This window comes from Ovis canadensis, chromosome X, assembly GCF_042477335.2.
Source record: "Ovis canadensis isolate MfBH-ARS-UI-01 breed Bighorn chromosome X, ARS-UI_OviCan_v2, whole genome shotgun sequence".
In the NCBI taxonomy this organism is placed as follows: Eukaryota; Metazoa; Chordata; class Mammalia; order Artiodactyla; family Bovidae; genus Ovis; species Ovis canadensis.
Genome location: NC_091727.1, coordinates 19,934,822 through 20,079,000, shown reverse-complemented (window position 1 = coordinate 20,079,000; position 144,179 = coordinate 19,934,822). Strand labels below are relative to the sequence as shown.

Here is a 144,179-nt window from a genome sequence, read left to right as displayed (position 1 = left end):
AGTCCTTATAACCAAAACAGTTCTTTCAACCTGTCTTTATATAACACAATCCTGACTAATCACCATCTTGGCCCCTTTCCTCTGAATGTATCTCAATTTGTGTTGTTTCAGAATTCTACCCAATAATCTACATGTGCTCTGACAAAAACAGGGTAGAGAAGAAATACTACTTTTTTCATTCAGATTTTACATTTATGAATGTAGTCCCAGATCAGCTTGGTTTATTTGGTGGTAAGACTATCAGCTGACATTGAAGCTATTAGCCACTGAAAACTTGAAGCTTTTTATACATATTCTCCTAAGTCATATTTCCTTCATCCTAAACTTGGACAGTTGTTTCTTGGTACTCATACTTGATACCTCTCATTTTTCCCTGTCAAATTTGATTTTAGTTGTTTAAAATCATTGCTTGATCATTAGAAGATTTTTTCTGGACCCAGAATCTGCTATTGATTAGCTAATTTTTCTAGCTTCACAAATATATAAATATAATGGTCTTGATCCCACAAGTCATGATAAAAATACCAGACACAAGAACACTAAGGGCAGAGTCAGTCCTGTAACATGGCATAAACCTCTTGTCATGTTGGCCTTGATCTATTAATTAACACCTACTAAGTAGAGTCATTGACAGTTACTTTACTAAGTGATGCATATCATACACACACACACACATTTCTTATACTTGGCTCACACATCTTCATCTTGTTCACAGTTGCATTTAACATCTGTCAAATGTCTCTGGCATTGAGATCATTGCTTACTAGAAGAAATTAAAGCATACATCCATACAAAGTTTGTACATGACTGTGCAGAACAACCCCAAATGTCTATCAATTTGTGAATAAGCAAAATGTAGTATGGCTACATAACGAAATATGCCTTTTAATAAAAGTAACATCCAACAGCATAGATAAATTTCAAAAACAACACAGTGAATGCTAGAAGCCTGACACAAAAATTTATATACTATATGTTTATATGCATATGAAATTCTAGAAAACTGGAACATCTACAGAAACAAAGAACAAGCAGATTAAGCCTGGCACCAGAAATTAGAAGGGGTTTGACTGCAAAGGCACACAAAAGAAACTTTGGGGGTAATGGAATGTTCTATGTCTTGATTATTGTGATGGCTGCATGGGTGCACACATTTGTAATGGGTGCAGTTTATTTTATGTAAATCACACCTCAATATACATGATCCCAGAAATTCCCTAGCAGTCCAGTGGTTAGGATTTCATGCTCTCACTGCCAAAGGCCTGCGTTCAGTCCCTGGTTGGGGAACTAAGATCCCACAGGCCATGTAGCATGGCCAAAAGGAAAAAAAAAAAGATGATCCTTTAAAAAATAATATTGTTTACTGCATTCCCTGGATTACTATAATCTAATAATTTGATTAAAGAAAAACTTAAATTAGTCTCATTCTTTGTGAATCCCTGCTGAGTGCTAGAGACTGATACATCATTTTCTAAGTACATGTAACAACAATATGTTCTAGAACATTTCTGAAAATCGATATCAAATTCACGCAGCCATGCTATGTGAGAACTCTCTTCTCCCACCCTTTGGGAATGGGAATTCTGCTTCCCTGTCTGAGCTTTCTGTGACTTTTTATATTGCCAGTTCCCATAAAGAAGTAATGATTCTGTCACCTGATTCGCATGCTCTCTTAGTTCCCTGGGATGTAATTCACCCAAATCAGGCGATTTAAAATTTGTTTGGAAATATTTAGTGCTCTTTCATCTCAGGCTTCCTTTACAAGGGGCCTTTTGAGTTGGAGATATTGTGGGAGAATTTAGGCTGCAATTTAAGGAGCCGCTCGCCGCTTACAAGCCATTATGTTAGCCTCTGTCAGGATGTCTGGCTCCAAGTCTGGTGCGGCTGATGTCTGAGGAGCTTTCTGTGTGAGAGCACCACAATTTCCTTCCTGAGAGTTCAGTATTGATCTGACTCAAACCACTAAAGGATTTTTACTCTCCTTCACTTCTTTGGTGGCAGGAGACAAGGTTACTTATGCCTTTTATACGGTGCTGATTTCATATATTCATATGCCATAAATGCATGTGTAATACATGTTGTGCTTGGCATTCTATATTACTGTTACTGGGAATATGTTTCCTCTTTGTTTCTGCAAAAACATTTAGAGCCTGGAGGAGAAGAAAGAGTGAGGCAACAGTCTGTATTCTGAGCTGACAGCTCCTAGCCTCTATTTCATCCAGCCCATTGTAGGTCAAGTTATAAATCTGAAGACAATGCCAGTATATCTGTGACAGGGAGCTATAGGCCAAGGGGTAGGATATGGAAACTCTAATGGGTGAGGTGCTCCCTGCCCTCCCCTCTTCAGAGCACAGGATAGCCAATAGAAAAATGGACACAGAAAAATGAACAGTGGAGGGAAGAAATCCTCTGTCCTTTGATCAGCATGCCTTTGGAACTGTGGCTTTGACCTTGATGCCGATGGATAAAGAGAAGTACTTACCAAAAACTCACCAGAACAGGATAGCCCTTCTTGAAAGGATCTGAGTACTTCTGTAAGAGAGCTTATTTATATTGCTAGAATCCAATAACCCCAACAATAATCCCGCTAAAATGCTCAAAGCCTAAAGGACACTAAAAACAAAGGATGATCACTGTGGACCCTATGTCAGATTTGGAGATATTTTCTTTCTGAATTTGGCAAGTTGGAATCACCAAGCACTGTGAGTGTTAGAATTAACTCAGGGTTGAGAGATGTTTAGGTTACTCTAGTCTATCCTCCCACCTAATACAATATCTCTGACAGATGATCACCATGCCCCTGGATAGATATTTGATGCACAGGAACTCAGTTCTTACCAAGTCGCTCATTTCCTTGCTGAAACAGTTGTTTCTCACTCTGAACTGAACACTCTCCTTGAGTAACTTGTTTCCAGCACTCTTATTTCTGACCTTTGAAGTTGTATAGAATAAGACCATATTCTTTAAAATCTGAGAGTCGTTTAAATATCTGAAGACAGAGATCATGTTTCGCATTAGTTTCTGCTCCCCTAGCTTAAACATCCCTAGTTCCTTCAATTGTTGCTCCTTAATACAGTTTTCAGCTCCTGCCTTGGATGCATTCAAAATAAGCAATACAACCCTTAGAGTATGATCCAACCCTTAAATACAGTGAGATTTATTGGTGTGACAGAATACACACAGAACACACACTTACAACACTTCTGTTAGAGCAGCTTAACAGTGTTTAGCTTATAGCTGACAGCAAATAGCTGCTCTGGCATAATTGTTCTTTACTGTGGAAGAGTTGTGGAGTTCATGACCCAGAGACCCAACTCCTTAGACACAGGAGCTCTTGCCAAGAATATACAAAATTATAAATCTGTTTTAATCTTTTAACAACAATATCATCAAAGATTGTTTGATCCTTAAAATGTGTAACAAACCATCTCCTGAACTGAGATATAGAATAAGACTACTCTACTTGAAATATAAGGAACTTAGAAATAGTGAAATTATATCTACCTAAGCAGAGCCTGGCAGGCTACAGTCCATGGGGTCGCAAAGAGTCAGACATGACTTAGTGACTAAAACAACAAGACTAAGTAAAGTTCCCCATATCTGAGTAGAGAACACGTTACTGAGGATCCAAGCCATGGGGGGCATTTCAGATTTCATGCTAACTTTTTTGCTTCCGTGGACAATGTTCCTCTGTCCATTCGTTGTGATTCTAAAAAACCACATGGAAGCTGATATGAGGTGTTTGTTCTGTTAAGTGGAGCACAATATTATGTCATAATGTTTGTTGGGGGGAGTTTTGTTAGAAATGAAGATCTATATTATTTGCTGAAAGTTCCAGACTTTGGAGTAGCTGAGCACATTTGGAGTTCAGCACATTTCTCATCTTTAGCTAAACGTGTACTGCATGGCATCACAACACTCAAAGCCCATGTGCTGTGGGGTAGATGCCATGGTCCTTTCATTATGTCTTATTATGTAATTGACTTCACACTCCCTGAGAATGTGACCTAAGGGGTGAGTTACTTTGCTTTATCTAAGTCTTCTCTTGTTCATGGGCTGCTGATCATTTTCTTCTCCTCTTTGAAATCATGAGAGTGCCTGCTGGGGTCTGTGTGCTGGGATTTCTAATGTAGGGGAATGGAAGAAAGGGCTCTTTGAAAACATGATTTTATTTAATCCTCAAGTAGCTCTCTCATGTAGACATGAGACATGTAGTTATGACAAACAAAAGCAAAATGATCTATTCAAAGTCATAATTGATAACAGGTAAAGCTAACTTTCAAATATATACACATGTTCCAGAGCATTCCCCGACAGTCCAGTGGTTAGGATTCTGGGTTTTCACTGCCAGGGGCCAAGGTTCAATCCCTGGTCAGAGAACTAAGATCCCACGAGCTGCATGCACTGTGCAGCAAAATAAATAAATTGCTCCAGAATCTAAAGCCTTAATTCTAGATGCTTTGCATTATGCTGCTCTGCGTGTAGAGGATGAGTTCAAGTGCTCTTTTGACCCTCTGCATCTGTGGACATAAAGATAGACATGTCTTAACTTTTTCACAGGATACTGATGGCTGTCCATCCAGTCTCCCTGCTTATTCTAGTGATACTGATAGCTACCAACCCATATTCATGATTTCTACTGATAGGAGCCTGATATCTTTCAAAGCTGCACTGTTTCCCTGGACACTCTTACAGCTTGTGTTCATGTGACCCATTTTTGTCCTTTGAAACGTGAGCAGGTGTCAAATGGGTGAGGCTTCCCCAAGAGCAATTGCTCTCGTGATAGAAAGGGGCACACTAGAAAGGGGCAAACTCAGGGTCTTTCCCTTAACTCTTTGCCTTCTTCCTCTTTGGAATGTGGACATGATGTGCTGGGGGAGCAGCTATCTTTCAGTCTTTGAGATGATAGCCACAGGATGGCAGATAGAAAGATGAAAGTAACCTGTCTGCCAGCTGGCATCTGGTATGTTGCTGCTAGAACTGTGATTTTTGGTACATTAGGAAAAGTTACTATTACATACAATCCAATGCCATCCTAACTGATATAATGGTTTTCTCCTTCCCTTCCATTTGTCACATGCTCCAGATCATAGTTAAGAAGAGAGTATTTGAAGCCTTAATTTGGAAATTCATATCAGAGTTGTTCATGTTCGTGTTAGTCACTTAGTCATGTCTGACACTTTGCAACCCTTTGGACTGTAGCCCACCAGGCTCCTCTGTCCATGGGATTCTCCAGACAAGAATTCTGGGGTGGGTAGCCATTCCCTTCTCTAGGGATTTTCCCCACCCAGGGGTTGAACCCAGGTCTCCTCCACTGCAGGCAGATTCTTTACCAGCTGAGCCATGAGAGAAGCCCAGAGTTGTTAATAGGATGCTATAAATCAAGGTGCTTCTCTTCTGCTCCTCAAACCAGAATCTGACTGTATCTCCCACACCCAAGTGCTGTGGGTGACCAGGTGTCTGAACTGGGGAAAAGCAAAATGGGATGAGAGGAGAAGAGAGAGAGGTGGCTTCTTGTACTCCTAATTATCAAGCAAGGGTGGTGTTTCCAGAGTCCAGGGTTGAATGCTCAGTCTTCTATATTTCATCAGTACTGAATTTAGAAGAAAAAGGTATGTAATATGATTTGCTTCAAAATTTTGTTTCTATGGTGCTATCCCTGGATCTTGGTGCATTTTTTTCAGGTGGAACTATTTAAGTCAAATTTATTTTAGTGTCCCTCAAATCTAGGAAGAAGAAGCATACCCTATTTTAAAGCACAGGGGAATTGTCACATTGAAATGAATGTAGAATATGTAGAATAAATGCACAAAAATAGATCAGAATAAAGATTTCTGAGCACCTCTTATCCAGTATGACCCTCCTGTGAGAGGGATCATTTATTCAGCATATTTGTATACCCAGAGGGAATATTTACATGCCTTGTAAACAAGAAAATGCTATAAAGGATGAGTAATTGTTACAGCAGCATCTGAAAGTAAAGAGTTATTCATTGTGATCTTTTAAAATATTCTCTCACAGGAGGGCTAAAGATGAGCAAATGAAACACAGAAGCATGTCTTCTTTGCAAATTAGAGATCAAAATTACTACATTATGCTTGGTTGCCTTTTTACACAATGATAAAGGAAGTTAATGAAATATTCTGTGTGAAGATGGAGAAAAGGAAACTACAGAAAGTGGGCCTGTTTTGTGTGGGGTTTTTTTAATTTGTTTTTTGAGTTACAGTTTAGAAGACAATGGGGGTAATGAACAGCTCAGTGGCAAAAAGTTGGTCTGCCACGTATCATTTGCACATGATGTGGATAAATGAACTCACCCATGAGCTTGAATGTCAAGGGAGAGAGACAGAGAAGAGAGATGGTGAGGATACATACCAGAAGTATTAGCCATCCATGCTTTAGTCCATTTGGAGAATCCATTTGCAGGGCCCCAATCAGGAAGGCTCTCTTTTCTCCAACAGAAATGAAATAAAATACCCCCTCTCTTCTCTGCCATTTGAGCAGAGCATATGCTGAATACACAGTAGCTGAAACTCTGGGAGAGCGCAGCAAGGTGGTCTAGGGGATTCGGTCTCCTCTCTCGTCTCCCATTACTTCCTGTCATCATTTTAACTTGCTCAACTCTCTCCCACTCTTAAATTAATAAACAGATCCATTTCCATGACTTTGTGTTAATCCCCAGCTGCCCCTTGTCTCTTTCCTCCCCTTAGCAAGAAAACAATTTTTCATATATTATAGAAGTTAATACAAAAAGAAGGAAATCCTCCCATTTGCAACAACATGGTTGGACCTTGAGGGTATTATGCTAAGTGAAATAACCCAGAAAGAGAAAGACAGATACTGCATAGCATCACTTATATGTGGAATCTAAAAAAAAAAAAAAAAAAAAGTCAAACTCATAGAAACAGAAAGTAGAAAAGCGGTTGCCAGGGGCTGGAGGGTGGGAGAAATAGGGGAAGTTGGTAAAAAAAGGTACAGACTTTCAGCTGTAAGATGAATAAGGCCTGAGGATCTAACTAAAACATGGTGACTGTAGCTGATAACAGTATTTTCTAATTGAAATTCACTAAGAGAATAGAACTTAAATATTTTCACTAAAAAAAAAGAAAAAAGGTAAATAGGTGAGGTGATGGATATGTTAATTAACTAGACCTAGGGAGCCCTTCCAAAATGTATACATACATCAAATCACCACAATATACACTTAAATATCTCACAATGTTCTATGCCAATTATACCCCAAGGAAGCTGATTTTTTGAAGACAGCTTTTTAAAAAAAAGCAAAAGCACCATACTATAGTTTTGTAAGATGATACCACTGGGGGAACTAAGTAAAGGGCATAGGAGAAATCTCTATAATTTCTTACAATGAGTGTGAATTTACATTTCTCTCAAAATAATGTTTAATTTTTAAAAAGAAGGTACATGCTTGATGTAAAATAATGTAAACACTAGTTCTAGAGTATGTACAGCCCCCCCACCACTGGCAGGGTTTACCTACACTGAAGAATAACTCAGAAATATTTAATTCTTTTGTATGCAAGTTGTTTCCTTATATGTGAGGGTATCCATTGGTGGACTGAATTAAAAAGTCAAAAACAGGATTTCTAAGAAGCTGGAGGCAGGGGGAGGGGAAACCTGCAGATATCCCTTTGCACATTTATGGGTGAAACTGATTGGCTGACAGCTAACACAGCAGTCACTCTGGGCATCTGGCCTTGGTAAGGGCTTCAAAGAAAACAATTTCACTTGCTTATGGATTCTCCATCACATTCCAAGAGTTTAGCTAGGGAGCACTCAAGCCAGGTTCTCTAGCTCTACCCATGGCCTTTCACCAGTCCCTGCACCAAAGTTAGGCCCACTCTCCACCACTGTCCACATCAGAGTCTCTCCCCAGCGTGGAAGCGCCAGTCAGGGCCGGTTCTGGAATCAGCAGGAAGACTTGGATTGCAGCCTGACTCCACTGGCTGGTCATGCAGAGGCTTGGCCGAATCAAGCTCTCCAAGGCTATATTTCTCCACCTCTAAAAGAAGCCGAGTGCTCTTGGGAGAGTTGAACCGTAGCATAATAACGAGTCAGGTCCTCTGCACGTGCTGCGTACTTCTGCTGTCGTCAGTGCATTCGGTATGAGAAATATAAAAACACATGGGCTCAAGCTCTGCTTGTTCTTCCCACAAGGAAATTGTAAAGTTAACATAACTCTTACCTCTTTAATGTAGGCCCCGTAATTAGATCTATATTATTGATTACATAGAGCTTTCAGTGGCTGTTTTAAACCCCGGCTGAAGAGGATATTACTTTGACTTTTTTTTTTTTTTTGCTGAAGCACCATGCATCATTTTTTTAAAAAAGAAGCAATAGAAAAAAAAAAAATCCTGACTTTCCACGCCTCAAGACCTTTGACTCTGCGGCTAGAGCTACCATCAGAGGCCCCAGGTGGGTCCCTGGGTTCTGTTAGCACAGCTGACAAAATGCTAGTGCCCGCCATTCCTTCTGGGAGCTCTTGAGAGCTGATTGAGTGGATAGCTCAGTCTTTTCCAGAAGCAGTTCTCCCCTACTGCTTTATTGATCCCTGCCAGGTACCTCATTTTTGATCCTTTAGCTTGATGTGGCCAATTCGCCATTGAGTTACTGTGGAGAACTATGGTATTAAATTGTCCAGCTGGAAACAGTCCCAGCCCCACTCCCATTCACCTCCCCATTCTGTTTTGAGCTGGCTCTGAAACGGCTCTCAAAAATGAAGTATTGTCTGTGTCGTATAGATAACACTTCTTTAATTCCTGGTGTCTCAAGATTAAATTAGCTCTTTTGATGGGCTCATATTCTGAGAACACTGTGTTTTTGAAAACTAACTTTTATCAGCTGGGAGGAGCCATTTGAAAGCTTTGAGTGAATCTTTGCCAGACCTAAGTATTGATCTTTGTGGCAAGGGCAGGAGGTAGAGAAAGAAATGTAGCAGACAGGACAAACGAATAGCAATCAAGAGGTTAGAGAACACCACTGAGTTCCTCTATGTGAGGAAAGCGTTGTTATGAGGAGCAAAATGGGCCAGGGGACGGATACTGGAACATCCCGGGCTTTGATGATTTTCTTAAAAGCAGCCCTAATGATCCTCAGTGACCACCATGAGAGGAAACTTATACACAACAGAAAAAAGTCTCCTTACCATCCTTAGTTGACAGTAATTTCCACTCTGAACTAAGCTTTTTATCTTCAAAGGTTAATTTAGTTTGGGATCATCAGCTTATTTGACACTCTGGTCAGTAATGTCACAACCTGCACTGTGTTGATATCACTGTGGCATCTTAATAATAATCCCCTCAGTAATAGTTATTGGTGATAGTTTAGACTGAGGGCCAGCAAACAATGACCCACCACCTGTTTTTGTACAGTGCCATGAAATCCACTTTCAAATGGTTGGGGAAAATATCAAAAGAAGAATAATATCTTTTGCGATATGAGAAAAATTATATGAAATTAAAATTTCAACCTTTATAAAGTATTATTGGGACAGAGCCATGCTTGTTCACTTACATTGTTGTCTGTGGTGATTTCTGCACTACAGTAACAGAGTTCAGTAGTTATTTCAGAAGCCACATGGCCCACAAAGTCGAAAATATTTACTATCTGGCCTTTCACAGACAAATATTTCCTGCCCTTGCTCCATACCAGTGCTGCACAACAAAACTTTCTACAATGATGGAAGAGTTCCATCACTTTTACTGTCTAATCCAGCCACGTGTGGTCATTTCAATTTAAACTAATTGAAATTCAGTGAAATCGAAAATTGATTTTCCCAGTTGCTCTAGCCACATTTTAGTGCCTGATGGCAACATGTGGCTAATGGATACCATGCTGAATAGCAGAAGTCTAAGATAACGAATAGTCTCTACCATTATCTTGGAATCTATTGTTTGTTCTGTGGAATATATAAGCCTCTTTCATTGCTTCTGCCTTCTTTTACTAACTTCTTAGGGGTTGTTTCTCTGCTTCACTTTGCAATCAGAGGACAGTAGCTTTCTTAGCTTGGTTACTTCTGTTCAGCAGATTTAAGGCAAGGATTTGGGTGTGGGTGGTTTATATGGAAGGTGATCTCAGGAAGCGTCAGTAGGGATATCGGGAAGTGAGATAGAGAGGGGAGGAAAGCCAATTAATGATCTGTTACCAAACCAGTCACCAACATGGGCAACCAGTAAACAGCAGTCATACAGAGGAGGTATAGGCTGAGCACTGATAGCATCTGCTCCAGGAAGGCATAGAAGGGTATGGACACAGGAAACTCAAAGTGTGGCTTTGCTCCTTTGTACTAGCTTTGGTAAAAGGCTGATGATAGTTGTTGGATAAAGTTTTTGACTGAAATTGAGACTTGGGGGTATCTGTAGGTGACTAGTGTCTTTATACCAAAATGTACCTGTAGTAACACCACCTGACCATGCTCTTTGAGCTCATGGCAACCAGCATTGCTGCCACATGTCCTGCTGTGGCCTCATAGAAATATCCCTACCAGCCAGCCCATGTTCTGGGTTTGACAACTGAACATTGGTTGACAATTGAGCATTGTTTTAGGATCATGCCAGAAGTCAATACAGTTTTAGATGTACAAACAGTATTAGATGACTGACCCAAGAAGGCTAGGTGGGAAAGGGGAACTGAGAAATACAATTTAAAAGTGGTCAAGAAACACCAGGAACTCCATGAGGATGGATCACCAATCTAGGTGGCCTAGAGAAGTTCCAAAGATCCTGTAGATGCCTTGGGTAGCTGCTTATACACTTTTTACGGGCTGGCTTCAACATGCTGGCACCCTGAAGCAGGATAGATGAATGATTCTGAATTTGACAATTCAAAGCAGCAGTACCCAGCTTATAATTGATGACAGGAAAACAGAGAAATATACCATATACCAAAAGTCTCTGTGAATTCAATACAAAACCTCAGTGCTAAATATTGGCCTAATTTTGAGGGAAGATCAGTTAGGTCATATGTTTCTAATTATGTAGGGCTTTAAAAACTTTTTAAAAATGTATGTTTTTGAAACTTTCAAAATATTGGCTGTTTCAATTGGGACTCAATCATCTCTTTTAAAAATGTAAGAGGTTAACCACCCTTTCTTCCCTCATGTCTGTAATTGGGAGAAATGAGGTCACCTTTTGTCTTTCTGGCATATTTCTGTGTTCAGAGAAACTCTGTCCATTCTTCAGGTGCTTCATCTTTGGTCTTAGCCTGTGTCTGAAACCCCTTCCTTCTGCAGAGTCCTAAGTCTTTAAAACTTTGTTATCACAGTGGAAAACTAGGGGGAAAATCTAAACAGGTCTTCAAGTAGATGTGAATAATAATTTTAAGAGCAATATAAAAATGTTTCTTCTATTAGGTTGAATTACATACTACTTAAGTTAAAGCTAGCTGTTATATGAGATAAACCCTATAATCTTGGTGGTTTAACAAAACAGAATTTTATTTTTTGATCATAAAAAGTACAGTTTGGGGGCTAGGGGCCTCTGTTCTCTCAGTATTTGGGAGCTCAGGCAGAAGAAGACTCTAAAATCTTTAGAACATAGCTTCCACAATTTCTCCAAGCATCAGTCCAGTCAGCAGATAGTAGAGAGGGATGAGACAGAGTGAGAGAGACTAAGAGAGATTGCTTGCACAAGAGGAATTAAGCAGCCCAAGCCTGAAAGTGGAATATGTGACTTTTCTACCCATATTGCATTGGCCAGAACTCAGGCATGTGGCATGACCTAATCGTAGAGGAGGCTGGGAAATGTAGTCCAATAAAGGGCCAGGTGGAAAAGAAGAGGGTTTGTTGAACAGCCAGTCAATTTCTGCCATGCAAGGCCATTTGTGGTCTATCTCTTTTTGTCTTCCCTGCTGGCCTTTCTCTACTATAACTGAGGTACGGTAAAGCCCTGTGACTCTCCTGGTTGGGGCAGTGTGTCCCCTGTGGATCTCTTTAAGCACATGTTCTCAGTCTCTCAGTCTCTCAGTCTCTCTTTGCAACCCATGGACTGTAGCCCGCTAGGCTCCTCTGTCCATGGGATTCTCCAGGCAAGCATACTGGAGTGGGTTGCCAGTTCTACCTCCAGGGGGATCCCTTTAAGACCCAAGTTCTAACCTCTTTGCCTTTCCTCTTGCTTTTTAAATTCTGCTAATCTCTCTAGTTTCTGAGAAGAGCCTGAGGACAGGCCAGTGGTGAGGGGTGGAAGGTAAAAGCATGAATTCTAACTATGGCAGTCTCACTAGAGCCATTGCTGGATCCCTGGCTTTGTACCCATAGGTGCAGATTCTTGTAGGCCTAAGACATCAAGCCTGTAGTCATGTGTACTTCCTGCTCCCAACAATGTGCTTGAAAGGACTGGAAGTTTTGTCTGAAATGAACTGCTCCATTGATAATGCACCTCATCTTCCAGGGATGGGAAGAGAATTCATTCTTCAGAGGGCACAAACAGCAAATTCTTTTTTCATCTCCTATGAAACAGAGTAGGAGTGCTGTAAATGCCAAGCAATATGGATTTTTAGAATGATGAGTCACTGCTTCTGGTTTTTTCAAGGCAATTATTCATCCAGTCTGAATCTCCTCAAGATAAGCCTGTAAGTCTGTTATATAGGCAAAGAGAATGGCTGAGATCCCCAAAAGCCAAAAGATTGATTTAGGTCAAATAGTAAAGCTGGGGCAAATAACTTCTATAAATAGTGCATCTATTTTGAAATAAGAGTTGACATTCAGAACTCAAGGGCTGACGCTGCTTACCAGTGTAACCCTTGGCTTCGACAATCCTCTGGCACCAAAGGTCTGGATTACTTTTGTGAAAGAAAGGGTCCAGCTTATGCTTCACTTTCTCCAGAAAGGTACCCAGCTCCTAGGAAATGCCTCCTCAGCTCAAAGCTAGAGAGAGAATTAATTAACAGACAACAATATTATACACATTAATTCTGCAAGTCGTCTAAGGAAACAGATCCCTTCTCCCCCCAAGTCTTGTAACACCTCCACTGCCTACAGTTTCCCCATATGCAGTGTACTCTCCACCACCCCTCTCCCACCTCCACCCTCCTTTTATGCCTTCTGCCCTGAACCACCATCTTTTGGCTCCAAAGTTATGATTCCAGCCTAAGCTGTTCCCTCAGCCTTCTTTAAGTGCCCAGAAACTCACTGTCTGTTGTCCCTTGCATGCCCTTAATCCTAGTGGGAAAAAGTCCTCCCTGTTACTTATAAGAACTGGGATGGCATCCATTTTGCCAACTCTATTTGTTAAAATGGGATGATAAGCTATGGCTTGCTGCCAGAAGAAGAAAACAAAACGTCCCCACCCTGACTCCTCCCAAAGCAGGCCTGTTCCTTAGCTGATGGTTTGGTACCTGCCAAGCCGACTAGCAGACAATAAAGAGATCACTGCCTTGCATGGATCTGTGAAGCCAGGAGCCTGCACTTATTTTATGAAGAATTGCAGTGTTGACTTGAGTGATGAGAAGTCTGGGACACTTCCTATTGTGTGTGTGTGTGTGTATGAGACCTATGCGCTATGTGGTACAATCCTGCCTTCTAGTCCCTGGTCATATTATAGAAGACATCATTATTCTGCTTAGAGAGTTTGGGCCTTCCCTGATAGCTCAGTTGAATCTGCCTGCAATGCAGGAGACCCCAGTTCGATTCCTGGGCCGGGAAGATCTGCTGGAGAAGGGATAAGTTATCCACTCCAGTATCCTTGGGCTTCCCACATGGTTCAGCTGGTAAAGAATCCGTCAGTCATGCAGGAGACCTGGGTTCAATCCCTGGGTTGGGAAGATCTCCTGGAGAAGGGAAAGGCTACCCACTTCAATATTCTGGCCTGGAGAATTTCATGGACTACACAGTCCATGGGGTCTCAATGAGTCAGATGTGACTTTCACTTCACTTAGAGAGTTTGGGTCATTGGCGTCTTTACTTTTTAAAATTTATTTATTTATTTTGCTGTGCCAGGTCTTAGCTGTGGCACTCTGGATCTTTGATCTTCATTGTTTCATGCAGGATCTTTAGTTGGGGCATGGAGAATCTTTAGTTGCAGCACATGAACTCTTTTGTTGAGGCACGTGGTTCAACAAAACCTGACCAAGGATTGAACCCAGGCACCCAGCCTCTGGACCACCAGGGAAGTCCCAATACCTTTACTTTTTAATGATCAATAAGAAAATGTGTTGCAACTAAGAGATTGTAGAATATTTCAAGTTTAAATCTTCAGCATCATCTCTGAAGATTTAAAAATATTAAATATTATTCCATTTTGCAAGGATTAACTAATTCAGAAAATGAAAGCAATGGCACAGATGTTGAAATTCCAGTTACATAGTTGACACTTTGTAAATGGGGTTGTACCAATTTAAGTTCTGGCTCCTAGTTTGACCTGATACATCCACACTGAGCAAACATACTGCAAGGAAGGAAGTGGGAGAAAGTGACATCCTAATGTCGTATCATCAAGGATTTGCCACCCTCCAATTCATTGGGTGAAGTTTTAACCCACCAAGCCTGGGTTGTGAATCCAGGAGACTTGTACTCAGTCTAATTCTTTGCTCCAACAGTACTTTGCAAGTTGTTATCTGTCAATAAATATCTAGCTCTAAAATTCCACACTGTGCATCTGCTTTTCTAAGTCATGGACTTTTTTCTTCATTCTTCAGACTAAACATTGATTCCGTTCAAAGCTTGGTTTAAAATGACTTCACGGGGTATCTTCTTCTTAGCAAAAGACATTGATTCATGCCACACTTCTCCATGCAGAATTAGCTTTTTGGTATACTAAAAATACTATGTATACTAAAAATACTAAAGTATACTATGCTTTAGTCTATAAAGCATATGGAGTGTCAGGGTTTGGGAGGAACAAAGCATCTCAGAAGGGTTATATTTTTCCTATTTTAACACCTAGAGAATGTCTCTTTCCCCTCTAATTTTTAAGCAAACTTATTTGTCGGCAGAACTAAGCAAAAGCATTCAAGTCAAAACATCATTTGCCTTGAATTTCAAAACCATAATCTCTGTTTTGTTTCATTGTGCCTAGCTGAGAACCTGTGGGTTAAACTTTGTTTCACTGTAAACAAAAAGAAATAATGTTTGATAAATGTGATGACGAGAGCACCCAACTGTAAACTCTAGCCTAGACTTTGCGTCAAAAATTCTTCCCTATCTTGCTGCTCCTCTCGTATTTAAAGCAAGAATTGTCTTCACCTAGATATTCATTAACAGATAACGTCTTGCTTGAGTACTGTTGAAACAAAGAGTTAGACTGAGTTCAAGGCTTCTAGACTCACAACCCAGGTTTAGTGTGGTAACACTTTACCCACTGAACTGGAGGGTATGCAACTACTTGATGACAGGCTTCTGCTGATTCCCGAGGTGGCTGAAGCATCTCTTTACTAAATCACAGGTTCATGGGCAAAATCTGGAAATGACTAAAACGATCCACAGTTCTGATGGTCAGGGTTTTTGGATGCATCTATGGGAGAATTGTGCAATGAAAGTTCCCATGGATATATTTGAGCAAATGATTATGGGGTTAAGGCAAAGCAAAAGGACTGTTGCAACACTGTGGTATTGAGTGTCCACCAGTGGGCTTATTTGGATTGCTAATATTTGTGATAAGGACCTGGAGCTGTGTTTTCCTCTCATAGAAGATGGTAAGTAATTCTTTCCAACCTTTCCCTGCCTCACCTTACCAGCCTGTTACATCCCAGATCTTGTGTTTTTATTCTTGTCTGGATGTTCATTGGTATTATTGTTGTTGTATCTGTCCAGGTTCACCCAGCCACCTACAAGAACCCATCAGGTTCCAACAGTAGCCAGAATGACCATTTAAAAATATCAATAGGAAATTGAAGAAGATGGAACACTTCCAAACTCATTTTACCAGGCCAGCATTACCCCAATACAAAAGCTGGACAAAGACATCACAATAAAAGAAAACTACAGGTCAAAATTGTTGATGAACATTGATGTAAAATTCCTCAATAAAAGATTAGCACACTGAATTCCACAGTACATAAAAAGGATCATACATTATAATCAAGTGAGATTTATTCCTGGGGTGCAAGATGGTTCAACATGTACAAGTTAATACATGTGATACACCACATGAACAAAATGCAGGACAAAAATCATATGAATGTCTCAATAGATGCAGAGAAAGCATTTGACAAAATTCAACATCCTTTCATGATAAAGACTCTCAACAAATTAGGTATAGATGGAATGTGTTGCATGCTCAGTCATGTCCGACTCTTCACGACCCCATGGACCATAGCCTACCAGGCTCCTCTGTCCGTGGGATTTCCCAGGCAAGTATCCTGGAGTGTGTTGCCATTCCCTTTTCCAGAGGATCTTCCTGGCCCAGGGATCGAACCCAGGTCTCCTGTGTCTCCTGCATTGGCAGGTGGATCCTTTACCACTGAGCCACCAGGGAAGCCCATAGATGGAATGCACCTCACCAGAATAAATTCCATAGAGTTCTCCCTCAGTACACACAGGGAGTTGGTTCCAGGACCCACCACTGTGTATGTGTTAGTCTCTCAGTCATGTCTGACTCTTTGCGACCCCATGGACTGTAGCCTGCCAGGCTCCTCCATCCATGGAATTCTCTAGGCAAGAATACTGGAGTGGATTGCCATTTCCTTCTCCAGGGGCTCTTCCCAACCCAGGGATTGAACCCAGGTCTCCCGCATTGCAGGCAGGCTCTTTATTGTCCAAGCCACCAGGGACAACCACAGATACCAAAATCTGAGGATGCTCAAGTCTCATCATCAGCTCTCCATATCCACGGTTCTGCATCTGCAGATTCAACCAACCACAACCACACATCATATAGTACCTTATTTACTATTCAAAAAAAACCCATGTATCAGTGGACCCACCCAGTTCAAACCTGTGTTGTTCAAGGGTCGACTGTATATAACCCACAGCTAACATCAGATTCAACAATGAAAAACTGAAAGCTTTTCTTCTAAGATCAGGAATAAGACAGTGATGCCCCCTTTTGCCGCTTTTATTCAACATAGTAGTGGAAGTCCTAACAGAGCAGTTAAGCAAGAAAAAGAAATGAAAGTCACCTAAATCAGAAATGAAGAAATAAAATTGTCTGTGTTTGTAGATGACATGATCTTATATATAAAAATCCTAAGTACTCCACCAAAAATGGTTAGAATAAATGATTTTAGCAAAGTTGCAGAAAACAAAATCAACATAGGAAAAATATCTAAAAATACACCTACTGTGTTTCTGTATACTAAAAATGAAGTATCAGTAAGAGAAATTTTTAAATAATCCAATTTATAATAGCATCTAAAAGAATAAAATACTTAGGAATAAGTATATATAGTAACATATATTACTTGAGTTATATATGTATGTATATATATATATATATATATATATATATATATAACTTGAGTTAGAGTAACCTATAACTCAAGAAATAGAACAGTATCAACTACCCAGAACACCCTCATCATGCCCCCTTTCAGGCATTACTGCCCCAAAATAAACAATATCTTGACACGATAGTTTAGTATTGCCTGTTTTTTACTTTAAATGAATGGAAGTGTACAATATGTACTTTTTCGTGTCTGGTTTCTTTCACTCAACATTTTGTTTATGAGCCCCAGTACAACTATATTGCATCTGTTTGTAAATTGTTCATTCTCATCTCTGTATAGTATTCCACTGTGTAAATATACCACAGTGTATTTATCCAACTATCGTTAGGCAGTATTTGGATAGTTTCCGATTTGGGGCTTTTACAAAGTGCTGTGATCCATATTCAGGTTTTAGAGTTCTTCTGTTAGTTACATATTTATTTTGTTGGTAAAATTACTTTTCCTGAGAAATGCCTTCAGCGACGTCCTTAATTCCAAACTAATCTGCACATTCTTTTACTTGTTGAGTTAATTAGAGCTGGATCAGTGAGGTCAAAAATGACAGATCAATTATCAAAGAGTTGGTGAGTAAAGTCAACCTCCTAGGACAAACACAATTTACCAGCTTAAGCAAACAAGCACAAATTTCTACCCCAACCATTCTAACATGCAGTTTCCTGTCATAAACATTCATAGTCTCAGGGTTACAAGTCAACAGTCTTTAGAGTTACTAAAACAAACCTTGCAAGATTATAGAAATGTTCTTTGCCCCTTTTCAGTAAACAGGCTTAGAAATTCAACTATATAATTACAATATATAGAAAAAAAGATTCAGCTTAAATGTTGTGAAAACTTGTAGGTAAATATTTGCTAAACTTTGCCTTTATCTGTCTAAGCAAAGGGTAATGGTTAATCCAGTGTTTTCATTTGTCAAAAATGCTTGTCTCTGTCATGTCTTAAACATTCTCTTTGTGTTTTCTATTTGAAACTTGTAGCCTCTGATTTCAGCATTTATCTCAATTGAGCCTAAATTGTAGATACTTGGGACTTGTTTTTATTATTTTCCATAATGATGTATATATAAATTTATCTGATAATTACTAAGAGTTTTGCTGAATTGAACTGAATTAAATAATGTTTTAGAAAATAGTTAAGAAGTAAAGATGCCCACTGGGTGTTCTGATGGTTTTATTGTATTTCCTCTTTTCAGAGATGTAAACTAGGAAAAGTATGGTTAATAATGATTAAATTACGGTGAACTTAAACATGTCCTTGAGATATCTTGCATGCATGCTCAGTCGTGTCTGACTTTTTGCAACCCTATGGACTGTAGCCCGCCAGTCTCCTCTGTCCATGGGATTTCCCAGTCAAGAATACTGGAGTGGGTTGCCATTTCCTCCTCCAGGGGACCTTTCCAATCCAGGGATCAAACCCATGTCTCTTGCATTAGCAGGCGGGTTCTTTACCACTGAGCCACCTGGGAATCCCTGAGCTATCTTGAGCAGGAATCTAGTATAGAAGAAAGGTCTGGAAAATAAGAGGCGAAAATACAAGTGCTTCTTTAACATGTTGAGTTAGGATGGCTAGACAAGCCATCAGTCATAAGCAAAGTGGGAAAATGAGCAGAGCTAATAAACAGAAAGGATCCCAAGTTAAAACAGGGAAGAGGAGAAAGATCTCTAAGGATTGGAACATATTAAAAGCAAATAAATAAACATTCCTGTAATGCACGTGTGTGGAGGGGAGACCAGAATCTGTGCAAAGATTTTCTCTTGAAAAGCTTCTGGCAAATCTAAAGGCCCGCACAGAGCTTCTTGTAGGTTGGGTTCCCACATGTAAATCAGGAGATGAGAATTCGCATGAAAGTGCTTTATTAGTAGGCGTTCCCAAGGAGGGGAGTGGGAAGGGGGCATGGTGAAGGAGGAGGCCAAGCAAGGGCGCTGCAGCCAGCAAGCCTATGGAGGGTAACGTGGGCTCCATCTTGAGGGAGCTCTGCAGGCGGGGGCGGTCACACCCCGAGTTGTCCCCCACTGGGAGCACGGAGACTGGAGTTGCACTCCTGGACTATCAGGCATTGGTCACAGGCTACCCTGGGGGCACCTACAGCTCTCTCTTCACCCAGGCCAAGTGGGTGCCAGCAGCCAGGGTGGTCCTCCAGGAAGGAGGCGAAGGTGCTGCAGTGGAGAGAGCATGCAGTGGGGAGCAGGAGTGCACAGAGATGCTGAAGGGATCCAGAAGGTAACAGGCTGAGCTGCAACAGCATCTGCTACAGAGCTCTAAAGCCTCACGATTAAAAGTGGGGCAACAGCTCCAAAATCCCCAGAGCAAGCAGGATCGGAGAGGGAGACATGAGATGCTCTGGGGCTTTTTCCGGGCTGCTCTGGACATCTGTGGGAGACAGGCCAATCTGAACACTTTCCCAGGGCGCTGCAGCCTGGAGCTGAGAGAGAGAAACCGTTAGGCCTCGGCTGTAGACTTGTGATCGAGTAAACTGGAGCTTCGTTGAAGTCACCAGGATGCGGCTCACTTAGATCATGAAGGGACATCAGACAGGGTGGCAGCCCAGCCTATCGGTCAAAGGGAGCCCTGAGGCCATTCATGCCCTTAGTTCTATTATTGATCCCTTTTGCCGTGGATTGGATTTGGAAATTAATTCTCCTCTTCACTTTATTCTTCAAATATTTACTGAGCACCTATTATATACCAAGCACTGCTCAAGTGCTGAAACTGTGGCAGTGAACAGAAAAGATAAAGCCTTCTATCCTCATGATGCTTACAGCCTAGTGGAGAGAGAAGCAATTATCTGTGTGAATTGTGAGCTAGTTCTTTCCCCACTAGACTATAAGCTCCATTTTATATATGTGCCTATGATGATGTCCCATAGAGACAAGTGTTACGAAGAAAAACAGCCAGTCAGAGCAAGTGGATGGAGTGAAGAGTGAGGAGGTTATTTGGCATGGGGCTGCCAAGGGAGGCCTTTCTGCCAAGGGACGTTTGAGCAGAGACTTGAATACAATGAGGGTGCAAGCATGCAGGCAGGAGGCAAATATCTGTCAGTTGCAACCAAAAGTCTAATTTGGAAACATGGCTTGCAGGACTGTATGTGAGCCGACCTCCCGTGGTTCCTTGGGCTAAGTGGGTGTGTGTTCCTTCTGGGTCAGCGAGGGCCTTCGCTTGGTGCTTTTGCCTCCCTGTTCAGGGCTGAGTGGGCTTCCCTTGTGGCTCAGCTGGGAAAGAATCTGCCTGCAATGCGGGAGACCTGGGTTCGATCCCTGGTTTGGGAAGATCCCCTGGAGGAGGGAAAAGCTACCCACTCCAGTATTCTGGCCTGGAGAATTCCATGGACTGTATAGTCCACGGTCACAGAGTCAGACACGACTGAGTGACTTTCACTTTCAGGGCTGAGTGTGCACAGGGCTAGGCTGACATGACCTACTGAGAGGTGACGGTCTAGATTTTCCTATATGGTCATTTGGATTACAACATTGGAACTTTTCTTTCCTAGTTCAGTTGTAAAATCAGGCTTTAAAATCTGCTTATATGCCCTCTTACTTCCTGGTTCAAGGATGTAATCTTTTTTTATTTTGGTTTGGTTTAAATCAGGTTTATTAACATATTATTGGTATTCAGTAAAAAGTCACCCTTTTTAGATGTACAGTTCTCTGAATTTTGACAAATACACAGAGTTGTGTTGCCTCTACCACAAGCATGACACAGAACATTTCCAGTAAAGCCTCTGTACCCCAACACCAGATTAAATTTCAGAGACAGAGTTTTGGGTGAAGTGGAAAAGGATAACTTTATTGCTTTGCTAGGCAAAAGGGAGCCACAGTGGGCTAACGCTCCTAAAACTATGTGTCCCAAACTGGAGAGGGTAGTGAGGAGTTTTGGCATAATGCTTCAAAGAGCATGTGATCAGCTTGTGGACATTCTTCTGATTGGTTGGTGGTGAGGTACGTGGGCGTCAGCATCATCATCCTGGTTCTAACAGGTGTGGGGTCTACTGTGTTTGTGGGCAACAGACCATCATTAAATTTAACTTCTCCCACCTGGTGGGGGTTCCAGTATGTGCAAACAGCTCAAAGATATTGTTCTGTATAGCGTGAGGGGACCAGCTCTCTACCCCAAGGCTGCCCTATTGTTTCTCTTGACTGCTCATCCTTTGTCTCTGCATCCCCTCCCTTCCCTGACTGGCATCTGTTTGAACCTGCTCCTTGGAACTCAGGGAAGATCTGGAGGCTGAATGAAGCCTACTTCCTGTAATCAAGAAATAATAAGAGGCCATGGAAAGGCTTTTGTGCTGAGCAGCCGTGCAGGGTCCTGCTCATTATCACCATCACCCCAAGAACATGTCCTTGAGAAACCTTAGGACCTTTTCTCTCTCTCTCTCTGCTGACAAGTTGGGGATACAAAGATACACAAGCATGGAAAATAAAGTTAATACTTGAAAACTGAAATGGAATCTTTGCCTGGGAGTTTAAGCTACAACAGATAAACTATTATAAAGATAAATATAAAATAATTACATAAATATAAAAAGATATTATAAAAAGATACCTTTATTAAACATATTTTTATATAAATTGAGCTGTTTCTTCTAGATTCATAAACAAAATAGTTAATATGTGAACATTGTAATCTTCACCTGGACAATTTGAATTGTAGAGGACTGACTTTCTTTTTTTCTGTCGGCTTGGAGTTTATTGTCCACTTGGTGCAAGGCAGAGTTATGGGGTGTCAGGAAGGCTCTCATGTAGCTTGGGTAGCAAAGAGTAGGGATCTTTCAATTTCCTTTTTGGTGTTTTGATATTAAAAAACTACCTGCTTCTTCTGGCTGCACCTTGCTTAGTCTCGAGGAGGTGAAGGAGGAGGGGGGGCTCTGGAGGCCTGGGGAGATCCAGGGTGCTCTGGGGACTCCAACACTGTGGCCGTGACCAGGAGACTGGATTTCCCAAAAAAGAAGCTACCCCACCAGCAGCCGGGCTGGGCTCTGGAGACAGCGGGATGGTGGGGGATGGCTTCCCCAGGGTACAGAGCACAGGGGCCGTTACTGGAATTGGAGCCCAGGTTACCCCGGTAGTAGCAGTTAGTGGCTGCCATGCTTTTTCCTGGGGGCTGAGGGAAGCCTCGGTGGTGACCCCTCAAGGGCCTAAGCTCGTGATCACAGGCAGCAGGGGCCAGAGCACTAGGCCATGGAGCCCATCTGGGCAGGAGACAACGGGCAGCTGCCCCAACCAACAAATTTTATCAAATAATACTGTGAACAGGTATGTTTTAAGACTAACTGAGCTGTTTCTTCTTGGTAAGCAACTACTATTTAGTCGAGGTGGGGTATTCCTTCAGGAATCATCTTGGTTCTAGTGTGTTCAGGACATTTGCGTTGAGATGAGATGTGGATGACCTGGTTCCTTCCATTGTACCTCTCCCTCCTGCAGCCTCCATCAGTGACCTTCCCTCTCCAGGGATATCTTTCTTTTTTCAACATGCCAGTTCTCCTCTATCTGTGGGGAAAAGCAGTTAATTCTTCTCTCTTAAATCCAGCTGGGTTCCCAGTAGCTAACATTTCTTCAGTGCCAGCAAATTGCTAATTGCTTTTGGTCATCATCCCACTTTATTCTCCCAGACCCTGGATGCAGGTGGTTCTTTACAGAAGAAAAATATGATGGCCCTGTGCCTAGATTATCAGTCTTATGAGATCCCAGCACATCATCCTCTTTGATTCTCACAGCAAATCCTGTGTTTATCAGTGAGGAAACTGAGGCTTAGAAGGGGCAGGAGAATGTCTGATATTTCAGGCTCTTGGGAAATCGGTTTCATATTCCCCTTGCAGCTTCATTGCTTTGACTTTGCCCTCAGCTCTGCAGCCTGGCTGTGTTTCTCCTTCATTCCCTGCGCCTGAGTCTCCTGGCCTTTACTCAAGGTGTTTGGGGCTGGCGGGGGGAGGCGGAGAGGACTTGCAGAAATTCTCTCAAAGTGGCTTAAATTTTAAAAGGGGGCTTCCCTTGTGGCTCAACTGGTAAAGTATCTGCCTGAAATGCAGGAGACCTGGGTTTGACCCCTTGGTTGTGAAGATCCCCTGGAGAAGGGAATGGCTACCCACTCCAGTATTCTGGCATTGAGAATTCCATGGACTGTATAGTCCATGGGGTCGCAAAGAGTCGGACACAACTGAGCAACTTTCACTTCACACACTTCACACAAATATGTTATAGAGGGTTATCTCACAGAACATATGGTAGAAAGTACTGGTAGGCTTCTGATAGGACTAGCACCAGGAATTAGAAAGCAGTCAGGAACCAGGGCAACATCTTCTTATTTATTGGAACATGAAATCCTTTTACATAGGATATCCTTAACACCAAGTAACTAGTGTTCCTTAGAAACTTGCTAGACCAAGCATGATTCATGGACCATCAGCATGAACTGAGAGCTTGTTAAAATACAAGGTCAGGCAGCACCCTGGCCACAGCATCAGATTTTATATTTTAACAAGATCCCTGGGTGACCTGCATGTGCATAACAGCCTGAGAAGCACTAACACTGGTGTAGAGCACAATTAGGGGAAATACTAATCTCTTAGGCCTCCATCAAATTGGGAGATTGAGCAAATGCCTTTATAGTTTTTAACCCCCTGAAGACAAACACTGGCAAACTTGTTTGCTGTGTTCAAGAGGCCTCCACTAGATAGTCCATCAGAATATGAGCTCCACGAAGCTAGAACTTTGTTTTGTTATAGGTCTTCCCCTTGCAGTTAGAGCAAGGCCTGACATATGGTAGGCACTCAAATGATACTTGTTGAAAATTTTTAAGAAGCACCACAAGACACAGGAATGTAATAGAGATAGTCCCCTCACTCCCTCAACATTCTATGGTGCTTGACTTTGCTTCAGTAGAAGACACTGTAATGATTGGCTGCGTGGGACTTACGCTGCTTGGCATGGACTAACTCGGAACCAAATAGACCCAAAACTGTACAATGGCTCAGACACAGTAGAACTTGATTTCTTGCTCACTTGCTAATACTAGTAAACAGATCAACAGGGTACTCTCCTCCATGCAGTCACTCAGGCTGATAGAGCGGCTACTACCTTTAACACGTGTGTCCCCAGTTGTCCTGAAAGTGTTTCATTTCAGTCATCTGAAAAGGGAAAGACGCTTGAAGCAGCATGTGGGAATTTTTTCTTCCTCTGGTAGCCAGCCTTTGAGATAGCCCCTGCCTCCTGGTCTTGATCATGCTGAGCCCCTCCCATACTGGATGGGATTGACCTGTGGAACAAATACAATATTGCAGAAATGACATTGTGTGACTTCCAAGGCTGTTTTACTCTTGAATCACTGAGGGAAGCTGGCTGCTATATTATGAAGACATTCAAGCTTCCCACAGATGGCCCAGAGGCATCCCACCAACAGACATGTGAGTGAGCCAGCTTGAAAGTGAATCCTCCAGCCCTTCAGATGACTGTAGCCCCACTTTGACTACAGCCTCGTAAGAGGTGCTGAAGCAGACCGCCTTATTAATAGATTCCTAAATGCCTGATCCTCAGGAACTAGGAGATAACGAATGTCTATTGTTTTAAGTGGCTTAGCTGCAGGGTAATTGGTTATGTGACAGTAGATGATTAATACATTTCCACTCATTTCATTGGCTAGAAATCGGCCATGTGGCCATACATAACTGAGAAAGATAGCCTGGCCCATAAATAAGAGGGTTTTACTAAGCAGTGGGCAGTCTTCCACAGGAATGGACAGAATAATCCAAAGATAAAATAAACAGAATTGAGGATGTGGGTTCAAACCACAGAGCTAGTGGACACACTTTGCCTTTCTCTCAATTTCTGTAGAGTCCACCTGCTCTTGGAGGGTCATCTCCCATTCTTCCCTCTTCTTGAAACTGTCTCTGTGAACTTCAGATCACATTCCTCTCTCTCCCCTCTGAACTCCTTTAGCTTTTCTTGGCTTGGTCTCTTCTGTATATAGTAATATACGTCACTGGTTCAGAGACAGGAGGCATCATTTGACATCAATCATGCTTTTCCTTGTGATAGCTCTTATATCACTGTCTAGGATGATTAACTTTTCATGTCTGTATATCTTGTCTTCCCAATTGTGTTTAATATCCTAGAGGGCAGACACCAGTGGAGGTAGATGATATATGATTTGTGACCACATTAGCCCAATAATCTGTAAAGAGATTTATTGAAACCACCAAATCTAATCTTGATGGGAGTTGAATTTTAATAGGAATTCAGTCCTTTCTCTAGATCACTAAACATATGATCACAACGATGTATTTAAAATTCTGTTTGCTAAGCATTAGGTCATAGCCTCAGTGGTACCTAGCACAAGGGCAGTCAATGAGTATTATTTGAATACAATTTTAACAGTAACTAGCACATCAGAAACTTGATTAAATTTTGGATAAACTATGTATAATGATATTTTTTAAATGCAATGAAAATAGCTATTAATCTAGATTTATTTTGATTCCACTCGCTCACCTGTGGTTTAACAGATCCTAATCAACTTTAAATTTCAACTACTTCTTGGTTTTATAAGAGTAACCATCATGTTGCCAGCAAATGTTATTTCATTTGCTCTCATTAGCCCCTCCTTGTGATATATATCAGTCATTTAAAATAATTGCAGAGGCTTTATGTTCACCTTCCATTTGAATCTTAGCTTGATGCCAAAAGTAATGACTCAAGGACTGACAAATAGATATTGCCTTATAATAAATTTATGAAGAGTTTATCAAGCATGTGCACTGTTCTTTGTCAAGCATCTTGTAGCTAAACATAGCAAGCAGACCATTTAAAGTAACAATGTTCACAGGAGAAGCTTTTAAGAATGATCACAGAATACAGCTTCTTGAAAAGGCCAAGTTAAAAAAAAAAAAAGCACCCTGTGACCAATTACTTCAGCTAATAAATACTTTGGTGACAATTTTGTTATTTTCCATACTGAAAAAAAAGCTTTATTTTCATATCACTGATTTTTTTTAAAAGATCCACGGAATAGTAGAATAAGGAACACTGGTTGAACTCTTGGAATATGTAGTCTAACTGGCTCTATAAATACTTGAAATTAATTATTTATACTATATGTAAGGATTATTCATAGAAACTGAGGAATTTAGATTTTAAAATAGTGGACCTTTTAATGTGAAAGGAAAAAAATATGACTATGAGCTTTTCCCCAAAGATAAATGTTCTAATCTGACTTGAATCACTACATGTCAAACACACATTTTTTCCTGCTGAATTAAATTAGGGAATTGATTTGTTTTACAGATTCTGTAGAAATTACAATGGCTTTGAGCACCAGGCAAGCTCACTGAGAGTACAAAAATCATTGGTTAAAAGGAAAGGTTCTTTGTGTTATGTCTTCATGTGTTCAGACCCCAGAGTCCCTGAAGCAATATCAGCTAAGTATGCCACACTGTGATCTTGTAAATAAAACATGACAATCTGAAGGTCAGAAACTGTTTTACCAGGGTGCTCTCTGACTGCTAAAAGTAGGACCCATGATTGACACACGTCTTCTGTACAATTGTGTCCTTTACTCTGAGTCACCAGAGTTCAGTGTATAACCACATTTCATGTGCTCCCTTACAGAAAATTTTTAAAAATATGTCCATTGACTCTTAGCTGTCATAACTATTTCTAAAATACTACAAGTACCACAATATTTGTTAACTTGTTCTTATGCTGTAAGTTTAGCATGATTTCATCATTAAAATGTTAATAGAGACTATAAAGCTGGTTAGAAAGGCATGCTATAAAAACATACACCATGTAAAATGAAGTGAAATTAAAGTATACTGTTATCACTCACAAGAAACAATATAGTGGACTGTTTTTGGAAAAAATATATTTTCACTGATCAAAATGATTCAGTGTCAGTTGAATGCCAAATTATTTTTATTTAGAGAGCACACAAATCAAAGGCACTAATAGAAGGTTTATACAGAAGAAGGGATCCTTCCAGACCAGAAGAGGACAAATACTGGGCAGGGTTTAAGAAGGTGTGGGTGTACCTTCTGGGTAGTACCCCTGCATTGGGGTCTGGGCAAGAAAGACCCTTGAAGTGAAGAGAAACTGACTGCTTGCTATCAATGATAACAATACAGGAGGCTGAGGAGACCCCTTTCAACCCTCCCACCAGCTTGGGAGAGACCCCTCCAGAAGGGACTAGTTTTATGAAAGAAAAGAAGGCCTTAAGAAAAAGAGGGATGCCTCAAATCCCTTAAAAGTGGTCCAGAGGGAGTTCCCTGGTGGCCTAGCAGTTGGGATTAAGGGCTTTCACTGCCAGTGGCCTGGGTTCAATCCTTGGTCAGGGAATTGAGATCCCACAAGCCAGGATTAAAAGTGGCCCAGAGGTAGAACCAGTGGTTGATCCATGACCTTGCTGGGCCTCTTTGTAACTGGAGAAGAACCAGCACAGAGCTTGCTAGGACCCATTGGCCTCTGGATGAGCCACCTTCCTCTGCCCCAGCCCTGGGTCAGCCCTCTTTCTCGCTGCTGCAACAGCACAGGAGCTGAGAGCTCCAGAATTTTATGGGAAGAGAAACGGTTGATGCTAGGCCCTTCAGTGGTGCAGACGTATTTTAGAATAACTTCTGAGGTTTTAATACAATATTGTAAAGTAAAAAAAAAAAAAAAAAAAACAATAAACACCATTAGGGACAGCTTGGCTATGGGTTGAAATAATCATTTGAAATCACAAAACTCTGTTATAGCTGAGCAGCAAAGGACTTATGAATACTGGAAGCTTTCATTGGTATACGAGAAATTAAGAGAAGTAAATATGAAGTATGTATTCTCAGCAGACTCAAGATAAAAATAAAACTCCCTTTAAAAACTCAAGGCAAACACAATAACACATTCAAGGCATTTAACAAAGAGCTGTTTAAGAGTCAGAATATTCAAGTGTTATATTTTTTAAATTAAGGCTATCATGATTATATTTGTTAGAATATGCACTGAGCTGTTATTTCTCTAATCTGAAATACACTGAGCCTCCCATAGAGAACCAATTTACCCGTCATTTTTGCCTGTAGTATGCCAGCATGGCTGTACTTTGTATTATCACATCTGAGACTAAGTCAGTCAACAAGAGCAGATTTAATATGTGACTAACAACACTCATTTTTCTTTAAAGAATAAAATAAAAAGAGTAAAATAAAGAATCAGAGACAGAAGCCGTACATCTTCATATGGCTTAATATGCACTAGGATAGACCTGAATTAACGTCATAATTCACATCACATAGGTCAGTGTTTCTCAAGCTATTGTCACAGACCAATAATTTTATAAATTACAATGAAAATAAATTATTAGGAAAGTATTAAAAAGCATACAAAATGCAAGCCCACTGATCACATAGTGTTACAGTAATGTCAAATTTTTATAGAAGTTTCTACATGCTTATTCCCGATCCCTGTGCTTACCACAGACTAGTAACACCCAGTTGGTGTTAGTTACATTCACTCCAAGTTTCATAGGTCAAAATGATTTTTTATTTAAACTTTATGTCAAATGTCCCTTGAAATAAGAGAGCCATTGACAGTGACTTGGACATCATCACCCCCTTTATAGTAACCTTCACAATATCACTTAATGTGTGTTCAAAATATGACATATCATTCTGTACTGAATAACTTTTCTAAAGCAAAAGCTGCCTTCTCTCATTTTCCTGGGTATTTATTTATACCACCAGCCCCCAATCTTGTTCCTTAAATAATTTAGGAAAGGAGGATTGAATGTGGTGTATACCCATGTACTTGTTCTTTCAACCTTATTTGCAGAAGATGCATGCAAATTCAGTTCTGCAGATTTGTTCAGTTTAACCTCAAAGGTGTTTTTAAAACATTAGACTTTCAGTGTCTCTAAGTGAGGCATTGGCACCTACCTGGCCCCACATATGAGTTACATGGCTCTCAGTCTTTGGTTTCTGAACCAGAGCCTCCTGCTGTTGTGGAAAAGGATGTGCTAGAGGCCAAATCCATTTGGGCTAAAATTTTAGACCGTGACAGATGATGGAGACATTTCTTGTGCAACCTACACAAGTTGTTTAAATGCTCTTAGATTCATTTCCTTATTCTGTAAAATGGAGATAATACTTAGGTCGCAGGATTCTTGGGAAGATTAAACAAGGCAAAGTAAGTGTAATGCCTGGCATGTGTAGTTGAGAACACAATAATATTATTTCCTGTCTGAATCTACCTCCCTAAGCCCCATTTCCCCTCACCCCCACTCTGCCTGCCCCTGCTCTTTGCACCATTGGTATTTTGCCTCTGGTGAGTGTACTGCTTCGCTCTGCTGAAGAGAAGGATAAATGAACCCATCAAATATATACCTTTTCTAAGTATAGAGGAAATACCATATTAATTCTTGCAGCTTTGCCATCCTTAGAAAAAAAGATGACTCAAAGATGGTACTCAGTGAGAAAGGAAGCTCTGAAGGAAAAAGCTGTGGAAACACCCTCTTCCCCAGAGCAGGAACTGCTCATCCCTCTAATGGAGGCTTCTTGCCATCCACCATCCCCACTTCACTGAGGAGCACCATGGCCTGAACAACACTGCACTTCGGGAGAGTGTTTGATCTCTGTTAGTTCTAATTCTTCACTGGAAAAGTACTTGCTTGTCTGTTAAATATAAATATTTCCATGATTTTAGGAAATTTCTTTACTAATGGAATTCGCAGAATTGTATGCTTTTATGGGCGCTTTGTTTCCTGTGAAAACTGGTATCTTAGATAATAGCTTACTTAGTACCAACTGATTCCACTCATAATCATTTAATTTAAATGTGTTTGAGAGAATACATTTAAGAAATCAAATTGTGTGCACTCCTAACACTTTATTGGCCCTTGTAAGACACTATTTATACTTTCTGGTCAATTGCCTAATACAGTGCAATGATTCTATCCCACACTTGGTTTGATGTGTCCACAAGTTAATGTATATTTTTCATTCAGTTTAATTATATATAATTACTAAGTGTTTAATTAACTTCAGTTATAAAATTAATGAATATCACTAGTAAAAGTCTCAAACAATTTAGAAGTAAATGAAATAAAAAAGGTGTCTGCTCCTTGGTGTTTACCCAAGGGAGTTGGAAACTTAGGTCCCCAACACAGTCACACACATATATTTATGGCAGCTTTATTTATTTATAATTGCCAAAACTTAGAAGCCAAACCAACATGTGAATGGATAGATAAATAGTGGTACAGTTAGCTAGTGGAATATTATTCAACACTAAATGGAAATGATGAAGATATGGAGGAATTTTAAGTGTATACTACTAAATGAGTGAAACCAATCTGAAAAGGCTACATATTCTGTGTACACATTCTGGAAAAGGCAAAACTATGGAGACAGTAAAAAAAAAATTACAAAATACAAAAATCAGTGGTTGCCAGGGTTTGCAGGAATGGGCAGGGTTAGGAAGGGATGAACAGGAAGAGAACAAAAGATTTTTAGGGCAGTGAAAATACTCTGCATGATACCATAATGATGGATACATGTCACGAAATATTTGTCTAAACCTGTAGAATATACACCACCAGGAGTGAACCCTAATGTAAACTATGAAGTCTGGGTGATAATGGTGTATTGATAGAGGTTCATCAAGTAGCACAAATACACTGCTCTGGTAGGGGATGTTGATAATGGGGGGCTATACACATATGAGGCAGGGGTCTTATAGGAAATCTCTATATCTTCCCTTCAACTTCGCTGTTGTCGACTGAAAATATGCTCACCCTAAAAGTGCAGAGTTATGTTTTATTCGGCAGACATTCTTAGAACTTCAAGCCTAACAGCATCTCAAATAACCCTGAGAAAACTGCTCCAAGGAGGTGAGGGGGGAGCTGGGCTATATAAGAGTGTTCTAATACAAGGCAGATAGTCTGAATATCAGAAGATTATTGTTAATTAAAGAAAACCAAATATCTCAAGTTAAGGAATTTAGTGCTTTTCTATGTGTGGGAAGATGCAAGAGTCTGGGCTCGCTGACATCGTTCCTTTGATGTGCATCTCAGCTAACTGGGGCTTGTATCCTGTTTTCCCATCCTGAGTTTCCCGTGACATCCTTTGTTTACTGATAAGCAGGCAATGTTTTATTTCTCACTGTAAACCTGAAACTGCTCTTAATAAGTAAAGTCTTTAAAAAAAAAAAAACTAAAGCTACTCCTACCATAAACCACTACCCCACTCACACCCCCCAGTCAACACCCTTCTCCATCCCCACTAAAGGTCTTTTAGCCCTAAGAACCTGTACATTTCGGCCTTATTACTCACTCACCCTGAAACTTTAGGTATAACCCATTCTTCAGCCATTCTGCTTTTCACCATGAAAGATATTTCTTCTCTTTTTTGCTTCTAATCCTCTACCCCTTCAGATACTAGAATCCACTTGACTAAAAATTCCAACCTGACAGTAACAAAAAATGAATTACTAATTTTATAGAGATATACCTCAGACAGTAAAGAATCTGCCTGTGATGCAGGAGACCCATGTTTGATCCCTGGGTCAGAAAGATCCCATGGAGAAGGGAATGGCAACCCACTCCAGCATTCTTTCCTGGAGAATTCCATGGACAGAGGACCCTGGCAGGCTAACAGTCCATGGGGTCACAAAGAGTTAGACATGACTGAGTGACAAAGTACGGATAACAGACATATAACATTATATTAGTTTCAGTGTACAACATAATTCAACATTTGTATTCACCAAAATAGATCTGACATCCATCACCATACATAGTTACATATTTTTGCCTTGTGATGAGAACTTTTAAGATCTATTTGCAGCAATTTTCAAATATTCAAGATAGTATTATTAACAATAGTCACCATGCTGTTCATTGCATCCCCAAGACTTACTTATTTATAACTAGAGGTTGGTAATTTTGCCTCCATTCATTCATTTCACCTACCCCTCCTGCCTCTGGGCCTAAGAACCACCAGTGTGTTTATTAAGCTTGATTTTGGTTTTTAGATTCCACATACAGGTGAGATCATACAGAACTTGTTTTTCTCTGTTTGATTTATTTCACTTAGCGTAATACACTCAAGGTCCATCTATATTGTAACAAATGACAAAATCTCCTTCTTTTTTAATGACTGAATAATATTTGTGTGTGCTTGTGACATTTTCTTTACCCATTTGTCCACTAATGGACACTTAACTTTTTTTCCATATCTTGGCTATTATAAGTAGTGCTACAATGAACATGGGGATATATGTATCTTTTTATGTTGGTGTTTTTACTTTCTTTGCATAAATACCCAGAAGTGAAACTGCTAGATCATATTGTACTCCTCTTTCTAATTTTCTTTCAATAACTTCCATACTGTTTTCCATAGAGGTTGCACCAATTTACATTCCCTCCAGTAGTGCACAAAAGTTTTCTTTTCTCCACATCCTCACCAACACTTATTATTTTTTGTCTTCTTCATAACAGTCATTGTGACAGTTGCGAGGTGATATATCATTTGTGGTTTTGATTTGCATTTCCCTGATGATTTGTGGTGTTCAGCATCTTTTCATGTGGGTGTTGGTCATCTGTTTGTTTTCTTGGGTAAAATGTTTAATTATATCTTCCTAGTTCTAATCAGATTGCTTGTGTTTTTGCTATTAAGTTATGTGAGGTCTTTACATATTTTGGATATTACCGTCTTGTCACATATATAATTTACAAATATATTCTCCCATTCCATAGGTTGTCTTTTCATTTTATTGATGGTTTCCTTTGCTGTGCAGAGCTTTTTTTTTTTTTTTCTAGATTTAAAAAAAATTGGAAGGAACAAAATGGTGGAGGAGTAAGTGGACATAGAGTACATCTCTCTCCACAGATATGTCAGGAACACACCTTCAGACACAGAAGTGCATGCAGAACACCAGCTGAGAGTGGACAGGAGTACTTGACCAGCGGAAAAGAATATATAGAACCACACAAAACTCAGTAGGATGAAAGAACTAGGGGGAAAAGTAGGAGTGTTAGCAGGACTGGACCTGCCCTCAGCCAGTGGGTGAACTGAAGCAGGGGTCTGATCCCCACATCAAAGCAATTGCCTGATACTCTGAACAACAGAGAAGGACCCCAGGCAAGGGAGCCTTCTGAGTGCCTGAAGGGGTGGAGCTACCGAGAAAGATTGGCCAAAGAGGCCTTCTGATTGCCAGCTACAAGATACTCAAAAAAGACTGATAGGGCCATAACTTTTGTGGCTGAGGCACTCCATGTACCTGCACACTTGGCGCTGCCAGGGTCCCCACACGCCAAGCAGCTATGCCACCTTCATGCTCAACCCTCACTGGGGCAGAGCTGCCACAAGCAAAAAAAAAGTCTTGCATCTATGCACGCAGGGTCGCTTTGGTTGTGTCTGACTCTTTGCGACCCTGTAGACTGTGGCCTGCCAGGCTTCTCTGTCAGGGAGGGGGGTTCTCCAGGCAAGAATACTGGAGTGTATTGGCCAATACTGGTTGCTATACCCTTCTAGAGCACTTTATTTTCTGCTGCCCTAGCTGCTAACTCCCCTGAGTACCTGATGCTGCCAGAAGCTCTGCAACCCAAGCAGCTGCACCACCTCCGCAACTGGCCCAGTTCAGTTCAGTTCAGTTTAGTCGCTCAGTCGTGTCCGACTCTTTGTGACCCCATGAATTGCAGCACGCCAGGCCTCCCTGTCCATCACCAACTCCCGAAGTTCACTCAGACTCACGTCCATCCAGTTGGTGATGCCATCCAGCCATCTCGTCCTTTTCCTCCTGCCCCCAATCCTTCCCAGCATCAGTCTTTTCCAATGAGGCAAGTCTTCACATGAGGTGGCCAAAGTACTGGAGTTTCAGCTTTAGCATCATTCCTTCCAAAGAACACCCAGGACTGATCTCCCAGACAGGGGCAGACTCTAGTTCTCCAGGGCAGCCTCACGAGCAAATCCCAGTGGACGACCCACATGCAAAGATGGAAATAAAACTACAATTGAAACCCAGGGGCACTGTGACTAAGGAAGAAGACCCAAAACCTTCCCACAAGCTGTACAAACTGCAGATTAAATCCACACAATCAATGAGGCAGATTCTGTGTCTATCAGTTCAGTTCAGTTCAGTTCAGTCACTCAGTTGTGTCCGACACTTTGCAACCCCATGAACCACAGCACACCAGGCCTCCCTGTCCATCACCAACTCCCAGAGTTCACCCAAACTCATGTCCATTGAGTCCATGAGATCCAACCATCTCATCCTCTGTCATCCCCTTCTCCTCCTCCCCTCAATCTTTCCCAGCATCAGGGTCTTTACAAATGAGTCAGTTCTTCACAACAGGTGGCCAAAGTATCAGAGTTTCAGCTTCAACATCAGTTCCCTCCAATGAACACCCAGGACTGATCTCCTTTAGGATGGACTGGTTGGATCTCCTTGCAGTCCAAGGGACTCTCAGGAGTCTTCTCCAACACCACAGTTCAAAAGCATCAATTCTTCGACAGTCAGCTTTCTTCACAGTCCAACGTTCACATCCACCCATGACCGCTGGAAAAACCATAGCCTTGACTAGATGGACCTTTGTTGGCAAAGTAATGTCTCTGCTTTTGAATATACTATCTAGGTTGGTCATAACTTTTCTTCCAAGGAGTAAGCGTCTTTTAATTTCATGGCTGCAGTCACCATCTGCAGTGATTTTGGAGCCCAGAAAAATAAAGTCTGACACTGTTTCCACTGTTTCTCCATCTATTTCCCATGAAGTGATGGGACCAGATGCCATGATCTTCATTTTCTGAATGTTGAGCTTTAAGCCAACTTTTTCACTCTCCTCTTTCATTTCATCAAGAGGCTTTTTAGTTCTTCTTCACTTCCTGCCATAAGGGTGGTGTCATCTGCATATCTGATGTTATTGATATTTCTCCCAGCAACCTTGATTCCAGCTTGTGTTTCTTCCAGCCCAGCGTTTCTCATGATGTACTCTGCATAGAAGTTAAATAAGCAGGGTGACAATATACAGCCTTGAAATACTCCTTTTCTGTGTCTATGGAATATATAAAAGATCATTGAGAGCTCCCACAAAAGAAAACTCACTAGTTCTGATAGCTGTGGACATTGGAGGCAAGAACACACAGGAGTAGAACCAGATTAGAATCTGAGCTGCCCCTACAGCAGGTCCAGGATCAGCACAGTGTTGGAGGGCATCCTAGGGAGGTGAGGTGGACTGTGACTCCCAGCAAGGGAAAGGACTCTCACAGCAGTGACTCAGAAAAACATTTATTATTCTTCTGTTTTGACTTGTTCTATACATTCTTTTGGATTTTTTTCTTTTTTTCTCCTTATCTCCCCTCTGTTGTAGTTGATTTTATTTGCACTGTGAGATCTAGTTAAGCTTTTGAGCTTTTTTTCCTCAGTCACAATTTTTATTGTTGTTATAAACCTCTGCCTCTACATTGGGCTTTTGCAGTTCTGTGGAGTTTTCCTTTTTTTATTTTTTGTCTTTTTAAAATTTTAATTGTTAATTTTTTAAGCCTATTATTATTTTTTCTACTTTTATTCCTTTGTTTGCTTTTCCTACTGTTCTTTTCCCCTTACAGTTAATCTTTAATGTATATAAATCTTCTTTATCTACCTCTATTTAACTTTGCATATCTATTCTTTCTTTTCTTTCTTCCCTTTCCTCTTAACATATGTTAATTTTATTTTCATTGCTTTATTCTCCAGTTGGCACCTTGCCTTAGTTTTGTTTTCCAGTTCGTGCTTTAGTTAGTTTTGTTCTGTTAGATAAAATTTTTGGTTTCCTATGTTCGCCGGATCAATCTACTGTACTTTATTTTTGATGGACTGTTTTGATTTTGCTTATGGGTGTATATGTATATGTGTATATTCAGTCACACTTTTTATTGTCATTATAAACCTCTGCCTCTACTTTGGGCTTTTGCAGTTCTGTGGAGTTTTCCTTTTTTTTTTCCTTTTTTCCTTCTTCTGCCATTTTTTTCTTCTTTTCTCTTTTCTTTAACTTTAACTTTTTTAACCTATTATATTTTTTCTACATTTATCCCTTTGCTTGCCTTTCCTACTGTTCTTTTCCCTTTGCAGTTAATCTTTAATGTATATAAATTTTCTTCATCTACCTCTATTTAACTTTGCATATCTACTTTTTCTTTTTTTTCCTTTCCTCTCAACATATTTGTTAGTTTTGTTTTCATTGCTTTATTCCCCACTTGGCACCTTGCTTTAGTTTTGTTTTCCAGTTTGTGCTTTAGTTAGTTTTGTTCTTAACTGGTAAGTATAATTTTTTATTTCCTTTGTTTTCTGGGTCAATCTACTATACTTTATTTTTGTTGGACTATTCTGACATTGCTTATAGGTGTATGTGTATGTGTATATGTGTATATTCCATTATCTTAATTATTATTTGCCTTATTTTTATAACTGCCATTTGTCTGGGGTTCATCTTTGGTTCCTCATTTTTGAACATTTGTTTAATCTCATTTAATACCATAACAATCCACTTGCAGAATCTTTGTTCCTGACCAGAGATCAAACCTTGAGCCTTTGGAGTGGGAGCACTGACTCCAAGACCCTACACTACCAGAGAACTAACCCTAGGGAGTATCAAATAGTGAGAACTCAAACAAAGGAAACCACTTGAATACAAGACCCAGCATCACCCAACCACCAGTAACACCCTGTGCAGGATGCCTCATCTAAACAAACAAAACAAATATACAAATCAATCATCAGCAGACAGGATCAACAAACAAACAAAAACTCAGCACAAATCTCACCCTATACTAAGCTTGCACAAACCACTGGACCAACCTTAAGAGGGAAGAAATAAAAAGGAAGAAAGAATTCAGCCTTGAAGCCTGGGACGAGAAGACCTCAAACACAATAAGTTTTAAAAAAATGAAAAGGCAGAGAAATACTACAGAAATGAAGAAACAAACTAGAAAAACAGAAGTCCAAGTAAATGAAGAGGAAATAGGCAAACTACCTCAAAAAGAATTCAGAATAATGATAGTAATGATGATCAAAACCCTTGAAAACAAAATGAAGAAAATGCAAGAATCAAGTAACAAAGACCTAGAAGAATTAAAGAATAAACATACAGAGACAAACAACACAATTACTGAAATTAAAAGTACTCTAGAAGGAATCAGTAGCAGAATATCTGAAGCAGAAGAATGAATCAGTGAGCTGGAAGATAAAATAGTGGAAATAACTTCTGTAGAGGAGAATGAAGTAAAAAGAATGAAAAGAACTGAGGATAGTCTCAGAGACCTTTAGGACAATATCAAATGCACCAACATTCCAATAATAAGGGTCCCAGAAGAAAAGAAAAAGAAAGGGTATGAGAAAATTTTTGAAGAGATTATAGTTGAAAATCTCCTCAAAATGGAAAAGAAGATAGTCAATCAAGTCCAAGAGGCACAAAGAGTTTTGTACAGGATAAATCCAAGGAGAAACACACCAAGACACATACTAATCAAACTAACAAAGACTAAACACAAAGAAAGAATATTAAAAGCAGCAACGGAGAAGCAACAAGTAACATACAAGGGAAACCCCATACGCTTAACAGCTGATCTTTCAGCAGAAACTCTGCAGGTTAGAAGGGAATGGCAGGATATATTTTAAGTACTGAAAGGGAAAAATCTACAACCAAGATTACTGTACCTGGCAAGGATCTCATTCAAAACTGATGGAGAAATAAAAAGCTTTTCAGACAAGCAGAAGTTAAGAGAATTCAGTACCACCAAACCAGCTTTACAGCAAATGTTAAAGAGACTTATATAGTCAAGAAATATAAGAGAAGAAAAAAGATCTACAAAGTCAACCCCAAACAATTAAGAAAATGGCATTAGGAGCACATATATCAATAATTACTCTAAATGTAAATGGATTAAATGCTCCAATTCAAAGACACAGACTGGCTGAATGGATCCAAAAACAGGACCCATATATATGCTGTCTACAAGAAACCCACTTAAGACCTAAAGACACAGATAGACTGAAAGTGAGAGGGTAGAAAAAATATATTCCATGCAAACGGAAAGCAAAAGAAAGCTGGCATTGAAACATGTATAATCTCATATAAGAAACAAATTGCCAGTCCAGGGTTCAATGCAGGATACAGGATGCTTGGGGCTGGTGCACTGGGATGACCCAGAGGGATGGTACGGGGAGGGAGGTGGGAGGGGAGTTCAGGATTGGGAACACATATACACTCATGGCAGATTCATGTTGATGTATGGCAAAGCCAATACAATATTGTAAAGTAATTAGCCTCCAATTAAAATAAATAAATTTAAATTAAAAAAAAGAAAGCTGGAGTAGCTCATATCAGGCAAAACAGACCTTAAAATAAAGATTACAAGAGATAAGGAAGGACACTGCATAATGATCAAGGGATCAATCTCAGAGGAAGACATAACAATGGTAAGTATCTGTGTACCCAACATAGGAGCACCTCAATACATAAGATAAACACTAACAGACATAAAAGGAGAAATTGACAGTAACACAATAATAGTGGGAGACTTCAACACCCCACTCATACCAATGGGTAGATCATCAAAACAGAAAATTAATAAGGAAACAGAAGTCTTAAATGATACATTAGATGAGATGGATCTCATTGATATCTTCAGGACATTCAATCCAAATGCAGAAGAATGCACCTTCTTCTCAAGTGCACATGGAACATTCTCCAGGATAGACCACATCTTGGGTCACAAATCAAACCTCAGTAAATTTAAGAAAATTGAAATTGTATCCAGCATCTTCTCCAACCACAATGCTATGAGATTAGATATCAATTACAAGAAAAAAAACTGTAAGAAATACAAACACATGGAGATTAAACAACATGTTTCTAAATAACCAACAGGTTACTGAAGAAATCAAAAAGGAAATCAAAAAATTTCTAAAAACAAATGACAATGAAAACATGACAACTCAAAACCTATGGGATGCAGCAAAAGCAGTTCCAAGAGGGAAGTTTATAGCAATACAATCCTACCTCAAGAAACAAGAAAAACATCCAATAGACAACCTCACTTTACACCTAAAACAACTGGAAAAAGAAGAACAAAAAACCCCAAAATTAGTAGAAGGAAAGAAATCATAAAGATCTGAGCAGAAATAAATGAAAAAGAAATGAAAGAAACAATAGTAAAGATTAATAAAACTAAAAGCTGGTTCTTTGAGAAGATAAACAAAATTGACAAACCTTTAGACAGATTCATCAAGAAAAAAAGAGAGAAGAATCAAATCAACAAAATTAGAAATGAGAAAGGAGAGGTTACAACAGACAATGCAGAAATAGAAAGGATCATAAGAGACTATTATGAACAACTATATGGCAACAAAATGGATAACCTGGAAGAAATGGACAGATTCTTAGAAACGTTCAATCTTCCAAGACTGAATCAGGAAGAAATAGAAATTATGAACAACCCAATTACAAGCACTGAAGTTGAAGCTGTGATAAAAAGTCTTGCAAAAGACAAAAGCCCAGGACCAGATGGCTTCACAGGAGAATTCTATCAAACATTTAGAGAAGAGCTAATGCCTATCCTTCTAAAACTCTTTCAAAAAATTGCAGAGGGAGGAGCACTTCCAAACTCATTCTATGAGGCCACCATCACCCTGATACCAAAACCAGACAAAGACAACACAGAAAAAGAAAGCTACCTGCCAATATCACTGATGAACATAGATGCAAAAATTCTCAACAAAATTTTAGCAAACAGAATTCAGCAACACATCAATAAGCTCATACACCATGATCAAGTTGGGTTTATTCCAGGAATATAAGGATTCTTCAATATACACATATCAATCAATGTGATACCCCATATTAACAAATTGAAAGATAAAAATCATATGGTAATCTCAATAGATGCAGAAAAAGCCTTTGACAAAACTCACCACCCATTTATGAATAAAACTCTTCAAAAAAAATGGGAATAGAAGGAACTTACCTCAACATAGTAAAGGCCATATATGATAAGCCTACAGCAAACATTATTCTCAGTGGTGAGAAACTGAAAGCATTTCCCCTAAGATCAGGAACAAGACAAGGGTGTCCACTTTCACCACTATTATTCAACATAGTTTTGGAAGTTCTAGCTACAGCAATCAGAGAATAAAAAGAAATAAAAGGAGGAATTCAGATCAGAAAAGAAGAAATAAAGCTCTCACTGTTTGTAGATGACATGATACTGTACATAGAAATCCTTTAAAGATAGTATCAGAGAATTACTATAGCTAATCAGTGAATTTAGCAAAGTTGTAGGATATAAAATCAATATACAGAAATCACTTGCATTTCTATACATTACCAATGAAAAATCAGAAAGAGAAATTAAGGAATCAATTCCATTCACCACTGCAACAAAAAGAATTAAATATCTGGGGATAAACTTACCCATGGAGACAAAAGAACTGTACACAGAAAATCATAAGACACTAATGAAAGAAACCAAAGACAACATAAACAAATGGAGAGATATCCCATGTTTCTGGGTAGGAAGAATCAATATTGTGAAAATGACTATACTACCAAATGCAATCTACAGATTCAATGTGATCTCTATCAAATTACCAATGGCATTTTTCACAGAACTAGAACAAAAAATTTCACAGTTCATATGGAAACACAAAAGACCCCAAATAGCCAAAGCAGTCTTGGGAAAGAAGAATGGAGCTGGAAGAATCAAACTTCCTGACTTCAGATTATACTACAAAGCTACAGTCATCAAGACAATATGGTACTGGCACAAAAACAGAAATATAGGCCAATGGAACAAGATAGAAAGCCCAGAAATAAACCTATGCACCTATGGGTACCTTATTTTTCACAAAGGAGGCAAAATGGGGCAAAGACAGCCTCTTCAACAAATGATGCTGGGAAAACTGGAGAGCTACATGTAAAAGAGTGAAATTAGAACACTTCCTAACACCATAAACAAAGATAAACTCAAAATGAATTAAAGACCTAACTGTAAGACCAGAAACTATAAAACTCTTAGAGGAAACATAGGCAGAACACTCAGTGACATAAATCAAAGCAAGATCCTCTATGACCCACCTCCTAGAGTAATGGAAATAAAAACAAAAGCAAACAAGTGGGACCTGATTAAACTTAAAAGCTTCTTGACAGCAAAGGAAACTATAAGCAAGGTGAAAAGACAACCTTCAGAATAGGAGAAAATAATAGCAAATAAAACAACTGACAAAGGATTAATTTCCAAAATATACAAGTAGCTCATACAACTCAATGCCAGAAAAACAAACAACCCAGTCAAAAAGTGGAAAAAAAAGGCCTAACCAGACATTTCTCCAACGAAGACATACAAATGGCTAACAAACACATGAAAAGATGCTCAACATCGCTCATTATTAGAGAAATACAAATCAAAGCTACAATGAGCTATCACCTCACACCAGTCAGAATAGCCATCATCAATAAGTCTTCAAACAATAAATGCCAGAGAGGGTGTGGAGAAAAGGAAACACCCTTGCACTGTTGGTGGGAATGTAAATTGATACAGCCACTATGGAAGATGGTATGGAGATTCCTGAAAAAAACTAGGAATAAATCTGCCATATGACCCAGCAATTCCACTCCTAGGCATATACCCTGAGAAAACCAAAATTGAAAAAGACACATGTATCCCATTGTTCATCGCAGCACTATTTACAATAAGTAGAACATGGAAGCAATCTAGATGTCCATTGACAGATGAATGGATAAAGAATTTGTGGTACATATACACAATGGAATATTACTCAGCTATAAAAAGGAATGCATTTGAGTCAGTACAGAGTGAAGTGAATCAGAAAGAGAAAGATGAAATATCATATTCTAACATATATATGGAATCTAGAAGAATGGTACTGAAGAACTTATTTACAGGGCAGCAATGGAGAAATAGGACTTCCCTGATGGCTCAGATGGTAAAGCGTCTGCCTACAATGCAGGAGACCCGGGTTTGATCTCTGGGTCAGGAAGATGCCCTGGAGAAGGAAATGGCACCCCACTCCAGTACTCTTGCCTGGAAAATCCCATGGATGGAGGAGCCTGGTAGGCTACAGTCCATGGGGTCGCAAAGAGTCGGACACAACTGAGCGACTTCACTCACTCACTCACTCAATGGAGAAACAGATATAAAGAATAGTCTTATGGACATGGAGAGAGGGGAGGAGAGGGTGAGATGTATGGAAAGAGTAACATGGAAACTTACATTACTGTATGTAAAACAGATAGCCAACAGGAATTTGTTGTATGGCTCAGGAAACTCAAATAGGGACTCTGTATCAACCTAGAGGGTTGGGATGGGGAGAGAGGTTCCAAAGGGAGGGGATATATATATGCCTATGGTTGATTCATGTTGAGGTTTGACAGAAAACAACAAAATTCTGTAAAGCAATTATCCTTCAATAAAAAAATAAATTTAAAGATTTCTTTATTTTTTTTGACTGCACAAGGTCTTCATTGCTGCGTGCAGGTTTTCTCTAATTACAGCAAATGGGGACTACTTTATTGAGATGCAGAGGCTTCTCATTGCACTGGCTTCTCATTGCAGTGGCTTCTCTTGTTGCAGAGCGCGGGCCCTAGGCACCCCAGCTCAGTAGTTGCAGCTCACATGCTCTAGAGCACAGGCTCAGTGGCTCACAGCTCAGTGGCACCTGGGCTTAGCTCCTCGATAGCATGCGGAACCTTCCCGGCCCAGGGATTGAAACTTCCTTTACACTGGTGGAGAGATTCTTAACTACTGCACCACCAGGGAAATCCAGAGCTTTTTAATTTGACATAGTTTCAGTATTTGGTTTTGCCTTTGTGGCCTTTGCTTTTAGAGTCAGATCCAAACACTCATTGCCAAGAGGGATGTCAAGGAGCTCATTGCCTGTGATTTTTTCTAGGAGTTTTAGGTTTCAGTTCTTGCATTCAAGCCTATAATCCATTTTGAGACAATTTTTGTATATGGTATAAGATGGTGGGACAGTTTTATTCTTTTGTGTGTGACTATCCAGGTTTTCTAATACTGCTTATTGAAAAGACTGTCCTTTTGCCATTGTATATTCTTGCCTCCTTTTCATAAATTAATTCACAATATATGCATGGGTTTGTTTCTGCACTCTCTATTCTATGCCATTGATCTATGTACCTGTTTTTATGCTAATACCATACTGTTCTGATTATGATAGCTTGAAGCCAGGAAATGTGATGCCTCCAGCTTTGTTCTTTCTCCAGATTGCTTTGGCTATTTGGGGTCTTTTGTGGTTCCATGCAAATTTCAGGACTGTTTGTTCTATTTCTGTGAAAAATGTCACTGAAGTTTTGAAAGGGATTGTATTGAATCTGTAGATTGCTTTGGGTAGTATGGGCATTTTGACAATATTAATTATTCCACTCCATGTACACAGATATTCTTTCCATTTATTTGTGTCTTCTTCAGTTTCTTAGTGTCTTGACTTAGTAATGTTTTAAAACATGTAAAATTGTATTATGCATGCTTTATGTTGTATTCAAGCATGAAGGCGCAACAGTTTGCCTGAAGTGGAGGTAGAAGTCTCCTTACAAGACTTCCACTTAATTAGCTAAGTGACCATATATTCTCTCTGCAAAACAAGACAGTCAAAGCCCATGACACTTGGAATGCCCCACATTTCAGTTCACCCATGCAGTTCAGCTCCCATTTTTTAAGTTGTATGCTTAAAAAAAGATCAGTTGGAGTTTTGTTCTCAAGTTTGTTTATTCCAGTTGTAATTGTAGGTATATTGTTTAGTTTTAAATACTCTGAAAACTAATTAAATGTGAGTGCTAGTGAGGAGAGGGAAGCAGAATTTTACAGAGGGAGAAACTGCATGGCAACTGCATGGCAACGTGATGATCCCAGGGGCACTACTTCATAAACATCTTGCCCACTAAACTCCATTTCAGGATCTGCTTGCCGGGAAACCCAATCTACAACAGTGTTGCTATGCATCAGAGCACTTAGCCTGGGGAAATAAAAATGTTTATGTCCATTCAGCTTAAATATAATTTCATCTAAGTATAGTCAGACCTTAGATCAGAGGAGATTTAATTCAAGGTATCCCCTAGCCAAGAAAAGCACCACATCCTTTATGGATATAACTGTCTCTTCTCCTGAGCTATACTGGCTGATAACCATAAAAGATGGGAAAAGTGTAATTTTGAAGACATACATCCTATCAATCAAAAAAAAATCTTATAGGAAAAGAAGTTCAATGTAGTAAATATATTTAGGTTCAGAAAATCTAGACACTCTCACTTAATATTAATATTAGAAATCCTGAGTAGATCAGAAACTGTGAGACTTCAAAAAAAAAAGAAAGAAAGAAAAGGACAGAAAACACCAGGAATTCAACATTGCAACAGAAATCTCTAGATCCTTTTCTAAGATGATAAATTTAGGCAAGGGAATGATTGTTCCTCATTACTGATGAAAAAAGAAATACGCTTGACAATAGTTGTGGGTGGACTTGCTACTTGGTCCCCAAAGCAGTCAAGATTAAAAAAGAAAAAATAGTCATTGTCTGAAATTTTCCATCGTGGTGACAGCTATTACAGTGTGCTCTCATTTGACCTAACAATCTAATCTATCTGATTTGCTGCAGAAATGTTTCACTAGTGACTAAAATGTTTATTTATCTAATAAAATTATTCACTGTCATTAGATAGAATGATGGAATATTTTAATGCAAATAATGAGAAGAAAAGTGTCATCAACTGTTTCATTTCCAAGAATAGGCTAGCAAAGAAAATAGAAAGGAAATAAAAACATTGTAATGCATCATTTCAAGAATTATTGAATCCCTTAATTTTTTTACATATGCATAGGGACTTCAGATATATTCACTTCCCATATTCTATCAGGGTGACATCATTCCTATCTATAAATAGAAAATTTTATGACCTGCTAAAATTATACTATATACCCAAATCCTACATGGAATTATAAGTGGAAGGAAACTTAGGAATTGACACAGTTGCACTGAGAAATTTTCATCACCGAGAATAAAAGGTTAACCTGTCTCCCCTCCCACCTACTCTCCACCACCTATCCTCCTTTTATCGGTATCATCCGACTATAAGTTCTGATTGTCTGCCTCCAGTAGGTCTAGGACCTTGTACCACCTTTGATCTCTTATCAGCAACATTTTGATCAACCATCCCTAAATCTTATTCTAATATGTGTGTTTTTAACTGAATTCCAATGAAAATTTGGAAAGGTATTGCATCTAAAAAGGAGTGCAAATTTCTAGTGGGAAAAGGCACATGTGGCAAAAGCATCCATTGGTATGCTTCATACTCATAGGGCTTCTTGGGGAGAAGAGGATGTACCAGATAACAATGATTCTGTGTAACAACCAACCACAAAATCTCAGTGGCAAACAGTAATAAACATTTATTTAACCCACGCACAACCTAGTTGACAGGAGTTCAGCTGATCTAGGCTGGGCTTTAGCTGAGTGACTCTCCTGATCCCTGCTGGGCTTACTTATGCATCTGTAGGGTTGACCAAATGTCAGTAGCTCTCTCCGGGCTTGGCTTGAATGACTTGGCTCTGCTCGACATGTCTTTAATCCTCTTTCTGGGACCAGCAGGCTAGCCTGGGCATGTGCTTCTCAAGGTGTTGGCAGAGAGGTAAGAAGGCAAGCTTAATCATGTAATTTTAACTTCTACTTTGGGGTCATCTCACATTTGCTAACATTCCATTGGCCAAAGCTCATCACAGAGCCAAACTCAACGTCAGGTATCAGAGGAATATCGTCCACCTGTTTAAGTGGGAAGAACTGTAAAGTTGTATCACAAAGAATGTGGACACAAGAAGTAAAAAAAAAGGGGGGGGCATTATCTACTATAGGAAAGGAGAAAAAGCAGTTGCTTTGATATCAGAAGGGACACTTATTGATGTGCAGGCATATCCTGCACAACAGCATCTGATGAAAGGGGAGGGAAGGGCTGGAATCCAGCCCACACTCCACTTCCCAAAGCCATGCACCCTAGGGGGAACGGGGCTGTGTCTTCTCTAACAAAAACACTACATGGGTTGGTGGATCCCTGTTGGAAATTTACCATTGAAGGCGTCAAAAGCTACTGTTGTATCAGTGTCTACCCACTGGATACAATTGTAAACTTTCTCATCAGGTTTTTCAGTTCCACGCTCTTCTACTTCATTACCCCCTTCTATCCCCAAACCACCCCCTCCAGATATTATTTCCAACACATGCAGTAATTATCGATCACAATACACAAACCTACATTGTCAAGGAATTTAACTTAACTTTCTATGTGTGCATGCATGCTAAGTCACTTCAGTCATGTCCAACTCTGTGGACTGTAACCCACCAGGCTTTTCTGTCTGTGGGATTCTCCAGGCAAGAATACTGGAGTGGGTTGCCATGCCCTCCTCCAGGGGATCTTCCCAACCCAGGGATTGAACTCATGTCTCACGTCTCCTGCATTGGCAGTCTGGTTCTTTACCACTAGCACTACCAAACTCAATCCTTTTAAGTCCCCCATTTCAGTCAGTGGTAGAAAATTAATTCCAGTCAATTCAGCATTACCCCTTCTCCACAGTTGTGTCAAATGCATGGGGTGGGGGGGGGCTTACATATTGTCATGCAGTCAGTGGAAGATCTGGTATATGATCATCATGTAATCAGTGAAATGTGAGGCTGATATGCACCCATAAAATCCTCTCACATGTGATCCTCCATGTTCCTTCCCAAAGCTGAGACCTTAGAAACCATGCATCAAAGATGACAAGGCCACAAGAGGGTAAGAGCCTTGGATCCCTGAATCATCACCTAGACTAGAGCCACCTGCCCATCAGGAACACTTTTGGGGGATTTACATAAGAAGAAAGAAAGAAACTTTTATTACATTAAGCCACTGATGTTGGGAGTCTATCTTTTCAGCAGGTAGAATAACATAAATAGAGAAAATTAAGACAGGAAGTTGACTGGGAAATGAAGGATGACCAGGCTGTACCTAGAACTCATATGACTTTGATCACTAATTCAAAGTGCAAATCATTAGCACAGTTATGGGTTTTTCTCCAACCATATTAAGCTTCTCAGTGCAGATGTTGAGTAAGCAAGAGTCCCATTTTGAACCTCAGGCCTCTTGGCCTAATCCTCAATGATGTTAACACCCAGATAACTATCTTTCTTGACAACATTACTCCTGTCATAATTCTTGGAAATGTCAGTATCCACACAGATGGTCCTTCCAGTTCCCTGTCCTTGCCAGCTCACTTAGTAAGAGGCATATCTTTCTCCAAAGATTGGTTTCTCCAGAAGCAGATTCTGAAATGGAAATTTTTGTATAAGGGATTGATTGAAGAAGTACTCTCAAGAGTAAAGCAGGGTAGGAGAGAATAAGCCATGAAAGACGTAGTTTCAGCTCTAGCCTCTGCTTGATCCCACAAGAAGCTCTGGCACTTGAACCAGCACCATGGAGTTGTCCTACCTGGAGACAAGAGTCGACAGGATTTTGTACCCTCTCCCTAAAGCAGGCAGTCATTGGCTAAGGGAAACCCTCATGGGAAAGGCTTGATGCCCCATGCAATTCCAAGGAAAGCAGCTCCAACTGACCAAGGATACTTCTCCAAGGAATAGTACAGCTATCAGTCATAAACAGCCAACTCTCACAGGAAAGAGCATCTGAGTGAAACACCAACAGCTTACGACCACATGTGACCAAGAGTTGTCCTCCAGTAAGAAAAAATCAGCTTTTCTCTGTGTGGCCTTCTTCAGAAGGAAGCTAACCAGACCACTTCTCTCTGGCCAGTTGCCCGGCAGAGCTACCTGGTGAGCCTCGCTGTCAGTCCAAGGTCATATCAGATGGATGTCTCCATCCTAGTAGCCACTTGGAAAGGGGTAGTGCTAAAAGCTAAATCTCCACCTAGAGTAAAAAAGCAATAACAGGCAGGTATTGGCTTGAGTTATTATGTCTTCCACCTTGATTCAGCTGAAATAACTTGATGTAGCCCTTAGCTGCTGCTGCTGAGTCGCTTCAGTCATGTCCGACTCTGTGTGACCCCATAGACGGCAGCCCACCAGGCTCCCCCGTCCCTGGGATTCTCCAGGCAAGAACACTGGAGAGGGTTGCCATTTCCTTCTCCAATGCTTGAAAGTGAAGTCGCAGATCATCCCACCCTCGCCTTCTCAGTGTGAGGGGGGTTCAGGATGGGGAACACATGTACACCTGTGGCGGATTCCCGACAAGTATGGCAAAAACCACCAAGCATTGTAAAACACTTAGCCTCCCATTAAAGTAAATAAATTTCAAAAAATCATGTCAATGTATGGCAAAACCAATACAGTATGGTAATGCAAAATAAACTAAAAATAAAAATAAAAAAAAGAAAAAGAAAGTGAAGTCGCTCAGTCGTGTCCGACTCTTAGCGACCCCATGGACTGCAGCCTCCCAGGCTCCTCCGTCCATGGGATTTTCCAGGCAAGAGTACTGGACTGGGTTGCCATTGTCTCCTGCAGTAGCCCTTAGCAATCTTGTCTTATTAGGAAGTTTGTGAACTTGATATGCAAAATAAAACTAAGGGGAGGATGATCTGCGCTGTTAACCTCACTGCGGTTCACAATTTTTGTGCAACATTTCCCATGTAACTAGCTTTTCCATCACTTTCCAGAGTGGTTTCAAATTATGGCTACAGAATTATTCTTGCAATTTAAAAAAGCCATTTCATGAAGAAATTTTGGCTCAAGGCATGCTCAGAGAGCTCTTGAAATTGAATTAACCAAGTGAATGGGGGCCCTTGTCTTTCCAAATTAATCAAAGACCTACTTCTCCATAATAACAAAACACTCCAAAACTCGCTTTTTTCCTTGCTGATGATTTATCAGCCCCATTAAAAAAATCCACCTACCCAGTCTATAAAGCTTGAGGAAAGAGTTCTGCTTTCATTCAGTCCTACCACCTACCAGTTTCTCAAATATATATATATTACACACACACACACATATATATACACATACATATATAAATACATGCTAAAACTAAAATATTGGCCAAAGTTATCATTATACATCAACTATCTTATTCAATGTGACAAATATTTATTTAGCATAACTGTGCCAGACACTGTGCTAAATGCTAAGCTTGCAAAAGAGAATGAGGCATGTGTCCCATCTTCAAGCTGCTGCCAGATCATTCATTGGGAGAGATGGACTTGAATTCAAATAAATTCCAATAGAACTGGGGCATGTGGATGAAACAATTTTTCATAGGTTAGTTTGCGAAAGCTTCACTGAGATGGTGGCAATGTTTTTGAAGTTCAGAGGATGAGTATGCATTGTCTAGTAACTGTAATAGTTAATTAATATCCTAGTTTATAGAATAATCAATGAATCTATATTTCAAAATTCAGAAGAGTCACTTTTTTCCAAGATATACTAGTGAAGCTTCCAATATAAAATGCTCCATAATAAAATCATAGATAATAAACATTTCTGGCATCTAAAACCAAAGGAAAGAAGAGGGCTTGATACAGTGTAAATAGTGATTTTAAAAAAAGAAAGAAAATCATAATTATACAGACCTTATTGTTTGCTACCAAATATGTTTCTTCTTTCCACTCATTCAGCTCAACAAACATTTACTGAATACTTCCCAGAAGCCACACCTGGCAATATTTAAGATGATGTAGAATAGCTATGTGTGTAAACTCTAAATTTTGGAACTTTAGAACAAAACCTCTGGCAATGAAAGACATTTTTTAAAAAAAGAAATGATATTCATAGAATTGTTTGATGCATTGCTCATATTTTTCTTTACCAAAGGCTTCTCGTGCAAAAAAATTAAATATTTAATTCTCTAAAACATGAAAACCGGAAGCACCCCAAGGATGGCAGGTACATTAGCAAACGTAAGGAGCTCCCCCACCTCAAGAGAGTCTGCCGCCTGAGTAGTTCCAGACTATGGAAGATGGATTAGCCATTGCTGACAACCATGAAATTGATGTAGCTAGAGAATGATTCAAGCATAAGAGTCACAGTCATAGTCATGGGATTTAGAGATGGAAGGAAATCCACTCATCAGGAGCAGACGGTTGTTTGTCAAACACTCATCCAATTTAAATAGCTCTTCCTGTACTGAAACCAAAGGTCAAGATTAAAGCATTGGGGGAAAAATCAGCGTGTCAACCCACAAGCACAAGGTGGGCAAGGAGAGGCCACCCATTTGGGCTGCAGCGATTTCAGGGCTCCCAACCTTTAACATGCCCAGCATGTGCACAAGCACACACACGCTCACACACATGCTCATTCACACACACACACACACACATACACACACACACTCACTCTGTACCTCAAAAGCACAGCCGTAAGTCTCACACTTTCAGAGTCATTACAGTTCAGATGTCGAATTCATTCCTGGACTCAGTTAGAGTAAAATTCCTCTGGAAAATAGAAAGACTTGTTTACTGTGTGATCCAACAATGCCATCCCTAGAGAAGAAATCTTACATTCCTACAAAGACTTGTACAAGAATGTTTATAGCAGCTCTACTCATAATTGCCCAAAGCTGCAAGCAAATGTCCTCCAACAGGTGCTAAGCTCTCTGCAGTACAGCTACAGCCTGGAATACTACCCAGCAAGAAGAAGGAGTGACTAAGAATTCAAGACAGTGACGTGCGTGGACCTTATAAGCATCATGCTGAGTGAAAGAAGCCACTCTCAAAGGTCACCGTCACAGTGAGAGTCTCTTTACATGATATGGAGAAGGATGGAGAACAGATTTGCAGTTGCCAGGTTCAGGTGTGGGAAGCAGGGTTTTGTAAAGTGACAGCCCAAGGTTTGGGGTTTTTTTCAGTGATTGAACTATTCTGCATCCTGATTGTGGTGAAGGTGACACAAACCTACCTGGTGGTAAAACTCATAGACCTCTATATTAAAACAATTGTAAAATATGTCAATTTTTTAAAAAAAATTTAAGACAATGCATGCCAACCTCAAAAAGAAAAGAGAGATGTATATTTAGCTACAATGTGGAAGGATAATCAGATTCTCCTTCTCTCCAAAAATCTGATTTATATAAAGTGAGAGGGAAGAAAGATGACGAAAGCATTTGGGGCACCTGGAGGTGGATGTGCAAGGGATGTAATGTGTAGAAAAGAAATGGCATGAGTGAGGGAGGATAAAGAGCAAAGAAAATGAAGTCTGGGAAGCCAGGGTGTTTTCTGACTCCTCCATTTTGCCCAAGGAGCAAGTCTGAGACTTGGAACCATAACAGCACCAATTCCAAAAATTGAGCAGATAAGATGATGCTCTTTGGAACCAATTACACAGCCCCCAATTTTTGTTCTTCAAGAAATGGAGGTTGAGAAGAAGAAAGCTGAATAAAATGGAAGGAGCAGGGGCAGATCAGCAAACTAAAACAAGAGGATGTGTTCCCCTAAGCACTTTCACAGTGAATATTGCTTTTCACCTCGTGTGTAAGGGCAGAGGTGAGTCAGCAGCTCTCCATCAATGGTAGCATTGAAATCATCTGCCTTTGCTGAATGACCCACCTCTTGTCCATTCCCAGCCCTTGAAAGAAAATGATCCAATTACTTACTTTCCACGTTGACAAGAGGCTGGTTTTGACAAAGACTAGGAATTGTCATCAGTTAAACAAGCCTTCCAAACTTTAAGCCTCTCAGATGAGTCACGTGCATTTGGGAGCATATGTTTATTACATAGCTACTTCTAAACCAGTGGTTCTCAACTGGGGACAGTTATGCCCTTCATGGGATACTTACTTGGCAGTGTCAGGAGACATTGTGGGTTGTTACAGCTTGGGAGAGGATGCTACTGTGTGTCTCAGGTGGAGGCCAGGGAGGCTGCTGAACATCCCTACAATGCACAGGAGCTGCCCCACAACAGAGAACTACGCAGACCCAAATATCAGTAGTGCCAGGATTTCAAAACACCTGTTCTAAGTGTTCTACTAGTACTTGAAATATTTCCATTACCTAACCTACATGCTACCTTTTCCCGAAATAACTTTTACTCATAGTGGTTTTTCTAACACATGTGGTGTGGCTGGAGATCTGGTTGGGTTTCTTGACTTCACAACTAAAGCTGCTGATCACCACAGGAAGCTGCGAACTAAATACAGTTGCTTTGACTTAAAAACTCAGGCTGCACGCTCATCCCCATATGCTAAGTGCATTTTCCACATTTGGTATTTTTTATGGGGCAAATAAAATCCACACTGCTTTCTCAAGTTCATACAAAGATCAATCAGTGTTCTCCATGGAAACATCACCCAGCTCAGGGCAGAGCAAAAAAATGTGCCCCCTCTGTGAAGGGACAGTCCTTCTTGTTTCAGAGGCTCATGACAGGTAAGATGATATGTATGTTCATGCTTCCTCAACATTTAAAAAGCATGAATCGTTTTCAGTGTAATAGCCAGAACAACCTGTTGAAATCACCAAGCTCCCTGTGTACCCACTTTCCTGTCCTCATCACCCCTCTCTCTTAAAGCTACAGCTGTCCCCAGCTGGGCAATGATGAATTCCTTCTAACCTGAAATGTAGACTAGCGAATCCTCTGCATCCTCTAAGACACAAGGAAGAGAAGGCAAAGTAAACCCGAGTCACATCTCTTTCAGTGAAGGTTTAATAGAAACATTAAGTTGCCATTCATGCTCGAATGAATTCTGTGCGTGCTGAACTTTCTTTTCCTGCATCACAGACACTTGGGTTTTTCATACATTTGTCTCCTGTCTCTCTTTCACCTCCTGTCCCATCCAGGCTCAAAGAATCAGCACAAAGGTACATTATGCTGCTGTCTTGGTTCTTTATCAGTGTCTTGTTAAAAAAAAAAAAAAAGACAGCGATGAATGGTGTCGAGCATAAATGGAAGCAGGTGTGGCACACCTTGCCTTCCATCTCGTGTCAGACATTTCCAAACACATAATAGGAAAATTGTGCTCTAACAGGGCCCAATTTGTTGCCATTTCTAAAATGCCTAAAGCGCTAGAGGATGACTAACAGCTCTAGCTCATTTCTTCCATCTACGCATTATTATGAGAGCAATACATTCACTGCAGATGAAAAGGACATTTATTCAAAGACCACCTGCCCCCAAAGGCCTGATTTTCTATGTAGAGACTCTTTCCTATAAGAGGAGTAACATTTCAGCCTGAACTTAATAGCCCCCTTACTATGATGGGTTCCATAAGCTGCTTGTATTTATGGCATAGTGAAGTTACATCCAAAGAGAATAATCACCTAAAGCACAGCTCTGGCTAGAAATTTCAGTCACTGAGGATTTGGGGATGTAGGATAGGGGCTGTGAAATACGTGTGTTAAATCAACAAACAGTAGGTCTAGCATTCCAGGTTCTATGACAGGTTTAAAATGACCTGCCTGTAAGGAGTTTAAGATATAACTGAAAACATAAGACAGATATACTTACAGCAAAAAGAAAAAAACCACTAAAACTAAATAAGGGCACTACAGATGTGCATATTTCACTTATTGCAAGCTCTATATGATGGTGGTTAACCCTCAAATAAAAAAAAAAAAGCCAAACTTCCTTTTGGGAGATTCAAGGAATATGATATCATATGATAGCCAGATGACATCAAATGCAAATCAAATGTGGGTTTTCTGAAGACATCAAGGTATGGCAGCCATATGTGGATGATTTCTAAAGTAGTCCCAATTTCAAGTATTTTATCATCTTGCCAGATTCGGTGCTGATTTTCAGTTCAGAAAATATGGTCACAATACGTGAAGGACTGGCTTCTCATCAGTGGGGTCTCTCCACACCACCGTAGGAGGAAGTTCCTAGAGAAAGACTTCTCGGGATAAGGAATCCCACCATGAGTGGACAGTTGTCTCAAAGAAAGAAGGTAGCACTTGGTCTTTCTGCCCTCACACTTTAAGAGGTGATTCTCACTTTTGAACCTTTGGGCCCCTAAAAATTGACTACATTTCCTGTCATCATGCTAAGGAGTCTGAAAGCATGAGAAACAAGTGATGTACTTTTGCAAGCAGTGTACTTAATCAAAGAGCAACAAATCTCTGACACAATAAAGACATTGTTTGTTGTTGTTGTTGTGTAAAGCAAGGGATATTTTTATCTTGGTCAGGCTGTGACATTTATGTGGGAATACATAAAATGAATTCTTATTCTCCAATTAGCTGCAAAGCTCTTGACCCGAGGTTATGCTTATAAAGGAAGCAAAGAGAATCAGAATTCAGAGAGAAGATGCCTCAAGCCCAGTATATCCAGTGAAAACCATCAAATCCATCAAATTCAACATGAAAGAGCTTCTGTATTGTCTCCACGAACAATTTCTTTTTCCCATCTCCCGATTTTTCTCTTGCTGAGTGGAGGATTTTCAAAAGAACCATTGGGTCAATGACAAATTGACGGAAAATGCTTCAAGCCACTCGTTCCGTCAGCATGTACAGACTCCTTTAATTCTCAAATGACTGTCTTCGGTAGCCTTCCTGTTGTTAGGAGTTAGCAGTATTGATGTGTAATGAATAAATTGCACCCATTGGTTATTGTCAGAACAGAGTTAAATTACATGTTGAAACTGGCATTCCTTTCTTAAACCTTACTGGTAAATGAAGCATGAGTGATATGACTATGAAAGTCCTTCCTGACTCAGAGAAGGGTAAAAGAAAAAACAATTTTTAGATGACTGACTCCTTATAGGACAGGAAGAAAAATCCTAAATACCCGCGAAATATCCAAAGGCCTTCTGGAGATCCTCTTAGGGCTGTGTCTCTTCCCTTCTCCTGTATCACACAAAAGCTAATAGTTCTATGTAAGACCAATGATGAAATGCTTGAGCTCCATTTGTTCACTGTTGTTTAGTCCCTAAGTTGTGTCTGACTCTTCTGTGACCCCACAGACTGTAGCCTGCCAGACTCCTCTGTCCATGGGATTTCCCAGGCAAGAATACTGGAGTGGGTTGCCGTTTCCTTCTCCAGGGGATCTTCCTGACCCAAGGATTGAACCCGAGTCTCCTGCATTGGCAGGCAGATTCTTTACCACTGAGCCACTAGGGAAGCCCCAAGCTCCATTAGAGAGGAGAATTAAGATAAGAATCCATTCATTTGTGAAGTTAGAAATGGTTAACTGAAACCTAAGCAGGCAGATCATCACTGTCAATATCTCATGCTTTCATGCAGCAAACCCTGATCTAGTCTTTCATGGCCTCCCATGATTCCTTACTCTTTTCCTTATGAGTTTTAGTTTTTATATTTATTTATTTATTTGGCTGTGTCAGGTCTTAGTTGTAGCACGTGGGATCTTTTTAGTTGTGGCCTACAAAGTCTTAGTTGCAGTATGTGAACTCTTAGCTGCAGGATGTGCAATCTAGTTCCCTAACCAGGGATTGAACTTGGGCCCGCTGCATTGGGAGCACTGTGTCTTAGGCACTGGCCCACCAGGGAAGTCCCCCTTATGACTTTTAATGGGAATAGAAAAGAAGAAAAATGTTCCAATTCACAGTCCTATTAATGAGGATTCAGTCCAAATTCAGGACTCTGTATAAATTATTATACACTAAGTACATCTTAAATTACATCAATATACTTGAAATGGGAAATGAAAACAGGTTTATAGATTTTTTTTTTTTTTTGCCACACCACAGGGCTTAAAGTATCTTAGATCCCTGACCACCGCCAAAACCCTACCCTCACCATTGAAAGTGCAGAGTCCTAACAACTGTACAGCCAGGGAATTACCAGATTTAAGGATTTTAAATAGCTACTGATTGCTTGCCAAATGAACTTGCCTTTGTAAAATCCACTTGATAACTCACCCTTATCCCCAACACATTTTTGTTCTTTTGTATGAAATATTTAGTCATTGAAATTGTTTATTCAACAAGCTATTCATTCAAGTAACACGGAGTTTCCAATATCTAACTAAGACAGTTCTTAATCTTAAGGAGCTCAGTCTAAGGGGGAAATTTTATCTAAGGTCATAAAAGAAAATTTAAAGTCATCAAAAAATCATAAAGAAAATTTAAACCATTCAGTAATGTTATTGTTATATCTAACTGTGATATTCTTATTCAGAAGCTATTTTTTTATTCTTGTAAGATAAAACAATTATATTAAGAATCAGAAGTTTTCAGAGAAAAGAATTACAAAATGAAAAAAATTAAAGTGATATTAAAGTTAATTGGATGTATCAGTATGAAGTCATTTGTAAAATATACATATAATTAAACTGCATTAAAATGTCCTAGAAGCAGTCACCCCCAATCATCGAACTTAACCTTGAAACCCTTTTTTTTCTAATACTTATTCCTCACTCAAAGGAGCTATGTCTCCTTAAAGAAATGGCTGATACCAGGCCTGGGGCCGAGAAGGTACAATTATAGGTCTGAAGTTACAATTATAGCCTGGTGGGCTGCCGTCTGTGGGGTCGCACAGAGTCGGACACGACTGAAGCGACTTAGCAGCAGCAGCAGCAGGCAAGAAAGAAAGGAAGCTTTTGAAGATGAATTGAGGCATGTCAAAAGGACACAGGAACCAGACTGAAAGTGCCCCGCCTACTGGCCAAAGTTGTTACAAATGAGCATCAAAAAGAACAATGTAGTCATTCGAAATGTATTGAATGTATGAAAATCCATAAATCAAAAAAGAGAAAGCCAGGAAAAATCCATTTGGCATCATTAAGGGCAGCTCTAAAACCAACTCCTTCCTTTGAAAGTTGGTGATTAAAGGAAAAGAATTAAGCATTTATCCCGGAAAGGTAGCCAAATAGCTGTAATTGATAAAAGACAACTCTTCATTCCATAAAGATGCCAGTTAATACATGTAAAAGGAATGCTAGAATTATGCAATTATTATTTTGCAGCCCTCACAGAAATTATTGATTTGGGCAAGGATTATCAATTGGTGTTTAAAAAGAAAACTTTTAAGGGAATGGTTGATGAGGAATGAGGCATTTATATGCTGCCAAGAAAAACCAAACTAAATCTTCTAACTCTGGTCTTGAAGAGTAAAACTTAAGTATATGGCAAAGAGATCCAGCTATCATCACTTTAATTCAGGGTTAAGTCTCTGCAGCACCAATGGTAGAACAAGCAGATATTACATGTCACCTGATGTGGCACACTATAACGTACCCATCATCTATGATGAATTCTTGCAGCAAATATTTAACATGTACCTATCAAGCTTTCAGAGCCAACTTCTGCTTTACAGGAAATACAGCCAAATACAGCAAAGTGACACCACAAGGAATCAACCACACAAATCCAGACAGTGAAATATTTTTATGGGCAACTTGCCCATCAGTAAGTCAAGGTCATGAAAAAGAGACTGTTTTGGAATAAAAGAGACTTAAGGGAAATCACCATATGTGATGGGTGGTCCTATAGTGAACTCTGATTGATTAAAGGGCATTTTGGAAGCAGTTGGGAAAATTTGAATATTGACTGCATATTAGCTTTAAGGAACATAATTTTAGCTTCAAGCATGATAGTTATTTTGCCCAAGATGATTTGTAAAGATGCATATTCAGTAGCTTATTTAGAGTGGTATGCAACATAAGCCAAGCCTAGAGCTTAGTGTGATCCATGAACCAGCAACACAAGCCTCATCTGGGAGCTTGTTAGAAATACAGGCACTCAGCCTTCACCCCAGACCTACTAAATCAAGAGTCTGCAGCTCAACAAGATCCCCTGGGGATTCCTCTGCACATTGCAGGTTAAGAAGCATAGTCGTAGAGTATGTATCTTCCTACATGGGAAACCACAGAAGAATGTTGTGACAGGATGTCAATTGCTTCTGCCTCCAGCTCCCAGTGGACTGATGTGCCCCATTCCATCCAGAAATGGACTGGAGGGATTCCCTGACAGTCCAGTGGTTAGGATTTGGTGCTTTAACTGCCAAATGTGCGAGTTCAGTCCCTGGTCGGGGAACTAAGATCCACAAGCCGAGGGGCATGGCCAAAAAGGAAAAAAGCAAACCAAAATTGGATTGAGACCTAGCCTCTTAGTCCACAAGACTCAGCCTTCAGTTTTTCTGTCTACCTTCTTCACTTTTTTCCTGTCTTATAACTGCTCCTGTGGATGTGTGTGTGTGCTCAGTTGTGTCCGACTCTTTGCGACCCCATGGACTGTAGCCTGCCAGGCTCCTCTGTCCATGGATTTTCCCCGGCAAGAATACTGGAGTGGGTAGCCACTCCCTTCTGCAGGGGATCTTCCCGACCCAGGGATGGAACTCGCATCTCCTGCATTGGCAGGCGGATTCTTTATCACTGCACCACCTGGGAAGCCATAACTGCTCCTAGTGGTTCCCAGCTTTCAGCTCCAGGTTAAGGAGAGTCTGGTCAGGAGATGTGCTATTGTATTCAGTGGACCGAAGCAGTCATGCAGTGACTATGGAAAACCCTTTTTGTGGGGGGCGGGGAGAGACAGTGCCCTCTGTGACTTGTTTCCATCACATCCCTTCCCTTCTTGCCCAGGTTCTGCTTAGTTCAGAGTGAGCTCTGCAGGTTCCCTCTTAATCTTTTCCAGGACTTAGTGCTATCCCATGCTGGTATACTGTTTTAAATAGTGCCCCCCCCCCCCAAAAAAAAAAAACTCATGTCCACCTAGAAAGTCAGAATGTGACTTTATTTGGAGATAGATTCTTTGGAGTTGCAATCAAGTTAAAATGAAGTCATACTGCAGTAGGCTGAGCCCTAAATCCATATGACAATTGCAGGAAATTTGGACACACACACAGGGAGAATGCCACGTGGCAATGGAGGCAGAGATTGGAGTCTGCAAGTGTCTACAAGTCAAGGACCACCAAGGACTGCCAGCAGACAACAGAAGTTAGGAAGAGGCAGGGCAGGATCCTCTCCTAGAGCCTTCAGAGCCTTGCCAACACCTTGGTTTCAGACTTCTAGCCTCCAGTACTGTGAAAGAATAAATTTCTGTTGTTTTAAGCCATCAAATTTATGGTGCTTTGTTACAACAGTCCTCAGAAACTAATACACTGGGCAGTCCTCCCATCCTAAATTCAAAAGGAAGAATATGAATATTAGTTAACTTTCGTCAAGTGTTTATGGTGAGCAAGACACCAGACTAAGTACTTTATATGCAATTATCTAATTTAATTTTCAAATCATCCTATCAATTAGATAAATTTATCCTCCATTCTACAGATTAGAAAACTAAAGCTGAGGGAAATCAGTGACCTTGTATAAATCTACAAAGTTAATGAATAGCTGGGTGGGATTTAATGCATCTGTCTGACCACAGCCCATGCACTTAATCACCATGCTGCAAAAGTCAAGATGAAAATAGAATCATATTTTGACCAGGATTTTTCAATATGCATGTCCCATGATCATTTTGATTATGAACTTGTATCATTTCCCAGTCAGAAGGCAGCAAAAGCCAAGGCCCTGAGAAACTAGGGACCCAGGGTCGCTCAGAAGGCTACCAGTCCTGGTCTTTTGGTTACCCGATCTATCAAAGTGGCTTTTTTATTCTCACTTACTGATGTCTCCATTGTTTCTGAATACAGTTCATGTCACAACTGAACCTAAAATAGCTTTCAGTCAGCTCTGTCCTATTAGATACTTGAAATAATCAGTCTTTTATTCTTGTTAGGACAGAGATAAAGCCAAAAAGTGTGATCTGTACCATACATTACCATTGACTAGGTGAAAAATGCCTGACTTAAATAATCATTAGCTTCCTGCACTAGCTAAAAGCCAGAAAGCTCCATTTAAAATACACCAGTATTTTTACTCAATTGCCTCTTTGTTTTTCCTGCAAAACCCAGAGACAAATCCTCCTCATTATCAAGAGTGACATCTGGGGAAAGAGGCTGCTTAGGAAGGGGTCAAAGTTACCTTTCAATGATTAACAGCTTAGATGTGAATTTAGTGTTCCAGTAGTCTCAATATTTTATGAGAATTCTAGGCTTTTGAATTATCACTACTTAAGTGTCTAAATAACTCGTAAACATAATTATGAGAATCCTAAAATGATTAAAGTGGCTTGGGAGGGGGGGTAGGGGTAGGGAGGCTGTTATTGTTTTCAGTGCTAGAGCCCAGTAAGGTAAGAGGATTCATCACAACTCGGAGCCAGAAATATTTGGGTTTTCCTTTCTTTAACTGATTTTTTAAAAATATTTATTTATTTGGCTGTGCCGGGTCTTAGCTGTAGCACCTGGGATCTTTGTCGATCTTCTTTGTGGTCTCGAACTTTCAGCTGCAGCTTGTGAACTGTTAGTTACAACAGGTGGGATCTAGTTCCCTGACCAGGGATCCAAACCAGGTCCCTGCATTGGGAGCATGGAGTCTTAGCCACTGAACCACCAGGGAAGTCCCTGACTGATTTTTAAAACCATTTAAACAAATATCTTATTGATCTCCAGCTCTTGAGGCTGCTCTATTTTGTTTTCAGCTCCTGTTTTATGTTTCATGTAGCCTATCAAATTAGCCCAGGGCTGAAAGGGTATGATGGGGAGGGGGATCTATATTACATTGTCTTTATTTCTTTGCACTTACATAGAGCTTTAGAATTTCAAATCTATTATCGTCACTTGATGTTCATGATACTTATAAGAGGGAGGCAGAAAAACATTACTCTGGTGGCCCCTTGTGAAAAGAGAGTTTGCTTTGACAGTCCAACAAGCGAGCTTTGGGACTTAGATACTCTTGACCAAAGGGCAGGACGACTCCCATAGGCTTTGGGAGGGGCCAACATAAGGAAGAAAGGGACACCTACTTAGCTGATCGAATCAATGGAGACAATCCTGGCAACCAGTTCAGTAACAGATGCTCCAGCCAGATGGCCCTTTCATTCATTTTACACATGAGGAAACTGAGGCCCATTCATGCAACAGATTCATCGGACAAATATTTACTGAACACTGGGCTTGGGATACGGTATCCAGAGTTGCATTCTGAGGGTAGTGGACATTAGCTGCATGGATAACTGCTCTGAAGATAAAGCACGGTGAGGGGACAGAGAGGGATGGGAGTGCTGTTTTAGATAAGACACCATTAAAGCAGATCGCTGAAGGTAGTGGGGGCATTAGCTAATGGATATCCAGGGCAAGGTTATACCACTTAAAGGGAATGGCAAGTGCAAAGGCTCTGAGGCAAGAACATACTTGGAGAGTTCAGCAGCTGGGAGGCCAGTGTGACTGAGCAGACAGAAGGAAGGGAAGAGTGAAACAAGAGGTCAGTCTCATGCTGGAGGTGGGTTGAATGCAGGGGATATTATATAAGGCTCATGTGATATGAATTCTCCATTTCTTTCTAAATGCAGTTGGAAACCATTGTGGGTTTTGCACAGGGCAGTGACGTGATCTGGCTGGCACTTTTAAAGGATCACTCCAACTGCTGTGTTGAGAACAGATTGTAAAGTGGACAAGAGTGAAAGAAGGGATGCTCGTCCAGGCAAGAGATGATGGTGGGAAAAAGAGAAATGATGATGGTGATGAGAGACAGCAGAATCAGAATATTTTTCTAAGAGAGAGCTGGGAGGATTACCGAAGAATTGGGATGGAAGTATGAGAGAGAGGAATCAGGAGTGATTCCACTTTGGGGCCTGAATAATTGAGTGAACTATAATCCCATTACTTTAGATCAGGGGTCAGCAAACTTTTTCTGTACAGTGCCAGATGGTAAATATCTTCAGCTTTACAGACCAGCCAATCTCTGTTGCAACTAGTCAACTCTACCGTGAAATGTGAAAACAGCCATGTGAAGTCGTTCAGTCGTGTCTGACTCTTTGTGACCCCATGGACTGTAGCCCACCAGGCTCCTCTGTCCATGGGATTCTCCAGGCAAGAATACTGGAGTGGGTTGCCATTTCCTTCTCCAGGGGATCTTCCCAACCCAGGGATCGAACTCAGGTCTCCTGCATTGGAGGCAGACGCTTTACCATCTGAGCCACCAGGGAAGCTGTAAAACAGCCATAGATAACAAGTAATGAATGGACATGGCTGGGTTCCCATAAAACTTTATAAAACCGATTTACTCATGATTGCATAGCTGATATGGAGCCAGGATGAGAAGTTTGATCTACCAGTCCCCACTCTGCTGTTCTTTCTGCTGTCCAGCCTCTCCTAATAAGATTGCTCCTACCACCGGCACTCTGTGAGCATCACAGTGTACAAAGCCAACAGTATTTTAAAAACCACCAGGTACTCGGTTAGTTCCATCCAGTGGGCATCTACAAATGGCAGAGAAGTTCAGCAGTCCACATGCCCAAGAGAGGGCAAACAGTCTCCGCTCACACCTCTATTCTAAGGGATATGTTCCCACGGGCACTTGTTGAAGGTCTTGTCATACTTTCAGTAAGGTCGCTGCAATGAACTTGGGGCATGCTGTTCTTTGTCAGAGTAAATTTGCACAATATTGCCAAGCAAGAAAAGAGAAATATATCCTACTGCATCGTTTCAGTAGCTCTAACAAGATGAACCTAAAATTGAGGTTTCTTTTTTTCCTTTTTGGCTTCTGCCAAGAAATAAAAGAGAGATTCTGGCTGTATCTCCTGTAATAAACTGTAATTACTGCAGTGATTAACAATCACCTCTTCTGTTTCCTCAAGCCCTTTCTGTTATGTCTCTGGCTGCGGGTCACAGAGGTGAGCAGTCTCAGGGCTTCAGCAGGAGGTGTCTGATTCTCAGCTATTATTGGCTTTGGCCCTCACTAGTGCCCTCCAAGTTTGCATCTACAGTTTATTTCTGTGTGCCCATCAGTAACCAATTACTCAAAACTCTTCATGGGTTCCTCATCCTGACCTCAAGGCCCCTTGAGCACTTCCAGCTCATGTTCAACCACTTCTATTATGCTCTCAGGGTACAGAAAAATCTGAATCTTCTCTTCTACCACTAGGGAGGGCCAAGAGATGTGCGAGTTGATCTGGCTACCTGGACCCTCCTAAATGGGCCCCCATTTCCACTCTAGATGACACATCCTGGGGAATCCTTAGGCTCTTTGATGTCTTTTCTGGTTCAAGCCTAGAAATAGAGCACAAGATTCTCTGCCCTCAGATTCCCAAACTTGGGTGAAAGATTTCTCATGCTCATACCCAGTGGCATGCTAGAGCCAGCTCCTACGGATTCGCTAGAGCCAATTGTGTGTATTTCTTTCCAACTCCAGTCAATGATGTTGTCTTGGTAACTTGAAATTGGCCATGCATGGTGGGAGTATTTATACAAGAGAAAGTGGAAAACACTATAATTGAGGCTTCTTTTCTTTGTTTTTCCATCTGTTAAACATTTACCAGCACATGACTACCCATACCCATTTCACGGTCTGATGGGGATGTGGGAGATGGGGGTCAAAAAGGTCCTTCTCGAGGACATTACTAATGTCTAAGCTACTGTCTCTCTCTATTTCACCTCTCCTCTCACTTGTTAACCTGTGGAAACTTCTAAGTGTAAAGTAGTAGAACTTTCACCAGGATTTTGTCCTAAATCTACTGTTTAAGGCACCTAGGCGCCCCCTCCACACATTCCAGTTTCATTGGTACAGGTACAACCTTGGCATTGATTATTTTAGCCCCCCCGAGGTGATTCTAACATGCACCAAAGTTTAGGAACAACGGTTTCAAGGCATTGGTTCTCCACCCTGCTTGCATGTTAGCATTACCTGGGGAATTTATAAATATATATATGAATGTCCACAAAAATCAATTACACTTGAATCTTTTCAGTTAAAATCCAGGTACTGGTAAATTTTAAAGCACTTTCTGGTGATGCCGATGCTAGGAGAAGGCTGAGGACTGCTGTTTCTAGCATACAATTTTGCTCCATTAGTGTTTAAAAAAACCATTCTAGTAAAGTTCAATGCCTTTTCTCTGAATCTATCTAGAAATTCAAAAGCTGTAAAATGTCATGGCTTTCTCTCTATTTTCCTGCTTATAACCAGCCTACCTTGTGGGGAATTTGTTTAAAAAGGTTTCACTCTGCCTGAATGGTGCAAGAAAGAGATAGGTAAATGGGAATTCCTGTAGTCAAAAAACACACAAATGTTATTATAAATATTATAAGACTTTAAAATATAGTCTTTAAAATAAAGCTTAAAAACAGATTCAATCGTTTTCTTCAAGAGAAAAGAAAAAATGGCACAATCTCTAGGTATCTGAATCTGTTTGGGCCCCTATAGCAGAATATCATAGACTGGGAGAGTCAAAAATAACAAAAACGTATTTCTTACAGTTCTGGAAGCTGGACGTCCAAGATCAAGGCACTGGCAGCTTCTGTGTCTGGTAAGGGCCCACTTCCTAGCTCATATGTCAGTGTCCTCTTACCATGCCCTCACATGGAGTGAGGGAACTCTCCCAGTCTATTTCATAAGGGCACAAATCCCATTCACAAGGGCTCCATCCTCATGACTAATCACCCTCTCAAAAGCTTCCACCTCCTAATACCACGGCACTGAGGGTTAGGTTTCAGCATGTGAATTTTGAGGGGACACAAACATTCAGTCCATAGCATTTGGCTTCTGTGGTCATGTTGGTTTGTTTGATTTTTAGAGGTTAGGTTGTTTTTCATTCTGGTTTCAGTTTTCAAAAGCTCAGATCACATTAATGATCTTGCGGCAATGAGTCTTTACAGGCAATAAGTCTCTACAGGGAGATTAGTATAGTTACTTTGTTACATTCTGGAATGTGCTTGTTCCTCTACCATGCACAATTAAATCCTGTCCTCTGCTTTTTCCCACTAAAAATCCAGTTAGATTCTTAATAACTCTTATTATTTTTATAATCTCACACCCCAGTGAAGCTTCAAATCACGTCTCCCTACAAGATACCTCCCCCTTCCACTGAGATTTATCCAAGAGTTCGGCCAGCAGATCTATTGAATCAGTGATGGTGGTATGATATGATATTGGTAAAAGCATATTTTAGTAACTAAAAAAATTAGTTACTAGCTTCATTGTTTCAGTGTGACTTTGCAATGTGTCCCATAAACACATCAACATCACTACCTCAATTTAGTCATTTGGCAGATATAGCAAGCTCAAATGCAAAATGGGAAGCAACACTCTCAAGTCAGAGTGACATGGATTTGAATCCCATCTCTGCCACCAAATAGACATGTGGATTCAGCAAGTTATTTTTACTCTAGGCCTTGGTTTTCTCATCCTTTAACTAGAGATAATAATGCTTTTCTTAGAGATGTGTTACAAGAATCACAGTTAATGCACTTAGACTGAGAAATTTGATACATTAAGTGGGTCTTTCTAATTACTATTTTCAGGTCTAGGCTTAGCCATAGGACAGTAGCCACATACTTATATTAAAGTGCTTTCTCACAAGCAGAGAGAAACAGTAAGCTTTCATTTGCCCTTTTAATTTTAATATATTAGCAACCACCAACCTATACCTAGCATTCAGTGTACCATGTGTGTGCCAGAGGTGGTAGTAAAGAAAGGGAAAGGAGACAAGAAAAAGAAAAAAGTGGGAAGTATGCTGCACAAATTATCAGATTTCATTTTCAAACCCCCAAAATCACCAGTGAAGATTAAGATGCAAAGGGAAATTTGTTCCAGCAGAAAACTATTCAAATACCACCCTTTCTTATTTCCAGAGTTCACCAGTTTGTCAGTGCTCGTCTAATTCTTCTGATGACACAGAGAGCTTCTACTGGATGGAAGTGTTATTTTCTCTTTCTGTGTGTTCTTCCGGCAGCACTTTGTTTTTACCTCTACCTAACACTTTGAGTGTTTTAATATTTCCCTTACAGATTTTTCTCTTCCCCCTTCCCTAGTGTTTCTCTACCTCAGCTGCACTTTGAAATCACCTGGGGAACTTTAAAAGGTATGAAAGTCTGGGTTCCCCCAAATTCTGATTTTATTGTGCAACTTAAAGTTCTCCAAGTGACTATAATCTGCAACCAAACTTTTGACGCCCCCCAGCCAACACCCTCCCTAGACTATTGTGAGCACCATGGAGACAGTGGCTGTGCCCCACTCAGCCTTGTGTGCCTGGTGCGTAGCACAGTGGCTGGAACAAGAGGTGCTCAACAAATGCAGGTGATACTTAAGGTCTTGTCATTTGTCATTCTCTCCCAACCAAGGAAGGAAATGATCAGGATATTCCTAATAGTCTGATCCTAGAGTCTTGGGTCCAACAATCCCAGGGGCTCTTGTAATTAGGTTCTCATGTTCACCAGTTGGCTCAGGCCCTGGATAATGATGACACTGGTGGTGATCCCCCAAGCCTTCTTTCATATATTAAATAGAGACAGAATAATTTCATGTCATTTGCAAACCTGAGAGAGGGATCACCAATCCTTTTTGCCAAGGAAAAATGAGAATATCCTTCCTGGAAATACTTAATGGAAGCATAAAGAATACTGCAGCAAAATCTCTGGAAATACTTAATGGAAGCATAAAGAATACTGCAGAAAAATCTCCTTTTCAGTGGGTAGCTCCATCCAAGTTAAAGCATGTCAGCCTATCAATAAACATGGCAACGTGTGACCGTATTTCATAATCTTCACTGCAACTCCTTATGCCTAATCATGTGTTTCATCTAGGGCACGTTTACCAAATGGATTTTTTGTGCAAGGTTCTGAAATACGTGTTATGAGAAATACAAGGAAGATGCAGTATGATAAACAAAATACATCAAAATTGCAGAGTACTTTACATTTACAAAGTACATGACACTTTCTAAACTTTATACTTCAAACGAGTCTTGTTCAACCCAGTCATCTGCCAATAAATTCACAAAATTGTCCTGTCCCTCCTTCCTTCTCTTTGCCATAGTTACAACAAATTCTAATACTTTAGTTTCCATATCTAAGCCAGCTTCACAGAAAAATAAGTTATTACTTGCCTGGGCATAATTTAAGAAGTTCTAGAAAGATCTCGCAGCCAAAAACACCTACCTTCCTCGCCCACAAATGAAATTCCAACATTTGAGAGTCTTCTCTTCTTGGTATCCTATTGGGAGGAGTAGGAGAAGACTCTTACAACTTAAGGAAATTATCAGCTGCTTCCTTATCCCAGGGAGCCTGGGAGAAGGAGAGCAGGATCAGTGAAAGTCTGGAGAAGAATGAAGAAAAAGATGGTGGAGAGCATGGAAAACAAATTTCTCCATCTCCATACTACACATAAGGTCAGGGCTGAGCACTGCCCCATTTCTGCTTTGGGTAAAGTGATCACATGCTCAAAATGTCCAAAAACAGACTTCACTCCTTCTGTCTCAGTAAGCTCCCTAAGTCTGCTTTCACTTGCTTGACATATTTTGTTTATGTTCTTAAACCTTCTGAAGAAGAATTGCATATAAACGGCTCAGTATCCCCTGAGGAGGGAAAAAATACTTCTCATCTGGGCCCTATTGGCATTTTGAATGGGACAAAATTTGTGCTAGACATTTTCCCTCCCTCCTCGACCTCAGCAACTGGAAGTAGCACGCCCCCCAGTCATTGTGACAATCAAAAACGCTCCCACACTCCTCCAAATGCTCACTGGAAGGGTGGTTCTGGCGTGGGTTCAGAATCGCTCATTTTGCATCCTGAGCAAGCAAGACACAAAAGGCTCACAGCCGTCTTGTAGAGGCATTTTGCCTGCAGAACTTTGAGGATGAAGTTGTCATCTTATCCTACCACCTTCAGTAACAAAGCAAAAATTAGAAACTATCCAATCACGTGATGCCCTTTCTACAAGAAATAAACCGGAAAGGAGTCTTCTCTCCCTCTTGAGAGAGCTTAAACATCACATATATCCCTCTTAAGCCTTCCCTGAATTGAATGGTTCTCAATAAAACTCCAAAACATTCTAAATTTATTTTGAAAGCTTTGAAGAGAGTTACTGAAGGAGTGAAGTCTGAGACATTATTCAACATAACTTAATAAACTTGACCTCAGTCAGAGAAGTTATGTCTACAGGAGGAATATTTCACTGTCCCCCAGGGGGCGCCATAACCCCTTCGCAAGTATACCAGCCGGTGTTGTGTGGTGAGGCTGGTCTCCGGCCCACCTCCATTATCAGCGGGTTGGTAGCAAAGAATAACTCTCAGCAAAAAGATTGCCTGCAGACCATCCAGCGCAATTCTGGTAACCCCGTGGCACTTGGGCTGCACTGAGCTCTCGTAATCCATCCTGCTTGGATCTCTTCCAACAATGCAACATAACTCTGTTTGGCCTTGGGTGATCTCAAGGTGAACCAAGCTATCCTGTTTCTAAATGATGAAACCCAAATTAATCCAATTTCCAAGGTACTAAGCATTCCGTTGCAAGGACTTCTGAGCACTTCCATCCATTCAGACATTCAGCACCCGTATTCATCTCACCAAGAAAGAATCTGAACTATATCTCCAATTTCCCAAGCAATAATTCGAGATATTCCAAGTTTAAATGCTAAAACATTGTCTTCAGGCAGTACAAGGTTTTGTTCTCACTTTGCCAGGAACAAACAATAGATAGTCACTTTTTATGTACCCTTCCAGTTGGTATCAATTTTAATTTTATGCGTGTATGTTTTGTACATTTTAAAGACAGACCCAGCACTACTAGTCTTGGGTGTGTATCCTAAAGAAATAGGTACCCGAACAGCTGTGTTCTGTACACTATCCATAAAAATACTCCTACAAGAATGTTTAAATCAGCTTGTCTCATAGTAGGCCAAAACCCCAGAAAAATTCATCAGCAAGAAACTAGATAAACTGTGGTACATTCATTCATACAACTGGATACTACTAAGAAATAAAAAGGAATGAAACTACTGATGTATACTACAGCAATCTCAAATGTGTTATGTAAGGCAAATGAAGCCAGATTTTTGAGTACATCCATTTATATGAATTTCAAGAACAGGTGAAACTAATCTGCAGTGTTAGCAGTCAGAAGATTGGTTACCTCTGGGAGAGGGTGTTACTTGGGAAGGAGCATAGGGAACTTTCCAGGTGGTAGAATTGTTCTGTACCTTTAGGTGGTGGTTATATAAGTGTATGGGCTTCCCAAGTGGCTCGGTGATAAAGAACCTGCCTGCCAATGCGGGAGATGCAGGAGACCCGTGTTTGATCCCTGGATCAGGAGGATCCCCTGGAGGAGGAAATGGCAACCCACTCCAGTATTCTTGCCTGGGAAATCCCATGGCCAAAGGAGCCTGGTGGGCTACAGGACATGGGGTTGCAAAGAGTCGGATGCGACTGAGCACAGCACAGTATGAGTATATAAATAAAAATTCAGAAAACTATGTACTTAAGATGTGTGCATTTTACTGTAGGTCAATTATTCCTCAAAAAAAAAATCCAGGGCAAGTGAAAAATAGTAAAAACAGAAGCCTCAGTGAAGCTTTTCTCTTGTGTGCAGTAATTACATGTGATGCCCAGTGTTTATACTAATATTTCTGTCACCTATGTCATATGTTGTGAAATCATATTTTTATGCTTTCCTCTAAATTATGTAATTGAACAGGGCTGTCTGAGCTGGGGCAGCATCCAGAAGAGGAAGCAAACTTCCCCAAATCAATGAGTGGTCTCAGTTTAAAATGGGATTTGCTAAAGAGGCACTTCCTTATCCTCCAAACCTTGCCAGGAATCTTCAAGACAGGCCTCCTTTTATGAGGCCTGCTGAACTCTACAATGACTGTTGGAGCAATAATTGCCCTATGCCCCGAGTTTCTTCCTTTTTAGATTCAGTCTTTGCTCCTGTGAATAATTTATGACAAATCTGGTTTAGAAGACAAACACACAGGCTCTACCTGATTGAATGCCCCTTTCAGCTTTCAAAATGCAGTAAAGCAATTCAGTAATCTAAAATTATTTTTCCAAGAAAGCATTTAATTACTGCACAATTACCTAGACCCTGCATCTGAACTGGCACTTGCTAACTCTATCGCAAGAATAATTAGAAAATAAAGAAAGTCTTTAGAAAATCATATTCCAGTTGTATACAGCAACACAGTGCACTTCTTGCCTGCTTATCACATTTTTTTTTAATCACAGTAAAACAAATTAGAATTTCAAAGAAAGTTACTGCAGCACTGCTTACAGGGTTGTTGTTTCTCAGCAAGCTAAGAACTTGATGAAAGCTTGATTTATTATTGCATGTCAGAGTTCAAGGCCGCTAGCTGAGCTCAACAGAGGTAGACCCACCAATGAGCGAGGCTCAGTAAAGGACACTCCAGTAATCCTTTATATTTTATCAAAACATGAATGCATTGACCGCATAAGTTGCCACTGCAAAACCTGAAGAACTTTCATTCACACTTGTTTATGGTTATAAGAACATATAAATGGAAGGATAAAATTGGGAAGCAATGCCTTTTTAAGAAGGAATTACAACCAGAAAATCAAGGTCTGCCAGTAGATCTTCAGGGTCAGTCTGAGATACCTACACACCCATTGCTGACCCCAAGACTTGCTTCTTGGGTTTGTCAAAATTCTGTTCTTACATGGGGTTCTCTAGCAGTGGACCCTCAGGCTCGGGTACCTATACAGGTACGCAGTTTATCAACGAAGAGCTCCTGGGAGAAACCAGTAAGGCTAAGAGGGAAGCAGGATGGGGAAGGGGAAGAAGTCTAAGTAGGGTGTTATCTCAGGTATCTGGGGCTCTCAGCTCATGCGGATCCCATGGAGAGCCTGGAATGTAAATCCTAGCTTGAGGCAAGAGAGCTCCGGCAGTCATGCCCTAATGGATCTGCAGTGGAGGTAGAAAGAGATACACTCCCATTAATTATCCTAGGGTGTGAAAGTGGGCTCCAGTAGCCCAAGGCCAGGTCCCTAAAGAAAGATGAAGGCAATTGCTGCTAAGTCACTTCAGTCGGGTCCGACTCTGTGTGACCCCATAGACAGCAGCCCACCAGGCTCCCCCATCCCTGGGATTCTCCAGGCAAGAACACTGGAGTGGGTTGCCATTTCCTTCTCCAAAGCATGAAAGTGAAAAGTGAAAGTGAAGTCACTCAGTCGTGTCGCTCTTAGCAACCCCATGGACTGCAGCCTACCAGGCTCCTCCGTCCATGGGATTTTCCAGGCAAGAGTACTGGAGTGGGGTGCCATTGCCTTCTCCGATGAAGGCAGTTATGTATTGGTAAATACTTAACAGGCTTCCCTGGTGGCTTCAGTGGTAAAGAATCCACCTGCTAAGCAAGAGATGCGAGTTCATTCCCTGGGTAGGAAAGATCCCTTGGAGAAGGAAATGGCAACCCGCTCCAGTATTCTTAACTGAGGAATCCCATGAACAGAGGAGCCTGGGGGGCGACAGTCCATGGAGTCACAAAGAGTCAGACACAACTTAGCAATTAAACAACAACAAAAAATACTTAACAATTGTCTGGGGGCTAGAGAGAAAGAGCTTTGATTTGTAGCATTTGCCAATTTCTGTGGTGTAAATACTCCCACTGTGGCCAGTGTCAAACCACCAGCTTGCTATCACTGGACATGGGGACTCAGAAAGAGATGCACAGCAGGCCCTTCCATTGTGTAGTATTTCTACTACACAAAGACACACATTACACATAAATCACCTCAAGAGCTTAGACCATGGCAATAGGTAGCAAAGTCATTAGGAAGTGAAACATTTTGAGTATTTATTACCTTTTTTGTACAGTCACTTCTCATTATTCATATTTTTGTTCTGTAAAGTTGATGCAAACACTGAATTAGCAAATATTAAACCATTGCTTCTAGAGGAAGTGGAGGGTAGGTTCCTCCAAGCCTCTGGGTCAAAACATTTTGTCTGCTGATTGATGTGTAGCCTTGTTTTATGCGTGTTTCTGTTCAAAGACACCTTATTTAATATATCTTGCTGATTCATGAACAGTGAGCTCATGGCCAGCAGACTGACTCAGGCCTGAACAGAGCTTCTCTAATACACACGTAAGTTCTCCATAAGGCATCTCACAGCCTTTCTGTGCTCAGGAACATCAGACAGCACTTCAGCACTACCCTTAGCCATTTTAAACAGTGAAATCACTCACCAAAGGCATAAAAATGTATGAAAACCTGGCACTAAATATACCACAAAAAGGACACTTGTTTACAGTGTGAGAGCTGGAATAAGAAAGCTTTGTTTGATCTCAGCTGGGAACATGCATGTCAGGCAACCCAGGTTTTTCACAACTCTGCATGAGTTTTTCACAACTCTGCAAATGACCACAAAAGTGCCCCAAGTATTGATTTGGGACTTACAAATACATTTTAGTAAGCGAGTGAATTCACAGATAGAATACATGAATAATATCTGTCAACTATATCTTAATTTTTAATAATAGCTGTATTTAACAACTCATGTGCAGAATTCCTGAAAATTTAGCAGCTCTCATGAGCCTGAGTGAGCCAACTCCAACACAGCATTGAGTGAACTAGACATTATCTTGACCATCATCTCCACTGACCTGTAAACTTCTACAGTGCAGAAACCAGGTCTTGTTTATTTCATTATTCCACCACTTAGCCCAGTGCCAAGCTCATGGCAGGTAATCAGAAACTGTTAATAGATGGATGAATGAGTGGTCTGTTTCCCTCTTTTTATTATCATGGAAAAGTAATAATCTCACATTGGAAGAGCAATTTCACATTTATAAAGTACCTTCCCGTTAAAATTCTGTGGCCAACAGTCATCAAGACAGTATGGTACTGGCACAAAGACAGACATATAGATCAATGGAACAAAATAGAAAGCCCAGAGATAAATCCACACACATATGGACACCTTATCTTTGACAAAGGAGGCAAGAATATACAATGGAGTAAAGACAATCTCTTTAACAAGTGGTGCTGGGAAAACTGGTCAACCACTTGTAAAAGAATGAAACTAGATCACTTTCTAACACTGCACACAAAAATAAACTCAAAATGGATTAAAGATCTAAATGTAAGATCAGAAACTATAAAACTCCTAGAGGAGAACATAGGCAAAACACTCTCAGACATAAATCACAGCAGGATCCTCTATGATCCACCTCCCAGAATTCTGGAAATAAAAGCAAAAATAAACAAATGGGATCTAATTAAAATTAAAAGCTTCTGCACAACAAAGGAAAATATAAGCAAGGTGAAAAGACAGCCATCTGAATGGGAGAAAATAATAGCAAATGAAGCAACTGACAAACAACTAATCTCAAAAATATACAAGCAACTTCTGCAGCTCAACTCCAGAAAAATAAACGACCCAATCAAAAAATGGGCCAAAGAACTAAATAGACATTTCTCCAAAGAAGACATACGGATGGCTAACAAACACATGAAAAGATGCTCAACATCACTCATTATTAGAGAAATGCAAATCAAAACCACAATGAGGTACCACTTCACACCAGTCAGAATGGCTGCGATCCAAAAATCTGCAAGCAATAAATGCTGGAGAGGGTGTGGAGAAAAGGGAACCCTCCTACACTGTTGTTGGGAATGCAAACTAGTACAGCCACTATGGAGAACAGTGTGGAGATTCCTTAAAAAATTGCAAATAGAACTACCTTATGACCCAGCAATCCCACTTCTGGGCATACACACCGAGGAAACCAGAACTGAAAGAGACACATGTACCCCAATGTTCATCGCAGCACTGTTTATAATAGCCAGGACATGGAAACAACCTAGATGTCCATCAGCAGATGAATGGATAAGAAAGCTGTGGTACATATACACAATGGAGTATTACTCAGCCGTTAAAAAGAATTCATTTGAATCAGTTCTGATGAGATGGATGAAACTGGAGCCGATTATACAGAGTGAAGTAAGCCAGAAAGAAAAACACCAATACAGTATACTAACACATATATATGGAATTTAGGAAGATGGCAATGATGACCCTGTATGCAAGACAGGGAAAGAGACACAGATGTGTATAATGGACTTTTGGACTCAGAGGGAGAGGGAGAGGGTGGGATGATTTGGGAGAATGACATTCTAACATGTATACTATCATGTGAATTGAATCGCCAGTCTATGTCTGACGCAGGATGCAGCATGCTTGGGGCTGGTGCATGGGGATGACCCAGAAAGATGTTCTGGGGAGGGAGGTGGGAGGGGGGTTCATGTTTGGGAATGCATGTAAGAATTAAAGATTTTAAAATTTAAAAAATAAAAAACTAAAAATTAAAAAAAAAAAAGAATGAAAAAAAAAAAATTCTGTGGCCAGCTTCTACAATTTTGCAGACAAGAAAATGAGGCTCTGAGATTTGGGTGACTCCCCAAAGGTGACAGTCAATCAGGAAGAGAATCAGGACTCAAAATATTCATGCTTTAAATCCCATGTGCTTGCATCATACCAGGATTAGCTATATCCCTTCCATTAATGAACATCAACGGCAAACATAGACAAGCTGTGCCTGTGTAGGGGTCCCCACATTTGCTTCAAAGGTTTCAACTGAACAAGTCACTTTGTGGTTGTTCAGTTGCTAACTTGTGTCCAACTCTTTGTGACCCCATGAACTGCAGCACACCAGGCTTCCCTGTCCTACAAGTCACCAATCTACTCAACAAATAACAACAACAAAAACCACCTCCTATAGTAGCAGTTCTTTAGTCATTCATGGTACAAAACTTAGCATTCTAGATTTTTAAAGGCTTCAGATAACTTCAGCACAAATCCTTTAACCAGAAGTGTTTCTGTAGAAACCGTTTTTAATAAAATGTGTCTAAAATGTATCCTATGCAGAAGATAATTTCTAACTTCTCAAGCAACAGAGATGTTTGTGCAAGCTCCTGGCTATCTCCTAAATCATATTTCCTTTAAGAGTAGCTTATTTCCTGTGCATGTCCACACACCACAAGTTATCTGCTTTTTCAACTTTTACTAGTGTTTTCTCTTTCACTTACAGCTATGTCTAACAAAGAAACACTTTTAACTGTCTTTGTACCTTATGTGAGTAGAGAATGCAAGAGCCATGTTGAGGTTCAGAGGTTAAACAGTTGGCTAAACTTAACAGTGAAATGATACAGTTCTGTAAGCCAGCCTCACAAAGCCTAAAATTCAAGTCACGTACACACAAAATCTGAAACTGCTTCCTCAACTGTAATGCCATGTTCAGAAATGTAACACATCCTTAGAGATTCCAGATCATAATCATAAGCTGCAGTGCCTGAAACAGTGCCTGGTTCGTGGTAGGTACTCATCAACCAGCTCAGTCACTAACCAGAGTCTATGTTCCCCTCCTAAATCATCAGGAACAAGAAAAAGTGTATAATCATTGAATGCAAGATCTTTCTCAGCTCTTGTCCTGACCAATGAGCCACCTACCAGCTCAGCTACATTCAGGGAGAAGTTTGCTAACTATATGGGAAATAAGTCAGGACAGCTGGGCACCAACAGCCTTAGAATGTGTTAGTGTACAGTTCTCAGCCTTATTTCCTTTATGTTGAGAGCTTGTATAATGGCAAGAAATGAGACTCAGCTCATCAGTGAGAGGAGATGAGTCCCTTCCAAGAGAAATGTCTAAAGGAAGACTTGAGACAGTTGACAGCAATTCAACTAGAAAATGTCAAAAGTCTCTGTAACAGATAAATCATTTGCCCTGGCAATTTCGTATCTGGGAATTTACCTGTAGGCAATAACAAGGGATTGATAAATCAGGAGCTCTCACAAATTTCTTTTTTAAATATTTATTTGGCAGCACTGGGTTTTAGTTTCAGCACACAGGATCTTCTGTCTTCATTGTAGCATGCAGGATGTTTAGCTGTGGCATGTAGGATCTAGTTCCCTGACCAGGGATCAAGCCTAGGCCTCCTGCATTGGGACTGTGAAGTCTTAGCCACTGGACCACCAGGGAATTCCTTCCCACAAATATTTAGCAAAATTATAAAGAATGTGATATTAACAGAACATGTTTCAAGAAAGAAATATAAATAATGAATTATTACAGGAAAGAAGTACTATACAATGGTGAGGTATCATTTTCATCCATCAGTCAGCCTGGAAGAATTACAAACATGAGTAATAGCCAATGTTGTCAAGGGTGTGGAAAAATATGTGGAAGAAATATAATTTGGTTCTCCAATTTTAAGAGTCAACTGTCTACCAAGGGTCCCCAACCTCTGTAATCTACTGCCTGATGATCTGAGGTGGAGCTGATGTAATATTTAATAATAATAGAACTAAAGTGCACAATAAATGTAATGCACTTGAATCATCCCCATCTCCCAAGTCAATGGAAAAATTGTCTTCCACAAAACCGGTCCCCGGTGCCAAAAAGGTTGGGGACTGCTGGTATACTATTGAAACTGCAAATGCCCATACTCTCTGACTCAAGTACTGTTACACCTCCAGGCAACTATCTTAAAAATACCTGCACACGTGCAAAAAGGTATACATGCAAGAATACTTATTTCAGCTGCCACATTTTGTCATTGAAAAAACAATCACAACTGAAAGTCCACTACCCAGGAAGTCATCGCATGATTTATGCCGTGTCACTTCAATGGAATAATATAAAGCAACTTAAAATAAAAAGTGGGTAGATATATGAATATGGAACAATCATCATGCTATATTATTAGACAAAAAAAGCAGCTTGCAGAATGGTAGGATCTCATTTAAGGGAGAATAACTCTATGAGCATATGTACACACTCTTGAATATATGTATATAGAGAAAGTATAAAGGGAGCCACAATAAACTATCTGTAGTTGTTACTTCTGGAAAAGTGAGTAGATGAAGGGTCAAAGTAAAAAGATGTTTTTACATTTTACTGTGGATGCTACAATACTGTCATAACTTTGCAAGTGAATATGTATTTATATAGTGCTTAAATTCTTTTTAGAAAACAACAAAAAATATACGAAAGCAAACTGGAAGTTTCAAAAACTGAAAATAAAAAGAGTGAGTGACTCTGTACAGCTGAAGGTTCAAAGACCGCATGCTGACTCTCTACCCCCAAAGTTAAAAATTGGCCACTGAGAGGAAGAGGCAAGGAATCACAGGGAGTTCTATTGACTGCTCAGGCTTGACTTAATCTGATAAGAACCGGGGAAGAACATGAATAAATATTTTTCTTTCCACTTTTCTCTCTGTAATAGATTAAAGAGGGCCACAGATTCTTTGCTCCCGCATCAAGAGATGAAGTCTATTTCCCTTCCCCTTGAGTCTAGACATGCCCTGTGACTTGCTTTGAACCAGTAGAACATGGCGGAAATGACAATATGCTTGTTCTGGGCCAAGCCTTTGAGAGGCCTGGCAGCTTCCACTGTCTCAGAGGAAGCCAGCTCTCAGGTAAGAAGTTTGACTCTTCTGAGGCCAGTATGGGGTGGCCTGGCTAGCCATGTGGAGCAGTCACATGGCAGAGAACAGAGAGCCCAGGCATATGACCCCAAATGAGCCATCTCATCCACTTCCCAGTTGTTCAAGCCACCTAGCTGAGGACCCAGACATTGGCAGGGGAGACAAGCCATCCCCACTGTGACACATAATCACAAGCAAGTAAAATAGCTATTGCTTTAAACCACTAAGTTCTAGGGTACTTAGTTACTCAGCAATCAGTAACAAAAACTCTGTGCTGTTCTTTTTCTCTCCTTCTCTCAATCATAAGTAGACGTTACAGGAATTTATAGTCTGAACAGTTGACATTTATTACAAATCTTGTAGTCATGATGCTGACCATGTAAACTGACTAACATTCTGACCAAAAAGATGCACCATGCCAGATACTCAGAAAGCTCTCTTCCTAAACACTTCCAACTAAAAAGTATTGTCAGGGAGCCAATAATGCATGGGTGTTTTCGAGCTGGAAATAATCAGGTCATGATTGAGTTTGGAAAACCAAATTGCCAGCTCCTGACGTCACGAAAGATTTGCTCTTTTCTGGAACCTGCTCTGTGCAAGTTTATCCAGGGGCTGGACCCTCCGGGGGCATACACTGGCTCGTCCACCTGGTCCTTCTACATGCTGGGCTGGGCCCTGAGCAGCATGCATGGGGAGCACCTGGGAGTCATCAAGCATCTGAGGGAAGTGGCAAGTGAGAGAGGTCACAGATGTGGGTGGGAGCAAGGCCACAGATGTGGCCTTCAGAGATCAACTGGGTGGGCCCTGAGACTGAGCCTCTGACAGGGTTGAGACCCAGGAAAATCTGGCCATTTGAGTACTGGAAGCAGGAAGTGGGCAGTCCCTGTCACACTTGGTCTGAAGCTTCTTCAAATGCAGTGCTTCTGGCACACTGAGACAGGAAGTTGCTTGGTTTCCCTAAACCTTGAAGTCAGTCTGTCCCTCAGAATCATGGCTTCTGACATGCACATGGGCCAGTATTCACCACAGTCCAGGAGTTAGCAAACACTCTATCCATCCAGATGAATGTACGCAGATGTTTCAGACTTCACTCTCACATGAAAAAAAGTCACTGAATTGCTCTTTCTCATTCTGGAGTACTCTGACTTAGTTTACTGGGACTTCATCTGGCTAACTAACAATTGAAGTATTTTTCTGAGGGTTCTCTTATTTTTATTTTTTTAAATTGAATGAAAGATTCTTTAAATTCTATTGTGCTTTACAGTTTTCAAAAGTTTCACATACATGAATTCATACAATCTCAGGATAACCATTTTTTTCATCCACCCCTATAATTCCCTTCTCCACCTGTCCCCTCCACCACCGGTAACCAGTAGTTTGTTCTCCAGATCTGTGAGTCTGCTTCTTTTCTGTTTTGTTCACTTGCCTATTGTAGTTTTAGATTCCACATATTAGTGACATCATACAATGTATGTCTTTCTCTGTGTGACTTATTTCACTTAACATAATGGCCTCCAAGCCCATCTGTGCTTGTGTGCTCAGTTATGTCCAACTCTTTGTGACCCCATAGACTGTAGCCCACCAGACTCCTCTGGCCATGGGATTTCCCAGGCAAGAATACTGGAGTGGGCTGCCAGGTCCTTCTCCAGGGGATCTTCCCGACCCAGGGATCATACCCATGTCTCCTGCATTGGCGGGCAACTTCCTTATCACTGAGCCACCAGGGAAGCTATATATATATATATATATATATATATATGGAATATGACTCAGCCATAAGAATGAAATTTTACCATTTGCAGCAACATGAATGGACTTGGGAGCTTCTCCAGTATTCTTGCTTAGAAGAGCCTGGTGGGCTAAAATCCATGGGGTCACAGAGAGTCAGACATGACTTAGCAAGTAAACACAACAACATATATATGCCACAGCTTGGCTGTTCATCTGTTGATAGACAGGTTGCTTCCGTATCTTGGCAATTGTAAATAATGCTGTTATGAAAATTGGGGTATTATAGTTGAAGTTTTGAAACCTCCCAAACATGGTAATGTTCAGTTGTTTGGCATAAATAGATGTGACCACCATCTAGTCTAGGTCTGGAAGCTTACCACTTTGGGAACCAGCAGCATCAGCATCACCTTGGAGCTTGTTAGACCTGGAGAGTCTCAGGCCCCACTGAAGATCTACTGAATCAGAATTTGCTTTTAAACAAGCTCCTTGGGGAATTTGTGTGCTTACTGATGTTTGAGAAGTGCTGGTCTGGGGGAACCACATCCTTTGACTGTGGCTCCAGAAACATCCAGGTCCTCCTCCTCCACACCCCCACCCCTAAGTTTCTTACAGGCAGAATCAGTTTTTGAGAAACATGAAAAGTGGCTTTGAAGAAGAGAAGCAGGCCAAATAGGCCAGCACGTTGCCTCATAGAGCGGGAACTCAATTAGGTAGGAGTAGGACTTTGGCCTTGATAAGTTCTAGCTCTGATGACGATGTCACAGAAACCAGTTTTCTCACAAGAAGAAGAGAACAAAAGTATTTAAAGGTACCTAGAACACCATGCACCGCCCTGTTTTAAGCCCGGTAGGAATAAGAAGAAAGTGAAAGAAAGCACAAATGCCCTTCAGAACGTAACTTCCTCGTCAGGGACTCAGCAAGCAAACTGGCTAGATTGCTCAGAAGGGTGCTACGGAAAACAGCTCTCTTCTGCTCTCTGCTCTGTCTCTCTTGCCATAACAAGAACTCTTATCTGGTTTCGGCGTGTCCTGTTTAGTGCCACATGGAGCCTTCTAAGGTTCTTCAGCAACATCACTGATGCACTGTAACTCTGAACCTCAGGCTGAGAGGGGAAATCCTGCCCAGAGCCCTTTCTCAAGATACCGAATGTATGTTATTTATTTTGTCTTATCCCTCCCTGTGGTTTACCAAGCATTTCAAAAGATCTTAGAGCCAAAATGAACCTCAGTAAACATCTGGTCCAACTGTCTTACACATGATGAAATAGAGGTCCAGAAAGGTCAGATGTTGGGCAGAAAAGCCAACATTGGGAAAAAAAAAAAAAAACTCAAGCTGTCCAACTCGCAGGCTCTGCTAGTTTCATGGCCATGGTAAATAGACTGCCCCTTGACCATTTTTCATCTGAGGCAACCTTTAGGAGACCACAACAACAACTTGAGCGCAGCCTTTGAAGTTGAACAGATCTATTTGAGTTCTAAATCTTCCACCTACGTGTTGGATGACCCTGAGCAATTTAACCTCTTGGTTTCCTCATCCCATACAGCAAGGATAAGGCCACCTACTCAGAGATGGCTGTGATGACTGATGAGAGAACACAGGGGAAGTTCTGTGTCAATTGGGGTGATTTCAGCTCATGGTGTCTTCAATTTCACCCCTATATACACTCCCCAGCCACCTCTACCCCTTAATATCTTTCTCTTTAAAGATCCTGGTATTAGCTTCAGCTTCAGGCAAGCAACAAGATGGCTGCAGCAGTTTCAGGCATCTCCTCTGGGCACAGCAACTCCAAAGAAGAAGAAATTTTTGTGGCCCTCTCTTGGGAGTAAGGAAACTTTTTCCAGAAGACTCCCGGTAGGCTTTTCTTTGTTTCACTGGCCAGATGAGGTCGCATGTCCATTTAAGCAGAATGGGAATAATCTTAAAGCAACTAGGCTATCCCTGAATATGTGGACAGGATTGGTTTCTCTTGGGACACATGGTTGAAAAAATGTAAGTTTCTGTTAAAATAGAGGGCAGAATGGATGGTGAGAAGACAAGAAGTAGTGACAATTATAATAGATTATTTCCATGAACTCATTGTGAATGAAGAAGATACTTCTGAAGTATCTTAGATGACCTTTCTGATAAGGTTATATATATATGTGTGTGTGTGTACATATATGTATATATATATATATATACATATATGTATTTGTCTGTGCCAGATCTTAGTTGCAATATGTAAACTCTTAGAATCTAGTTCCCTGATCAGGAATTGAATCTGGACCCCCTACATTGGGAGCTCAGAGTCTTAGCCACTGGACCACCAGGGAAGTCCCTGATAAGGTTTTAATGATAGTCATTGATGAATTCCTTTCCCCCATCCATGCCAGTTCACCCAAAGTGAGTTTCCTGACATTCCTGCTATGGCATCTCCCTACCCCTCTGGGAAATATGTGGGCTGCACCCTTGGGATTGTGCTGGAAATGAATAACTTTAGGGTAAAGCCATCTATGTGAATAACACTTTCAAGTTTACAAAGATCTTTACCCCTATTATCTCATGTGAGCCTCTACATCTTAGAAGAAGGAGGAACGTGGAGAGGTGAAGCAAGTTACCTAAAGTCATAAACTAGTAAGCAGTGGTGCTGTCTAGAATGAAACCACAAACACAATGTGCTTTCTGCCCCTCTACTTTGCCATAGAGAATTTCATGTCAAAATTTGGTGTATATGGCAGCCATGAACAGAAAAAGGTTATTGGTGCCAACTGCACTGTGGAGTCTGCAGTCTGAACCCCATTATATCTGTTCTTTAGAGATTCATCCATTTTCCTCGAAGCACAAGTAAAACCTTCCTTAGTTCGAAGTAGAGCTTCTCATTTATTTGTCAAACATTTATATAGCACTTGCTGTGTGCCAGGCATTATGCAATATGCTTTACAAATATTAACTCAATTAATCCCACTTAGCTCTATCTGCTTAGCAAAGGCCAGCATCCTGAGGTCACACACGTTTCACAAATCCTTGTATAATTTACTCCATTGGAAATCCGCTGAAGGACGAAGTCCCCAAAGGGTCCAGAATTCAGGAACAGATCAAACTTTGGGGCAAAACGTTTCCAGAACTAATTATCCTTTGTCCCATTCTTTTATTAGTAACAACCTGTGCCTAAATTACCCAGTCAGGGCAAACACATGTAAACAAATCATGCTGCAGGCTGCAATTGCTTGAGGAAAATTCTGGATTGCCTTAAACTTATTATAGAATGTAATCCTTTTGTAACCATTTTTTTTCTATTTTGGCAGATTATAATCTTCCTTAAAAGGCGAGGCAGCTTTCTGGTTCAAGTTTAGGAGGGCCAGAGGGCATTGGTTGGTGCCGTCTTTGTGTCAACACATTCTTAATCTTCCTGTTGGTATTTTAAAATAACAGATCACCCATGGAAATTATAAACTGTACAGTGTCAAAGTCTCTGTGAAGTGCTGCCATTTGCAAGAAGAAGGGCTTTCTGACAGCGCAAGAAGTCACAATATGTCTCCCTGCTTTTCATGTGACAGTAATTAGTACCTAAGCTCTAAAGTGTTTACTCCCGCAGCTGAGAAGACGACATTTATAACAGCTTCCAGCCACAAACCATTACTGTTTGCAATATATAATCCCCATTTTCAATAAGGAAGGAGAAAGCCTTTAAAGTATAAAAAGAGAGAACCTAAGATATTTTCTCCAATTTAACAGTTTGGGGGAACCCTTTTAAGGAGGATACAGTCAACAGCCTCACATTCTTGCAAAAACAAGTCACAGTTTTATAGGCTTCATTAACAAAGTACCCAGAGGTGCTGGGGTGTTTTTTTTTCTCTTACACTTCTTTTTTCTCTTTTTCTTTTTTAAATTAAAATTTCCCACAGATAAACTAATAAAAATTCCTGCTTCTTATACCTTGGGGAACTAGAGAAAATTCTGTCAGATTCTAAGAAATTTGCTTAAGTTGCCCTTGATTAAATAGGTATCACAAATAGGCACTCCTCTATAAAATGTCAAATGTAGAAAATTAAGATTTCTTCCTTAAAACTGTCTATACCAGCGCTTCTCAGACCTTAGCAGCTTGTCAAAAGGCAGATTCCTACCCACTCTCAGAGAATCTGACTCATCAGGCTTGGGGTGGAACCCCAGATGTGGCAGCTCTAACAAGTCCCCAATTAATATTGATGCTGCTGGCCTGGGAATCAGCCTGTGAATAGTATTAGCCTATTCAGTGAAGATTGAAATTCCACCTTTGGAGATTCCTTTCCTGGAGTAAAGAAATGTACAAATCAAATATACTAACCCATGTTATCAACTAAACCTGTATTATGAATTTGAGTTCAGCTCAATTCAGCAAGCTCACTCTGCTGCCTTGCACTGTGCCAGCTGGACACATCAGTTTATGTTTAAGAAGATTCTGATCTATACATGTACAGAAATAACAAGGCAAATTGTAATGATACTGTGAAATGAGAAACACCAAAAATGAGATACAAAGCCTTATGAGATTATAGCATGCAGAGGGTATCAAAGTGGAGATGAATAGTATAAATGAGTATATATGACATATATATTTATATATATGTTTTACACATATTTTATAGGTGAGAAAATGAAGGCTGAGAGAACTAAAAGTAATTTGCTAAAGGTGCGTTTAAAATAGATAAGTCAGATTTTAAGTCGTGGAGCTAGGATGATGAGCATCCTCAGATGAAGAAGCAGGAGGAGAGAAAGAAACTTATAAGGTTCTAAGAGTAACAAAAATAGTAATAGTAGATTGCTGACATTTCTTGACCACTTAACAAAGCAGGCACAGTCCTATGAACTTAATAGACTCTGCCTCCTGTCATCCTAGAAAGCAATCCCATAAAATAAGTATATGATTATCCCCTTTTACAAAGGAGAAAAACTGAGGCACAGAGAGATTGAGTAATACGTCCAAGGTCACATAGCTAACAAATGGCTCTGCCAGAATTTAAATCCAGTTCTTTTACAGTTTCAATAAAGAACAAGGGAGGGACCATTGACTAGAGCTTTGTTGCTGGAGGTGAAGGGCAGATGAGGTTAGAAAAGGGTCTTGATTGTTGGATTTGATGCCAGTGGACTTGAAGTCAAAGGGAAGTCAGTGCAAGTTTTATTTAACGAATGGGAATGAAAAGATCAGAAATCTGTTTTAGAATGATATTTGTAGCAGCAGTATCTAGGATGGTTCAGTGGGAGACATAGAAGAGAGGCAGGTGAATCAGTTACGGCTGTCAGGAGTCCCCTGAGAGCTGGAACCAGAAGCGTGTGATAAGCCCCAGGTAAGCGCTGCATCACAGGAAGGTGAAGAAAGGGCTGCAGAGTGAAGACTCTGTCCAAGAGGGGCTGCCACAGAGAGGCATCTGGGCCTCTCTGAGCAGCCTTATGGGTGGAGACCTCAAGTAGACCTTAGAGAAGCCTGGAGTCCTTGTGTTTGTGTGGTGCCTTATACTTTACCAGAGAGTTTTCATGTAGCCTCCCTTGGTCTCCAGAAAAAGCCTGTGAAGTAGATATTATTTACCCCATTTAGTAGATAAAGAGACGAAGGCTCAGAGGGTGAAAAATAATTTGCCAGAGTTACAAAGCAAGAGAGCGGAGCCAAGGAATAAAGTTCAAAGCTAACATTATGCTTCCCTGAAAGAAAATTTGGACACATCACAACTTGGCTGAGACAGCCCTCTCTGATGGTGATTCCCCATGGCAGCAGGTCATAGGGCCCCGCCAGCTGTTAGTGAGAAGAGGCTTCCAGGATCAAATAAGATGAGGTTAAACGGGGTTGTCTCCTGCAGAGCTTCTCAAAGCCTTCAATATAGGTGTGTATTCCAAAGCTGTAAAAAGGGGGCTATAGGACAGGGTAATACTGTTAACAGTACTATACTGTGTACTTGAGAGTTGCTAAGCAAGTCAATCTTAAAATTGTTCACCGCAGAAAAAGGTAACCATGTGAGATGATGGAATATGGACATGTTCATTAACCTTATTGTGATAGTCATCTCACAGTATAGTTGACCCTTAAACAAAGCAGGTTTGAAATGCACAGGTCTACTTATAAGTGGATATTTTTCAATAGTAATGCTACAATACTACAAAGTCCATGGTTGGTTGAATACAGAAGGCCAACTGTAAGTTATACATGGATTAACCCCAGTTGTTCAAGGTTCTGTAGATATGTGTAGCAAATCATCATGTTGTCCACCTTATACTTATACAATGTTATGTCAGTTATATCTCAAGAAAGTTGGGGGAGGGGAGAATTGATGCAAATGCAAAAAAAAAAAATGGAGGAGAGACTGTAGTACCCATCACATACTAAAAAGAAAATATTGGCCCATGGAAAATTTGCCTTTTGCAAAATACATATTTATTTAACTTTTTATTTTATAATGGAGTATGGCTGATTAACCACAATACATATTAACTATAGCAGAGAGTACAAAACCCTTCCCTAAGGAAACTATTTTCAGTGGGGCCGTAATATGACTGCTTGCTGGACCTAGAAGTGAACTCATTGGATGACTTTGGTACTTCCCTGACTTTTTGTGTGAGGCTGGAACATTTAACAAAGGCTGCTCACTTTAAAAAAAAAAAAGAGAAAGATATCTCTCGCTATCTGAACTTGGCTAAACTCTCACTGTCTGAAGGCAGAAGCTAAACTGAGTTGAGAAGCAAGGAATATTTGTATTTATCCCTGTCAAATGAGATACATATTCTTTACCATCCTTAGGGAAGAAATAAAAAAATAAGCCTTCATGGAAACAGATTAATAATAACATAACAGGCCATAACTGTTCAATTGCCTAATTCCATCATTTCCACTCCTCTTCACTCATCTCTTTATTGGCAGGGACAGGAAACTTGCAAACTACATTTCCCAGACTCCCTTGCCTGTTGGCAGCTGGTTGGGTTCTGCCAGTGGGAGAGAATGACAGGAGACTGGAAGGCGAAAGAAAAGAAGTTGTTCTTTTTCTCCTGCTTCTGGGGGTAGTTCTGGCACAACGGTGGCCTTCTGTCTTTCCAGCAGCTGTGCTGGTGGACAGTTGTTGGTGACTGCCAGCAACTAAGGACTACAGTGAAAGTAGCAGGTCTGACATCAGGGATAGCTACAGGCTCTAGTGGCCTTTGGTGTTTTCAGGAGGAAGCAGGATTCCGAAAGCATCAGCAGTGTTTAGAGAGTTTCACTGATGAGCGTCCCCCTCTGGGAGCACCACCTCTTCCCTTTTGCTCCTCCATTCCTAACAGTCTTCGGAGGTAGCTTCCTGCAATTACTACTCTCAGGCTTTCCTCATCTTTTCTGTGAGCTCTTTGTGCCTTGCCAACACTGTGTAAACCATTTCCGGTACTAAATTCCCCCTGAAAGACCTAGAATGAACTCTGTCTTCCTGACAGACCACTGACTGATACACCCATACAACTAAGTTTTCCCATACTATTGCAATAGTTCTCAAACTTTCCTATAGAAATCCTTCTGAAGTAGAGAAGGCTAAAGGTGATAGCTTTGTTCCCCATACCTGCCATCTGATGGTTTAACCCAAAGTAGTTTCCAAAAGCAGGAAATATATTTTCAATCTCTTTGCTTCACATTAAAACTTTTCTTTTTATACACGTATGCATCATGAATAAGACTTCACATTGAAGATGCATCACGTTTATTATGTGGTTCTGCTTACCCTGGCATGTCACCACATGGATCTTGTGATACAAATATCTCAGTTTGAAAAGCTAGAACCCAGGGGCTCTCTGAGGCTATCTTAGCCATGAGTCATCAATGGACTAGCCCTTTTCCTTAGAAAGCAAACTCTGGAAGGCAGCTTGGCAAAGTAGAAAACCTGTGGTTTTGGAAGCAAGACAGGTTGTGTCCCAATCCTGAGAGATATTTGCTAGCTGTGTGACTTAGGTCCAGTTTCTTAACCTCTCTGAATCTTGCTTTCCCTGTTTATAAGTCAAGCCTAGGAATCTCTACCATACCAGGTTGTTAGGAAAATTTACTATAATATGGAAGATCCCCTGGAGAAGGGAATGGCAACTCACTCCAGTATTCTTGCCTAAAGAATTCCATGGACAGACCATGGGGTTGCAAAGAGTCAGACATGACTGAGTAACTAGCACTTTCTACTTTCTAAATTCTTAATAAATGGTAAATTGCTGGTTGCTTTCCAAGCTCCTCCTCTCTGTAGATCTTGGGAATGAAGATGAGGCTAACAGCCCACTCCCATATCTATCAGCCAAAAAGACTTGACAGAAGTTGATAGTTGCTTCTCATCAAGAGGAGGATAGGACCCCTTGACCCAGTGACTTTTACTTTTAGTCAGCTTTAACCTCACCTGACTGAGACCTGCTTTATGAAAGGGGTCAATGACACCTCTAGGGAATTCCCTGGTGGTTCAGTGGTTAAGAGTCCATGCTTTCACTGCAGGGAACATGAGTTCAGTCCTTGGACAGGGAACTGAGGTCCCACATGACTCATCGTGAAGCAAAAAGAAAGAAAGACACCTCTACTACTTGCGATGCCTCTCTTGCTGTTCTCTTAAATTCCAGAGAGTCAGGTAATGTCTGAAAATCTAGGCACTGCTTAGAGAATAAAAACAGTTTTCTTTAATTGTAGAATGTATAAATTCAATATTGAAACCACTCTGACTGTGCCACATTTAACTTAAGGCCAAAACTTTGATAAAATGGACAGCCTGGGCTTCAAGTTTTTGTGATGGGAGTGTATTTTGGGGTTGTTGAGGGGTTTTTTTACCTTTGTTCCTAAGTAAAAGTTCCAAGTATTACTATAAGCTCTAATAATCATAATAAACAACACTGCCCAGAAATGCATAACTCTACAATGCTATTTTTATAAAACACTTGCTTTGAGGTATTTATATTTATAATGTGGTTTCTCGCTGTTAGTGTTGCCTCCTGTCACTCCTTTTCTCCTATTATCCCCATGGTTACCTCTTTGTCACTAAGTGCTAACTGGGCGAGGGTAAATAGACCCTTATTAAAATTTTAAATGAATAATAATAAACCAAGGAATTAGATCTTAGATTTTAAAGCTTGACTTTACAAGATTGTGAAATAGGTGGTCAGTTGGTTTGAAAAGAGAGTTCGGTACATTTACAAAATAGCAGGGACTGACTTTACGGAACAATAGAATTTTTATAGAAATGAGTTCGCAATTCTTTAAAATGTGATCAGCATATCTATATTAGTGTTTTGATAGTCCAACAAATCTACCTAACTGATTAATATTGGAGACCACACAAGATCCATTTATTCATTCAAAGAGCAAATATTTATTGAGTATCTACTAAGTGTCAGACATTGCAATAGGCAAAGACAAATAATCTTTGCCTTTGCAAAACTTAGAGTCTAGTGGGGGTGGCCCACAAAAGATGTCTGCCTGGAACTTGTGAGTATTACCTTATTTGGAAAAAAAGGTATATATAAAGGCATATGTAAAAGGCAGATATAATTAAGGTAAGGTTCTTAAGATAAAATCACCCTGAATGGGAGGGGGGAGGTGGCAGTGGCTAAATCTAATCAGTGTCCTAAGAGACAGAACAGGATGACTCTGAGACACGGGGGAGGTCATATGAAGCAGGAGACAGAGATTGGAGTGGTGTAGCCGTAAGCCAAGGAATGCCAGGAGCCGCCAGGAGGAGGTGAGGAAAGAGTCTCCCTAGAGCCTTCAGAGTTACTGTGGCCCCATTTACACCTTGCTTTGAGACTTCTGGGATTCAGAACTGTGAGAAAACATATTTCTAGTTTTTTAAGCCACCAAAATTGTAGCAATTTGTCTCAGCAGCCCTAGAAAACTAATTCAGCAGATACTAGTCAAGTAGCCACAAAATAAATATAAAATTGCAGTGGTGCTGAAAGTTATGATGAAGAGTTAAGTGATGTAAGCCAATACCACAGAGCTCTGACCTCCTAGGGAAGATCAGGAAATGATCTGAGGGATAAAGAGGGAAGGGGTGAGTGAATCCTCTGGGCAGAGGGAAAGGCACATGAAAAGTCCCTGGGAAAGAAGGCAGCACTGGCTAGTATCAGGTCTCTAGATGACCGTACGGTTCCAGTTCATCCAGACCAGACCTTACCAACCATTTTAAGGGTCCCTGATGTATAATCTAAGGTAAACAGAAAATAATTCAAACATATGAAGTACAAGGGATGCTGTGTAATCCATACAGAAGATTAAGCAGTTGGTTGAAAAGGCTCCATAAAATAAGAATCATTTAAAATGACACATGTATACCTTTCACATTTTATTTGAAACATGTATTCATTCATCAATCACTCCATGAAGATCCAAGACTTTAAGTGTGGTTTCGATGAATGTCTTTCCTTGGTCTCTGTCTTATCCATATAATGTGCTGACTGCAGTTTTCCAATTCAGTTGCCTTTAGAAAAGAACTGATATACACGTGCAAAGAATTCGGAAAGCAGAATTATTCTAGAGTTTTATTTTATTAGATCTTTTATATATTTCTCACTTATACTTAAGTGAATAATTTTCTTTATAGCAATTTATTGAGTCTTCCCAAAGTATCCAACCCAGTTTTCAGAGGGAAAAAGAAAAGCCCTCTGAAATATGAATGTGTTCATGTTTCATCAGCTTACACAATACATTAAATTTGGTATTTATTTCAAAAACTGACAAAAACAGGTTAGAGACTCTTAGTAATCATGCAGCCCAATTGGTAGGAGCAGAAATATATATGCATCCTGGAGAGCAGTCTACTAGCAGTGAGTAAGCAGTGTGCTGTGGGCATGGACTGTGTTTTTAAAAAGGGTATCATTGGAGAGCAGGCTTCCCAGGTGGCTCAGTGGTAAAGAACTCGCCTGCCAAGGCAGGAGATGTGGATTTGATCCCTGAGTCGGGAAGATCCCCTGGAGGAGGAAATGGCTACCACTCCAGTATTCTTGCCTGGAGAATCCCATGGACAGAGGAGCCTGGTGAGTTCTAGTCCATGGGGTTACAAAGAGTTTGACATGGCTTAGCGACTGAGGGCAAGCACAATCATTGAAGAGTACTGTTAAACTGAGCCGGGTGATTAAGTGTGATGTCAGTTACAAGAATAAAACTGAATCTTGGTTTTAAGAAGAACGGATTTCATGGGGAAAAAGAATAAATGGTTGCAAGCCAAATAGGAGGCTAACATAGTTCGTGTGAAATATTTGTAGCTTGGGTTACAAGAGTTCTCCATAATGATAATGGAAAGATAGGCCCACATTTGAGAGAAACATAGGACAAAACATTGGCAAGATAGTGGGTTAGATGAAGTGAGAAATAGAAGGGGTCAAACATGACTCCAGGTTTCTGGTCAGTGATGTTCTCACTAAGTTAAGTTATGCTGGAGATGAACTAAGTCTGAGATGAGTTTGGGATACATTAAGTTTGAGTTACCTTTAACATCCAAAAGGGGTCTACAGCTCAGAGGGGATATGTGGGCTAAAGTTTAATCTTTAAATATAATCAATCTCATCTACCAATACACTGATAGTTATGGCAGGTTTCAATCAGCAATAATTGTGCTTTGATTAGAACCTCATTAACTATGCAATCACCTCTGCACAAAAATTGCCATGGCAATTTCGCATGTATGTATACATTATATAGCTATACATTGCCAATATTTAACAACCTGGCAGACACACACACACACACACATATACAGACACCCACACAGACACAATTCCATAGGTGACAACCTTTTGAAGGAAAATCTGATTCATTATGGTTTTTCTCTATTTCTCATTAGTGCTTTCTACAGGCATTCTCCTAAGTGCTCATATGTATTTCAGTCCATTCAATCTTTGAAAAGATTCTTGAAGGTAGATACTGATGTCATCATGTCCATTTTACAGATGGAAAAGGTGAGCCACAGTCAGACTAACTGTTCTCATATTGCCCACCCAGCAAGTGGCAGAGCTGGGAGTCAAGTCAAGGGTATCTGTGTCCATAACTACTGCACATCACTGCTCTCAGCAAAAGGAGGCATCACCACCCACAGGGCTTCTGGACATAGAATATTCCAGAACTCGAAAGTGGAGGAGTACAAAACAGTGCAGCCATGATAAATGTCCTATTTGATTAGGCTCGCTGTCCATAGTCACGCAATTTCCCAGCTCCTAGGATCCTGTGTTTTTAGAAAAACATATTCTCTAAAGTAGCAACTCAAACTGCTTCTTTAAAAGTTTTGAAGTCTTTGTGCTGCTGGCTCAGATAGTATTCTTGCTGGCACTGGAAAGCAGTAAAGCCAATAAGGAAACTACAAATGAAAGCTTCTTTAAAGAGGTCTGAAATTATCTTTCAGACTATGTAGAAGGAGGATATGTTTGCAAAACAATAAGAACTGTCTCCAAAGCCTTCTCAAAGCTTCAGCAATACCAGGTACTTGATATCTACAAAAAACCTCTTTAATCTCTGAAAGAGTAAAGACGTCATAGAATCAGTGCATTAATAACAAGGGCCTTGTTTTGCTGTCGGGCAACTAAAACATATTTCTCTCCTAGGAAATATTTTCTAGATTTCATCATTCCTGGTCATAAATTAGGCATTTCTAAATTGTTGTTAGCCAACTGCCAGAGTTGGCTGGACAATTCTTTTTACAGAGGCATAACTTGACAGTGATTTGATATCACGAACTTCATTGGGCCTGCCCTGATTAAGTTTGTCAGAAAATAAAATTATTTTAAGTGAATTCATCTCACATGGAAAAACTATGATAAAATTTCACTGGCTTTCACACAGCCCTGGATAAGCTTCAGAATTCACTTTTCTTTTATCTTACTGATCTCAAAAAAATTGAAGTTGTTTTAACAGCTATTCTTTCTTTTTCTTTTCTTTTCATCTCTTGTCTCTTTTCATTGACATCTTCCACCTATCTCTTATTCCTTCTTCTCACTCAACTCCCAGACTTCCCTGGTGGTCTAGTGGCTAAGACTCCACACTGTCAACGCAGAGGGCACAAGTTCAATCCCCAGTCAGGGAGATAAAATCCCATGTGCTGCCTTGCCAAAAAAAAAAAAAATCCCACTCAAAAAAAACCCTTGTGATTCACCCAGTGCTCTTTTTCTCACCTGTGTCTGCCCTACACCGCCTATGTTTCTTTTTTATCTCAGATTCTTTCCTGTCCTTGTAAGAATTAAACCAGGTACACAGTTCACAGTGTCTGTCTTGGCCATTGATATAAAGCAGGAGTCGGCAAACTACAACCTTCTGGCCAAATCCAGACCTCTGCCTGTTTCATAAATAAAGTTCTGTTGGAAGACAGCCAAACGTATTTGTTTACACACCATCTATGGCTGCTTTCATGCCACAACAGCAGAGATGAGTAGCTGCAACTGAGACCATATGGCCCACAAAGCCAAAAATATTTGCTATTGAACACTTTATAGGACAAGTTTGCTGATCCCTGGTATAAAGCAATGGGCTCCAGACTTGAGCAGCCATATTTCAGGGTCTTCAGAGCACTTCTCTCTCTAGCCAGTGGACTAGATCACTATTCTGCCAACTTGGAATCTCTTTGCCAGTTCTCTCACTTGTAGAATCAGTCCACAAAAAGTCATTCTTGCTCTTATTTCAGAATGCTGTGGTGATCATACATAAAATAATATTCCTGATATTAATACATGAATGGGGAAAGGTATGGGGGCACTATAACTTCAGATGCCAGGAGGAAAGTTTTTCTATGGACACCATCATGGAAAGTATAAGTGACCTAGGCAAGAAATATTTTCCTTTTTGCACCTTGACATATCTGAATCATAGTATTTATTTCTAACAGCCTGTTCACCTTTGCATCCACTCTCTTGTGAGAGATCCCTTGTGATAAGGAAGAATAAGGCCAGCTTCAAATACCCGCTACAGAGGGAACTGGGGAGCTAGGTCCAGCTACAGAGCTACCGAGATCCCATAGCAAGCTGCCAAGAACTGACGTTGGCCATGGCTGCTTTGAGTTCATTCTTTGGCTGCCATTTCCTCAAGATGTTCCCAGATTTTCACGTTGGGGCTGTGGCTACCACCTTGTTTATTATACTTTCAGTGTGGTCTTATAATTCAATAAAGTGTGGTCTTATAATTCAAACTGTTTGGGGACAATCTACTTTCTCTTCACACCAATTTGGTAAGATGATCCCCTTAGGAAAGGATGGAAATAGCACGGAGAGCCTGTGTGGAAATCATGGGTGAGTTTAGGTATTCTTCATCACCTCTTTAACATCACCTCTTAAACAAGGTGTCTACAGAGTAGACACCCTGTTGAGTTATCACAAAGTGTGGTCAATAGAACATTGTCTTCAGGTACGTAGGATGAACCATCTGAGATCAGCCCGGATGAGCCCCTTCCTGCTTTCCTATTTGACTGATGGCATGAAATGGCTCAAGTTAAAACATTAATATCATTTGGGAGAGGCCAGGCTTTCACCTCGGAACTCTCTGAATCCCCATCAACCAATGAAGTCCTGGCAGATTTGATGCAGAAGCAAGAAACGAGAAAGCCCTAGAGTAAGAGAGGTGGGAAAGGAGGGCACACCACATGCCTGCCCCAAAGGTGGCACAAAGACACAACTGACCAGCGAGAAGTCCTGTAAAGGGCTGCTCTCCACGCTGAACAGGAAGGCACAAGCACCAGATTCTTCAAGACCTCCTAGGATCTTGCCGCTCAAATGTGAGCATCCCTGGGAGCTTGTCAGAGATGCAGAAGCTTAGGCCCGGGGGACTTGTATGCACCTTAAAGTTGAGATGCATCGTCCTGGGATGCACTCAATTGTCAGAAAGGACTTGTGCCAGTTGTTAAGTTGTCCATTTATTCACGTGTTCTCTTATTCCCAAGCCCACCCTTCCATGCTCTGTCCTGTGACACTGGTGCTGGGACTCTGCAAACTACATTTCTATTTTGCTGGTTGCTCATGGTTTGGCTCCGCCAGCAACCCACCCCCTCTGTGGGGGTCAGTGCCTGGGCCCATGAGCCCCTTTTCTTGGAGATGTCAGCACCAGTGGCCTCCTCAGAGATCCGAGTTTCAGCAACACACTCCCCTTCCCCAAATCTATGTGTGTGTGCGCAGTTGCTCAGTTGTGTCAGACTCTCTTGCACCCCTGTGGACTGTAGCCCGCCGGGCTCCTCTCTGCGTGGGGTTTCCCCGGGGCAAGAACGCTGGAGTGGGTTGCCATTTCCTTCTCCAGGGGATCTTCCCGACCCATGGATCTGGCACTGGCAGGCGGATTCTTTACCACTGAGCCACTGGGAATCCCACCTCCCTCCATGCCAAGTCTCTAGCCTTTACTATTTCCAGTTTCTTCCTTTGCTCTCTCAGCCTCAGGGGTCAGAGTTGCTTCCTACAGTTGCTACCTTAGTGACTTCTTAGAATTCTCCTTTCACCTTTTCGGTTACCTAGTTAACAATTGTATACCTAGTTAGTGATGTCTTCATAGGAAAACCTTATTGTTCAAATAACTGATGTGGCTTCTCTCCCCTGACTGGACCCTGCCTGACCCCAGACCCTAAGCTGCTACACCAGAACTGGTCCCAGGACTGACTGCTCCATGGAGCCACCCTACGACTTTGTCTTCCATACTCAGAGCCACAGAGAAAACCTAAAAAGAGCAACACACCCCACAGCCCCCAGGGAAAAGCCCTTTCTCCCTCAGAGGATAGGCCAGTTCTGCTTAAATACCAAAGCCAGAGCCAAACAAGAAGCCAGGGCAGAGAAGAGGGCCAAAGAGGGAAGTTTCTGGGTTGTCGGCCTGTGAGGGGCCCAGTGCCCTCAGAAGACCTTCTAGTGATCACTGTTGAACTTCCTCCCCCAGCACCTCTGCGCCACCAGCTGGTTCTACTCTGAGAGAAGGGGCCTTGTATTCAGCAAAAGGAGTAGCTTCTTTCTTGGGTCAGAGTCCAGGTGTCCTGAGCCCCCTACCACAGCCACAGGCATTTCAAACAAGGAGCTGAGGAGTTGGTTGTGCTAGAGCAGAGATGGGTATGGAGGAAAATGGGACTTGGAATTTAAACACCTAAAATTCCACCCCACCACACACAAGAAATAGAAAGATGGCATTGTTTTTAGCAGTGGGTCACCTCAGCACAAGGTCATATTCCTGCCTATGGTAGAGGCACACCCCAAATGACGGATTCTGATTGATCCTGTCAGCTGTTCAGAAGCAAGAAGTTGTCAGGAATATCTAATTAAAAGAAGAGCCAAAAAAACCCCAAACCAAACAAAAACAAAAAGGAACCAGTATGTTTAAGCAGCAACATCCATTTGCAAAAGAGGGTACAGCAACAATAAAGAAAAAATAAAGATTGACGATAAACACCAAATGGAGCAAGAATTGTGTAACTTGATGTAAACTGGCATAATGAAGAGAAATGGAATAAAACAAAAGAAAATACAGATTTTTAAGGAAATCAGAACCAAATTTAGAATACTTCATTTCCTTGTAAGTTCTGAAACTACTTAAAAGTATTGTGAGTGCATATCATCTCTCTACCCATGATTTAAATGGAGGAAAAGAAGAGAGACCACATCACATTGTTGGTCCCATGGGATTGAGTTTAGTGCTGCACATGGATGACATCAGAGAAATTTCTCTCCTCTGCCAAATAAACCTGTAGCTATTATTATCCCCATTTTAGGAGAAAAATGGAGCTCAGAAGTCCTGAGTCTTACTGAAATTTTGGCACATTTTGAAATGGAATTAGGCCACAGATTCCATGTCCTGTTTTCCATCCCATGCAGCTGCCTTCCACCAATCTACTTGTGGGTTATTGACATCTCCCATTGTCTCACACCATTTGGGTTGCTATCACAAAATACTCCACACCAGGTGGCTTACAAATAACAGAAATGTATTTCTCACAGTTGTGGATTCTGAGAAGTCCAAAATCAAGGCATCGGCAGATTCAGTGTCTAGTGAGAGCCCACTTCCTGGTTCAGCAGACCATTGGCAGTGCCTTCTAGGTGTAACTTCCCTCAGCAGAGAGCAAGGGAGTTTTCCTGGTCTCTTTTATAGGAGCACTACCCTCTCCAGCACTCTTGCCTGGAAAATCCCATGGATGGAGGAGCCTGGTGGGCTGCAGTCCATGGGGTCGCTAAGAGTCAGACACGACTGAGCAACTTCACTTTCACTTTTCACTTTCATGCATTGGAGAAGGCAATGGCAACCCACTCCAGTGTTTTTGCCTGGAGAATCCCAGGGACGGAGGAGCCTGGTGGACTGCCATCCATGGGGTCGCACAGAGTCAGACACGACTGAAGCGACTTAGCAGTAGCAGCAGCAGCAGCAGCAGTCATGGGCTCTGCCTTCATGCCCTAAACAACTTCCAAAAGCTCCACCTCCTGATACCATCAACTTGGGGGTTAGGTTTCAATATATAAATGTGGGATGGACACAAAAATTCAGACTGTAACACCCTTCTGTAGTCTGTCCTCATTTATTATTTCCTGAGATTTGAGTAAAACATTCAGCTTTGTGTGACTTGATTATTTAAGTAGTTCATTATATCATCCTGTTATGATTCTAGTACTTAGAGAAGGAATTTCTAGCCACTGGGAACCTACTGTTCTTTCCTCACCACACAGGAAACTTCATTCAGGATCTCTTTGCTTTATCTGTACAACAGAGCTTACCACCTGATAAATTCTCTGTTATCTCAAGATGGAACCACTGAAGTGGATTATACTTAAATCATTAGACAGTCAGTTCCCAGTTCATCTTTAAAAGCCTGCTAGTTCATGAGTGGGGCAGACTAGAGATAACCCAACTTGTGGGTTCTTGTAAATAGACTACATGTTGTATTGAAGCATCCCTTTGAATGGCAGCTAATTTGTCCTCTATCACAGTGGTTCTCACACTCCCCCGAATTCCCTGGGGAGCCTGTTCACACAGATCAGCAGGCTCTACCCTGGAGTTTCTGAGTCAGCAGCTCTGTGGTGGGACTCAAACATTTGCCTTGGTAACCAGTTCCCAGATGTTGCCGATGCTGACGGTCTGGAGTCCAGACCTGAGACTCAGCACTCTATAGAAAGGTTATGGAAAATGAACTAGCCATTGCCTCTTCCTTCTTTACTAATACAACTGATTTTTTAGAGACTTTTAAAAATTTTTTATTTTATATTGGCGTATAACTTGACTGGGGCTTCCCAGGTGGTTCAGTGGTAAAGAATCCACCTGTGATGCAGGAGACCTGGGTTCGATCCCTGGGTCAGGAAGATCCCCTGGAGGAGGAAATGGCAGCCCACCCCAGTATTCATGCCTGGAGAATCTCGTGGACAGAGGAGCCTGGTGGGCTGCAGTCCATGGGGTCACAAAGAGTTGGACATGACTGAGTGCCTAAACAATAATAAATAGTTAATAGACAATGTTATGTTAGTTTCAGGTGTACAGCAGTTATGCATATACACGTGTCTATCCTTTTTCAAATTCTGTTTCAATTTAGGTTATTACAGAGTACTGAGCAGAGTTCTCTGTGCTGTACAGTAGATCCTTGTTGGTTATCTATTTTAGACAGAGCAGTGTGTGCTGGTCACTCCCAAACTCCCAATCCATTCACCCCCCTCCCTTCCACGCTGGTAACCATAGGTTTGCTTTTTAAGTCTGTGAGTCTCTTTTCTTTGTGTAAATAAGTTTGATGAAACAGATTTTAAATCAGGGTGGAAATGCATCTAACCAAAAGATTCTATTTCTTAGCCTCTCTTGCAATTTGATGTGGCCCCATGACTAAGTTCAAGCCTGTGAGCTAGAAGGAGAAGTGTTGGGTGGAAACTCCAGAAAGGCTGCTTGCAGGAAGCTGGGTCACTGGGAAGAGCCTGTGGGAGGCAGCCTCTAAGATGGCCCAGTGACACCCATCTCCTGGTGTTCAGGCCCTGCCGACACCATGTGAGTGGGCTGGAAGCAGATCTCCTGAATGGAGCCTTGGGGTGACTGCAGCCCAGCTGATGCCTTACTTGCAGCCTGGGAGACACTGAGCCATGAACACACAGCTAAGCTGCTCCCAGTGGTGAGAAACTATGAGATAATAATATCTAGGAGATAATATGGAAACTGAGATAATGAATGTTTCTTATTTCCAGCCCCTAAGTTTTAGGATGACTTGTTAAGCAGTGAAATGTAACTGATGCAGAGCCCCTTTCTTGTTCTCCTGCCTGGATACCTGGATACGAGAGTCAAAATCACAGAAGCCATCCTGGCCCTTAAGGACAGAGTCTACATGATAAGATGGCAATGAAGGACAGGCCTCTGGGTCCTGATGATACCAACATTGGGGCTGCATTCCCCACTTTCTTTATATGTGAGAGAAAGAGACTGCTCTCTTATTATTTTTTTAAGTGGAATATAATCGCTTTACAATGTTGTGTTGCTTTCTGCTGTACAACACAGTGAATCAGTCATATGTATGCATATATCCCCTCCCTCTTGAGCCTCCCTCCACCCTATCCCACCTAGAGGGTCATCACAGAGCACTGAGCTGACCTCCCTGTGCTATACAGAGCTTCCCACTAGCTCTCTATTTTACACATGGCAGTGTACTATGTCAATGACTGTCCTCTTATTAAAGCTTAAAAATATTTATGTATACCTGCCTTTCCTCCTTTCACCAAGTCTATAAAATAACAATATTACAATTTTCACAGACATTTAGCTCTTGCTATAGGCCAGATACTATCTGAATACAAATATTCACCCATGAACTTGACATTACAACCCTATTGTTGGTCCCATTTTGCAGATGGGGAAACCTGGGACACAGCGAGGTTAAATGACTTGCTGAAAGTCACGCAGCTACTGAGGCTTATAAACCCAGGAAGTCTGGCGGCTGCAGAATCTGTGCTTTTAATCGCTAAGCCTTGTCGTGCTAACATTTCCTAAGTACTTCCCAAGTGCTGGCCATCATACTAAGTGCTTTACACGTTTCACAGGAGAGGAAACTGAAGCTCAGGGAGGGTTAAGTAACTTCCTGAAAAACACAGGGCTGAAACTGGCAAGTGGAGATTCAAATCCATGCTTCCTGGTTTCGAGGGCCAGGGCTTTCACTTTTTGTGAATTGATCTTTCTGTTCTGGACCTAGTTTGTCTTCAGGGATTCCCAGTAACTGCGTCATTGGACCCTGAAGCCCCCCAATCTTGGCTGTGCATACAGATCAGCTGGGAGGCTTGGTAAATGCAGATTCTGACTCAGAAGTTCTGTCCTGGGGCCCAAGAGTCTGTATTTCTCACAGGTGCCCAGATGACAGTGATGCTGCTGGTCTGGGGACCACACTTTGTCCAGTGAGGGTCCAGATGGCAGGAGATGGACTTTCTCCTTAGCAGGGCTTGACCCTAAGCAGCTGTGGCTACCTGTTTCCTTTTCCGTAAAACAAGAGGGAGCTAGAGGAGATAGATGTTCGATGAGGCTCTTCCTTCTGGCTCTCAAAGTCCTTGATTCTGCACAGAATATAATTTTCTGCCACTCTCCACACCTTTGTACTTATCTGACAAAAGAATCATGCATCATTAAATGTGTCTACTTTGATATCAGGGAGATCAATTTGTTCAAACCCCTCACTTTGCAAATGAGAAAACAGAAGTGAAGTGACTTGCCCAGGTCACAGGGCTGGGGCGCAGGAGAGCTTGTGACCCGATGCTGTTGCTTCTCAGATTTGCCTGTGCCTCCAGGGATCTGGGTACAAGGCAGAGTCTAGTTCCGGGGCTTGTGCTTTGTGACCCAGCTCTCAGGCGAGGCCAACACGGGACACAGATCCAGTGTTTCTCACAGTATCGCTCTCCTCTCCAGCCACATGACTGGGGGGCAAGACAGCTCAGCTGGGGCGGGAAATGGAGACCAGGCCTCTGAGCCCTCGCAGTCGCAAGAGACAGGAAATGCACGGTGAGACAGGAAGGAATGAGCCAAGTGACCCGAATTTAGGAGGACCACCACCGCAGGAGGGCTGAGGTTCCGGGAGGGTCTGAAGTTCAGGGGAAGTGGTTAGAGTTCCAGCGAGGGCTGAGAACACAGCAAGAGCAGAGCCACTTCCGGCTCTGCAGCACGGCTTTCCTGGCGTTTCTCTAACACAGGGGCCAACCCCTTGGAGGTGGTCCCAGTCTGTAGTTGGGCACAGACCTGGGTGGTAGCACTGGGGCGGTGTGGAGTGTTCAGGGGTAGCCCCCAGGCAACAGCCTGACCTGAGGCCCTGGGGTTCATCCCATGCATCTGTGAGAACGCTGACCTCAATTAATTAGTCTTTAGTAAATGACCCCTGTGTGCGTAGTGCTGTGCTAGCTGGTCTGGCAGAGAAAATGAAGTATAAATATGGTCTCCACCCTCAAGGGGTTTGTCTTCTAACTGGGGGAATCAACAGGAAACAAGTCAAGAATTCAAGAGTTCCAGAAAATCCTCAACTCTGCAGTGAGGACTGGATATGCAGTGGAGAATCTCAGAAGGAAAAAAAAATGGGTGTAAGTCTGAGGGAGTCAGAAAAGGCTTCTGGAAGAAGTGATACCTAAGCTGGGGGCTTAGTGCAGGTGGTGTTGGTAGTGTTCAGTCTCTCAGTTGTGTCTGACTCTTTGCAACACCATGGACGGCCGCACGCCAGGCTTCCCTGTCCTTCACCATCTCCTGGAGTTAGCTCAGACTCATGTCCATTGAGTCAGTGATGCTATCCAGAGGTGTGGCCTATTACTAAAATGGCCCCAATTCTTCCCCCTCCCTGTATCCTCAGCTTTTGTTATGTAACTTTGTAGCTCTCCCCACTTCCCTAACCATTTGCAAGTCAGCCATGTGACGTGCATTGGACAGGGGGGTGTTAGAAGACTTGATGGAACAGGGGTCTGAAAATTGGCTTTCGTAATTCTGCTTGCCTTTTACACCCTCAGGCACCACCAGGCAGATATGCCCAGGCTGGCCTGCTGGAGACTGAGAGACCAGCAGGGCAAAGCCATTTCACCCCAGTGGTCCCAGCCAAGAAGAAGACAGACCCCAGTCTCAGGAGCCAGCTGAGTCAAGGTCAGCAGAGCCACCTAGTTAACCACCCCAGTTGTGCAAGCACTAAGAGCTTCTTGTTGCCTGACATTGAAGTTCTGTGACTGTTTTCATGCTGCATTATTATGAAAATGGGTAAGTGATGCAATAGGCAGAGGTTGGAAGAATGGAGTACTCAAGTGCCTCCTGTGGAAACTCCTTTAGAAAACTGGCTCGGTGTGATGATAATAGTTGCAACTTAGAACAAGGCTCCCTTGGTTAAACATGTTTGGGAAACACTGAGTAACCTAAGATAACAGGTTTCTTAATATAGGACTTCCTGGGACCTTGACTATGAAATTGTACATTGTGAATCTCCAGCAGCAACATTTTTTGAACATTATGTGAAATATCTCATGTGTCCTGGACACATTTTGGGACATGCTGGTCTCAGCAAATCATGTGTCATTCCATCACTAGTGGGGATAGCATCTTTTTGTTTCAGTGCTGTATCTCTGGGGACTAGACCAGTGCTTGCCAGATTTGGGGCACTCAGTAGATAGAGAGAGGGGGAGGGAGGGAGGGCAGGAAGATATGAGGTTTCTTACCCCTGCTCTCCCTTTTGTGCTGTGCCTCTGCCAACAATGAATGCCCTGACTTTGTCAACCTGGTGAGCCCCAACTGTGTGTCAAAGCTCAGGGTACAAGTCCTCAATTCCCTGAGGATTTGTCTGAGGTCCTCAAGCAAAGTTGGGTGATTCATTCACCATTATAAGCATTTAAGTATGGCTGCTATGTCCCTCTCCCCCGTGATGCTGGGAGCTGGACGGCTAACTTCATCCTGCCCCCTACACCGAACACAGAGTCCGTCACATTGTAGATGCCTAATGAGTAGGTGCTGGGAGGAAGCAAGGGGGAGAAGGAGGGAGGGATGGAGGGAGAAAGGAAAGAAGGATTGAACAACAGGAAAAAGAGAGGGCGGGAGTAAGAGAGAGAGGGAATAAGAGAGGAAGAGAAGGAGGTAGAAATTAATATCCTGGGGTAATTTTGTAACAGCAAATGGTTAGAGATGAGAAGATTGGAGAGATTTCCTGCGGGCAGGTGGTGGAGAGACATGAATATCAGTAAACGAGTTCAGTCTTTATCCTGTAAGTTGTGAGGCACCACTGATTAATATTTTAAGCAAAAAAGTAGCATTAGATAAGCTTTCTCAGGAAATTGGGTTTTTTCCAAAAGGTAAAGCACTATTAGACCATGTATTCCAAGGTAACCTGAATATGATTTAACTCATTTGCTTAATAGAGAAAAGAATGTAGCCAAAGAGTAAAAGAAATTTTGTACAAGTCCCTCAACCTTTGTAAACTAATACAGAGACCTCTATTGAATGGAGATGCTACACTCAGCTGGGGTCTGGTGACCAGAAGTCATCACCCATGAGGTTGAGCCATGTGTTTACACATTAAATATTGATTCAAATCTGCCCTGTGTTGAAAAAGGAAGGCAGGAGTCCCAAGAAGAGTCACCTACAATCAGAGTGGAATTAAATATTTTCCTCTTCTGAAAGCCAAGAACAGCACAAATAAGCATTTAACCAAGATTTGGTTATCATCAACCCTCATGCATAGAACATAAAGAGCTTGTCAGATTTATGGGTTCCATTAATTCTACCCTTTAAACTCTCAAGCAGATTCTGGCAGTTTCCTCATGGCTAACATGCCTGCCAAAGTTGAAGGAATGCCTTGTATTTTTCTGAAAGCTATCCAGAATCATAGGTACCTTAAATGCTCTATACTAAGGAGGAGAAAATCAGAACATAACCACTGTGCCTGCTTCGTACACATAGTCCTTACTAATTCAAAGCTGGCTGAGATCATTAAATAAGCTAAATCTTATTTGTATTGACATTTAATAAGAGGTGAAAACTCAATTCTGCCCAAATCTAAATAAGCCAAAAGAATTACAGAAGTGGGAGAATTGTCCAGAAGTTTCCAAAAATTTAAGAAACAGTGTGTGTGTGTGTGTGTGTGTGTGTGTGTGTGTGTGTGTGCATGCATGCATATTAGAGTAGGGAGGCAGAGAAGGAAACGATGGATAGGAAGAATCTCTGTTGCAGTCAATATATGGAGGTGTGTGACATTTAGGCATATCCAGAAAAGGATGAGGTTAGGTAATGGATGTGATTAGCATTCACAAAAATCATCTATATAGACCCCATGAAATTGTGACTGAAAATATTTGAGGATATCCCCCATCCCACCAAAAATATTTTGAGAAGGATCTCAAGGAAAATGACTAGAACTTTTAAAAGCTGATTGGATTAAATTCTGATTTTAAAAATAAAAAGATTTTAACAACCCCTGCCCCCCAAAAAGGATGCTCTGATTAAAAGCTAGAAAACAAAGACTTGGAAAGTAAGAATTAGTCAGCATCTCTACAACCATCCAAGAGTAAGGAACTCTGAACAGCCAAAATGGGCATCCACCCTACTCAACAAAGACATAACCTTTTTGGTCAGCTCAGCTGTTATGTTTCCTATTGTGAATTTACTTTGTATTTATGCATTAGTCTCTGTGAGAATGACTAGCAGAAGCCAACACCCGCCCCCCCCGCCCCCCCCCCCGCCACTCCCACCCCACCAAAGTTGGTTAGCTTCAGTCATTCTAACACAATCAGTTTTCTGGACCTGCAATGTTAAGGTCTCAATGTATACGTTCCTGAGGTTCTTGCCATCCTACTGAATCCCAGCCTGGGTGGCCAGCTATCTTTCCTTGATGACATCTCTATCTCCTCTGTCAAAATGTAGCAGTGGCCTGAATTGGGTGAACTCATTTCAGGTACCTGTGAAAAGGTGTAGCCTTTTTTCCAAAAGATATAAGAATATCATGAAAATAGACACTTGATGAACTTGTCAAGTATCAGTCAGTTGCAAGTGAAGTAACCCCAACTCAGATTAGCCTAGGTAACAAAGAGAAACTCAGAATGGCTTAAAAACTTAAATATAAGATGTGATACTGTAAAACTCCTAGAAGAAAACAGGCAAAACATTCTGACATAAGTCATAACAGTATTTTCTTAAATCAGGCTCCCAAGGCAAAAGAAATAAAAAATAATAATAAAGAAATGGGACCTAATCAAATTTATAAGCTTTTGTACAGCAAAGGAAATGATAAACCCAATGAAAACACAACCTACAGAATGGGAGGAAATATGTGCAAACTATGAGACCGACAAAGGCTTAATAAACTAAATATACAAACAGCTCATACAGCTCAATACCAAAGGGGAAAAAAAACAGCAACCCAATCAAAAAAGAGTAGAAGGCCTAAATAGATGTTTCTCGAAAGAAGACAATCCAACTCCTGGGCATATATCTGGAGAAAACCATGGTTGGAAAAGACACGTGTGCCTCAATGTTCATAGCAGCACTATTTACAATAGCCTCAACACGGAAACAGCCTAAATATCAACAGATGAATGGATAAAGATGTTGTACATATATACAGTGGAATATTACTCAACCATAAAAAGAATGAAATATTGCAGCAACATAGATAGACCTAGAGATGATCATACTAAGTGAAGTAAGTCAGAAAGAGAAAGACAAACACCATATGATATCACTTATATATTGAAGCTAAAGCTAATACAAATGAATCTATATACAAAACAGAAAGAGACTCACAAACATAGAAAATAAATTTATGGTTAGGGGAAGGAGGTTAGAGGGGAAAGGGAGGGATAAAGTAGGAGTTTGGGATTAATAGATATACACTGCTATATATTAATTAGATAAACAGCAAAGACCTACCATATAGCACAGAGAACTATATTCAATATATCTTATAATAACCTACAATGGAAAAGAATCTGCAGAAGAATATGTGTGTGTGTGTATATCTGAATCACTTTGCTGTATGCCTGAAATGAACATAACATTGTAAATCAACTATACTTCAATTAAAAAATAGCTTAGACACACAAACCAAAAAATTATTTACTCTCCTATCTGAGGTTTAGAAGGAAAGCTTCAGTTTCAGGCATACCTGGATCCAGGAGTCCAGTAATGTAACCAGAAATTCATCCCTTTCTATCCATCTCTCAGTTCTGTCTTCCTCTTCTTGTCTTTCAGTCTCAGGTATGGTTTTCTTGCTGGGTGGCAGATATATCCATTAGAAGTTCAAGACTTACTTACCCTTTTATCTAGCAATCACTGCAAAAAGCAGTTGCCTCTTTACAAGTTGTCTTAGCAAAAATTCCTGGGGAAGCTCTAGTTGGCCCATCAAGAGTTACAGATCTTCTTTGAACAGTCACTACTAGGAAGTTTTGTGCTAAATTGTCAATGTGACAATTCTCAAAATGTTTCAGTATGAACAGTGTGAAATATGTGTTTAAATCAAGTTGAATCACCTCTTTACAAGTTGTCTTAGCAAAAATTCCTGGGGAAGCTCTAGTTGGCCCATCAAGAGTTACAGATCTTCTTTGAACAGTCACTACTAGGAAGTTTTGTGCTAAATTGTCAATGTGACAATTCTCAAAATGTTTCAGTATGAACAGTGTGAAATATGTGTTTAAATCAAGTTGAATCTCCACCCAAGGGGTGGTTAGTATTTGAAATCTTCTAATCAGGAATCAACACCCCAGGAGTGATTAGCTAGAAGTGCACTCTAATCAGTAATCAACACCTTTCTAAAGTCCCAATAGGAAAAAGATAGCCCACTCAAATTAAGATAATTCAAGCAGGGTTTAATAAGCATATGGTTTACAAAGGTGTAGATAGGGTGTCAAGAAATCTCAAAGGATAGTACAGTATTTAGGAGCTAGTAACAGTGAGGCTATTAACACCGTAGGCCCAAAGGGATGAAAGGAAGGAGCAGTTCTGAGAACCTAAAGGAGACAGTCCTGTAGAGGTTGCCCCATTGAAGGAATTGTGACCTTCAAGATGTGTCACAGACAGCTTAAGGAGACCCTGCAGAGATAGAGTTGGGAATTAATACAGTAACCACTCTCTTCCCTCTCCCCAATCACCTGCTGGCCTCCTCTTTGGCCAAACTCAGTTGGAAGCTAGAAAGCATGTATGGGAGCCCATTGACACAGTTCATGCAGGCCAGACAGCAGAGACAGGAAGGGTGGAGAGTACGATCTGGACAGGCCAACAGAAAGTATTCAGCAAAAGATGTGATGATACAGCACTCAAAACCTAAACATGGGATGTTTCCTAATGAACAGAAAGAATGTTCAGTTCTGTTCAGTCACTCAGTCATGTCCGACTCTTTGCGACCCCATGAATCGCAGCACACCAGGCCTCCCTGTCCATCACCAACTCCCGGAGTTCACTCAGACACACGTCCATCGAGTCAGTGATGCCATCCAGCTATCTCATCCTCTGTCGTCCCCTTCTTCTCCTGCCCCCAATCCCTCCCAGCATCAAAGTCTTTTCCAATGAGTCAACTCTTTGCATGAGGTGGCCAAAGTACTGGAGTTTCAGCTTTAGCATCATTCCTTCCAAAGAAATCCCAGGGTTGATCTCCTCCAGAATGGACCGGTTGGATCTCCTTGCAGTCCAAGGGGTTCTCAAGAGTCTTCTCCAACACCGCAGTTCAAAAGCATCAATTCTTCAGTGCTCAGCCTCCTTCACAGTCCAACTCTCACATCCATACATGACTACTGGAAAAACCATAGCCTTGACTAGACGGACCTTAGTCGGCAAAGTAATGTCTCTGCTTTTGAATATGCTATATAGGTTGGTCATAACTTTTCTTCAAAGGAGTAAGCCTCTTTTAATTTCATGGCTGCAGTCACCATCTGCAGTGATTTTGGAGCCCCCAAAAATAAAGTCTGACACTGTTTCCACTGTTTTCCCATCTATTTCCCATGAAGTGATGGGAACAGATGCCATGATCTTCGTTTTCTGAATGTTGAGCTTTAAGCCAACTTTCTCACTCTCCTCTTTCACTTTCATCAAGAGGCTTTTTAGTTCCTCTTCACTTTCTGCCATAAGGGTGGTGTCATCTGCATATCTGAGGTGATTGATATTTCTCCTGGCAATCTTGATTCCAGCTTGTGTTTCTTCCAGTCCAGTGTTTCTCATGACGTACTCTGCATAGAAGTTAAATAAGCAGGGTGACAATATACAGCCTTAACGAACTCCTTTTCCTATTTGGAACCAGTCCGTTTTTCCATGTCCAGTTCTAACTGTTGCTTCCTGGCCTGCATACAGATTTCTCAAGAGGCAGGTTAGGTGGTCTGGTATTCCCATCTCTTTCAGAATCTTCCACAGTTTATTGTGATCCACACAGTCAAAGGCTTTGGCATAGTCAATAAAGCAGAAATAGATGTTTTTTCTGGAACTCTCCTGCTTTTTCCATGATCCAGCAGATATTGGCAATTTGATCTCTGGTTCCTCTGCCTTTTCTAAAACCAACTTGAACATCAGGAAGTTCACAGTTCACGTATTGCTGAAGCCTAGCTTGGAGAATTTTGAGCATTACTTTACTAGCGTGTGAGATGAGTGCAATTGTGTGGTAGTTTGAGCATTCTTTGGCATTGCCTTTCTTTGGAATTGGAATGAAAACCGACCTTTTCCAGTCCTGTGGCCACTGCCGAGTTTTCCCAATTTGCTGGCATATTGAGTGCAGCACTTTCACAGCATCATCTTTCAGGATTTGAAATAGCTCAACTGGAATTCCATCACCTCCACTAGCTTTGTTCATAGTGATGCTTTCTAAGGCCCACTTGACTTCATATTCTAGGATGTCTGGCTCTAGGTGAGTGATCACACCATCGTGATTATTTTGGTCATGAAGATCTTTTTTGTTCTTCCGTGTTTTCTTGCTACCTCTTCTTAATATCTTCTGCTTCTGTTAGGTCCAGGCCATTTCTGTCCTTTATCGAGTCCATCTTTGCATGAAATGTTCCCTTGGTCTCTCTAATTTTCTTGAAGAGATCTCTAGTCTTTCCCATTCTGTTCTTTTCCTCTATTTCTTTGCATTGATCACTGAAGAAGGCTTTCTTATCTCTCCTTGCTATTCTTTGGAACTCTGCATTCAGATGCTTATATCTTTCCTTTTCTCCTTTGCTTTTTGCTTCTCTTTTTTTCACAGCTATTTGTGAGGCCTCCCCAGACAGCCATTTTGCTTTTTTGCATTTCTTTTCCATGGGGATGGTCTTGATCCCTGTCTCCTGTACAATGTCACGAACCTCATTCCATAGTTCATCAGGCACTCTATCTATCAGATCTAGGCCCTTAAATCTATTTCTCACTTCCACTGTATAAGGGATTTGATTTAGGTCATACCTGAATGGTCTAGCGCTTTTCCCTGCTTTCTTCAATTTAAGTCTGAATTTGGTAATAAGGAGTTCATGATCTGAGCCACAGTCAGCTCCTGGTCTTGTTTTTCTTGACTGTATAGAGCTTCTCCATCTTTTGCTGCAGAGAATATAATCAATCTGATTTCAGTGTTGACCATCTGGTGATGTCCATGCGTAGAGTCTTCTCTTGTGTTGTTGGAAGAGGGTGTTTGCTATGACCAGTCCATTATCTTGGCAAAACTCTATTAGTCTTTGCCCTGCTTCATTCTGTATTCCAAGGCAAAATTTGCCTGTTACTCCAGGTGTTTCTTGACTTCCTTCTTTTGCACTCAAGTCCCCTATAATGAAAAGGACATCTTTTTTGGGTGTTAGTTCTAAAAGGTCTTGTAGGTCTTCATAGAACCTTTCAACTTCAGCTTCTTCAGCATTACTGGTTGGGACATAGACTTGGATTACTGTGATATTGAATGGTTTGCCTTGGAGAAGAACAGAGATCATTCTGTCAATTTTGACATTGCATCCAAGTACTGCATTTCGGACTCTTCTGTTGACCATGATGGCTACTCCATTTCTTCTGAGGGATTCCTGCCCACAGTAGTAGATATAATGGTCATCTGAGTTAAATTCACCCATTCCAGTCCATTTTAGTTCACTGATTCCTAGAATGTCGACGTTCACTCTTGCCATCTCCTGTTTGATCACTTCCAATTTGCCTTGATCCATAGACCTGACATTCCAGGTTCCTATGCAATGTTGCTCTTTACAGCATCAGACCTTGCTTCTATCACCAATTACATCCACAGCTGGGTATTGTTTTTGCTTTGGCTCCATCCCTTCATTTTTTCTGGAGTTATTTCTCCACTGATCTCCAGTAGCATATTGGGCACCTACTGACCTGGGGAGTTCCTCTTTTGGTATCCTATCATTTTGCCTTTTCATACTGTTCATGGGGTTCTCAAGGCAAGAATACTGAAGTGGTTTGCCGTTCCCTTCTCCAGTGGACCACATTCTGTCAGACCTCTCCACCATGACCCGCCTGTCTTGGGTTGCCCCGCAGGCATGGCTTAGTTTCATTGAGTTAGACAAGGCTGTGGTCCTAGCGTGATTAGACTGACTAGTTTACTGTGAGTATGGTTTCAGTGTGTCTGCCCTCTGATGCCCTCTTGCAACACCTACCATTTTACTTGGGTTTCTCTTACCTTGGACGTGGGGTATCTCTTCACGGCTGCTCCAGCAAAGCACAGCTGCTGCTCCTTACCTTGGATGAGGGGTATCTCCTCCCATCACCCTTCCTGACCTTCAGCATGGGATGGCTCCTCTAGGCCCTCCTGCACCCGGGGAAGCCACCACTCCTTGGGCGTGGGGTTGCTCCTCCCGGTCGCCGCCCTGGCCTCGGACTCGGGGTGGCTCCTCTCCGCGGTTCCTGTGCCCTCGCAGCCTGGCACTCGGACGTGGGGTAGCTCTCGGCCGCCGCCGCCACCGCCTGTGCTTAGTGCGCCGGCCGCCGCCGCCGCCTAGAGAAATGTAATTGATGAAATGCATAATAATCAAAGTAGTACATGGTTTGAAAAGCTATAGTGGTTGTACTGCTACTGTGTGAGAATCTGGCAGGACCAGCAGCCTCATGCCATAGGCGACCCTTGGGTGCAGAACCTCACCTCTCCATGTTGCTCCCTTCAAGAACGCTATCACGAGCCCACATACACGGCTGACCTGTCCTGCTGTCAGAGTGCTGCGTCATCCACAAAGGGCTCCCATGCAAGGTGCTGTTCTCAGTGTCTAGGAAAGAATGGAACTTCCCTGAACTACAGAGCAGACAATGGCATGCTTGGAGCTGCTGGCTAAAAAATGTACATTCTATAGTACTTAGTCTAAGACTTGGTTTCATTGGATAGTTAGGTTAAGGAGGAAGGGCACCAATTGCTTCCTTTCACCAATTGCTAACCACCACAGGCTCCCAAAACTTCCCAAGGGAGTCCAACATCTGCTGACCAGCAAGACTGGATCACATGCCCAACCCTTAGCAAGGAAGAGGGGTCATTTCCACAAAGTTTTTCCAGGATGTATTTTCCACAAGCAAAATAAATTCTGCTACAAGAAAAAGGTTAGGGAAGGAAGGACAGTTTATTAGGTGGACAGTAACTATAACTACCCCAGCTTGCTACACTTTCCACTTGTGGATTTAACATTCATGGTTCCTGAGTCATGTTTTTTGTTTTTAATATTTATTTATTTGGCTGCTTCCGGTCTTAGTTGCAGCACATGAGGTCTTCATCGTGGTGTGTGGGGTCCTTTAGTTGTGACAATCAGGCTTACTTGCCTCCTTGTGGCATGTGGGATCTTAGTTCCCTGACCAGGGATTGAACTCCCATCACCCACATTGGAAGGTAGATCCTTAACCACTGGCCCACTACGGAAGTCCCATTGAGTCATCTTGAATATCCGTAACATTCGTAAAAATTGAATTGCCCATGTATTAATACAAAGCCAGGGAAATGGTGCTTAGGTAGTGCATGAGCCTAGCTGACCACCTGTCAACCACATCTCAGAGTGGTTTTGTTCTCTCCTACATCTACACAGCTTTAATAAGAGGCAAACTTTGTTCCTTAGGGAAAGCGTCCCTCAGGTAATGGCAACTATTGATGTTGGCGCTGAAGTGAAGAAGTGACTGAATCTTTTCTAAAAACTAGAACCACATTATATTCAAAAATCATCATAAGCCTGAAGGGACTACTCAGATATTTTCATCTTAGCTGATTGCATATTATGAGTTTAAATGTCATAAAGTCTTCAAGAGGGCCTGAGACACACACTATATGAATGATGTGGACTTACTATACAAAAAAGTCTGCATAACCTTTTCAGTTATCTATTCTTACATAACAAACTCCCCCAAAACTCAGTGTCTCAAAGCAACACACACTTTATTTATTGACAGCTCCACAATCTGGGTTGGAGTCAGCTAGGCAGTTCTTCTGCTAGTCTTACCAGCAATCACTCATGTGCCTGGATTCACCTGGTGTGTTGGCCAAAAGCTAGGCTCAGCTAGGACACTAGAATGCTTGGATCTCCCTCTCTCCATAAAATTCTCAAATCCTCTCTCTCGCCATGTATTCCCTTCAGTTCAGAGAACTTCCCATATGGCAGGCAGACTTCCTGTATGGAAGCTCAGAGCTCCCAAGAGTACAAATGCAGGAACTACCATGCCTTCCTATGGCTTAGGCACTGAACACACTCTGTTAATTAAAGTGAGTCACAGTGCCAGCCCAGATTCAAGGGACAGGAATTACACAAGGGCAGGAATATAGGAAAACATGGTTCATGGGGGCTGGGGTTATAATAGACCACCACGTCTCCCCTATACTCCAGTTGTAGGTGTGTTAGTCTAATCTTTCACTGAATAAATCCAGATGCATCCTCATTTTGTAGATAATGAAGTGAGGCTTATAGAGATTAAGAAACTATCTCAAAGTTGCCCCGTTAGATTTGAATCCAAAGACAGTGCTCAATCCACTAACCATAGGATGTCATACTAGCTTTGGAACATACAATTAAGTTCAGTTCCTGGAAATGTATTCATTGGGTGTTTCCGTCGGGTGTTTCCTGGTAGATTTCAAAACAAAGACACCCTTTCATCTTCCATTCTCTCCTGTTTAACCTCAACCCCAATATTATCATCCCCTACTCCAGGACTTCCGGCCACTCAGATTCCAGAGCTCATTTCTCTATCTGCTTTTCTCCAGGCACAAAATTAATCACTCACTGCCACACACAAAACAGCACCCACTCAACAGTTCAGTGTGTGTTAGTCACTCATTCGTGTCCAACTCTCTGTGACTCCAATAGCCTGCCAGGTTCCTCCGTCCATGGGATTTCCTAGGCAAGAATACTGGAATGGGTTGCCATTCCCTTATCCAGGAAATCTTCCAGACCCAGGGATCAAACCCAGATCTCCTGCATTACAGGCAGATTCTTTACTGTCTAAGCCACCTGGGAAGCCCAAGACTGAACTCAAATTCATGTACACCTAAGTTTCCCTTGTCCCTGATTCTCCCACCCCTCCATCCTCCATAGCCCAAGGTAAAGGCTGTCTACACTATTCAAAGGTACTGTCATGCTGCCAACCCCTCCCGCGCCATCATCTTTCAGCCAAGGTGGTATCATCAAGGAGGTTTTGAGGCTGTGGACTCTGGGCCAATGAGCTGAGGTTGATAAGCCTAGACTGGCAGTCTCAGAAGGAGGAGAGGGTATCTCAGGGTATAGTCAGGGACCCATGAGTAAGAGAGCCACCAGGGCAGGGCTACCTTATTATTATTATTATTAATTGATATTTTCAAAGATGCAGAGACAGTCTATTGATAAATAACTGTTAAAGCATATTGACATGAAAATTTGACTCTGACAGCTTTTCATAACAGTCTGGTGCCAAGCAAGTACACTGAATATCCAATTTCATGTTTTCCTCACAATGGTCTCCACAATGGTGATTTGGAGAAGAGATTGAACCAAGAGAGAGAAGGAGAAGAGAAGGCCTACATGAGTCACCCTTGAGCCCACTGTTCCCCAGATTTCAGGTTCTCCCCTCTTTTAGTAATCTCCCCTGTACCCAAGGAGTTTACTTTCCTCCTTATGACAGTACCCTGATGGCTCAGATAGTAAAGAATCCACCTGTAATGCAGAAGACCTAGGTTCTAGCTCTGGGTTGGGAAGATCCCCTGAAGAAATGAATGGCTACCCACTCCAGTATTCTTGCCTGGAAAATCCCATGGACAGAGGAGCCTGGTGGGCTACCATCCATGGGGTCACAGAGTTGGACATGACTGAGTGACTAACACTTTCACTATGACAGTACCACACTCCCTGGGTTTGTGCTACAACTCAGGCTGGTACAGGGACCCAAGGTGGGAAGGGGCAACATAGAGGCCTTGCTCTTACCGCTAGAGGGCTGATGAATGAGGAACAATGAAACCCCCTATGTTAATATGTTTGAGCCCAGCCTCAGCTTTAAGTGGGTGCCATTTTGTATGTACATGTGAAACAGTTTAAAGATGCGAGGAAATTGTCAGCCTGAATTTTCCAAGATGTATAATCTGCATCAGCATGAGAAGAGAAGAACACAGAAATTGATTTAACTCTGTAAATATAATACTAATTATATCCTTTAAGTGATCTATTTACTGTTTAAGCTAAATCACCACTTGGCACAATAGCAATTATGGGCATATCATTAAAATGCGTCCTGTTGGTGTGGTTTCAAGTTATATTTGATTCTGATAATAATCCATGAGACTTATTCTATGAGCAATATATGAAAATTAATCTTTTTACTTTATAATTATACCATGAATTTTCCATCTTTGTAATTTGCTGCTCAGAAAATGTGGTCATGGCTGAAACAATTGAAGAAAATGTTAACTGTTACTCAAATCACATATTGCTTTTTCTCCATTTAATTGTTTCTAAAAATTCTATGATTTTCCATTTAAAGAAGTCAATGATCCTTGGCTGTGGCACCATGAAATGTCTGTTCCTTCTTTCAGACATTTAATATGCAGTGTTTCTCTTCTGTTATGCTTAGTACATCTAACATCTTGTATTTCTTAGACCAGAGCCATAAAAGGAAAATGTAGTAGCATATTCTACCTTTACCTTTTATCTATATATACTTGTTAAATTTTATCTGAGCTTTAGTGCTGAACATTAAGGAGGCAATATATGAGAACAAGTTACCAAGGTGTCAGAGTTCCAGCTCCACAGCGATGATTTTTTTTCTCAGCTCTGCTGGACAGGGGCTATATGTTACAAGATGCCAAGGGCCACGAGATGAGAGGGTGACTGGGCGAGATCTCCGTGACAAGCAGGCAAGCATATCCAAATCGGGACAAAGATTGAGTAGGTAGATTTACCCTCCCATTTGCTTCTGCTAAGGCACCCCCTGAAAATTGATCTGAGGAAATTGTTGAGTTACAAGTTTTCAGGGTTTGGGGATCGATAGGAGTTAGAAGTAGATGAGGGTGATAGTTCTTCTCTCCAACAATCTCACTATCAGGTAGTGTGTTATCATTAAACCAAGTGTCAGCTCAAATTTGGACACTCATACAAGCGTTCATAGCAAGGAGACAGCTTAACCGCCATACAATCTGTCCTGAAAGTGCAATGATGTCCCATCCTGGTGACCCTTTGGCTGCTCCTACTGCACCTTGCATTGTAAGGTTCACATGAGACCTATGTGCAATACTAGGACTGTTGAATTTGCAAAACCTCTAGCCAGAATCACGTAACCAAATCCCCCCCAAAATGGGGAAACAAGGGACCAGTCTAGAATCCTAATCCTTAAGTGCCATTCTAAAGGGCTGTGGGCTATTGGCATCACTACATTCTTATACCCCTAGCATGCAAGACTAGAACTTTCTGAACAATATTTCTAGCTACTGCACACTGCTTAAATACCTTTTATTTCATCAATGAGAAATTATTTCTAACATCCCCATTAGGCTAATTAACAAAGCCTGTGATATTGATCTAAGATAAAGATATTCGAGGGCTTACAGCAGTTGCTTTGGGAATGTTGATTTCTGATTAGAGTCTTTCAAGGGAGAATAATCCCTAGAATGAATATCTTTAATTAGAGGACTTCAAATGTTAACAACTGCCCCTAGGGTATAGATTAAAATTAAGAGACGTAAATATCTATCATACTGTCTTTCCTGACATTTAATAAAGTAAATTACACCACAGCAACCATATGCTATGAGATATGATGTTGTTATGGCAATGATTATAATAAAAGATAAATTTCAATATTTTGTTTGCTTTACATATATAAGCTTTTGTCCAAATGAATGCCTTTGAGCTAAGCTTAAACATCACTTTTGCTAGAATTGCCATATGATCCAGCAGTTCACCTTCAAGGTATAAACTCAAAAGAATTGAAAGCAGAAAGCAGAGTCTCAGAGATATTTGTAGACCCATGTTCATAGCAGCATTATTTACAACAGCTAAAACGTGGAAGCAACCCAAGTGTCCATGAAGAAATGAATGGATAAAGAAAATATGGCATATACATACAACGAAATATTATTCAGACTTTTTAAAAAAGGAGATCAGTCCTGGGTGTTCTTTGGCAGGAATGATGCTAAAGCTGAAACTCCAGTACTTTGGCCACCTCATACAAAGAGTTGACTCATTGGAAAAGACCCTGATGCTGGGAGGGATTGGGGGCAGGAGGAGAAGGGGACGACAGAGGATGAGATGGTTGGATGGCATCACTGACTCGATGAACGTGAGTTTGAGTGAACTCCGGGAGTTGATATGGACAGGGAGGCCTGGCGTGCTGCGATTCATGGGGTCACAAAGAGTCGGACACGACTGAGCGACTGAACTGAACTGAACTGAAAAAAATAGAATTCTGACATGTGCTATAATGTACATGAATCTTGAGGACATTATGCTAAGCAGAATAAGCCAGTCACAAAAAGACAAATACTGTATGGTTCCACTTATATGAGACACCTGTGCTAAGACGCTTCAGTCATGTCTGACTCTGTGACCCCATGGACTGTAATCCACCAGGCTCCTCTGTCCATGGGATTCTCCAGGCAAGAATACTGGAATGGGTTGCTATTTCCTGCTCCAATATGAGGTACCTAGAGTAGTCAAAATCATGAAGACAGAAAGTAGAATGGTGGTTGCCAGGGATTAAGGGATTGGGAAAAGGGGCACTGATGTTGTGTTTTTTTTTTTAATTGAAATGTAGCTGATTTACAGTGTTGTCTTAGTTTCAGGTATACAGCAAAGTGATCCTGATATATATATATATATATATATGTATGTATATACATATATGTGTGTTTGTGTGTGTGTATATATATATATATATATATATATATATATATGGGCTTCCCCGGTGGCTCAGTGGAAAGAATCTGCCTGCAATGCAGGAACTACAGGAGACATAGGTTCAATCCCTGGGTTAGGAAGATCCCCTTGAGAAGCACATGGCAACCCACTACAGTATTCTTGCCTTTAGAATCCCATGGACAGAGAGAGGAACCTTGTGGGCTCCAGTCCATAGGATGGCAGTGTCAGACATGACTGAAGCAACTTAGCCTGCATGCATAGATATATATAATACATACTTATATATATATATATATATATATATATATATATATATATATATGTCCTTTCTCAGGTTCTTTTCCCATGTGGGTTATTAAAAATATTGAGTATAGTTCCCTCTGCTATACAGTAGGTCCTTTGGTTATCTATTTTATATATAGTAGTGTATATGTCGGAGAAGGCGATGGCACCCCACTCCAGTACTCTTGCCTGGAAAATCCCATGGATGGAGGAGCCTGGTAGGCTGCAGTCCATGGGGTCGCGAAGAGTCAGACATGACTGAGCGACTTCACTTTCACTTTTCACTTTCCTGCATTGGAGAAGGAAATGGCAACCCATTCCAGTGTTCTTGCCTGGAGAATCCCAGGGACAGGGGAGCCTGTTGGACTGCCGTCTATGGGGTCGCACAGAGTCAGACACGACTGAAGCGAGTTAGCAGCAGCAGTAGCAGCAGCAGCAGTGTATACGTGTTAATCCCAAACTCCCCACCCTTTCCCCTTTTGTAACCATAAGTTTGTTTTCTATGTCTGTGGGACTATCCTGTTTTGTATATAAGTTCATTTGTTTCCACTTTTTCTAGATTCCACATATAAGTGATGTCATAGGATATTTGTCTTTGACTGCCTCACTTGATATGACAATCCTTGGGCCCATCCATGTCGCTGCAGATGGCATTCTTGCTTTCTTTTTAATATATGAGTAACATTCCATTGTATACATGTACCACATCTTTATCCATTCCTCTGACCATGGAAAGTTAGGTTGCTTACTTGTCCTGGCTACAGTAAATAGTGCTACTAGGAATACTGGAGTGCATGTATCTTTTTGAATCATGGTATTCTCTGGATATATGCCCAGAAGTGGGATTGTAGGATCATATGGTGGCCCTATTTTTAGTTTTTTTAAAGAACCTCCATACTGCTCTCCATACTGATTCTGCCAATTTACATTCCCACTGACAGTGTAGGAAGGTTCCTTTTTCTCCACACCCTCTCCAGCGTTTATTATTTGTAGACTTTTTAATGATGGCTATTCTGACCCAATGGCTCAGATGGTAAAGAATCTGCCTGGAACACGGGAGACCCAGATTCGATCCCTGGGTCAGGAATATCCCCTGTAGAAGGAAATGGCAACCCACTCCAGTACTCCTGCCTGGGAAATTCCCAGGGACAGAGGAGCCTGATGGGCTACCATCCATGGGGTTGTAAACACTTGGACATGACTGAGCATGACTAACACACAACACACACATTCTGGCCACTGTGAGATGATACTTCATTGTGTTTTGCTTTGCATTTCTCTAATAATTACCGACATTGAGCATCTTTTCATGTGCCTGTTGATTACTTATCTTCTTTGGGGAAATGTCTATTGAGGTCTTCTGCCCATTTTTTTTAAATTTGGTTGTTTGTTTTTTTGGTATTGAGCTGTATGAGCTGTTTGTATATTTTGGAGATTAATAATCCCTTGTCGGTCACATTGTTTGCAAATATTTTCTCCCATTGTGTAGTTTTGTCTTTTTGTTTTGTTTGTGGTTGCCTTTGTTGTGTAAAAGCTTTTAAGTTTAATTATTTCCCATTTCTTTATTTTTTCATTTTATTTCATTTAATCTAGAAGATAGAGCCAAAAAGATATTGCTGTGATTTGTCAGAGTGTCCTGCCTATGTTTTCCTCTAGAAGTTTTATAGTATCCATTTTACATTTAGGTCTTTAATCCATTTTGAGCTTATTTTTGTGTATGATGTTAGAGAATGTTCTGATTTCATTCATTTACATGTAGCTCTCCAGTTTCCCAGCACTTAAAAGAGACTGCTTTTTCTCCATTGTATATTCTTAGCTCCTTTGTCAAAGATTAATTGACCACAGGTGCTTGGGTTTATTTCTGTGCTTTCTATCTTGTTGCATTGATCTATGTTTCTCCATTTTGTTTCTCAAGATTGCTTTGGCTCTTTGGGTTCTTTTGTGTTTCCATACAAATTGTAAAATTTTTATTATTCTAATTCTGTGAAAAATGCCATTGGTAGTTTGCTAGGGATTGCATTGACTCTGTAGATTGCTTTGGGTAGTATAGTCATTTTTACAATATTGATTCCTCCAGTTCAAGAACACTAAATATCTTTCTGTTTGTGTTATCTCCAGTTTCTTTCTCATCAGCATCTTATAGATTTCAGAGTTCAGGTATTCTGCCTCCTTAGGTAGGTTTATAGTCTTAGTTTTGCAAGACAAAGAGTTCTAGAGCTGGATAGTGGTGATGATTGCACAACAGTATGAAAGTATTTAATGTCACTGAACTGTGTATTAATGGTAAATTTTATATTAGGTGTATTTTGTCACTATAAAATTTTTAAAATCACATTTCCTGCTTTCTTGATATTTGGGTTCATCATAAGAAAAATATTTTCTGGGTTTCTGTCCCTCTATCATTAAGCCTGAAGCCTCAGGAAGAATTCACTTCCTGCTACAGTAAAGTTCAGTCGCTCAGTCGTGTCCAACTCTTTGCGACCCCATGAATCGCAGCACACCAGGCCTCCCTGTCCATCACCAACTCCCGGAGTTCACTCAGACACACGTCCATCGAGTCAGTGATGCCATCCAGCCATCTCATCCTCTGTCGTCCCCTTCTCCTCCTGCCCCCAACCCCTCCCAGCATCAGAGTCTTTTCCAATGAGTCAGCTCTTCGCATCAGGTACCCAAAGTACCGGAGTTTCAGCTTTAGCATCATTCCTTCCAAAGAAATCCCAGGGTTGGTCTCCTTCAGAATGGACTGGTTGGATCTCCTTGCAGTCCAAGGGGCTCTCAAGAGTCTTCTCCAACACCACAGTTCAAAAGCATTAATTCTTCAGCACTCAGCCTTCTTCATAGTCCAACTCTTACATCCATACATGACCACTGGAAAAACCATAGCCTTGACTAGACGGACCTTAGTCGGCAAAGTAATGTCTCTGCTTTTGAATATGCTGTCTAGGTTGGTCATAACTTTTCTTCCAAGGAGTAAGCGTCTTTTAATTTCATGGCTGCAATGACCATCTGCAATGATTTTGGAGCCAAAAAAAAATGTCTGACACTGTTTCCACTGTTTCCCCATCTATTTCCCATGAAGTGATGGGACAAGATGCCATGATCTTCGTTTTCTGAATGTTGAGCTTTAAGCCAACTTTTTCACTCTCCTCTTTCACTTTCATCAAGAGGCTTTTTAGTTCTTCTTCACTTTCTGCCATAAGGGTGGTGTCATCTGCATATCTGAGGTGATTGATATTTCTCCTGGCAATCTTGATTCCAGCTTGTGTTTCTTCCAGTCCAGTGTTTCTCATGATATACTCTGCATATAAGTTAAATAAGCAGGGTGACAATATACAGCCTTGATGTACTCCTTTTCCTATTTGGAACCAGTCTGTTTTTCCATGTCCAGTTCTAACTGTTGCTTCCTGACCTGCATACAGATTTCTCAAGAGGCCGGTCAGGTGGTCTGGTATTCCCATCTCTCTCAGAATTTTCCACAGTTTATTGTGATCCACAGAGTCAAAGGCTTTGGCATAGTCAATAAAGCAGAAATAGCAACAATAAGAGTAAGGTGAGTTCAGAGGTGGATACGCAGCCCACTATGTTAAAAATGAGAACTTGAATGGCAAGAAGATGAGAGATGAGATCTGAGAGAGTACCAGGGGCCTGCAAAAAGGCAAAACTACTTGGCTGGGGCAAGTAAGCTACCTAGGGAGTAAAATTTAAGGTGGTATTCACACTCAAATGCTAACTCTACATTTCCGCAATCCTTGAGAGTGAGTGCCTCCTTAAATTTTGCACCCAAGTGCCTTTCTTGCCTCCTCCTACTTCCAGTCCTGCACCTTGGGCCTTGTTTGCAAAGTAAGAATCTTAGATTACATCCTGATGGCTCGAAGGAAACTTTGCCTTTTTTTTTTTAATGAGAATTTATTTATTTTTTTTTTATTTTAAATGGACGCTAATTACTTTACAATATTGTGGTGGTTTTTGCCATACATTGACATGAATCAACCATGAGTGTACATGTGTTCCCCATCCTGACCCCCCTCCCCCCTCCCTCCCCATCCCATCCCTCTGGGTCATCCCAGTGCACCAGCCCTGAGCACCCTGCCTCATACATCAAACATGGACTGGCGATCTATTTCACATATGATAATATACATGTTTCAATGCTATTCTCTCAAATCATCCCACCCTCGCCTTCTACCACAGAGTCCAACAGTCTGTTTTTTATATCTGTGTCTCTTTTGCTGTCTTGCATATAAGGTCATCATTACCATCTTTCTAAATTCCATATATATGCATTAATATACTGTATTGGTGTCTTTCTTTCTGACTTACTTTGCTCTGTATAATAGGCTCCAGTTTCATCCACCTCATTAGGACTGATTCAAATGCATTCTTTTTAAAGGCTGAGTAATACTCCATTGAGTATATGTACCACAGCTTTTTTATCCATTCGTCTGCTGATAGACTTCTAGGTTGCTTCCATGTCCTGGCTATTGTAAACAGTGCTGCAATGAACAATGGGGTACACGTGTCTCTTTCAATTCTGGTTTCCTCAGTGTGTATGCCCAGCAGTGGGATTCCTGGGTCGTATGGCAGTTCTATTTCCAGTTTCTTAAGGAATCTCCACACTGTTCTCCATAGTGGCTGTACTAGTCTGCATTCCCACCAACAGTGTAAGAGGGTTCTGTTTTCTCCACACCCTCTCCAGCATTTACTGTTTATAGACTTTTTGATAGCAGCCATTCTGACTGGCGTGAGATGGTACCTCATTGTGGTTTTGATTTGCATTTCTCTGATAATGAGTGATGTTGAGCATCTTTTCATGTGTTTGTTAACCATTTGTTTGTCTTCTTTGGAGAAATGTCTGTTTAGTTCTTTGGCCCATTTTTTGATTGGGTCATTTATTTTTCTGGAATTGAGCTACAGGAGTTGCTTGTATATTTTTGAGATTAATTCTTTGTCAGTTGCTTTGTTTGCTATTATTTTCTCCCATTCTGAAGGCTGTCTTTTCACCTTGCTTATAGTTTCCTTCATTGTGCAAAAGCTTTGAAGTTTAATTAGGACTCATTTGTTTATTTTTGCTTTTATTTCCATTACTCTGGGAGGTGGGTCATAGAGAATCCTGCTGTGATTTATGTCAAAAAGTGTTTTGCCTATGTTTTCCTCTAGGAATTTTATAATTTCTGGTCTTACATTTAGATCTTTAATCCATTTTGAGTTTATTTTTTTATGGTGTTAGAAAGTGTTCTAGCTTCATTCTTTTGCAAGTGGTTGACCAATTTTCCCAGCACCACTTGTTAAAGAGATTGTCTTTTCTCCATTGTATATTCTTGCCTCCTTTGTCAAAGATAAGGTGTCCATAGGTGCATGGATTTATCTCTGGACCTTCTATTTTATTCCATTGATCTATGTTTCTGTCTTTGTGCCAGTACCATACTGTCTTGATGACTGTTGCTTTGTAGTATAGCCTGAAGTCAAACAGGTTGATTTTTCCAATTCCATTCTTTTTTCTCAAGATAAACTTTGAAATAACCTAAATAAAGGATTCAGGTTTTTGAAAGATAATTATTGCCATTGTGTAGAGAATTGATTGGAAGAATGTAAGATCCCTGGAGACAGGGAGATTAATCCAGACAAAAAAATTTAAAAGGCCTTATCTGGAGTCTTAGGGCTGGAGGACAATGGATGCTGAAAGAGCTATTAAGGAAGCAGGATTGAAAGCCTGGTGACTAATACAGTACAGTGGTGATAAAAGAGAGGAATGGTCAAAGATGACTCCTTTGCTCACTTGGACAATTTGATAACATGGTAATACCAGGTACTGAAAAGAGATAAAAGAGGTGAATAAATCAACGAGAGTGTACAGAGAGAGAAAATAGGATGCATGTGCCTGCATGCATGCTAAGTTGCTTTAGTCATGTCTGACTCTTTGCAATCCTTTGGACTGTAGCCCTCCAGGCTCCTCTGTCCATGGGATTCTCCAGCAAGAATACTGGAGTGGGTTGCCATGCCCTCCACCAGGGGATCTTCCTGACCCAGGGATCAAACCCATGTCTCTTACATCTCCTGCATTGGCAGGTGGGTTCTTTACCACTAGCACCACCTGGGAAGCCCTGGCTGAGAATCAATGCTTTATATGTTAATGGAGAGGAGGGATGGAGAGGGAGTTCACCTGCTGGCTCACCCCTGTCTCCTTTTCCAGTAGATCAAAGTTCAGTACATGTGGCATTAACTCACCTGTTCTTCCCTGTTGCATTAACTGCCTGGGTAAACTAGACCCTACACCCATCGGTTGTATTTGAGTTAGGGATGAATGAGAAAAGCTAGAGTCTAGGCCTCAGACTCCAGAAAGGGAACCACTTGGGCCCACACAGAGACCATTGCCATAACAACACAAGTCGCAGAGAGTCCAGGAGACAAGTGAGGTTGCGAAAGTCTGAGGAGGAGGTGGAGATAGGTCTGATGCACAATGAACTTGACTAAAAACTGGAGGGGAATGGGGAGTGCATTTCCATCCTTAAGACCTTAGCATTTCCATCATGATTTCCTAGAAAACTCATGCTGGAAGGTATTCCAGCTATGCTGAAAGTAACACAACCTCTGGAGTGGGCAGAATATATTAGTTGCCTACCCTAAATTCCTTCCACTGATGAGTGGTTTATATAATTAGGGAACAGGCCTCCTTACCTCCCCTCCTACACCCTCCCACCTCAGAATGGACGTCTGAAACTGTCTCTGTGATGACTTTGGCTACAGCTGGAAAGACTCAGTAAATCTTTGCCATTCTATATAAACAGGAAGCCAGGAAGGGAGAGGAGCACTGTAGAAACTTCCACAGAGAATTATGTGAAACAGTCCTGCCAGAACAATACAGCTGGGCAACATCTTGCCTTTCTTTTTCTTATGGAAACTCTGTTCAAAGCACAGAAACACACACACACAAATCACAACCACAAATGCAATAGTGTGTGTGCATGCATGTGTGTGCACACGCACATACACACACACACACACACACACACACAACAAAATTTGCCAGTCTCGCTAGCAGGGGTAGTTCTGAAATATTTTTGTAAATTTATTTATTTACTTTTGCTTCCCTGGTGGCTCAGCTGGTAAAGAATCCACCTGCAATGTGGAAGACCTGGGTTCAATCCCTGGGTTGGGAAGATCCCCTGGAGAAGAGAAAGGTTACCCACTCCAGTATCGTGGTCTAGAGAATTCCGTGGGCTGTATAGTCCACGGGGCCGCAAAGAGTCAGACACAACTGAGAGACTTTCACTTCCTTTACTTTTGACTGCACTGGATTGTCATTGCTGCATGCAGGATGTCTCTAACAGAGGTGAGAGGGGTCTACTCCTCATTGCAGTGCTCAGGCTTCTCATTGTGGTGGCTTCTCTTGTTGCAGATCATGGGCTATAGGGCAGGCTTCAATAGTTGCAGCTCCCAGGTTCTAGAGCTTGGGCTCAGTAGCTGTAACTCACAGGCTTAGTTGCTCTGTGGCATGTAGAATCTTCCTAGACCAGGGATTGAGCCTGTGTTTCCTGCATTGGCAGGCAGATTCTTATTCACCATACCACCAGGGAAGTCCTTGAAATCAAGTATAAACCCTAGCCGTACAAGCATCTTCTGTGCCACACTGGAGGAACTTGGGGTAACTGAAAAAAAATGGCCAAAATATTCCTCAGAATGCAAACTAGTGTTTCTCTTGCCCAGCTGAGAAGAACCCTAGGAAGTGAGTTTGAGAATGGGAAATTTGGGAGGTTATTTTTCAAGAGTGAAAACGCAGTAGTTTCTCTTAAATATTCAACTGCAAATATTTCTTGAGATCCTTCTATAGTCGATAGTTCTGATAGACACTGGAAGATGAATATCATGAAGTGTAGAAGTCAGTCCTCACCTTCTGGGACAGAAAAAGCTCTTTTCTCTATTTCTCCTTGGCCCTTAAATATAAAGTTCTCTTTATACTTTTGTGTCCTCAGGGACATGGTAGACAGGAGGTTTCACCCTTCACTCCCTTCCTGGTAAGACATGAAGAGAGACAAAAATCTAACATCCATTGATCTTCCGTCAAGTGTTAGAAATGTCACTGACAGAAGTGGCATTTGACTTTCTGGAGACATCCTACCCATGGGAGGCTTGCTGTCTCTTCCCCGTTATAAGCACACTGGTGGTGTGGGGGAATCTTCCTTGCTGTGCTGGAGAATCCTTCAGTTTTCTGCTTGCTCCCTCTTTGTTTGGGCAATTAAAGGTGGAAATCGTAGAAAGATTGATGTAGGCCTTAGTTCTAATGGGAGGACACTTTCTTGTTTCTGTTATCACCAAGTGAAAAACAGGCCATGACTAAGCCAATAATTCAAGGAGAGTGAGATTCATGTAGAACAGACATGACCTCAACCTACGGTTGGAGCTGCCCAGCTGAGCCCAGCTGATACTGGCAAATCCGTGCCAGCCAACCTGCAGACGTGTGGAACCTAAATGCTGATTATTATTTGCCACTAAGATTTTGTAGCTAATTGGTACAGAAACTGGTGGTTCTAAGTAATTAAACAACCAGAGTCTGGTTCTAATTGAATCAGTCCAAAAGTTGATAAAATTCAGATAAGTTATACTTCCCCTTTTTGTGTCTGTATATCCATCAAATGGGTATAACACTATTTCATGTCCCTTAAAAGGTTGTTGTGAAAATTCAATTTCTTAATGCATTCAGAGTTGTTCAGTAGCTCAGTCATGTCCGACTCTTTATGACCCCAAGTACTGCAGCACACCAGGCTTCTCTGTCCTTTGACAACTCCCGGAGTTTGCTCAAACTCATGTCTGTTGAGTCAGTGTTGCCTTCCAACCATCTCATCCTCTGTCATCCCCTTCTACTGCCTTCAATCTTTCCCAGCATCAGGGTCTTTTCCAATGAGTCAGTTCTTCACATCAGGTGGCCAAAGTATTGGAGCTTCAACTTCAGCATCAGTCCTTCCAATGAATGTTCAGGACTGATTTCCTTTAGGACTGACTGCATTCAGAGTGCATGAAGCAATACCTGGAACACAGTAAGCATTCAATAAATGTTTACCAGCATCATTTTATCTAGCAGTAAGGCTGGTGTTATATTTTTGCACGGGAATGCAAATGTTAGAGTCAACTTGCAAACTTCTATCAAAAACTCCTGCAGGGATTTTGATTAGTATTGCATTGAATCTATAGATCAAGTCAGAGAGAATTGCATTTTAGCTCTGAATTTTCCAGTCCATAAATATGACATATATCTACATTTATTAGGTCTTTTAAAACTTCTTTCAGCAATGAAATCTTGTACATAGTCTGTTAGATTTATACATGAGTATATCTGAATTTTATATTTTAAATGGCATTTTTACTTCAATTTCCAGTTGTTGATAGCTAGTATATTGCATTGTATCTTGTAAACTTGCTAAACGCACTTTTAGTTTTAGTAACTTTTTGATAGATTGTTTTGAATATTCTATGTAGATGAACATTTCATCTGTTCATAAAGCAGTTTTATTTCTTCCTATTCAATCTTTATACCTTTTTTTCTTGACCTCTTACACTAGCCAGAACCTCCAGTACGATGTTGAATAGAAATGATCAGAGAAAATATATTTGCATTATTCTTGTTCTGAGGAAGAGACAGCATTCAGTCTTTCACCATTAAGTTTAGCTACAGAGGGACTTCTCTTCAAAAAAAGCTTTGTATGATAATGTTCTTCTTTTTAAAATATGTTAATATAGTAAATTACATTGATTGCATTGACAGATACAGCTTTGCATTCCTGGGGTAAACCCCATTTCTTCATTGTGCCATATCATTTTCATATGCTGTCAGATTAGGTGTGCTAATATCTTGTTAAAATTTTGCATCTGTGTGAGGGATATTGGTCTGTAGCTTTCTTATTATGTCTTTGTGTGGTTTTGGTATCAGGATAACACAAGCCTTGTAAAATTAGTTGAGAAAATTTTGCTGCTCTTCTATTTGATTGAAGAGTTTGTATGGCAGTAGTACTATTTTTTCCCTTGGTAGTGCTTGGTAGAATTCACCAGTAAAGTTTTTTTGAGGGGAAGACGTTTCGCTATGAAAGAAAGTAATAGCTATAAAGTAATCCTGAGTGTATCTTCTTGAATGAACTTTTGGCAATTTGTGCTTTTCAGGATTTTTCGATCTACTTTGTCAAATTTATTGGCATAAAGCTGTCCACAGTATTTCCTTATTGTCCATTTAATATCTGTATGATTTTTAGTGATGTCTCTTCTTTCATTCCTGGTGTTGGTAATTTGTATCTTTTCTTTTTCCTGATCAGTCTGGGCAAAGGTTTAGAAATTTTACTGATCTTTTCATAGAATCTACTTATAATTTGATTTTTCTCTTTTTTTCTGTTTTCAGTTTTGTTGAGCTCTGCTCTTAATTTTGTTATTTCCTTCCTTCCACTTGGTTTGGATTTAATTTGCTCTTCTTTTACTAGATTCTTACAGCAGAAACATGGCTCATTGATTTGAAAATCTTTTTTATTTCCAATACAACTATTTAATGCTATAAATTTTTATCTAAGCACTGTGTTACTGACATTCCACAATTTTTGATATATTCAGTTCCAAGTATTTTCTAATTTTCTTTGTGGTCTCTTCTTTAACCAGTGATGTTGTCGTTGTTCAGTTGCTAAGCCGTGTCCGACTCTTTGAACCCCATAGACTGTAGCTTGCCAGACTTCCCTGTCCTTCACTGCCTCCTGAAGTTTGCTCAAATTCATGTCCATTGAGTTGATGATGCCATCCAGCCATCTCATCCTCTGACATCCCCTTCTCCTCCTGCCCTCAATCTTTCCCAGCATCAGGGTTTTTTCCAATGAGTCGGTTCTTCACATCAGGTGGCCAAAGTATTGGAGCTTCAGTTTCAGCATCAGTCCTTCCAGTGAATATTCAGGGTTGATTTCCTTTGGGATTAGCCAATGATGCTATTCTTTAATTCATACATGGATCCTGCATCTATCTCTCAGTTGGTTCAGAATGCATATGACAAAGGGATGTGTTTTATTAATATCACCCACCAAGTTAACAACCAGGATCAAGCTGTGAGGTTAGACACAAAGCAACAGCACCTAAGTGCTGAAGGCCAGTGTATCCTATAGACATCATACACCAGAATCACCGAAGTAGCTTTGTTTTTGTTCCTTAGAGACTCTACTTCAGTATATTTGACCTGTAGATATAGAGATCTATATTTTTAAATCTGCATTTAAAAAATAACACAAGAATAACTCTGTAGGTAACTATGATGTTCAGCTAGATTGGATAACTCGTGTTTGGATGTAGAGAGAATGTGCTTTCCACAAAGCCTGGACTAGAGCCAAGGAAGAGAAGCACATATGGCACCACATTTAAGGAGGAACTCATTCTCAAGGTTTTGGGTGTGCGTACACACATCTGTGAGGGAATGCCACCTTACATTTTGTGCACCTGATAGCTTTCTTGCCTGACCCTAGTCCTGGTTTTCAGCGTTCAGAAAAAAAAAAAAAAAAACGCAAGTAGGCAGGAGTCCCTGCTCTGCCTGATGCCCTGTCTCCCCACACTCCCAGACTTCTCTCCAAACTACCCCAGTTTAACGCCAGGTCACCTGCTTGCCAACCTGGAAGCAACTCTGCTGCCAGTCCTGCATCCCTAGCCATTCTCAAGCTACATTCCTATCTTAGGCCTCCTTGGTGACCATCTCTCACTCTTGCATCACCATCTCCTAAAAACTCAGCACATACTGCCTATTCCCAGTCTTTTCCCTAACTTGAGAATGAGTTTCTTTCAACTCTGTTTATAAGTCAGTTGTTTGTAGTTTGAAGGATTTCAGTTTAATTCTAAGGCTAACGGAGGGTCACTGGAAAATCATTGAAGAGTTCTCAGCAAGCATCTTAAATGCCACGTGTTTGTTTAGTTCCTCTCTTGTTTCGAAGAAATAGATCTCTATGTTTTTCTGTTTGCAAGCTTTGTTTGCAATGATTTTCTTTTTCTGACATCTTCAAATGTGAACATTCTTTGAATGCTTTGATTAAAGATTTCCAAATGGCTTTGAGAAAACAATGAAATAAAATTTAGAGGACTCACAACAGTGTTCAAAGCCAATGTAGAACACTTAGTTTGATTTACAAAGTAATTCTTCAAAGCCTCAGAGATTTCTAAAATCCACTTAATGATTGCCAGGAAAGAGAAAGCACATACTATCATATTAAGTATTTTTAATTCAGCATCAGCTTTACCATAAAAATGTTGTATTTCAGTTACTCTAATGTTGTATAGATAGAAACATTTGTAAATTCTGAAAACTGCCTCCTCTATTTTGATTGGTAGAATATTGCAGCTTGTTTTTATACAATTAATTATAAATTATGTTTGCACCTTGACAAATTCCAAGTACACTTAAGATTTCTTAATTTTAGTAAGAATGTTGTTCTTGCCATCATGTTCTGCTGCACCAATATTTTTATTTTAACCATTACCCTCAAAACAATTTTATCTTCAAATGTTAAACTTCTAAAATGAATTTACTATGAAATTACTAACAAATGATGGCAGATGTTTCACCTTTGATAAAATGAATCTCCAAAAGCTTTATTTGATTCCATGAATTGGATGAAAATATTAAATTATAATTAGAATAAATTAATTTTTATTCAAAACATTTGATGACACTAATATAAAATATATCACATAACTCTTTGTGAACTTCATCTTCTGATGGAACCAACATGTTGACAACTCTTGTTTCACTTTTGTACATGCACAAGGAAACTTAGAATGCAGTCTAGCCATTTATGAAACTATATACTCCACAAAGTGATATGTAAATACTCTCAGATGTAGACAGGAAGGACCCCTGCTCTAGGACATGAACTTTAGGTGGCCTGGCCCATCACAAACACACACAAAATAAGTATGTTAAAAAACTTGTGGACAGCCCTGTCACTCATGATCCAAAACTCAGTACCAAAACCCTAAATGTCCACACTCAAAACTAATACCTTTTGAAGTTCCAGGCTCTCTTTTCCACAACTCATCCCTAGTGTTCTAGAAACAAAAAGCAACTGCATGCAAATACTGTTGATGAAATCAAAGACAGAAACAGTTTTAGACTGCAAGGAGGAGGTAAGGAGTACAGGCACTTACATAAGAGAAAAAACAATTAATCTTTCAAATGTTTCCCTGAAGATAGCAAGAATGCTGGAGATTTATGCACAACCATATTATTTCCAATTAGTCCTGAGAATCCATTGCCTTGCTTTTCTTTTTGCTCCCCTTCTTGGTTCCAAGGGTAGTAATGATTTAGTATGTATTAGTAATGTTTTGCAAGAGTAAACAATTCATAATATTCTTAAATGGGTGTGTGTACATATATCCATACATATAAATATATTTAGTTCATTTTAGGTAATTATGTGTAAGAATATATAAATTTAGCAATAACATGGGTGAAGGTGATACAGGTTCTTTTTCACTTTTGACCACTCCACGATGTTTGCAGGATCTTAGGATCTTAGTTTCCTGACCAGGAGTTGCAGATTGTTTTAATTTGCGACTGGATAGGCAATGAACCCTAGAATTGTGAGTAGTTCTATTTTTATAAGATTCCTTAATATAGCTGGATTTTCAATTTCAAACTTAAATTGAAATGTTCACCTTTCTTAATTTTGATTGTGAAATTTATTGATGTACATGAATCATAACTTGTATTTCCCTTTTAACTGGTAATTGATCATTTAATTGATAATTTGGAATATTTTAGAAGAAAAACCTCAGTTTTGAAAACTGTAAAGTACTTATTTTTTTTATATTTTTAAATTCACTTTATGTATTTCGATGAACATGTGTTCAAGTGTTATACATTTAATATAATTACATTTTATTTTTTAATCCTTTGGATTTTAACTATGAATAGAAACCAAATTATGTGACGATCTCAAATACAAATATGGATTTAGTGATTTTGCTGAAATGAAAGAATAAACAATTTCATAGAACAAATATATTTCCTGTTTTACATATTACTTGTATTACTCATCTAAACTTTGACAGCCTATCAAGAGAAAAATTCAGACATGTTCAATATTTAAGTTCAATCATCTTTGAGTCTTTGCCAACTCCATATAAATACCGTAGCTTTACATATTTTGGAGGGGTCATAATGAAGGTATTTTGTCAAGGTAGGAGCATAGAACATATTTTATTGAACAGTTTGCTAGCTTGATTTATCACTTGTAAATATTTAAACCTAATGGAATGCGGGCTTTCATTTGTCCTCTTGCCCGGGGCCCACAAATGTCAGGAACAACCAGAACACACGTCTGCAGCTGCATGTGGTAAATCACCAGCTCCAGGCAGTCTCCACACGGTGGTGATTACCTCCTGAAGCAGATGATAATGCTTCTTCAGCAGCTTTGGCTTTTCTCCTTCCCACATGGTCAGTGACATCTCTATGGCCTCCATGGCAGGTAATAAATATGCACCCACGCTTGGTGCAGGTCACAGACTCAACATCAACATTCCCTTAAGCTTAATGTCAAAAGGGTTTATCGCAAAAACAACCACCAAAAAAACTAGCAAATGATACGTTAAATGAGGAAAGAGACCTAGGTTAGCACACTACAATAAACAACAAAACCCCTGTAGCAAAGGCACTGAGACTACTCTTTCCACACTCCACAGAAGCACAGATCAGCTTCTATTTCCTGCACATACTTCACATACATCTAACCTATGATGTCCCCATTTCCCACTGATGCTGCCAAGAGGTGGCCTCTCAGTGTGAGTCACAGCAACTGGCTGGCACACGAAGAGGCTGGCGAGGACAGTAGTTTCAAATATCACCACCCAAGACTGGAAGGGCTTCAGTTCCTGGGGCTACTATAATCTGAACCCACTTAGTTTTATCAGGGAGCAGCCTGCATGTTCCTCTTCATTGAAAGGCAGGTGTTAGCTCCCTTGCATCTGGAAAGGGCCAGGAAAAGAGAGGCAGGCTATCACTGGTCTTGTTCCAGATTTAACTACATGATAAAGTGAGACCTCTGGTCAGCGAATATGCCTCTCACTACTAGACAGGACCATGACAGAAGCTGGAAGCACACGATGGAAGTCTACCAAACTCACCTAGACTTAATTGAATGCTTTGCAATTATAATACTTAATTTAAAAATGAAAAACCAAGGACAAACGCTCTAAACTGGGCAGAATCCCAGGACAACAGGTGTAGATCGAAACTGCCTCAAGCCAACTGGCACTTACATCACTCAGAATATTCCCCCCATTGATTCTCCAGAATGCGGCCAGAGTGGCCTTGCTAAAGCATAACCTTGATCAGGTCAATCCTGTTTACAACTCTTCAATTACTTTCCAGTACCCTAGGGTTAAAATGCAACCCCATGATGAAATAGACTATCTGGACTCTGCCCAGCTCAGCTTTGACTCCCTCCCCCTACATTCCTCTTCTGGACCCGAACCGAGTCTCACCTGATCTTCCTTCTTCTAATGATATCACTCCTCCCCTGTAACCTTTCTTTGGCTAACTGACATGTATCCACCCATCAAGATAGTTCAGCTCTCTTTTCTGGTAAGATTCCCTGGCTTCTCTCTTCCAGTCAGGCTGTCCATGCCCTTTCCCCATGGTGCACTTTGAATGTTTCCCACACGAGGTCTATACCACAGATTGCAATCTTCAGTTTATTCTTGCTACCTGCTCTGGGAGCACCTTGAAGACAGAGACCATGTCACCTCTATATCCTCAGCACTTAAACATTGCTCTAGTCTACATGGAGTTGGGTTGGATTGGATACAACATGAAAATAAATATTTAGAGCCAAAATATGGAGAAAGGTTAATGCCTGGTTAATGAAATTATGCTTTGCTAGATGGCTGATAATAATAAATGGGGAGATTCTCAGCTGAAGAAGGCATGTTGACAGTATTATTTTAGGAGAGTCAGTCTGGAGGTGTACGGAAGTGAATTTCCGCTCACTCTCATACACTCCCCACCAATAATGTTCCCAGTAAACACCCTCACATTCCCTCTCCACCCACTCCATCTGGGCCTATCAAAGTCACTAACACATGAGAATATGGAAGGCATTTCTAACTCAACATTTTTCATTTTTAGTGAGTAAATGTTAATATCTTTACTGTATAAAGTGGAAACTTGTAAATAAACATGAAAAATACTAACATCAATTGGACCAAAGAGAAAGGATATAAATAGGAATGTCACAAAAGAAGAAGTTGGGCCAAATAAGCAAAGAAACTGCAGACTAAATTAATAGTGAGATGCCAATTTTGCCTATCAAATTGTCAGAAATTATAAAATGAATAATAGCGTAGGCAAGGCTTTAGGAAAAAGGCACTCTTATATGTTAGATGTAGGAGTGGAAATTAGGTTTCTGGAATGGAAAAAGAATTCAGAGATGAAGATAACAATATAGTGTACTAGACATTCAGAACATTTATATTCACTCAGAAATTTGCAAAGAATGGAGTGGCCAACAATAAGGGAATAATTAAATTATGGTAGTCTAATGACTATTTCATACAGTTATTCAAAACCTTAAAAGAATATTAGATACTTAGGGAATTTCATATTTATAATATAATGTTTAGAGAACAGAATATGGACATCTATACACAGAGTCATACTGAATGCATGCTTTGACTAAATATAACATGACTGGGTGTTAAAATCGATATGTGGCTGAAACCAAATCTCACAATCACAGAACAAACTTCTGAGATACAAGAGTAAATTAGAACTTTTATCCAAAATTTAATTCAAATTACAATTTCATTATAATAATGTTAGTAGTTAAAAATTCAATGTTGCCATTATAGTATTAGGACAATAATTTGAGGTATTCAATAAATGTTCACTTTCACCTAAGGCTGGTGGAAGAACAAGATATTTTCATGTAGTTCATTTTTAAACATAATCCTCTCTAATCTTCATGTTCTTTATATTCTTCATGATGGAGGAATTGAGGATGGTATTTCATGAATGTTGCTATGTGTGATTTTAAATTTTTTCTTCTATTGTTATTATATTTTTATAAACATTTGTTGACTTGAAAAGGATGTAATGAAGTCCCTAAAATTACTAAGCTAACACACCCTCTTAACGTTCCTATTATCTGTGCATTTATTTATTTAGCTGTTTTAGAATAATCATTTTCTTATATGATATTATACATGTTGGTGCTGGTGCACTGGGATGACCCAGAGGGATGGTACGGGGAGGGAGGGGGGAGGGGGGTTCAGGATGGGGAACACATGTACACGCGTGGCAGATTCATGTTGATGTATGGCAAAACCAAAACAATATTGCAAAGTAAAAATAATAATAATAGAATAATCATTTTCATACTTTAACAGATCTTACAGTCTTATAATAAACATATATCCATACTTCACCTGATTAGTAAAATTTCAGTACATAACACACTTAAGATATTCACTTCATTTATACCTAGTATCTTAACTACATTTGAAAGAAAATAACCAAGTAAATAATAAAAAATCATACTAATACAGCTAACTTGCCTTCTTCATGGTATAGTTTGGCCTTGCTTTTTTACCTAACCTGACTATTCCTCTCTTTCAATTGGAGTATTTAGATCATTTACATTTAATCTTATTGTCGATACAGTTGGATTTAAATCTACCATCTTGCTATTTATTTTCTGTTTGTCCCATCTGTTCTGTGTTCCTTTGTTCCTCTTTTTCTGCCTTTTTTTTGGATTGAGTTTTCTTATGATTCCATTCCTTTTTTGTGTGATCATTAGCTAAAACTCTTTGCTTTGTTATTTTAATCTTTGTTTTAAGATTTATAATACATGTCTCTAACTTATGACAGTCCACCTTCAAGTAATATACTACTTCATGTTAGTATAAGAACCTTACAACAATGACTTCCACTTCCCCACTCTCATGCACCCAGAGAGAAGGCTTATAAGTTTTCAATTCAAGAGTCCACTAGAGAGTCGCTCTCTGGATTCTTCTGTTTCAGATGATGACCTGATCACACCAGCCCAGCTTCTGATTCGTTGTCCCAAATCAGGTGGCCACTCCCAGCCTAATCAGCTGAGGCCAAAGGTGATACTATACAAATATGGCTGCCTAAGTCCTCCCCTTCCTCAAGGACAATTTCAAAGAGGGGTGAGTTCCATGGACATCCTAAAATGGGCCTGACACATATGTGTAAATAAATACAGTATGAAAGGCCAAAACTGTGAACCCTGTTTCTCTTTGGATAACTTTCAACAGGTGACTGAGTCCCAGAGGCTTGGGAAAAGATTACCATTTGTGCAGCACCTCTTAGAAGTCAAGGAAATTGGGGCAATAATGAGCAACTTTTACCATAATTACTCATCTTAACTGACCTATAAAGCAGCTTGAAGGGAGAGTATGAAAGAGTGTGGGGCAAAAAGAGAAAGTGGAATATAAACAGAAAAGAATATAAAAGGGAAAGGAATGACTGTTTATTGAACACCTATTGTGTGCCATACAATGTGATGGGCACTTCCCGCAGGTGTTCTGGTGTGTTCGACAAGGGGAAGAGAAGGAAGAACTTAGGAAAGAATTTAAAAGTTTGAAAATGTACTCTCTCCACCACTGGTAAATGCCACTGCCTGTTTTCCCACAGGGTGGATTTATTTTAAGAAAACTCTATTTTTATATTACCTGTAGAGCGAATCTCAGTTATCAGAAAACTTTAGGTGATGGGCAAGTTCTTCTAGTTTTAGGTGTAAAATATTTTTTAAAATTGTAATCAGCTCATATAAGTGAATCTCAAGCATTATGCCAAGTGAAAGAAGCCAGATTTGAAGGGCTACATAGTGTAGTTACACAACTGTATACACTGCTGAGCACACATAGCACTATCCATACCTAAACAGGATGAATTTAATAGTATGTGGGTTACACCTCAGTAAACTTGTCTAAATTTTTTTCTTAAATTCAGACTGAAATATTTTGAAATCTTATTACCTACTGTCTTATGTGTTCTATCTCTAAACATAAGCTGACCTTTCTTTATTGATTTAGGATTTGAAAACAATGGGAAATTCTAGTGAGTGTTCTCTTCTGTATAAAATTGATATCTTCGGAATCTGTTTTACCCAAGACTGAATGGTCCCAGATCGCTGTGCCTTTTCAATCCCTATGACTGTTTTATAATTTTCTTCCCCCTACCCTTGCTATGTTATCAGCAGTGACATACACCCACCCCCACTCTCCTCCCACCGCTACCCCAGGAGTATACTTTCCCAAAACTGCAATTCTAGAGTGCTGCTTCTAATTTGTTGTGAACTATGAGGAGTAGGAGTGAGGGCAGATAATTGCGTGGATAAGAATTGTGTGTTCAGTACAAATAAATAAGTGCTGAATAAGGGTCTAGGAAGGTTTCCTACAATAAAACGTACCAGCTTGTGTGCACAGATTGAGTAATTAGTTTAGCCACTCAGAGGCCCATTTTACTTATTTATTAGTTCTTGCCCAGGTTCCTGAAAGGTCAGGTTGCTACATCCCTGCATTCATTTGAGGTGAGGTGTTATCACAGTGTTTTATTCGTACAAACACTCATACATACATATTTACACACAACAAACCACTTACTTAGACAACAGGAGAGAGGAGGGAGCCAAAAAAAACATTCCATTCTGGATAATTCAGAAGGTACAGCATAGAACAGAGTTAAGGAAGTGGGGGGATTACACACACATACATACATATATATTATATATATATAGACACACATATTATGTTATATAAAAATTATATGTAATATATATTATGATATAATATACACATATATGGCTTCCTAGGTGACTCAGTGGGTACCTGCAATGCAGGAAATTCAGGAGATGTGGGTTCGATCCCTGGTTTGGGAAGATCCCCTGCAGGAGGGCACGGCAACCCACTCCAGTATTCTTGCCTGGAGAATCCCCATGGACAGAGGAGCCTGGCAGGCTACAGTCCATGGCTCGCAAAGAGTCAGACGTGACTGAAGCTACCGAGCATGCACGCACATGTACATATATACTACATACATATATATGTGCATATATGCATGTTTCTTGAGTTAGACAGAAAAGATTTTATTCACTGACCACAGGAGGATAAGGCCACATTTTGAGTCAACCAACTGATAACAGCAGGAAAGCATTTTAAAGCAGCACAAACATTAGCGGCTGTTTTCTCTTTCTCAAACAGGGCATTTGATTAACCTTTTTGCAAGATAAGAGAATCAGTGACGTGCATAGCCTGTTGCATGTGTATCTATGCAAGATGACACCATTTAAAATCTTTATAAAAATCAGGTGATTTCTACACTCACAAGTCTAGACAGAATTTTGTTAATTCATTCTTAGAGGACATAGTAATTAGTGCAATATTTAAAACGACAGGAAATACCAATGAAGCTTTGGAGTTCTGCTGTGAAAAGGCATAATGACTAGAATATAGAAATTCAATTCTTGGATTCTCTTCCCTGCACTAAAATCTCAACAATTGAATTTGTAGGTGAATTTCGTCACTTTAGTCAGACATCCTCGATTTGCTTCCCTATCTGTTCTGTAATTGCTACCAACTTCAGAACAGCTTTGTAAAAATTAAGGCATTCATTTCAGATTTGTCTTCTAATATTTTTACGCTTCTCTTTTGTCTCAGGCACTGTGCGGGTGCTTTCAATCCTCAGAGGATAGGTACTAATATTTTCTCCATTTTATAGCTGAACTAACTAACACTCAAAGAAAGAGATTTCAATAGATTTCCCAGTGACACAAAGCTAGTAGCGGGGAGCTGGAGTCTAAGGCAAGGACTCTGTGCTAATGTCCTCGAAGTCATTGACGTCACTTTGACTCAATAAAAGGTAGAGGCCTTGTTTCCTTTTGTTGTTGCAGCAGAGAGTCTCCACTAAATCTCTATCTTTGTGTATTTTAAAAATTAATTCTACCTCCAGTGCCTCCACTCATGTGAATTATTCTCTCATCATTTTGTTTGAGCCAACAGTGCATTTTTCGTAAACATGAGCCACAGTTTGCTATCTCCAGGAATTTTTCATTTTCTCTATTATGTACCAAGTTTTTCAAATTCCTCTTTTCATTGTGAAAATGTCCATTTTACCCTTTCCAAGTATAAAGATGGCCATCTCAAGGCTCAATTTTATAACCCTCCCCAGAAGAAAATGGACTGAATCTTCATTTTCCACAAGATTAAGCAGTCCTCCCTTCCCACTCCAGTTCATATGATCATCAAATCTTAGTAAGAAAAGAATTGGACCATCTCAAAGGTTTCATAGGATTTTTTTAAAAGGAATAAGAACATCTAATTCAATCCCTTTGCTTCATATTTTATGCTTTTACACAATTTATTTAAAAATGTATGTTTTCACGAATGCTATGCCTCTCTTTCCAAGGGTCTCTCTAGAGAAATACAGAGGTTAGGAGAACCTTTACAGGGAAAAGGATGAGGCCCAGAGAGCCCAGAGAGATGTGAGAGTCCCTCCCTCTGACCCCCGCTCTCCTGTTCAGCCTGGGGTTGGCCTCCTTCCCACTGGTTTTCTCCTGATACCTGGCTCCCTTCAGTCTCCCTGTCAGTCTGCTCACAGAGAAGGCTATGTCTGTGCTTTCTAGCAAAAACAGCTTCTGAATAGGTACCCATTTGTTTTCCTTGATGACTAAACCACAGCCCTGCTGGTGTTAACTTTCCAAATCATCAGATAACAAATTAAGTCATCTCTGTGTTCCAAGCGGCTAGGCCCTCCACTTGTGCTGACTGACGAGAAATGCCGTGAAGGGCAGGGAAGCGATTCTGGGGCAACAAGTCAGAGAAGCAGGGATTGATTCTTTGGTACAATCGTGCTTGTTAGGTCAAGACAACCCACCCCTTTGCAAAAACCTGAATGGGAAAAGAGGAATGAGAATTCCTTCTAGCTCTGACTGGTTTTGTTTTAATTTACACATCTTGTAAAAATGAGAAACTGAAATGAAAGAGGGAATGAGAGCAAGGAGAGAGAGCGATTACTCTAGGGTACAAGAGAAAGTTCAAAGCAGAACAGCAAGCCCAGATTTTTGTCCCTCCCCTCAAGAGCTGGCCCTCTTCCTTTCTGGAAGCAGGCGGGCTGCTCCACGCAGTTGGCCACCTGTGAAATATTGCCCCATGCTGGGTTTTCATCAGGAAAAACAAACACCAGCCAAGTTTCCTCATGTGTAAAATGCAAAACACAACCTGTACCTCAGAGTGCTGTGAGAATGGCTTGATATAGCTAATGTGAATGTGCCCCAGCACAGGCCTGACATGGAGAACGTGCTTCTTGAATGGTAGAGCATGTGGTAGACCCAGAGCCCCCTTCTGGGAAAGGCTGGTGGGCCCCCCTGCCAGAAGTGCTGTTGGCCTGTCCAGAGACCACCTCAGCTGGGGCTCCCCCTTGGCAGAGGCATACCCTATCCAGGGTGGCCCACCCCCTGGAAAGGCAGGAGTATAAAGGCCTAACCTTTTGGGTCCAACTTAGGACAACTTCGATGGGCCATTTAGTCAAACTGCTCCCTGTAGGGTTGGCCTAAGGGGTCACAGCTTCTCCCTCTGGCCGCTCTTGCTTCCTCCCCCTCTCCTCCACAGTTTTGACCCCAGGGCACCATAATAAACATCCTGCCCACTCAACCCTGTCTCAGAGCCTGCTTCCCAGGCAGCCCCGCCTGCAGTAGGAGAGTATGGAATTCAGGGTTTAAAATGGTGTATAGCTCTGGCTAGCACTAATACAGCTTGTCCAAACCTATTAGTATAAGATTTGTAAAGCACCAGAAAAATACCCCTAAAATGCATAATGACTTTCAAAAACTAACTCAAGTTAATATTACTTGGCAAATGGGACTAGGAAATTAACCACTGGGAAAATTGACTCCTAGGGAAAACATTTTCAGATATAGGCTTCACTTCCTATATCTACCAATTCATTTTCAGATATATTTCAGAGTTAAATGCATTTTCTTAAAATATAGGAAAATGTATGGGTGACCATTTAGCTGACTTCTGCCTTTTATGAATTTTTAAAGTAATTTACACATCATTGTTAAATTTTAATTTTTTTCTATTTTTGAGAAACTTAAAAGTTATAAAAATAGAAAGAAAAATATAACAAACCCCTATAGCCCCATCACCCAAAATTGATAACTGTTGGTATTTTCTAATGTTTGCTTCCAGTCATTTATTTAAAATTCTCATGCATGGTATTTTTTTATTAGTTTGAGTATTTGAAATCGGGGTCTTCCCTGATGGCTCAGTGGTAAAGAATCCACCTGCAATGCAAGAGAGGCAGGTTTGATCCCTGGGTCAGGATGATTCCCTGAAGGAGGAAATGGCAATCCACTTCAGTGTTCTTGCCTGGGAAATCCCATGGAAAGAGGAGCCTGGCCAGCTACAGTCCACGGGGTCACAAAGAGTCAGACATGACTTAGCAACTAAACAACAAAATTTTGAATTCAGGTAAGCAAAAGAAGGTTACACTGGTTATTGGGTCATTAAAGCACAGAAACAAAGTCTGGAGATGGCCTCTTAAGACAGGCGAGTACAAGGGCTACTGGACGGTAGGTAGCACAACCAAGTTATGGCAGAGGAATAGTCTTATTTGGAGCCATCGCTGATCCTACCACTTGCCTACATTAGACACCTCTATCTCTGGACTCTCAATGTGGCTGTTTCAACCCCGAGTAATTTTTCAACGCTTCCTTAATCTTAGCATCACTCTCTCAAGATTCAAAGTACATTCAAATGCCCAGGGTCATGCTGTAGCTGTCGAAGTTGGGGAGAGGGTATATCTGACCCACTTGGCAGAGACAAGACTTCCTCTCACTGACTCACAAAATTTGGAGTATCAGTTATTAAGCTACTTTTTCTCAGCTTCAAACCCTATTTCCTGTATACCACTTTGTGATGCTGAGACTGAGTTTCTGTAAACCACATTTCTCCTTTGCCAGCTGCTCCCTATATTGACTGCCAATGGAGGATTCTAGAAGAAAACTTGAAGTCTGGGGAAGAAAGAAAAGTTAATGCTCCTTCCTATTTACTTCCTGTGCCTGTCAGCATTAATCCAGTAATGCTTCTTCACCCCAGCAGTGGTAGAAGATTCCAGACTGCAATTTTTCCAATGCTCCCAAAGTGAGGTTCTCATGCTCCCTTGAGCTCAAGGACACCAGGGTCAGCTAGTCAGCTCCCATCTCCTCACAGGTCTAAGTCCAAGCCCCATGTGGCCCCTGCTCTAAGCCTGTAAGATTTAAACTTTCTAACCTTTTGCCTCTCCTCTGTCATTCCTGGGGGTGGTAGTCCTTAGTGTCTCCTGTGAATTGCCTGGCCATATTTTGCATTCATTACTATAGCGTTATTTGTCCTTCACATATTGATTTAGAGGACTGCTTTGTATATTCCGGATATGCATCATTTTTGAGTGTCTTCTGTTGTTCATAATATGGCTTTTAACATTTTTGTGATATCATGTGCCAAGCAGATATTTTATAGTTTGATACACAAATTTATTGATCTTTTCCTTTATGGGTTGTACTTTTTATGTCTTGTTGAAAGAAAGGAGGATGAAGCGGGGAGGGAGGAAAGGAGGACGGAAGGAGGAAGAGAAAGAGAGGGATGGAGCAAGATCATCCAAGCCAAGATCGTCCACTCATTCATTCACTGAACAAATTTTTATTGAGTTTCTGCACTGTTCTCTCTTCTGCTGTTACTTGCAGCAATAAATAAGACAAGTAAGGCCTGCCCTTGTGGTGTGCTTGTGCTTAGTCACTCAGTCGTGTCTGATTCTTTGTGACCCCATGGACTGTAGCCCACCAGTCTCCTCTGTCCATGGGACTTTTCAGGCAGGAATACTGAAAATTTGGGTTGAGTGGGTTGCCATTTCCTGGCAACCAATGGACAGAGGAGCCTGGCAGGCTATAGTCCATGGAGTCTCAGAGTCAGACAGAACTGAGCAACTAACATGCCCTGCAGAACTGATGTAAATGTAGAATGGACTGTGGAAAATGAAGGTACTAGGAAGGAAAGCGGGCACGGTAAGTGGATAGACAAGGACGAGAGAGCTACCTCACAGAGGGTTGTCTGAAGATGCCACTGAACAGACACCTGGATGGAGTGAGGGAGTACGCAGTGCACGTATCAGGGACTGAAGCCTTCCAGACAGAAGGGAAAGCCACAGAAGTGGCCCTGAGATGGTGCAAATGTTTGAGGTGTTGGAGGAGCCATCAGCAAGGAAGCCAGTGGAGCTGGAATCCAGTGAGCAGGGGCAAGTGGTAAGATATGAAGCGAGAGAGGTCAGCAGGGCAGGGGCCACCCGGGGTCACTGTGCAGAGCCAAGAAAGAGACCTTATCTTACAATTTCAAAGAGTCACTGTGTTCTCCCATGCCAAGAACAGGTGAGAGGAGGCATGCGAGAAACCAGAGAGACTAGTTGGAAAGGACCACAGTGTCCAGGCAAGAGATAATAGCTGCATGAACTAGGTCATCACCATCTTCTTACATTTCTTACATTTTCTTCTCTTCTAGAACATTGTTTTGTTGTTGTTGTTCCTGCTGCTGTTTTAACCTTTAGGACATTTATGTAGCAGAATTTATTTGGGGACATGATGTAGGGATCTAATTTTAACTTTTTTCCATATGGAGAGCCAACTGTCCCAACTCTGTTTATTGAATATAATTGATCTTTCCTCAATTGATTTGCGAAATGAGCCAATGGGCGAGGTCTCTCTTCTGTTTCATGGATTAGTTTGTCTATTTCTATGCCAATACTATTCTATTCAAATTGTTAAAAAATTTTTATTATGTCTTGATATCTAAATATCAATCAAATAACCATTATATCTACTACTGTGGGCAAGAATCCCTTAGAAGAAATGGAGTAGCCATCATAGTCAACAAAGGGTCTGAAATGCAGTACTTGGATGCAATCTCAAAAATGACAGAATGATCTCTGTTTATTTCCAAGGCAAACCATTCAATATCACAGTTATCCAAGTCTATGCCCCAACCAGTAATGCTGAAGAAGCTGAAATTGAATGGTTCTATGAAGACCTACAAGACCTTCTAGTACTAACACCCAAAAAAGATGTCTTTTTCATTATAGAGGACTAGAATGCAAAAGTAGGGGGTCAAGAAACACCTGGAATAACAGGCAAATTTGGCCTTGGAGTACAGAATGAAGGAAGGCAAAGGCTAATTGAGTTTTGCCAAGAGAATGCACTGGTCATAGCAAACACCCTCTTCCAACAACACAAGAGAAGACTCTACACATGGACATCACCAGATGGTCAATACCGAAATCAGATTGATTCTATTCTTTGCAGCCAAAGATGGAAAAGCACTATATAGTCAGAAAAAACAAGACCAGGAGCTGACTGTGGCTCAGATCATGAACTCCTTATTGCCAAATTCAGACTTAAATTGAAGAAAGTAGGGAAAACCACTAGACCATTCAGGTATGACCTAAATCAAATCTCTTACAATTATACAGTGGAAATGAGAAATAGGTTCAAGGGATTAGATCTGATAGACAGAGTGCCTGAAGAACTATGGATGGAGGTTCATTATATTGTACAGGAGGCAGGGACCAAGACCATTCTCAAGAAAAAGAAATGCAAAAAGGCAAAATGGTTGTCTGAGGAGGCCTTAAAAATAGCTGTGAATAGAAGAAAAGTGAAAGGCAAAGGAGAAAAGGAAAGAAATACCCACTTGAATGCAGAGTTCCAAAGAATAGCAAGGAGAGATAAGGAAGCCTTCCTCAATGATCAAAGCAAAGAAATAGAGGAAATCAATAGAATGGGAAAGTCTAGAGATCTCTTCAAGAAAATTAGAGATACCAAGGGAATATTTCATGCAAAGATGGGCACAATAAAAGACAGAAATGGTATGGACCAACAGAGGCAAAAGATATTAAGAAGAGGTGACAAGAATACACAGAAGAACTATACAGAAAAGATCTTAACTACTCAGATAATCACTATGGTGTGATCACCAACCTAGAGCCAGACATTCTGGAATACGAAATCAAGTGGGCCTTAGGAAGCATCACTACAAACAAAGCTAGTGGAAGGGGTGGAATTCCAGTTGAGCTATTTCAAATCCTAAAAGATGATGCTGCATAAGTGCTGCACTCAATATGCCAGCAAATTTGAAAAACTCAGCAGTGGCCACAGGACTGGAAAAGGTCCGTTTTTATTCCAATCCCAAAGAAAGGCAATGCCAAAGAATGCCCAACTACTGCACAATTCCACTCATCTCACATGCTAGTAAAGTAATGCTCAAAATCCTCCAAGCCAGACTTCAACAGTACATGAACCGTGAACTTCCAGATGTTCAAGCTGGATTTAGAAAAGGCAGAGGAGCCAGAGATCAAATTGCCAACATCTGATGGATCATCAAAAAAGCAAGAGAGTTCCAGAAAAATATCTCCTTCTGCTTTATTGACTATGCCAAAGCCTTTGATTGTGTGGACTGCAACAAACTGTGGCAAATTCTGAAAGAGATGGGAATA

General features: G+C 40.8%; 1 long non-coding RNA gene across 1 annotated transcript; it reads left to right on the top strand.

Annotated features, from left to right (window-relative positions):
• The first annotated feature begins 61,555 nt into the window (after positions 1–61,555).
• On the top strand, positions 61,556–134,832 carry LOC138930938 (uncharacterized). The gene is made up of 3 exons (XR_011446295.1): positions 61,556–61,577; positions 64,568–64,617; positions 134,661–134,832. It is a non-coding gene; the product is annotated as an uncharacterized lncRNA (long non-coding RNA).
• The last annotated feature ends 9,347 nt before the right edge of the window (positions 134,833–144,179 follow it).